Below are 130,713 nucleotides of genomic sequence, written 5' to 3'. Positions count from 1 at the left end.
AAAAGCGAGAGAAACCCAAAGGCGGATGGCAGATGGGGGAAGTTTGTGTTCCCCCGTCATTCATCTGATGATGTAATTTCTTTTTCACAATGATTAAGGGACCCTTTGTGTGTGTGGCTGCTGTTTGTTGCTGCTTCTGGGTTGACTATTGATGTAAACAATATAAAATGTGATAGTTATTTCATACCGAGAAGGGAATACCCTAGGGCAATAACCGTGGGGAATATTCAGGGTTGAAATTCAAGCAAATACAAATATGGAAATATAAATGAAATTTCATTCCAAGAAAATTAAACAAAATTATTTCGATACAATAAGGACAAATAAGTTTAAAATTAATATATAAAAATCAAATTCCACTCGTTCGTTGTCTGTTCCTTAATATCTTGAATGTTTATCTACGCTGATTTCTTTAATTTTACCAACTCTGATTTACTGATCTTTCATTTACATATTTACACACACCCAATATTATGCCATTACATTAATTCCACTCTCTTTTTGGGCATATCTTCATACCCTTTCGCCTGTTAGCGTATGTACATAAATCGTGCTACTCTTTATCTCTGCTTTTGTTTTTATATTATGCTTATTTTTTCTCTCCCGTTGGGGTGTTAATTTTTTTCGGACTTTTCGCACATTTTGTGGTGTTGTTTCGGGTTCTGTTTGTTTTTGTGGGTCACTCTCTTGCATGTACATACATATGTGTTGCTTTGTTGCTCAGCTGATAAACCGTTTATTGCTGCCTGCTATGCCACTCAGATAAAACCCCCTCGGACACATGAACGGACAGAGCCAGCTGGCAGACGGATGGACTTATGTATGTACATATGTATGTCTCGAACTCGAACGAACATACATCAGTCGCCATGGGTCACGTACTTAGTTGTAGCCCCGGAATCGGATTAGATTTATGCATTTCGTAACTCATTAGAGGGACTCAAATGCGATTTGTGCGACTAACGAAGCGCAATAACACACACAGCGAGGGGGAGGTGGAGTGAGAGCGGGGGGTGGTGTGTAAAACGGAAATAAGTAAAAGCGTTTTTAATTAGCTCATGAAAGATTTCCCATTTTAATTGGACTTAATGCATTCAAGGGAAATCCCACGAAAACTTTTACTCCTCCAAAATGTTGCAAGCTTGGATTTTAATTAATTTTACACGACATGTGGGTCATACAGGTAGAGAGCAGAGGCCTTGGGAATGCATTTTGACACATTGTTTGACAAATTGCCAGACACTGGGGACACTCACGTACAAAAGACGCACACAGAAAGATACATATTGGCAGTGCAGCGGGAGTGCAGCGGGAGTGCTGTCTATATATAGGTTAAGAGTGTTAGCAGAAGAGTTGAAGGCAGCAGCAGAACAGAGCAGGCAGAATCATCAAAGCTAAACTTGACGGCAACTTGTGCCGTTGACGCACAAGTTTAATGCCAGAAGGCAACGCCAAAGCTGCCAGCCCGAAATGTGGGCGATATCAAGCAGAAGGGGAACAGCGAGGGGAGCCAGGGGCTGTGTGGCAAAAGGGGCAAAAATGTGGAAAATATATAAGAAATACAAATAATCACCTCAAAGCTGCAATCTGAAGAAAGTACGATCAGTCCTCCCACTATACCCCTATTTGTACCACCCCTCTTTGACTCCACCCCTGCTTTTAGTTGCAGGTGGCAGCAGCAACAACATTGTTGCACTAACGGCTCTTACTGACAACGCGCAAAATGTCGCCCGCAACATGGCGTATGAGCAACGTCTGAGAATGGCCCCGAAAACAGCAACCAAAAGTAACAACAACAACAATAGCAGCAGCAGCAGCAGCAGCAATCATCATCTGGCCCGAGTATCCAATACGCTCACGGGATTGGCTAAAACGGGTACAACACAGGACAGTGCACCCCCCCGAGCACTAGCCCCCTCCATTCACTGACAAAGTCAGTTATGGTCAATAAAAAGCAATGTACAAACGGGATGGGGAGGGGAGAAAGCAGAGCCAAGCGACAATGAGAAAGCGTTGCAATGCGACAGAGCAGCATCGGCCACCAGACAGCAGATGGCGCCCTCGTGCGACTGGGATTGAGCCAGCTAGAGATGATAGCGTGAAATCGCTTGAAATTGATGCGGTGTGGGCAGAGAAATAGTAGAGAAGGCGGTGAAGTAGAGGCATTGTGGCGAGTGGGTAACTTCAGCGGTGCTAATGAAAAGCGTGTGCTTTATGTTCGGTGGGAATTGAAGCCAGTAGGAGCCTTGCAAACGATTTACCATGAAAGCCGATTGAGGGATTGAGCAGATATGGCATAAAGCTAAAGGAATTGTTAACCGCTTGGACCGAAACAAAATCGAGCGCTAGAACTGAAACAGACAGAGCTGTGAGAGCGAGCGGCAAATATGCGTAATCGGCTTAATGCTCGCCCATTTCATGCCCTTCTTCTGCTTCTCTTAGCATTTGCTCTATACCACTCACTGTTATATTACTGCTGGCTTTGCATGTTATATTTTTCAGCTGCGCTTCCCACTACTGTTATACAGCTGGCTCGCTCCGCATGTGTTCGTTTCTTCAATCACTCTCTCCGACTCACTGTTATACTGCTGCTCGCCTTGCATGCTCTTCTTTTCAATGGCTATCTCCTACTCATTGTTATACGTACGAGTATAACAGAACAAAACTCAGCTGCCTACTTGACTGCTTATTGGAAATTTTGCATACATGTGTATGTATGTATGTATGTATGTACGCTCGAATCAACTGTCGAAAAGGGAGAGCACTCGTTTTGCGATTGTGTCCACACGTTGGTACGGTAAAGAAGATGTGGAGAGGGGGTTAAAGTGCAGTTGTAGGTGGCCGCTGAGTAATCAGATCAAGTATAAATTCATGTCGAAATTGGACAAGTAAAATATTCCAATTAGCATTACAAAAGTGGAAAGTTTTGTTAAAAATATAATCAAATTTAAATTAAATATCGTATTATGCACATCCTGTCTCTTCTCTTATAGGACATTCTAAGGCTGCCACATGGAGTGCCTCTACCATTTCACATTGTCAAACCAATCTCCTGGCTGGCCCGCAATAACATGATCCCGGGGCGCAACCAGATACTACCCATACAAAAATTGACTTGCAAAATTAGAAAATTTGTGTGCTGTGTGTTGTGCCCTGAAACATCACTGGAAAATGCAACCACAAATTTTGCAGAGGGAGAGTCGAATACCGTTAGTCGCCGCATTTTGGGGGCACACGCAAAAAGTGACCAAACGAAATTTCGTGACGCGACGAAATGAAAATTATTTTAAATTATAGTTTTCCAATGGCAGTCCCTTGCAGTACCCTTTACCCCCAAACCCTTCTGACCCTACTAACCCACAACCACATGTTAGCCCAAATATGCCAGCGACAGGTTACCAAATTTATCTGGTTGAATGGAAACACATTTTGCACATTTTGTAGATACAGATGGATCTGGTTTTAGTTGTTATTTTTTCTTTCGCTTATGTTGGTGTTGAGTTAATTTTAGTAGCGCAAATTATTTGAAATTGCAAAGGTCTCAGGGCGTAGGGGAATGCAGGGGACAGTGCAATATTGTAGCGGTAGCTACTATGGAGGGGAGGTCCATTGATTGCGTTTGTGTGGAGGTGTGGATATGTAAATAAATACGAGTGTAATAGACAGATGGCAAAGTACTTCGCTGTGTCTCTATTTCGGTGACAAAGTGGTTGACTAATCATACTACGTTAATCAATTTTCCACATTTATTCTACTTTGAATCTCATATTTAAATAATTTAGTTTCTGTTTGCGCGCTCTCTTTCTCTCTCCCTCTCTCTCATCGTCTTATCCACCTTAGATATTTTAGCTTCTGTGTTCCTCTCTCTCTCTCACACTCTTTTTCTCTTTCATCAACTTTGTAACTGGAAATCCAAAGAGACACTCGCAAAAAAAGAAAACAAGAAAGAGACACTTTTGTAGGATTCTCAAGGATTTTCAATTTATTGGAAGTGCGCACCACGAAAGCATTTATATTTTGCACAAACTAAACTTTAAATCATGTTCACAGCGAGATCAAGCAAAAATAAACTCTCAAAGGGTTCTCTGGGCGCTGAGTCATTTTGCCCCATGCCCCATTCAACCAAGCTAGGAGAAGGAGAAGAAGAGGGTGGGAGTGAGAAAGGGAATGGAATACAGTGTAAGCGCGGACTTATCAATCCAATCTAGTCTCTATTATGCCACGTTAAGAAGCATTATATTCCTTTTATATTTTCTAATATCAATAGCAAACAAAATACATAAATGCATTCATACATATGTATGTATGTACATACATGAGCCAACATTACTGTAGTTGACGAGCAGAAATACTCTCTCTTCTCTTTTGCATTTTGTCATGATGATGGCAGGGGAGACAAGGAGAGGATGGAATGTTCTAGAACAAAGCCGACGGCGCTGTCGCCCATGCACACAACCACTACATCTCACTCCCACCCACAGGTGACCAAACAACAGCCGAAATGTTCGATCTTTTCTTTATTCATAAGGGGGGGTGAGGAGAAGAAGAGCATGGAATGTTCTAGAGCAAAGCCGGCAGCGCAGCCGCCTATGCATTTTTGGCTGTACTTATACCACGCGCTTTAGTTCTCTAAACAACCACTCCATCTCTCTCCCACCCACAGGTGACCAAACAACAGCCAAAATGTTCGATTTTTGCTTTACTCATGAGGGGGGTGAGGAGAAGAAGGGCATATAATGTTCTAGAACAAAGCCGGCAGCGCAGCCGCCTATGCATTTTTGGCTGTACTTATACCACGCGCTTCAGTTCTCCGCCCAACCACTACATCTCACTCCCACCCAGAGGTGACCAAACAACAGCCAAAATGTTCGATCTTTGCTTTACTCATGAGGGGTGGTGAGGAGAAGAAGGGCATAGAATGTTCTAGAACAAAGCCGGCAGCGCAGCCGCCTATGCATTTTTGGCTGTACTTATACCACGCGCTTCAGTTCTCCGCCCAACCACTACATCTCACTCCCACCCAGAGGTGACCAAACAACAGCCAAAATGTTCGATCTTTGCTTTACTCATGAGGGGGGGTGAGGAGAAGACGAGAATAGAATGTTCTAGAACAAAGCCGGCAGCGCAGCCGCCTATGCATTTTTGGCTGTACTTATACCACGCGCTTCAGTTCTCCGCCCAATCACTACATCTCACTCCCACCCAGAGGTGACCAAACAACAGCCAAAATGTTCGATCTTTGCTTTACTCATGAGGGGGGGTGAGGAGAAGACGAGAATAGAATGTTCTAGAACAAAGCCGGCAGCGCAGCCGCCTATGCATTTTTGGCTGTACTTATACCACGCGCTTCAGTTCTCCGCCCAACCACTACAACTCACTCCCACCCAGAGGTGACCAAACAACAGCCAAAATGTTCGATCTTTGCTTTACTCATGAGGGGGGGTGAGGAGAAGACGAGAATAGAATGTTCTAGAACAAAGCCGGCAGCGCAGCCGCCCATGCATTTTTGGCTGTACTTATAACACGCGCTTTAGTTCTCTGCCCAACCACTCCATTTCACTCCCCCCACAGGTGACCAAACAACACCCGAAATATAAGTTGTTCTTTTATGCATTAAATCATGAGGGGGGGTGAGGAAAAAACAAGAGCATAGAATGAACTATAGCAAAGCCGACGGCAATGCATCAACAGCCTCTCACCACTTATTCGCGAGCGCACTCTCTTGGTTACCTATTGCTCTAGGAGAGTGAGTGGTGAAGGGGCAGTCAGTGAGAGTCAATTCCCAATACGCAAGCAATTAGCAAAAGATGGTGAAGCTGTACATCACAATAAGAACCGAAAGATTCCACCACCACCATAGCAAAACTAGCTGATGAGAGAGGAGATCGCGAGAGAGCAACGTCAAGAACAGCAGCACAAGGTGCACTTACTAACAAGGTGACGGCTTTCGCAGTGGGAGACCGCCCAACGGTCAAGATGTCACCTTGTAAGTCAACACCTTGCCATGGAATGCGCTAAGCAGCCCACGCATCATCGCTGCGCTCACTCTCTTACATTTTAACCGGTGCCGGGTGCGGGTCGCATGTCGTCGTCTCCGCGTTTATATCCGTAAAAATCGGGAATCTCGGGAAGTAAATCAAAAAGTAAAGTGATGTGCAGTTGTGTAGTGAAAGTGAAAGTGTAAGTGAAAGTGCAAGTGAAAGTGAAAGTGTAAGTGAAAGTGCAAGTGAAGTGTAGTGTTTAGTGCAGAAAATGTGTTGGTTCCAGAGCAGCAGCGGCGTTGGCGATATGGCAAAAGGCGAAAATGGCAGCTTGGCGTACATGGCGTCGGCGAATTGGCAAAAAGGCGAATATGGCAGCTTAGCGTACAATGCGTACATGGCGGCGGCGAATTGGCAAAAAGGCGAATATGGCAGCTGGGCGTACAATGCGTACATGGTGGTGGCGAATTGGCAAAAAGGCGAATGTGGTAGTTTGGCGTACAATGCGTACATGGCGGCGGCGAATTGGCAAAAATGCGAATATGGCAGCTTGGCGTACAATGCGTACATGGCGGTGGCGAATTGGCAAAAAGGCGAATATGGTAGTTTGGCGTACAATGCGTACATGGCGGCGGCGAATTGAAAAAAGGCGAAAATGGCGGGTTGTCGTACATGGCGGCAATGGCAAAATGGCAATAAGGCGAATGTGGGGTGTGGGGAATGGAAGCTTGGCAAAAAAGTGAAGTGATGTGCAGTGTAGTGTTATTGTGATTGACTAAAAATAAACCAAAAAGTGTGTGTTTAGTGTAAGAAAATGTGTTGGCAAAATGGCGAAAAATGAAGCAGCTAGGCGAATAAGTGAAGTGTAGTGGTCTAATATGTTGGCGAAAAAAAGAGGTAAAATGGCATAAAATGGCAGCACAGCAATATGTGAAAGTTATTATCTATTTGATATCTAAATAAGCATATTATATTGTGCATAAACTCTTTTTTTTAATGTTTAAAAGTCATTGCCTCAGTTCCAGCAAAGTGTGTGTAAAAATTTGGCGCTAAGTTTGTCCCTTTCCCACTCCAGCATAAAGAAAGCGCAGTGAGAGTGAAAAAGGAACAAGCGTTCCAAGTGAAGTGAGTGATAGGGTGAGGCATTCCTAATCTGTGATCTGACTTGCTTTCATCTTGTGTGTTCACACGAACTTACGTCCACTTATGCCTCACCTTAAATTAATTTGACCAAAATGTGTGCTCGTTTATTGGAAATTTCGTTCGTTTCGTTTTGCGGTTTCGGTGCGGGTTCCGTCGTCGTAGTCGTCGTGCGGTGTCTCTCTTCTCTCTCTTCGAATTGGCAAAGCGAACCTCATCTGCAGCGTAGCGAATTAGAAGCACAAAAGCAAAACCAACTGGACAATTTTATCGGTAAGGTGAATTGCGTATTTCTGTTTTACTTTACTCATATGCTCTTACTATTGTATGTGTGAGGGGAGAAGGGTTTAAGCGTGTAATATTTGTTGGATCTAGTGTTTTTCGTTTGGTCCCGTGATGCCTGACCATGCGAAGAAGGGGAGAAAAAGGAATGAGATCAAAAGAGGTTGCGTGGGCGCTCTCCTAACTGCATGCATTTACTTTATTCTGTGTTCAGTTCTTTTGCTCGCTCTCTCTTATGGAAATATAAATGGGTATTTGGTTAGCGGATTACATGAGGAGGAGAGCGAGAGACCATTTTCAGTGACACTTCACCTACATAAATACCCACAAACACTCTCTCCATCATACACCAACACCTACACTCTCATTCACCCACACTTACCTATATACAGCCAGCCATCGAGAGGCAAACTGAAATCGCATTTGGACACCGTCGCGTACCTTTTGCCATACTGCAACTTTAATTGCTTTGGTGGTTTGTGCCAAATTAGATTCTGCGGTTTTGTCGCGTCGCCATTCTGGTAATCGAGGGCGGGAATCTGGATTGCGACTGGGATTGCGCTTGGGTATATTGGGTGGGTGTGGGAGTCTTGGACCTTGCCTTTTGCCCCGAAACTCAATTGAACCGCTGGACGCCAAGGCATGAACATGGCAGCTGACGCTGACGCCCATCAATTAAACTTGTCAATGGGAATGCAAAACAACAGCGACGCGACCAAGAAACGGAATAAGAAGCAGTAGGACTTCGGTGGTTTCAGTTTTCGCTGCTTTTTACTGGAATAACAGCAAAGCAAAAACTTAACCAAAAGTTCAAAGCAAAGTCCTAGGCATTTAAATTAGATTTCCATCTTGGGCATAATCATAATTGGATTGCTCCTTTGGGTTGTTTTTTCTTAAGATAAGTTTTGGTATGTGCTTTGTTTTTATAGTTTGCTTCGAAAACATCTTTAAACTTGAATTTTCGACTTTTCAAAATGCTCTCTTAGGAACAGTGAATTTTGCATTAAAAAAGTTCTAAAATTTCTAAAAAATTTAATATACATATTTTCAGGCATGTATTTATTTTAAATAAATAAAGTTTTGCTGCTTTAATCCAATTTCTTGACTATTTCTCAGTGACTTTTTTGTCTTCTATTTATTCAGTTTTGTGTGTGTTTTCTATGGACAGCTTACGCATTAAGAATATCCCCAAGCCATGGGATATTCGGGCTGTTGTTCTCAATGCAATCAAAAAGGTCACACAAAAAATACGAATCGCATTCGTATTCGTATTCACTGTAAAAATGAATATCTTAAAAAATATAAGCAAATGCTCTGATCCCAAATTCTCATTCGTTTTGAGATGCCGCAGGCCATTGACATGACTCTCGAATTGTACTCATGGACGTTTTCCTTCTAAAGATGCCCCCTCTATGAACTCGGTGTGGGTCCTGAGTCTTATCCTGTGAAATGAAATTGATTTATTTTTGTTTACGCCGAGAAACAGCAAAAAGTTTACCACAAAAACCGAGACTCTCTCCCTGGACTTCCACAATGCCGTCGGCTAGTTGGCTTATTTCTAGGGACCTCGTTATCCTGGCCTTATTGTCGAGCAGTTGGGCTAATCCTAATGCTCTCTAATTACATTGGCCTGAAAGTGAGTAGAGTAGAGTCCACACAGAGTCAAGGCCAAGTTTCTGTCGTGTCTGTTGTCTACTTTTCAGAGGCTACTTATCATTTTTTAGCCGCCTTATGCCTCCCTCGAGCACTTGGCTTGGCTTATAGACACTCCTAATTATTGGCCCTCTGGTCATCAAGGGAGGCCAGGCCAGGCCATTGAACTGTTTGTGCCCCAAGAGTCTGGGCCTCCAGTGCCGCCTCACCGCGACAGGAATGGTCTTGGGCTCCAGCAAGTGTGAAACGGGGCTGAAAACGAGGCTAAGCAGCCGCCAGCCTGCCTGCCTGCCTGCCTGACCGACAAATGTCAAGACGCCTTGCAGTTTTCTCTCTGTCTTTCTGTGTTGGGGTTACGAGAAAATACTCTTTATTTGTTTGAGCATGGTAATTCTCAGAGTGTCTCCTTCCCCACACAAATTGCAGTGTATAAATCTTCTTGCATTTCTTATTATTATAAACATTACACAAACACAGAGCGTCCCAGGCTAAACAACCATTTTTGTTTTTCTGCCTGACGGCGTCGTGCGAATTTATGAAGGGCACTTCAAATGGCCTACGAGTCGGGGTGGCCCTCACCGCATCACACCCTCAGGGCTAAAGCCACACAGTAAACAGCAGAAGAATGGCCACGGCAGGGGGATGCGGAAAGTGGGAAAGCTGGCGGGAAAATGGCAAGCAATAAAAATAATTGCAAAATTCGAAATTTAAGTGTAGACGCCGTGTGTGCCTGTGTGTGTGGCTGTGTGAGACACGTTTAAAGCCCCGCTGTGTCTCCACTTAGTCACTCGCAGCCGCAGCACCCCCTCACACCACAGAATCCAGTGTCATGGCTTCCCTGCAGATCCTCTCTGCCCTATCCTACTTCTCCCCCTCTCACGCTGCACAAACAATGGCCAAAAACGAGGCGAATGCTCAACGCAGTGTAAAATCAGCGAATCGCGGTTTCTTTTTTATGTACCCTGTACTTTTTGGCGTGCTGGGGTGTATTGCTTTTGTGGATATGTATGTAGAAGATGTTTTGCAAGTAGCTAAGAAAAGGATGTGGGGAGACCACAATGACGAGAAGGTTTCGGAGTCGTCAATGGCTGCCATCACAACCGGCAGCCAGCAGAGCCTTAAATTATTTGAAGGTCCAACTAAATGAGAGAGTCATTTTGCTCGCTCTTTCCGTCTCTGCTCTCTTGCTTCAGGTACGAGCTTCCCACGCACTCTCTCTCTCTCTCTTTCTCTCAATTCTTTCTTTCCATTGCTCTTTCAGCAACAACAACGCAGCATTCAAGAAAACGAACGGGATCTCTTGTTTGGTTGCTTTTGCTTAGGTTTCTCGTGTCTTTATTTGCCGTTTCGTTTGGCGGTACCCCCAAAGTACTGAGTACTTTTACCGTCGCAATATCAGTATTTGCTCCACCAGTTATCTCCTCCCTGGTGAATCTGTGTCTGCTGTGTGTGTGAGTGTTTTACAATCTGTTTCGCAACTCACGTAAAATATAAGGTAATTTGTGGAAATTTGATGTTTATCGTAAATTGTTTTTTATTTGCACAATGTCACCATTTTGCGGTTTGCCAGCAGCGGCACACTCGCACACACAGAGGCACACAAACGCCCAGCCACAAACAGGCACAGACACACGCACACCTCAGCTGGTCAGAATTGTCAGGAAGCCAACAAGCAATAAAAAAAAAATTACTTAAAAATTAAAGATGAATCGAATGGTTAAATACTCTCCATTTTTATAGATTTATCTGAAGTCACTTATGGTATGATTTTTCCAATGTCTAATGGGTGCTCCATGGGACATCCATAAGATAATAAAGTTAAACAGAAAACAATCATTGAATCAGCTCCATCAAACAAAAACTGACACAAAATGCCAAAGCGATCGAAGAACCTGCGTACCGGCGCATATCGGAAGAGCATTTCACTTTAAATCCTTTGACAATTTCTCATCCGTTCGTATATGCAAAATATAAATACCCAGTTGCAAAGAGTACACACATTTTTTTCATTCCCCCCCCCCCCCTGACTTAATTGTGCGCCAGTAAAGAGACACTGCCATTGCCACTGCCATAGCCGCAGCCGACAAAAAAAGTTTTGGTAAAAACAATTGCAAACATTTTTCAATTTACCTGCATGGCAGCGGCTGCCATGGCCCGCTTCTTCTTGATGCCTGACGATTTTGTTGATCCTTTCGTTGGTTTTGCCTTTGCGGCTGCTTTCGATGGAATTTCACGCATGCCACAATACCATAGATAGAATACCCATAATAAAGCGAAGCACGGTACGAGTGCCAATATGATCCACACGATACAACACCACATTTTAATATCAGTTGAGATGAACAATTCGATTTCCAGAATTTTGTCCGACTATATTTTGACAAAAATTAATGTAATCAAATTAAGGTTTGACAAGTTTCTCGATGGTTTTTTTTAAATTTTACTTTATTTATCGTATTTTTCGGTTGTTGCTGTTTTACACATTGTATAATATCGTATCGTGAATCCTTTACTTGCTAAGTTTTTTAGAGCTAACAATTAGTTGTATTTTCTTTGGTTTTTTTTCTTTTTGCCTGGCGTTCTGTGAACATAAGACTATTCAATGCCAAAGAACAATCGTTTCGAATAGTTTACAATCGTATCTCAGAGCGAGAACTATCAATTCGTTATAAATGGACAGTTAAACATAGTTTGAAGACTTACGCTAAGGTTAACTTTAGTTTAAAGACTAGTTTTGATCTTTTTTTGTTTCGGACTACAAATATTTGTGGGCCTTTCTAGCTGGTATGTTGGTCTGGTCGGTGAGAACTTTAGAGATGCTGCAAAAGTTAGGGAATTCTTTGCTTTCATGCATGAAAATATTCTTCTTAAGTAATGGGTTTTCGTTTATGTATAATACAAAGCCTTGATGGTGGTTTGTCCTCAGGGAACTTGGGATTGGTGGGAGTTTGAAATGCCATGTTTTGTTTTTAAAGATTTCTTTATTTATATGCGATACCAGACCAACAGACACACTCTCCGCGAAATCCAGCGCTTAATTCTATGACTTTTCCATAAATGTTTTATGACATTTTCTATAGATTTTATTTTGGAATTAAATTATGAATTAAATATTTTTCTTTGGTTTTGTTTTGTTGGTTGGTTTGTATGTACAATGCCCTTAGAAGTTAATTATGCATTTAAAATTGTTCCTATTTCTATGGGGAGATTGGAAATGGTTAAATATGCGCAACATTCATTTATAATTTAATTGAATTTTGTTAACTAAATTTCTATGCATAATTTGTTGCGCAAAATATATAACCCACCAAAAGAATAAATTCCTTTGGTTTTTGGTAGCTTGAAGCATAAATGCTTCAATTAGGGGAATTTATTATTTTGAATATTTCATAACAAAGTTGTGAACGAGCTTACGGATTAAAGATACAATATATTTCCTGTTTATTCGGTGCAGTATTTTGCTACATCACTGAGTGCCAAAAAGGAGTGGGGGCAGTGTTGCATTCAATATTTCAAATGGAAAACAACAACAAGAAATGTTTCTACAACCCATTTTGATGGCCTAAGGGTTGAGTTTTTTTTGTATTGTTCATTTAGGAAATAGCGAAGTGCAGGTATGCGACCCAATCAATATTTATTAAATTTTCAACTTGTGCTGAACAATTTATCTCAGTAATCATTTTTCATGTAAAAAAACACAACTCAGTATATTCCAACATTTTAGGAGAATTTTACAAAATAATTCTTTCACTTTCTGGCAGCTTAACATTTAAATTGAATTTCATTTTGTGTGTTTCTCTTGATTATTCCATTTATCATTTTTTTGTGTGTTTAGCTTTTAGTTGTTTTTATGTTACGTTTTTGCTATTTTAATTTTAGTTTTCTGTTGTTGTGGTTTTTAACTGTTCCGTCGTGCCTGTCTGTGTATTTATACTGTATTTTATTTGGTAATACTAGAATTTAAATGCAACTCTCCTTTGGACTTCCTTTTGACTGCCAGCTTAATGTTTCAACTTCTAGTTGCAACATTTTAATAAACTGCAACCAGTGCAGCAACCCTATTTACACATTTTCGCAGAGTAAAGCCCTGCTACTAAACGACGCCACTATTTTTAGTCCAATACTTATTCCTATTCGTATCGTAAAAAAAGTGAAAAAGAATAAAATATTCTTTGGATTTATGTGGGGGAAAAATGTAAGCTGCAGCCGATAGCAATTCAAAATGAATTGAAATTTATGTACTGTGATTTTGTCATTGAACTCAGATTGAGAGTCGATCCGCACTGTGGCACTGCTGATTTTGTGAGTGGCGCTGAGGGCTTTGTCCATTGGCAAATTAATTTGCAAATTTACACAATCTAATTTTACACCCGAGAAGGAAGAGAGGCCAGGTCGCCGAGGGAACATGCGGCCAATTGTTAATTTGTAATTACAATTTTTGCATTATTGTAAACGTTGACAATGGAGAACAATTGAAATTAGCAGCGCAATTAGTCGATCCGTGCAAACAAATATTCGTTTTCCAATTTAATGCCCCAATAGAGACAAAAGCTAATGAGAAGCGCCGAGAGCTGCAGCGCACCAGCGCATAAAACTCTACTTTTTCATCCTCTGTCTGTTCCACGAAATTTTCCCTTTGGACAGAGTTTGATTTTCTATATTTTCCCCTCTACTCTATTTTTTTTGGGTGTTGAAAAATCAATTAAATGCACATTTTGTCTCTTTATTTGATTTAAACCTACGCAACCAAAATTTCCATATTTTCCACAAAAACACAAAACAGAAAAAACAAATGCAAGAGGAAAACCTCAAAAGGTGGCTTTTCTGTTTGGCTGTGTTTTGGTTGAAACAATGGGACCAAAATAACAATTTCACCAGAATATTATGGGTGTTGTTATTGAGCTTTTGTGTCTCTTCTTACACGCCCCGTGATAGACCTCAATAGTTTGGCCACAGGCTCGAAATAAAATGCTCTGTCAATAAAATAGCCAAAAAATTATTGTTATAAATGCCGAAAATCTGATTGGCAGTCGTGGCGGCACTAACAAATAAGGATTATTTTTGCTTTGTGGTTTAATTTTACTGCAGTTTTATTGCAGTGTGTTTGGTATATTTGTTTGGTATGTTGTGTAGTAGTTTTTTTTGTATATTTTGTGGTACTTTGCTCGTACAAATATTAAATAAAAGCCGAAACAGACCAGAAATCGAACTTGACAAATTCTTCTTTGGAAATGGAACTTAAAAATTAATAATGGAAAACTTTGTAGTTCTAATTCAAGTTAAATAGTAGTTTTCTTAGCATACTTGTAGTATCTTGTGTGGTATTTTCTGTGTGTTTTAATTTTTTTTTACATTTAGCATACGTTTCCTGTTTTCCTTATGTTTTTGGTCGAAATAGGCGCATTTTCTTGCCATTCTTTTTTATTTGTGTAGAGCTTTTTCTGTTTCTGCTTTTGTTGGCAAATTTCACGCCACTTAAACAACTAAAAATTCAAATTGTTTTAATCTTTTTTTTTGTGTGTGGTAAACTTACTTAAATGCTAATGTCAAAATGTTGCTCTGTTGTTGCTGTTTGTTTTTTTTGTTGCTCTCTTGCCGCTCTGCTGCTCTGCTGCTCTGTGGTTGTTGTCTCTCCTTAACTGGCAATTAGTTTAATTTGCCAAATCCTGTATTATATCCGCTGCAACGAAACGAACATCGATTTGTGTGTGTTATGTTTAGTGCGATATTTAAGCTCATTAATAAATAATGTTTTTTTGAATATGCAATTTAAATTAATTAATGGAGTTTGATGAGAGGCCGCGCCGCTCCCGCCTGTCTGCCTCCATCTCCCAGTTAAGCCATTAATTTGTATGAGCAAAAAAAAATACAAGAGTATTATGCATTATAATATCCACCCATGCCCCCACTGGTTATTATTTGGATTGGGGTCAGTCGCTTGTTTGACTTTGAATGGAAAAGAAGCGGCAAGAAGAAAAAAAAATAATAAAAAACTATATATTGAAATTTTATATTTATAAATAAAATCATTTTTGTTTGTGCCGCTCCAAATGTATTTGCATTCAATCAGCATAATGCTCCAGCACTCAATGGTGGGATTTTTGATATCCCATCTATCTGCATTTAGAGCCCATCCATAACCTATACGAGTATTTTTTTTATTTCGGATTTGGTGTGATTTGAAGCGTGTGTGGATCTGCTGCTGCTGCTGCTGCTGCTGACTTTTCTATCGATGGGAAAAACTGAATTCAAATGCCAAAACACTTCACACACACACACACACCACCACTTGTAGCCCTGTATACGTAGTATACGAAGTATGAAACTGCCACCATATTCTGCTCCTGTCTCTATACAACACCTCACTGACACCTCTCCTTCCACGCACGCACACCTTTGCGCTGATTTGGAGGCAACACTTTATGCACTTTGACTTGTGCCTCTCGTTCGCCTCTCACTCTCGCTGACAACTGCAACTTTTGCATAAATACATTTTCCTGCATTTTCCACAGATACAGTCAGTCACCTCTGCTCTCCCCGCTCGCACACCCCTTTCAAGTCAAGTGGAAGTGGAAAGTCTGGCACAATAAAATACTTTTCTGATTCGTTTTCCTGATGCACAAGCACAGATTTTATCTGCGTTGCCGCAGAGTTTTGTTTGGTTTTTAGCCAAATGCATTTGCAGCTAAGCTTTTCCTCTGATTTCTGTCTCTTTGCCGGAGTTTTTCCCCTCCCAAACCCCCAACCACAACCAACTCAAACAGTTTTCGCTTGGAAAACTCAATTAACGCTTTGCTTTGCTGCTGCTGTTTATACCCCGGTAATTTGTGGAGTGTTTTTAGGGTCGATTGGGTTCTAGGAAAGATGAACGACAGAGCAAGTGCTTTTTGCTTAGAAATTGATGAAGAGTTTATACCGGTGATGCACATAGAAATATGCTTTTATGATTTCTTGGTTAATGCAGATCGTTTTATCATAGATAAATTTTCCTTTGCTTAGTTTTAAATTTTTCTGAGTTTTTATTGTCCATTATTATTTGAATTTGAAAATGTTTTGCATATTATTTAGAAATAGTGTTTTCTACACTACCCTGAGGTAGTTTTCTTGTACGTGTATTTCCATCTTCAGTATTTCTCCGGTTTTTTTTTTAGTAGCCTGCGCTATTTTTCAGTATTTTTTGTATTATCTTTGCAGTATCTTAGAACACAGGGTAGCAGCTGTAGTCTCTAGCCACTAACTAGAGTGGACTCCATCCTACATTTTTATTTTCTTTTCAAGCGTGGGGAGTGTGTGAAAGCGTGGGGTAGTGGTAGGGGCAGTGGGGAGGGACATCAAGAACCGCACAGCAGCAGCACAAAATGTGACATGGTCGTTTGAGCTTTATGCCAACTTTCGTTCGTTCGTTTGTTGGCTCGCTTGCTCTTTCGTTCGTTCGTTCGTTGGTCGGTGGTCGCTTGTTGTTATGTTTTATTACCTAATAAACATTTTATGGGGGGCAGGGATGGTTAGGGCGGGAGCTCCTGGTCAAAGCAGAAATACAGACAGACAAGCTACAGCCAAATTGGTAAATTATTTGAAAATATGCATTACACAGCCCACCCTTTGCCTCCTGTGCTGCTCCTCCTCCTGCTCTGCCCACCCTTTCAACCGACCACCACCACTCGACATACAGGACATCCACATTTTCCTTCCGCTTTTCACAGCCATTTTCAAACCATTTTCCCTGTGCCATGCAATTAACAAGCTGCAAAACGGCTCCAATGGGCTGGCAATGAGTTTTTCCGACAAGCTTTTTTTATTTTCCCCTCTCTTTTTGTATTTTGGGCTGGCAAAAGAGTTGATTAACTATTGAATGGAGGGGAGAGTCGAGATTCATAAATTACATGCAGACTCCGCTGAGAGCCTTTACACAAAGTGCAGCTTTTGAGGGTAAAACTTTTCTTACTGGGTCAATGTTCAATTAATGTTGAATGTTTTTAATGTTTAAAATGATTACAATTCGATGAAAGGAAAGAAATGTGTTTACATTTAAATGTATTTAAAGCCATTAAGCTCATACAAATGCGCTAGTAATCACCTTTAATTACAAACTAATATTAATAATGACTCTAATGTAAATTTGTTTTGCTTTGTAACTTTTCAGCTAAAATCCCGATAATCCATTTGATGCATTTTAATGATTGGTAAGTGGAGTTAAAATTTACCATTACTTTAATCTCTCAAAATTCTACGTTAATCCGAAACAAATTTGAAATATATTTTATGTGAATTTGTTGCTTTAAAGAGTATCTGAGTTGTATCGTGTTTGGTTCGCTCTGGAGTTCTGCGATTCACCATAAACGTTGACCCTCCGTCGCCGCTGCACCTTTTGCCGCACACCTTTACCCTTCCTCTTAGTCGCCTGCTTGCTGTACCCTTACTCTCTTCCACTTTTCACCGTACTGTTTCCTCTTCGTGCTGCCACCTTCTGTTCACCTCATCGTCAGCTGATAGTCGGTATGGCTTTTGTTGGCTCATAAAACATGCCGCAGCAAGGTGTTGCCTGTGTGTGTCTGGGTTGCCTGTCTTTTGCCCCGATCCTCGGCACACCGTAACCCCCCCTCTCTTTTCCACCGCTTGCCTGCACCTAACCCTGGTCTCTCTCTCGCTCTCTCCTTCTCTCTCTCTCTCTTGCTGTCTCACTTGCTCTTGCTGCCTTTTGTGTGGCGCGCTCTTGTATTTATGCCTATGAATATTTCATTTAATTGAAGCGCATTCATTACCAACCACACAACAGCCTCCGGCCCCGCTTCGCGCCCCCTTGCCGTGCCATGACCCATCCTTTTGGAGGAAGTATCTCTGGCATGGAGTCACCTACCTACCCCCTGGCCCCACGATACGGCCGCACTTTTGGCGTTGTAATTAAAATAAATTTATTACGTAAAATGTTTTGCCAAAAAATTTGTCGAAAGCTGTGGCCAGGGCGCCCCATGGCGGCATAATAAATAATGTTGAAGGTGTACTACGTACGTGTGCAGCTGTGTGTGTGTGTCCTTGGCTGTGTGTGTGGGTGTGTGTGTTTCAGAGTCTACCCTGGGCTGTGCATCCCAGCTGAATGTATGTTTAATGATCTGTGTACATTGTAGTCCTGTGTTTGTGTTTGTTTTTCGACTTCCCCACGGAAATTGATGCGGTTAATATGCTTCCAATTGTTAATTTTTGCATTTCGTTCGTACTCTTCCCCCACAAAACGCCACAAAATCATTGGAGGGCGGGGAAGCAGAAAAACACACACAAAAACCGAGCAGAAAAACGCTCGGAAATCTAATCAACGGGAATAACACGAGCCAAAACGAGAGCAACCAACCCAACAAAAGTTTTAATGGATAACTGAACCATATTTACGATTGCCAAAAAAAGGAATTAAATTAAATTTAAACGATTTATCACTGTGGGGATTGTTGGATTTATTTTGATTTTGTTGGAAATTAATAATCTTCTTATCTTTTTTTTGCAGAGTATTCCGCAAAAGTTTATCCGATATTTATTTTGTTTGTTTGCATATTTTTCAAAGTTAATTTCTCTGCATTTTGGTGACAAATAGTTCCACGAAGAGTTCTTCGAATTAATCTTTGGATCTCTTTACATTCCTTTTCAAAAGTCCCAGGAGTTCCCAAAAATTCCCATAAATTACCCAAAAATGTACCAGAAAATGATTTCAAGAACAACTGCATGCCAATGCCAATGGCACTCGGACTCGGATTCTGTTGCAATTCAATCCAGCGAATAGAGTGAGGAAACGCGCTTCGTGATTTGTATTGGTCCTCCATTTGTGGGAAAAACCCACAGCACCCCCCAGACCACTCCTGCACACAAATCGGCAATTGAATTGCGAAAATCGTAGAGAACTCAAAAGCATTGCATACTGAAACAATTTTTGGGGGCATGGCATGGAAACACAACAGCGAAAAATACTATTGTGTTGCTTGCTTTTCCATTTGCTTTCTACGTTTGCTTCTATGGTCATCAAAGTCGAACAGTGGGAGATACAGAGACAGCGATAGAGGGAGAGAAACAGAAAGGGTTAACAAGATTCCTCGGCTGTTGTTTCTGTTGCTGGTTTTTATTGCTTTAAACTGGCCCTCGAATGGGGCCACTCCTCCACTCCACTCCACTCCACTCCACTTACTGCACAAATGGAAGAAGGTACTGCTGAAGAGGTTCAAGCAGGGAGAGTGGCAGAAGGCGAAAAGCAAAGACGGTAACAGCATAAAAGCCAAACTGAAGCCTGGAAGGAGTCTTCTCTTAGTCGTCTTCATCTAAAGGCATCAACTGACACTCTTCCATCTTTTACTTGTTCCTTTTTTTTCTCTCGATTTTTTGGTTGCATTTTTGTTGCTCTTTCGATCGAAGGAGTATTTAAACTTTGATATTTTGTGTGTATCTGGACCGAGGATATACGATTCGATTATTTATCGATAAATGCGTTCTTAAAGCGATTAAGATGTATTATTTTCGATGTATTATTGAGAAGAAAGATTCCCCATCGGTTAATATCTTGTATCTATTGTTATGTTTATCAATCGAATAATTATCAATAAATTATTTTTACCATAGATTTTACTTAAATTTTCCTCTCTTGCTGTAATTATTATTTTTTAAACCCTTTTGCAGAACTTCCTTTCCAACTTCCACTCAACTCACTGCCTCTCCTTGCTATTGCCCTGTTTTTCTCCTTGTCTTGAGTTGGCATATTTTCATAGTCCCGCTTGGCCTACTGTCTTCCGGGTCTTCCTTTTGGTTCGTTGCTTTGTGGCCAAAAATGCGGCACACGACTGCTGCAGAGACAGAGAGTCGAGTCCTTCGTGTGCGAGTCTTTGGCCATGGCTTTTGTTTTAATTGAAATGTTTTCGGTGCTCCTTGCAGTTCTTGCAGCTGGTCATGCAGTAGCAGCTTCTCCTTTAAGCCGATTAGAAGCAGTTCATAATGTATACGGCTAAATATGAAAGAGCTCTTGTCCCCCCACTGCCTCCGCTGTCCGGGAAAACAATTGTTTTGGGGTCCATTCTGAGGAGAGACCGCAGTGGTTTGTCCTCCCCTTCTGGCTCTCTCTCTCTCGCTGACTGTCTAATTGAAGGAGCATTTAGAAGATATCACGGACAACAGAACCAGTTACAGAAGGGAAATCTTATGCATAACTAGAAAAAATCAGGTATACGTGCCGTGACCCGTGCGCATACTGAAAAAAAAACACAAGCTAGATGGAGCAAAATGCAGTGGCAGTGGCATTAAAAGCAGTAGCATTCGCATTCGCATTCGCATTTGCAATCCTTTTTATGCATTCCATGTGGCATTTGCACCCCCACACAGGGACAATGGGGAGAACCAATCAATTCCTGAGGTAAAACCACGTGGGCTTTGATGTTCGTTCTCTGTGGTTTTTGCAGCATTGCAATGAATAGTTGATGGAAATTAAACAGAGCCAGCGAATGGCATATATTTAAGTAGATTTTGATGAAAAACATCGAATTATCAATACAATTTAATGTTAATTATGGAATTTGATGAATTTTAATACGTTTTGTCATCAATAGATGAAATGAATATTATTCAAAAATGACTCCAAAGAGTACCATACATTTTTCATTATATTCCATGTAGTTTCGGGTACTGATAAGACATTTTATATAGATTATTATTCGGTAGATAAATGTTATAAGTATTTCTTGCAGTAAAAAAGTTTTTTCATCGCTAAGTTATACGTTTTGAATGAGTAATAATCGATATCTGATCCATAAACAAGTTTAAATGTCACCTATTTATTGATAAACAAGTTAAATCAGCCTCTTCTTATCTTACTGTTTGTATCCTTTTAAGGGCTTATTTATACCAAGTCCTCACCACTGTCTTGCCTCTGCCTCTGTCTCCACTTAAATCTCCTTTAATACCACTGATGCTGTAGTACTGCTTTTCTCCCAGTCTCTCCACATATGTGTGGTGTGTGTGTGTGTGTTTGTGTGTTTATGTTTGTATCTCTGTATTGTGTGGGTGCATGTGTTCGGTTTCTCTTCAGTGATTCACTTCACTTACAGCTGGCAGCGTTGTTTGATTTTGATTTTGTAAAATATTTTCTGCTCTTGCATTTTACATTTTTAATAGCGCTCGCACTCGCACTCGCACTCGCTCTACCTATAGCCTACTCTCTCTCTCTCTTGCATTTTGCATAGTTTATTTTTGGTATTTTTGCAGTATTTTTACTCCTTTTTCGTTGGTGTTTTTCGTTGGAGTGAGGCAGGCAGGAGTCTGCGATAGTTGTCGCTGCAAGCTATTTGTTGTTTTTGATAGATGCGAAGAGAAGGAGCCGCATACCCTGGAATAAGTGAGTGGGGGCGGTAACGGGCTGTCCTAGAGCTGACTATTTTATGTGCATTTATCCTGCATCCTGCTGCTGCTGCTCCTGCTGTTGTACAGCTGCATAAAAGAATATACAGATGCAAATTCTATATGTGAGTGTGGGGGGGAGCTTTGGCATGGCGTGTCCTTGCCTGCCATTGTCCTGATAGTGAGGAAATTCTATTTTATTTATCTGGCAAGGCATCAGCTTGAAGCGGCAGGCAGAATGCAGTACCAGCACCAGCACCACCAGCAAACTCCTATCCAAACATTTCCCCAACACTTAAGTGCATAATCAATCAAACTGATTTCTTAGTCTGCTCAACCGATTTGGATAAGGATTGAGGAATGCTTGTTGCTTTGGTATTTGATATAAATAATGATTATTGTTACAAAAAACGGTCAGTACTTGGCAATGGAATGAAATATCTACATATGTATATCGAGTTCTTTTTGCTGCTTTGAGTTCAAGTTTTGGCAAGAATTTATATCTGGGAAGATTTGCATTTATTTTTGAACAATTTTTCATAAATCAAATATTCATAAATTGTTATATTTTCGTTCTTTACGTCTTAGATGTGAAATTTTTCATCTTTATTTTCAACATTTCGATTAAAAATCGATTGTTTTTCTGAAGTATTCCCGATTTTCGATATATGCTGATACTTTTCTTGCGTTAGAGCTAGGTAAGCGAATTTCAAGGACTGAAACTATATTTATTTAATATTTTCCATTAAGATCCAAAAAAAATTTAAAAAAAAATGTTAAAAGAGATTATCGATTTATTTCGATTTTCTGATGTTTTCAAACTAAAAATATATTATAAATCTCCAGAAATCGAAGTGCCTCAACACTTACCTAATTGCTGCTGTTGCGGCTTCTGTTGCTGTTGTTGTTGTTGCTGCAGATCCTTTCGCATCGGTGGCAGTGGGGGCTGTTTTCCCGATTTTCTCAGTGTGCCGTAACGCTGGGCCGCCTGCAGCATTTCGTGCGGTGCCAGTGGCTGCGTGCCAGAAGCACCCGCTCCACCACCACCAGTCGACTGTCCGAAATTCTGTTGACTCAGCGAGCTGGTGACGGTTTGAATGTGCGGCGGATAGCCGCTGTAATCCACCAAACCGCTGAACGCCGATGGCGGTCGCTCCACATAGATTTGCTGGGATTGAGCGGCAGCCAATTGGAGCCGCCACAGAGCCTCCTGCGACAGATCCCTGGCATTACTGTAGTTGTTCTCATTCGAATTGTTGCTCGACCCTGGAACAATTAGCAATGTTTTTGGGTGTTTAATTAAGGCTGTTGTTGGCCAGGAGGACCTTTTATATTTATATTTAGTTGTGCAGCGAAAAAAAGGTGCTGAGTGCGTGTTAAAGTGCTGGCGGCATTGAAGAGGAAACTTGAAAGTCACATGGGTTAATTGGAAAACACTAACACACAGACTAACACGGAACACCTCCCATAGGTATGGCCAAGTCATGCTCATCAGAAACATACACTCTGATGGATTTTCTACTGCCATTTTGCTTGCATAATTAAAGAGAGGGTTAAAGATTTAAGCCAAGAAGCAATGCCAGGAAAACCCAAGGAAACTCCCTCGAAAACTCATCCTTAAACATGAACCATAAGAATCGGTGGCGCTCCAGTAACTTTATTTCCTTTACGAATATTTAAGCGCAACCGAAAGAGATCACCATCCCTTTGGCTGTGTGACGAGGCTACGCTTCGATGGGGCATGATTTTTCGCACATTTATCAAGATTATTACTTTTCTGAAAGACTATCTGAAAAATATGTTAGATGCTCCTGGGGGATACAATTTCCAAATTTTTGTTACAGAGGTTTTTTCTTGCAATTTCAGATAACGAACCACAGAAAGAACTGAAAGATCAGAAAGTGAATGAATGAAAATTAGGTAAATTATTATGAACTGAATGTATGAAATAAAAGAAGATTCTGATTGAATGAAATGAATAGTATGATGTGAAACAACAGAAAATATTTAGTCTAGGCTATGAAAAGATAAAAAAGTTGATTCCAATAGACAGTCTAGCATAGATAACACCTAGAGTGGGCAACAAACCCGCTCTAACTTGATGTAAAAATCACAAAAATTCATAAAGGAGAACAGAGCGTGGAAATTTGACAGCCAAGAGACTTTATCATTAAGCGGAAAATACTCCCAAAGTGGTTTCCCCCATCTTTCACCCAAATTTGTCGTGGCATCATTTTCCGCTGCGTTAAAGAACACCACAAATTCCACCATAAATTCGTTTACAACTTTAGTACCTTCAGCCAACCCACAGCCCCACCCTGCCAAACATTTATAAAAACATTTGTGTGCAACAATTAGTGACAAAAAAGGAACATCAACAAGAGAGTGGTGCATGGTGACTGGTGCATGGGTGCAGATGCAGATACAAAAAAAGAAACAAAACTAAACACTTTGCTTGGGTGCTCTAAATTTTGTGGAGAGTGCAACGGCAACATTTGATGGTGTACAGTGGAGTCTCGCTCGCTCCCCTTGGCTGTGGTGCAGCAAGTTTAAGTGTCTCTTCCTCCTCGACTCCAACGATGATGGGGGCGGGACGTGGGTGTTACCTGTGATGGCCAGCGTTGTAGTTGTTGTTGCGGTTTTGGCATTACGTGATGTTGTTGTAATGGTGGTTGCCAGAGCTGTGGTTGTTGCCGCCGTGGCTGCGGTCAGCATGGCCGCTCGCTCCCTCTCTATCCTATCCTTTCCGCTTCCCAGATGGTTCTTCCGCTTTAAGGTTGAGGTGGCATTGGAGTTGTGGGTTGTGAGGAGCTTGCTGTGGGTGTGGGTGTGGGTGTTGGGCTGAGTGTGAGTGTGAGGAGTTGGGTTGGTGAGGTTCGTGGAGCTGTTGCATATGGTGTTGGTGATGTTGGTGATGGTGGGTTGGTTCGTTAAATTGGCGCGTGCTGAATTTTGTTGTAGTTTCTGCTGCTGTTGCTGCTTTTGGTTGTTGTTGTTGTTGCCGGCTACTGGTGTCGCCTCAAGTGGTCCTGCTTTGGATGCAACCACACACACCGAACCACCAACGATGTGGAAGTGTTTGTGCCCCAAATGTGTGAGCGGGTGTGTGGGTTTAAGAGTGTGTGTGGGTGTGTGTGGTGGGATTGTGTTAGGACAAGTGTGAGAGTGGGTGGTAGAGAAATAGTAATTAAGTTGACGCTTGCCAGAGAAGAGACGAAAAATAGCAGGAAAGAACAGAGCAACAAAGGCGAACCCCAGCGACCGACCAGCACAATTAAAATTCGCTCTTTGTGTGGGTTACGGATACGGCAAAAGGAGTATGGGGGACTGGCTGCCGCCCCACCATTTAATTATCAACGTGTTGCAGAAATGAGAATGGTCGGCCACACTTCCCTTTTTATTTAACGTTTGAGGTGTTGCAAAGACGGAACCAGAATGTATACTTTCTGAAAGGTAGCGGTAGGGATTGGTAGGGAGCTCAGCCTTGCATTTGTTGGTGTTTGAATTTTTTTGTTTTATATATTTTTGTATATATTTTTTAATATTATTTGATATTATTTTATTTTATTTTAATATTTATTATTATATTTTAGACATTTTTAAAGCCTTAAATATTTGGGGGGTATTTTTAGATTTTTTTACAATTCTGTGGGGTTTTTGTCCCCCAAAACGTGCAAGTGAAAATCCCATAGTGAAAACTCTAACAACAGAAATTCAGGGGAGGAATCAACCCGTACATTTTCCTTTTATTTGGTCACCCCTCCAGTTCAGGTTTCTACATGTTGCTTTTCATTTAGGTGTAAAGTGGCATTTCTTTGTGTTTTTTTCTGTGACAGCTCTGATGAAAACTCAGGTGCTACGAGGGGAGGGTTGTAGGTGACTGCTATTGGGGTCGTGGTTTTCTTTTCATGGTCTCGTTTTTGGTTTGGGGTTAAGTTCTCTCCAGCATAATCGGATTAAAGTATAAGTGTTCTGACTTCTTTAAGTTGTCGTGGGAGTTCTTGTGAGAAGATTAGTTGGAACAACAAAAAAAGGTTATATTTCAATTGCGTTCAAGCTGGTTTAATTGCTCAAATCATATTTATTTTAAAGGTTTTTTGGGTAAGATTTACAAAGGGACTTTTAGTGTTTCTATTTAAGGAATAGCAAAATTTATCTAGGGTCTAAAAATCTCTCCCTTTCTAATAGAAGCCTTCCTGAAATATAATCTAAATCCTAAACCCTAATGGCCTGAAAAAAAGGAACAAATTCCACTCTTCAAACCAATCAAAAAACACACGCGAGCATCCCCTCCAGTTTGATTTGTTGGCAATGATATATAAAACAGCTCCCAGGCATGGCACTTGAGTCGACTTAAAACCAATTAAGAGCGGCAAAAAATAATAAAAGAAAGCCTCTACCTCCCTCCCTCTGCGCCGAACAAAGCCAGGCAAGGATAACGGTTTAATTCTCACTTAATTGGAATTACGACTCGACGTCTACTTTTCGGTGGGGGCCACTCCCGGTGTCCTGCACGAATCGTGGTGTCGTGCCATGGGTTGCCACGGCCAGCAAGCGAGCGAGCGAGCTGCTTATGCCGGACACTCGGACACCAAACACTCCGAGGGGAACAGATTTCCAAGTGCCTGAGAGCGTTGCATTTGCATGAGTAGCCTGGTAAGTGGAGGAGCAGGATGGGGATGAGGAGCTGCCCTGTTTGGCGCCTCTAGATTGACATGAAATGCAATTACGGCCAAAAACTCCGGCAGAGAGACGTGAATCAGGGTAGCACCATGGGAGGGGGGACAGCAACGAAATGGCGGCCATAAATCTGCACCGAAAAATGTGTCGCTTAATCAAGACACACACACACAGACACACACATACTGATGCCATGGTTCTTCATAAGTTGTCGCCTGGGTTTGCCCCAAAAATGCTCGAAAGCTGCATACACCCAAGGAAAAATGTTGGTAGGGAAATAGATTCCAAGGAGATTATAAAATCAGTTTGTAATGGGTAGAGAAAGGCCATCGATCTTACTTCTATGAATCTGATAAAATGTTCTACTTCATTTTATTCGTGTTTGGTTATAACTAACATTTTTCATTGGCTGTACAGTAGAGTATCACTGTGCAGAACTGCCAACGAAAAATATTGGTAATGAGGAAATGTTTGCAGCCCAAATATTTCTAGATAGAACTAGCATGGTAAATTTTGGTAGGTATAAAAGGGGTAAAAGCTAGTCTTCCACGGGAAATGGTAAGCACAGAACAGCACTCGATGATCCCACCCATCCTCCCCATTAATTTACCCAATTTAAGCACTAACATTTTTCATTGGCTGTACTTACACTCGCCTGCACCATGTCCTCCTGCTGCTGCTGCTGCTGCGGACGGCATCACTTGATAGCTGTCGCCATCCACACCAATGGCACTTGTCACATGATAGCCATAGCCATTCGAGTGCTGGCTGCCGCCTCCGCCGCCACCACCGTAGAGCCCCAAAATGGCTTTCGCCGATGCTGCCGCCTGCGGCTGATGGTACAGTCCGCTGTGTAGAGCTTCGTTCTGCTGCTGTTGCATGTTCAGCTGCTCGTCAGGATCGTGCAGGGCCGTAAGGGTAAGCTCCATGCCACCACTGCCGCTGCCGCTGCCACCGTCTTGCTTGCTGTCCAAAGTGCCACTGGGATAATACGGCGGTGGTGGCGGCAGATTCGGTGGGTGCTGCTGCTGCTGCTGCTGCTGTTGGGTTTGCTGCGGGTCAGCCCCGGATGTTGGGGTATCATCCAGGTCGTACTCCTTGGCCCCAGGCCCCGTCCCTGTTGTCGTTGTTGTCGTTGTGGTTGTGGCATTGCCGCCGGCTGCTTGCTTTTTGGCGGCATGCGTGCGCCGGCAGCGACAAAAGGCGTAAAGCAAAGCCAAAAACACCAGAAAGGATAACGAAGCAATAACGATGGCCACCAGCGCCGAGGTGGTCATGGAGGAATTGTGAGGCATGTAGGATTTGCCAACTGTTTGAGGGTCGGAAAATGAGTGTAAAATTAGCGGGAATTTATGTGATTAAAGGGCGACTTTCCACTTACTTTCTGCATTCGCATAGGCGCCACAATGCTCGTGATTCGAGCGGAGACACAGCTTGACGCGTACCACGGGTCCCGGGCCTGCTGTCTCCGCTAGGGCCATTGTGCGATCTTCGCCCAGATGAGCTCCATTCCTGCCCGACGATGTGGCCGTTGTGTAGTGTGCCGTGCGTGCCATGTGATTGATGACAGCCTCCTTGAATGTTGTCTCACTGCCCGATGGCAGCAGCGTCAGGGTCTCGACAATCTCCCACATGGGCACCGTGGCCTCGCGCGTGACCAACGATTCGACGACGGCAATGAGCGACAGACATGTGGCAGCCACATTGATGCCCAGAACATGCGAATTTGGATCATAGCTGACATGCAGTGGCGGCGGGATCTTGCTGACTTTTGTGGTGGCCAGCACCTCGTTGGAGTACCCCGAAGTGCCCTTGGAGTTGAGAGCGTATACCTTGAACATGTAGCTCTGATGCTGATCGAGGGGCGCCAGCTTGCAGGGATTCTCGCGGAAACAGTTGAACTCAATCCACTCGTGGGCACCGACATTCGAGGAGCTGGACGACACCTGATAACTGGGTATATAGCCATGGCCCGAGCAATCCGCCAGCAATTGTTCCCGCGGTGTGGCCACACGGCGGTAGCTAACCAAATATTTGGTGCTCATAAAGCCACCATTGAAGCCCGGCAGCCAGGCCAGCACCGCATAATTGTGAGCCACTTCCAAGACCTTCAGATTCGTTGGCTTTTCCGGCTGTCCCTTGGGTTGTAGTTTGATGGGCGCTCGAATGCTATCCAAGGGATTGACAGCCCTGCAGATGTACTCCCCGTAGTCAGAGTGCTGCAGATGTGCAATCCGTAGAATGGAGGTGTAAATGTCATTATTTTCCATTCTTGTGCTTATCTCGTAATGTCCATCCGAGGACATGGTCAACGGTGAGGGATTGTTGCCAAATTGCCATTGAAATTCTGGCTTGGGATAGGCCTGTACACGACACACGACCTCAGCGGATTCTCGCATATCAAAAGCCACTTTATTATACTGATGAATGATGATGGGTTCGTGTTCAATCCGCAGATGCATCGAAGAATTCGCAGAGTTCACATCGTTCTCGTAGAGGCACGTGTACAGTCCACGATCGCTGGGCAAAAGTTGATTTCCATTTGGTCGTGCCTTGCCCCTGAAGCGGAGAATACTCTGAACGGCGACGACTCCACCGCCAGCATCTGTGGGTGTCGTCCGAATATCAAACATCTTCCTGGTGGGCAGTATTTCGGTGCCATCTTTGATCCAACGGATTTGTGGTGTGGGTTTGCCCTTGGCGCTGCACGTCACGGCATAGTCCACATCTCCGACCCGGCGCGTCATGTGCTGCTGCAGCTTGGCCAGAAATTGTGGCGGCTGATGCACCTCCAGGATAATTGTGGCAATCTTGCCAATGCCCAACTCATTCACCGCATGACAATGGTACTTGCCCTCGCTGCCCAGATGTGCTTTGGGTATGGAATACTGTGGTCCTTGAGCGAGAATCTTCTGGGTATTACCCACATCCCCATCCATGTCTCGGAACCAGCGATACTGCGGCACAGGCCAGCCTGGGGGATTGGCGGAGCAGGTCAGAGTCACACCATTGCCCACATGAACCACGGGCTTGTTGGGCGTAATGTAAGCCTGTCCGGGCCGATGACGGACCAGCAGAGCCACCGTAGAGTTGCCGACACCCTCGATACGCTTCGTGTTGAACGGTTGCATGATATTCACCGAGCGGCAAATGTAGTTGCCAGCATGCTCCGCCCGCACCGAGACGAGGGTCAGGAGCTCTCCCGTGTAGCGAAAATCGGGGGCACCTTCCTTCAGCCATTCGATTGTAATCGGAGGCGGATTGGCGGTCACATTGCAACGCACCAGAACAGTCTCCCCCTCCTCCGCCTCATGTGTCTTCGATTCGATGACAACAATTGGCGGATAGAGAACATCCAGAACGATGTCCTTCTCGCCTGTCTTGCCCAGGCCGTTGTCCGCACTGCAGGTGTACTTGCCGGCATGATGTCGATTGACACGATAGATTGTATGCACGGGCGTGGCACTCACATACTGCCCGTTGCGTGACCATCGCACATTGCTGACCATCGGCTTGGCATCCACACGGCACTCGAGTTTGGCAACATGATCGCGTTCAATTCGCATGGGGTTCTGTGGCCCCACCTCCACTCGTGGGTAATCTAGGAAAAAAGAGAAAAGAATGGGGGGTTTAGCATACAAAATAGTCAATTATTTTCTGGTTGTGGCTACTGGCTATTGGGCTACTGGTTTCTGGTTCGTTTGAGCCATTAACTTGCCAATAACCGTTTTCAATTACACGACAACGGTCCCAAAAACAACCCAAACAACAGCAGTCAAAGGACCTACACAAGTACAAGTACAAGTACAAGTACTTTACCCCCATAAAGGGCGCGGATGGTTGACGTTGACGAGGAGTTCGTTCAACAGCGTGACCCATCGACATTTTTAAATAATGCCAATTTGTGGGAACAAAAATATACTATGTATAGACGAGTGTTGGGGGAAATGGGAAATGAGCTTTGGGTTGTTGCTGGAATTAATTTTTTTGTGGCGTACAGTGGCTACATTTAGAGGTTTCCTAAACACAAATGTAGTTTGGAGTTGGAGTCTACATTAGAAAAGTTTCCATAAACATGTTAAGGCATTTTTGAAGATTTGAAATAATTATAAATATTGGTGGTGAATGAATTAAAACTCTTGCCATGAGAGAATTCATCAAAAGGATGAAGGAATTTGTAAGACTATTAGTTATCAATAGTTTTCGATAACGAGTAACAGGATTCTGTGACAGAAACTTTGTTTGGTGAATGATTTAAAGGCGTTGCTATGAGAGAATAATGCAAAAAATAATGTATTTCGTAGAGTTATTATAATTATTGATCATTTTTGTTACTTATCGGTAACGTATAAAGTATATCCACACGTCTATAGTCTCCTATATCCTGACTCGCATACATTCGTCTCCCTACTGTTCCAAATGTGTCTAAACATAGCAGAGGTTCTGCCCCGCACAGCCCGTGCTTCATTGCCCCAACACATTTCCACTCGACTTTTGCGCGTTTAGCTGTCCATTGTGTCCAGCGTTGGTCATTTGGTTTAAGTGCCGTTAGTTGCGTTCCGTATCGCATCGCATCGTATCGAATCGTAAAGGGGGTACATATTTCAGCCCCCCCCCGCCTAACACCCATCTGCTGGCCATTCAAGCGTGAGGCATAATAGTGGCTAAGTATAATTGTTGCTGTTGTTGTTGCGCCAATTAACTTTCGAACACTTTAGTTTAATCACCGTCTGCCTGCCGCCTGCAGACTCCTTCCACTCCCCCACACCCCCAAACCCAAACCCATTGCCCCTGCCCACACGCTGCCAACCATCAACATTCACCCAATTGTTTTTGTTGCTGCTGCTGCTGCTGCTGCTGCTGTCCCTGGCACTAATTCGTGAAGCGGAGTGTAATGTGCCTGCGTCATGGTCTAAGCTCCTGGAGTAGGAAAGAGCAGTTCCAGAGAACATGCCAACAAAAAAATATCAAAAAAAGAAAGCAAGGAGTGAATTTTTAGAGGGAACATTTTGAATACCCTTGAAGGATGAATTGAGTGGAATAACTTTAATACAGTTTTCATCTTTGTTATGAGTTATGAAAACCGATCTGGGGGGTTACATTTGTACTATATTCTGCACCTGCAATTGTGTACCCATACAAATGTGTGATACTGTAGCCTGAAGCTATCGAAAATAACGAAAGTTTGTGGGTTAGTCAGTCGAGGTCCGATCACAAATGCAGATAAGCCACGAATGCTTGGCGAAGGGAGGGTGAAAAGGGTCTGCATTGACGATCTGAGCAACAGAGCGGGGTGGCATTATGACGGAATTGTAACTGTTCGACCTGGCGCTCGCTCTCTCATCAACAACTCAACAACTATGCAGAAATTTATTTGTTTTTAATTTGTAGCGACGTCTGAGCTGGAGGAGCCTTTCCGTTTTCTATTTCTAGTCTTAATTCGCTTCTTCTTAATTTGTATTATCTTTTTAGAGTTTTCCTTCCTTGCAGCGTAACAATCTGCCATTCAAAATCCCAGTACCCTCTTCCTCATAGGGTATGCCACGAAAAAAATGCGTTATCCGGGACCCAATTACGCGTCGCCTCGAAACATTAAAGCCTAACTCCTAAATGAGGGGGAAATACACACACAAACACACACATACATATATAAATACGTGTGTGTGTTTGCTGGTGTGTGTAATTATAAAATAAAATTTAATGAGCAACGCTTGTCAGCAGCGACCAGCAGCAGCAGCAGTGCCCAGAGGGGGCCAGCAGAAGAGGCAGAGCAGGGAAAAATCAAGTTTGCATTTCAACACATGCTCCACACCTCACCCCACCCCACCCCACTTGGCCATTTTCATGCCCAGCCAGCCATGTAGTTTCACGCTGATGTCGGGGTGTTACCGGCACGCCCAACTACGCCCCCTAACTACCCCTACTACCTCATAAAAAAAAGAGCTAGAGAGGACCACGGCGCTCTGGCTGACATTTGCCATGAAGCTTGGATATTTTTTTTTGCAAACAAAAATATGAACAGAAAAATTCAAGAAAATTGGCAAAAAAAAAGTACTTATATTTCTTGGATATGCGGAATAAGGATTTAATGATGGCAGTTGGAAGACTTTAAGAGTATAATTACGGCAGAAGAAAATTGGGAAGATAAATTATGTAGAAAATAGATATAGAGATGAGGAAGATTTGGCATTTACTTAAATATCTTTCATTAATGATTATTAATTTAAAATAATAACACTCATAATGGATTACAATTTCTGATACAAATTATAATTTCTTTCAAAGAAATATTACAACATTTTGGGCTGTAAAACCATCAAAATGTTTTCTTTACTTTCCAACCAAAAGTGGTTCAATCTGAACTGACATTAATCTGTCAGATTCAATATTTCACATTAATTATATTTTTTTTTTGTAGAGAAAGAGTATTTTATATTCTCCCTTCTTGTTTCTTTATTCCTTCTGGAATCTATGTTTTGTTGTATGTAGCGTACAAATTTTTTTAAATGAGTTGCTGCCTGCCCCATGGGCTGGACCTTGTTCGCGTATATGCTCGCACGCCTACATCTACCTCTGGTATATGTAGCTCTCCGTGCTGCCTTCTTTCGCGCGGAGCCTTGCACATTGTGATTTTATGACCGGGATCCCTACATTAGTGCCATGAAATATGCGTTGCAAGCTGCACCTGGAAAAGCCATCCAACCATTCTGCCCGGCTGCCTGACGGCCCGACTGCCACCACCAACGAGATCCTGGCTTCCGGCTAGGCATTCGCGTTAAATAAAAATGAAACGTTGCGCATACGCCCGGCTGTGCCGGCCGTACGGTCGTACGCGTGGCCGTAACTTATGCCCGCTGGCCATTTTGTGCAGTGAAATTTAATTATTTAACCCGGAACTGGGACGCCGAACTGTTGTTCTTGTTTTTGTTGCTGGTTTTTGGTGCCAGAGCGCGCACTCCCCCCTGCCGGCAGCTGCTACAGCAGCAGCAGCAACAGCAGGAAGTATCACACACACCTCTGCCGGAGTTATTTTAATGAGTCGCGGAGTTTGTTATGTTGTGACTTTAAGGCTCGTTCCACTGGCGATGAATCTCTGGCAGTGATTGCTGTGTTTGGACTACAGTTGATGCCTCCTACCACTGAATCTTCCTGCCTGTTGCCACATCTCCCTGACTCATTCCGCTCCCTGACTCCTTGTCTTCTCTCCAAATTGAAAAGGTACAACAAACATTGGAGCGGTGGAACGGCAGAGCGTGTGGGGGGAGCTGCATCTGCCACTGCTGTCGCGTACGTGTCACACAGAACACGTCACGTGACTTCCGTCGCGCGTGCTGGCAACACCTCGTGTGCCACCCGCCACATGCCGCCCTGCACCTCATTCTTACTGCTCCTCATGCTCCCTGCCCATCCACGTACTCTCCTTGCTTCTGCCCCTCATCGCTTCACGTGCTCTCCTTCCTTCTGCTTGTTGTGACTCCACCAATCTGCAGCCACAACAAAAATAAATACCCAAAATGAGTAGAGGGATTCTGTCTGCCTTCCAGGGTTCTAAAATGGATAGAACGAGGATTCTTTTTGGGGTCAAAAAACGAGAAATTAACGATAGAATGAAGTCTGCGGCGATGGCCTGTATTTAACTAATAATTATGGAAAACAGCTAAAAATTTTTGTAAATTCTACTGAATATAAATATAATTATTTTAAATATTGAATAATGATATTTAAATGCTTTTATAATTGTATCACAATTTCTATTCTTGCTGCAATTTTATCGGCATACCCCTTTAATCTTTTTTTTACCGTTTTTAACAACAAAAATTAAATTCATTTTGTACTGAAATCGCTTTTTGTCATTTATTGTAGACTGTCATGCTGACCTGAAGAAATCTATTAAACAACGCTGCAGAAGAGCTGTAAGTATATTTTCCACTACCATTTACGTACTTCTGTGCATTTATTTTATATATTTCTCTTCTGCACTGTGCTCCGTAAATGGGGACATAAAATAAATCATCCAATGACTCATATAACATAACATTACACGCTGCACCTGCCCCGCCCTCTGCTTCTGCTTCTGCTGCTGTTTTTTGCGTGTGTGTAAAATCTTTTGTGCAGCAATCGAAGGGGTTATAAAAACTATAGCATCCTTTTTTTGAATTACAAAGAGGGTTCGCTCGGTAGGATGCACAAGCGGAGGGGAGAGTATAGTACTGTGTGCTACAGTCACTTTATTGTGCACTTGATTGCGCTTTGTGCAGTGGTCCATAGGTGTCATATGCTGCTGCTGCTGCTGCAGCTGCAGCTGCATGGTGGGAAATTAATTGAATTGGCTTTCGTATTCGTGACACACGTCCCGTACCGCTACAAAAACAAATGTGCTGAAGAGAATGTTCTCTCTGTGTGGAGGAGTCCTTTATAGCACTTGCGGTTGCACCGCACAATGCACTGCGATGATGATGAAGTCCCCCTCTGACCATTCCCTCCTCCCCGTGTTGGTTCAACCAAAAAGTGCAGTTAATTGAAATTCGGGGGCAAAGCAATTAATTTGCTTTTGTCACAAGAGCTGTTAAGCCGGCAGAAGGACCTCCACTCCACTCTACACCACTCGACCGAAGGAATCCTTTTGGCGTGCCCGAAACATTTGTTTCTATAATTTCAAGCTTAAAGCGGCTTAAAGTTCGCTTCTCCCTTTCTCTCTGTGTCTCTTGAAAAAGTCTCAAGTTGAGAGCACTCGCAGGTAGCACAGGCAGGACAGTGCCAGGATTATACTGCATTCATTAAAATGGATGCCAAAGCGCTGCTGGCTGGCCAGCCTCTGGCTGGAATAACTTGAAAATCAGCTTAAGAAAACTTACACACAAAAATCTCCGCCTGTGCCGAGCCGATGCAAAAATCTTCAAGCATAACAGTAGGGACAATCCGGGGGTTTGTCTTTGCCATTGCCTTTGCCACTTTTTTATTTCTTTTGTGGTTATGCAAAGCAGGCCAATAGCTGGACTGGACAGACGTACAGCTAGAAGTTAAGGCCTGGTCTGGTCGAAAGGCTCTTCCCTAACACTGACACTAATTGCAATTGTGTGCAGCATTAGCCATAGAGAGAGAGAGAGAGAGAGAGAGAGATCGAGTCTCTAACGCCTTAGATGCTTGGTTTTTCGGACAGGTTCTGTCTGGTCTTGTGGCCTGTAAAAAGGTTTTCATGTTGCCAAGTCAGCAAACGTCGTCGCCGTCGTCGTCGTCGTCGTCGTCGTCATCGCATCTTTTTTTGGCACTTTGCTTTTTGCCTTTTGGCAGTGGCATAATCAAAAAGGACAAGCCACAGCGGCACTGCTGTTGCTCCTGCTGTACTATCCTGTGGTGTTACGCCTCCTGCTGATTCCTCCTGCTGTTCCAATGATATTGGCATCCCATAACAACGGGGGGCGAACAGAAACGTGCTGAAGTGAGATGTGATTGTGGTTCTGGCTCCCAGGGAATTCTCTCTGCCGCTCGGAATGTCTTGTCAGCGTGTCGTTAGTGCGGGGGTTTGAAGCATTTTTTCAAGTACTTCGAGTTGTTAGGGGTAAATAAATATGCCATAGTGAATATTTTTTAGAAATAAAAAATGTGTGAGAAAAGTTGGGCAATATTTTTGAAAATATTTCTTGCTGTTTGGGCAGATATTTCGTATTACTTTGTGTCGATAAATTTATGCTCTATTTATTTACAGTAAGAGATTTTTCGATTACAATTTCGATTGTTTTCGATATAATTTGAGACTAGTTTTGAAAGCAGACTCGATTATGACGGATATTAGTTTGGATTTATTTCTCTGAATATGATTTTGGCCCTCAGATTTCTTTCATTGATTAATTAGATTTAATTAGCAATATATTTATTGGCTTAATCGATTTGAATATCGTTAAACCGATAACATTTCGAGTAACATTTCGGAATAATTTTAGCGAAATATTAATACCACTTTATCGACTGGAAATGTCTTACAACTTCTTTAATCTAAACTCCAATGTAAACCCATCAACTCTCCAATAAAAAAATTGTCTCTTGTATCATTCGATAACATTTCAATTCCTACTCGATTGAGTCGGAAGTTTATCGCTTGAATATTTGACCATGGGGAAGCAATTTTCATGGCATTTTCCAGCTGTCGGTTGCGCTTTTCTGTTTGTTCGCGCAATCTTCTGGCTAATGCGCATTATTGTCAGGTGCATTTGCATGCCACACAACTGAGCAGCACACGCCATGCGATGGCAGCCGTGCAACCACTCCACATCAATGCCCCTTTCCGCTGCCCCCTCCTGCTTCCAACGCCACACATAGAGGAAGCATCTTTTTATTCAAATTGAAATGTCTTTTCAACGGGTTTGCTTTCCACTTCAGCGGCCCACGACACATGAGTGCTGTTTGTCTTCGTCGCCAGCGACTTTTTGGCCAAGGACCTGCCGCCCATCCTCCCCCCCCAATGAAAGCTAAAAAAGAAACGTGTGCATACAGCGGCAGGTGGGTGGAGGAGGGTACAGAAGGCAATGGCAAAAAGGTTTATTACGTGCACCGCATGCAACTGAACAAAAGTCACGTGCTGCTGCTGCTGTCGCTGCTGCTGCTGGGGGCACAAACACACCTGGCCGCCACACACTAGAGCTAGAGGAGCCACAAAAAGGAACCGCCACCCCCACTCTTCCAGCAGCAGGAGCGGGAGCTGTAGGAGATTGCATTTGCTAAACCGAAACAGATGCAACAGCGACAAGGAATGTGGAACGTGCCTCTCACATGTGCCACACCGAAAAACTATGCCAAGTTGACAAGCCGCCAGAGCTCACCGCTCACCGCCCACCGCCCACCGGCCACGTCGTATTTTGTCTATGCGTGGCCACGTTGCGTATGCGCAACTTAATGTCCTTGCCTACATACGCTTGTGTGTGCCATGAAAAGCCTGCCCCACATATACATATGCGTTTTTGATTCCATCTAAAGAGAAAGAGAGTGCTCCTCCATTTTCAATAATTTCATTTGGGGAATTTCACCACGTTATAAAACACTCAACAGTCAAAAAGAAGGCGAGTCCGTCCTTGCCACCGCGTTGACAACATGGCGCATTGGGGAGTTTATTTTCCCCCAAACGTACACCATGCATTTTCGAGTCTCTCTCAATTTTTAACTGTACACTTGCCACAAATGTGGGTCTTGTGATTTTTGAGGATGTTTTTCACAATGCAGAAAAGTTTGAAAGCAAAGAGGTTTTTGGGTAGCAGGAAAATATAGGGAGAAGCATGAAGATGAGGTAATTGGAATGGGGGAATCCATTTCAAATCAGAAACAATGCGAAATCTTTATATGATCGGTAAAAAAATCGATGATTAATTATACTTTAAAAATATTGTTATGAAATTTAATTGATTCTGGGCGGAAAGCATTTAAATGTCTTATTATTTATTTCTTAATCTACATTAAACGATTTTGTATTGACTTGAAATCTAGTTTTTATGGCCGTTCATCGATAATAGTATACCGATAATAATTTGTATCATGCTTAATGAATAATTTCAGAAATTAACATTAAAATAAGTTTCATGCAAAAACATGAACAAAACTTAATAAATAATGGTTTCAATCAAAGTCTACGGATCTAAAGAATATATTTCTACAAGCGTATCCACAGATTCGTTCTTGCCTCTAAGTTTTTGTATTGTTGTTGTGCATATTTGAGGGTTTCCTTTTGGCATAAATCAATCAAATGCAGGCACACAGCGAGAAAGACAGCGTGAGAGTATCGTGGGGCAGGAGTAAAAATAAACAGAAGCAGCAAGAGCAAAGGGCGATACATTTATAGAGAGGATACACCAAGAAGAAATAGTGGGCGGAAGGCAGTAAGATAGAGGTATAGCGATGGGAAGAAATGCTTGGAGAAATGACACTGGCAGGGAGCAGCATAAAGGAATCCATGCAAACATTTTCAATTAAAAAATAGCCCTGCCATTTGTCATGCTGTTGCTGCTGGCTACCCCCTTTCTCTGTCACCGCTTTCTACCTCTTTTTCCCATATCTTCTTTGGTTTTCTCTGCTTCCCTCTCTCATCTTGTGCTATCAATTGCTTATCAATCACAATCACAGTCATGCGACAGTCGTGTCTTCCTTGCCTTTGCTTTCGCATTCATATCAGTCTCAATGCAGGCTGCTGCCTGCCTGCCCGCTGCTGCTGCTGTTGCTGTCAACCCCAGTGCTTGTCCAACTGTATGTACATCAGGAAAATGGATGCAGCAGAGGGGGGGAGGGAGATATATCTAATTTTCTAGCTGCAGAAAAGAAATGTGAGAAAGAAATAGATGTGGAAAACGTGTGCGTGAAACCTGACTGCAACTGATGCGGTTTTTCTTTTCATTTCTTAATTTCTAATGAGATTTGACAGCTCTGGAGAGTCTTTAAAAGATTATTTTCTGCCATCTTAAAGTAGAATTATGAGTGGCAATTTACCAGCTTTAGCTTGCCAAAACCCAAACCTGCAGCCTCGCTGCATGCCCCAGAGTGCTGCCAAAGTCGCTCTCTCCCATTACAATGGCAGTAAAACTGTATTTGTGGCTCCCTCGAAGGCATTTTGCCAAGCCATTCATAAGCCAAAATGCTCCCAATTCAATTGTTGAACGTCGAACGTTGGTGCCCCGTGGGCCGCCTCTCTTCAAATGCACCTTCGAGGCACGCTCTTGCCTAGTGCCTCCACATATACATGGACTGGGGAGCACACACCCATAGAGTGTGGCAAACACACACACAGACATGTGTGGTTTGCTGTTGTGTTTGTTGTTCTGTGGCCTAGGCTGACTCCTGCTGCTAATGGATTTTAAATGAGCATCATAAATATCATCGTCGCTGGGGAGTTTTGGTAGAAAAATTGCAACTGCCACGCCTTCTAACCCATAAAAGGAGTTGTACTTTAGCTTCAGTTGTGTTCCCCTGTCCCCTGTCCCCTGCCACCCCCTCCTTTCTCTAGCGTCTTCCAGTTGTACTCCTTTGGCTGTGCCTTTTGCCTGTTGTCATTTATTCTTGCTTCTGTTTGTTGTCTGTTGTGCTGCCTCGGTTCGTGCTACTTATCTTCTTGTATCTTTTATTATTATTTTCGCTGTGTACCCTGTAAAAGTGGAAGAAAATTGGTTTGAACTATGTGGAAGTAGAAGAAATCTTGGCCTGGGTTCCCTATAAGCGAATATTAGAATAATTTATCCGCGATTCTCCCAATATTGACTCAAAAATTGTCTATGAAATGATTATGAAAGCCTATAGTCTTAAAGTGTTTCGGGGTATCTATAGTTCGAACCACTAATAGCTCCAAAAATCGTCTTCTGCCTTTTTTGTTGTTGTATTTCTCCTACTTTTGGTGGTTTTTCTATTATATTTTTCTTATTTTTGTGTGTGTTGTGTTTGTTGCCAACTGGCAAGGACTATAAATATTTGTTACGCTGACATCAGCGACAAGATACACATATGCACATACATGCACGTACACATAACGCATACAGAGACAAACAGACAGCTACATGTATGAGTTCTTGCTCCCTGCTGCGGCTGTCTACTTTTGCGGCTTGTACTGCAATTTATGTTTTCCTCTGACACTTGGAGAAAACGGCACTGAGAAGCGAAACGAAAAACATTTTATATTGGAAATAAACATGCTGCATACTTAAATGAAATATTTGTAAATGGATAGATATTAAACATTCAGAATTTAATGAATTAAATATGTTTGGATGTATGCAGATTAAATATATTTCCTAAGAATTCTTCCTGCAAATAAAATATATTTCTTACAAATTAAATATATTTCCTTCAAATAAAATCCATTTAAAAAGTGTTTTTAATTAAAATTAAAAATGATTCGCATTAAAAAAAAATATGTTTGTCACAGTAAATTCTTTTTTATGTCAGCATATTTGTGTGCATATGCGGCTGTTGCTTTTTAGTTTTCCATGACAATTTTTCTCCAAGTGTATGAATATTTATTTCTGTGCCACTATTTTTTTTCCAGCTCCTTTTTATGACTTTTGGTAGTTTGTTACTTTATTTGAGTGCATAAATTGTATGAAGATTTTCTCATAACCTGATGATAATGATTTTATATTAAATGCAACTCAATGGGAAAAAAGTGACAAGTAGATTGCGCATACGCAGCGTTGGCCCAACATTTAATATCCTGACGCAGCCTGATACATGCACATGGATGTAGTACGCATTTTGTGTGTCCCAACTAATATGACAAGTTGATACTACAACCAGACAACAGCGGCAGACCCGACCCTCCGTCTCCTCCTCCCGTCTGCTGTTGTAGTCCTGTGGTCCAATAACTAACAATCAAGTGGGTTGCACGAACAGCATGCCTCTCTGTGTGTGTCAGTGTGGTTTGCAGACACTTTATGTGTCTCTCATGTGCTTGGATTTTCGGTCACGTGAATCATGCGACAACATTTGCTACGGGAATTGGTAACATATGTTCTCATAAAAGCATTTTGCCAAAAACTTTAATTACAAAAGAAATACAAGAGGCCAAGAGAGGCCAACAAGAGGATTCGCATGGAAAAGGCAATAAACTTTTGCCAGGCATAAATGTTTTATTTTATTTCGAAGGTTGTTTTGTGTTGCACTCTTGGTTTTTAATTGGCGAAACATAAGTCATTCGACACACAGCCACAGATGTTTGCCTCTAATGAAGATTGAAGTGTCGAAAGTGAATTAAGAGATTGATGTTTAAATATGAATGGAGAGCTTGATGTTTTTTCATAGATTTATGCCACCTTTTGGTGAGTTCTTCTTGCCAAAGTTTGCCAAAGAAATTAACCAAAAATTAGATCAAACACTTGCTATAAATCTTACAGGTTTTTGCAGCCATAAGTTCATAAGCAAAATTTGTTATTGTTGCCCGGGGCCCGCTGGTAATGCAAATTCTTCAATCTCAAGTCGTAAATTCAAGCCCAAACCCAAAACCCATTTAACATCTACTCGTAGTCATACTCACAGTTGACGTTTAGAGAGACGCTGGTCTCGAGCGTATGGCCCTCCGGCATGGCACGATTCCAAACGACACATTTGTATTTGGCGCCATCGTCGGCCCGTCTGGGCACAATCTGTAGTGTGGCGTTTGTATAGTGATTCTTGGAGCCGCCCTTTAAAGCATACGACTGCAGTGGCACGGTGCTGCCCTCACGATACCAGCTGCCAAAGAGAGAGAGAGAGAGAGAGAAAAATGGTACCGAATCAGAATGGATAGCAAGAGACAAGGATTTAGTGCCAAAAAATAAGTAAGGAAAGCCAAGGATGATGCATACGACTAGGGAATGCCTGTTAGGGGAGGTATAATAGGGTTAATGTCATACGATTTGGCTGATTTTTTGTATTAAGTTGGGGAATTAGTGGAACTAAAGGGCTATGAAATGTCGGCTTTGTCGCGGGAAAATTGTGGGAACCACAAACTTTTCGTCAAAGGTTTTTCGATAGCCTTGGGTACAAAATTGTCAAAGACAAAATATGCCCCTCATTTCCTAGGGTATTTACAAAGCACGAGCTGCAGTAACCATGTGCGACAGACGGATTATTAATGAAGGCTACCGCCCCGTTAAGTGATTTACTTAACCACAAAAACCACCAAGAGGAGAGCCAAAAAGGAAAGAAAGAATTAAGTGAGAGAGAGGAAGAGGGACAGACGAAATGTACGAGCAGCACATCAATTTAAATTTTTCCGTTGGCCTTTCTGGCCGCTGGCTTACGTTATCATGGGATCCGGTGAGCCGCCAATGCTGCTGCAGGTCAACTCCAAAGGCTTCTCCTCGGTGGCCACCGCAATGTTGCCGGGCGTAACCATCGGCGGATGTGGTGCCGTCAGCACCGTCAAATTATAGAACTCCTGGTGCACATCCGCACCGGTTCCTTTGGCCTTAATGCGGCACTCGAAGCGTCCATTGTCGCGATTGTAGGAGGTATTCTTTATTTGCAGATCGTAAATGCCACGACCCGGTCTAAAGTCCAAGCTGCAAAAAGCGAGAGAGAAAGAACAAGTTGAAGAATTAAATTTATTTCCATGAGCCGAAGAAGTATGCGGAAAATGCAAAAGAAAGGAAAATGAGGGTAAAGAGGGATTCGCTTTTGGTTAAGTATGTTGGCCAGGACACGGGGGAAAAAGTTTTACTTTACTTTATGTAAATTAACTGCGGCCAGGGCGCACTTCCTCTCTTATTTTTTTCGTTGATTTACAATACAACAATCTGTGTGTGTGTGTGTATGTAGAGTATACACACATACATGTTTCTATATTTTTATGTATCTGTGTATAAATGAGTGTACAAATGTTTATTTGCGTACTTTTTGTTGAAGTAATGCGTGTGGGTCGTGGTTGGGTAAGGGCATGAAATGGAACTTGGTTCTATTTGTTGAGACGGGACAATTTCTGCAGAAAAAAATAATAGAAAATGCATAGAACATACAGGAATAGAATACTTAAAAAATCTGGATATATTTTTTAAACTTCTAAAAAATATCAGAAATATATAACAGGAAATGTAAATTGAATTTAGAGGTAATTCTTGAGTAGTTGTGGGATATTTACTTTGTACAGCGATAATTCAGCAAAAATAGCAGAACAAATTTCTCTGCTTAATTCTTTTTTTTTTAATATTAAAAAATAGTTTGACAGATAAAATATTCAATCTGCGTTGTGTTAAACGTTGCCAATATTACGGAGAAGCTGTTATATATTTTATTTTATTTGAAATATTATTTGTATTTGTTATTATTATGCTGATATTTAATATAAGAATCTGTTGTAATTTATTCGTACAAAATTCGCATTTCAAACAGCTGCCAGAATCCAACTATGTAAATTTCAAACTGATTTACAATCCATATGTAAACAATCTACAACCCATAAATTCCCGGAATAATAGGGCAAACTGTCTTACTTTACGAAAGGCTTGTAGAACTTTTATTTGCAATAAGCAATGTTCGATTATAAAGTTATCCATTCTATTGAGACTTATAGTTTTCCATTCTTAAATGTATTCAAACTTTTCCACTGAAAGAGAGAGCATTCTTTAGTTTACATCTCCAGAGAATGTGAAATAAATTTCTGTTCACTTATTTCGTTAAGTAGCTTTTCCCACTGCCTCATCTCAATGGGTCCGCCGGCTCACCGTCCGTCCCCACTTGAGCTTCATCTCTCTGGCATTGCCTTTCCTCAGCTCAGCTCTTGTTGTTCATTTTCATTCTGCTTCTGTTTTCCGAGCTTTTCCTTTTGTTGTGTATTGTGTTGTGTGTGTGTTTTGGATTTTTCCCTCGATTTCCTTTTGGTGAGGGGCTTAAGTGCCATGGACCAGGGGCTTGGCTTGGCTCGGCTCGGCTCGGCTCGTGCCCGGCGTGAAATAAAATGAAAAATGCTCATGGCAAATTAAGCGTCGAACTCATTTTTGGAAATTTATTAGCTCAATTTCGGGTGGACTCTGGCCTGGCCTGGCCTGGGCATTACATTTTTATTAATTCAACATGGCTGTTTGGGAGTGCTACCTTGATGATGGGCAATGGAAATGGAAATGGACGTTGGATTCAGGATTGACTTTGTCCGAAAAAAATCCAAATGGAAAAACTCAATCAACTGTTGCATAAAAGCAAGTCAGTCAGCCTACGAGCCTCCTCTTCTAAGGATATTCTTCATCAACCTTTCCTCATCTAGGCCCTGGCTTTTGTATTTAAGTTTTAATTTCTTATGATGAGATTTTTACTTGAACTGCAGATGGCATTCTAGCTGTAGAAAGAGTGTGGAGAGGAGGAGCGCTGGCAGCAGCAGCAGCAGCACTCGACATTATTAAAGTGGATCTTATAAAGTTCTTCGGTTCGGTTCAGAGTTTTGTTCTGCACGCGAAACGCGAGCGCAAAACGAGATGCAAAGTTTTCTTGTTTTGGTTTTTTTTTCCGGCTTTTTGGGTGGAAATAAAATGAAAGAAATTTTCAATTTTGATAACTTTCCACGAGGAATGTGTGTGGGTGGCGGTGGGTTTGGGGAAATGGTTGCATTTTGTAGAGCGCCCTGCGATTTTTTTTGCTTTGGGTTCTATGTGGGTCCCGCTTTTGTTTGGGGTGTAATCAAATACTAGACAAAATCTGAAAGTTATACCTGAAAAATACTACATAATCTATACAATAAAAATACCTTAAAATAGTGGAGGCACTGTCATAAAAAAATGACAAAGAAAATGATCAATAATTCGAAAAAAGAGATTCAGAAACAAAAACAAATTTGCGAAGAATGGAAATATATGTGTACAAATACTGTGAAAAGAAAGAGACTCAGCAGAATACCATGAAAAACTAGGAATATTCTTCCACTAGATAATAATATTTTTGAAATTGACTTCGAACTCCATTCAAGAGTTTCTTAGGGTATCAATTAGTCCTAATTCTCACACCAACTACTGGGTTTTTTTTCTGGCTGCCACTGCCACTGCTTTTGCCATTGCATTTCCGGCAGCGACTTTTACGAGGCGGCTGCTGTCTTGAAAGGTTCCTTAAGAGTGTGTCGACAGTGCGGGGGATCCTTAAGAGTGGGGTGGTGGGGGGTGGGAGGCAGTGAAGTACGGTAGGGAGTCAGTCGCAAGGAATGTGTGTTAGTGTTAGTGTGTGTGTGTGTGTGTGTGTGTGTGTGTGTGTGTGTGTGTGTGTGTGTGTGTGTGTGTGTGTATGTGTGTGTGTTTGAGAGTGGAGTGCAGCTCAAGCGAAGCACATAATTGCCTCTGCCAAGGGCCTCAGTCGTCGTCCCTCAGTCGAAAAAGAGGGAATTTCTAATGCGTATATAAGTGGCGCCGCTGGAGCCACTGCCTGATGCTGCACCCGCCACTCCATTTTATGCCTCATATTCTCAGCCTCATATTCTCTGCCCCATCTTTGGGCTCTTGTTCTTTTTTCCCTTTTTGGTTATTATGTTGCAACGTCGTCGTTGTTGTTGTCGTTGTCGTTGTCGTTGTCGTTTCAGGACTTATGCAAAACAGTCGCAGAATTGTTATGCAAATTGTAGCCAATTACATGAGAATGCCTCCTGCCTCAATGAGTTGCAACAAGCGCACAGTGTGTGCTTTAGAGAGTGCTTAAAGGAAAGTATTGAACAATTACACTGAACTACATGTTCAGGGCATGCAGATTATGAGTTGGAACAAGCCCTCAAACCATTTTGCTGATTGATTTTCATTGAACAAAATATTTCCAGCAAGTAGAAACTAAATTTCGCCTTAAACTACTTTCATTTCATTCCCAACCCTGCAGCACAGTGTAGCCGCTCTATAGGCGGGCAGCATTTTGGCCACAGATGACGGCCAGAGAGCCTCGTCTCAGCTGGGAAACTTTTCCACTATCAATGGGGCTGCTGCTGGGGGGTAAAACCTGAGGCAAACGACCAAGCCACTTGGCTTGTTAACGGTAACTAAAGCTCACTTTTCCCTCATAGTTGGATAAAGGCTGAAGGATGGATGAAGGATATGGCAGGGGCTGTGGCTGTGGCTGTGTCTGGGGGCAGGGGCAGGGGCAGGGGCAGGATTTCATGGGCAAGACACCGTGGCTGATTATGTTATTATCGGTTTAGTATCGAAGTCTTATGGCTCTCGTCGCTCGTCTCGTCGTTACCCGCGTCTCATGTCTCATGTAATTCAATTTACCGAGACAACCCACCATCGTTCCTGGGCCCGTGCCCCGCTTCGATTCGCATGCCAAGGAGTCGTCTCATGAAAGTAATAAACTTTTCTTCGCCTTCTTTCTTTCGTTCTTTCTCTTTGTCGCTGCAGAAAGTTGCCAAGAAAAAGGAAGCTGAACGGCAAAGAGAGCAAAAACGAAAGGGCAAAGGCGAAAAGTAAACGCGCCAAATTTGACGCGTGGCAAAGGACTACAGGACCAGAGCGAGACCCTCCCCCGCCTGTAACGATGTGCGTTATGTGCGGATAATTGACTTTTAAAATGTGTGTGCGATATCACAAGAACAACAGCAACAGCAACAGCAATAGGGAGAAGGAACTGTTACGAGCAGGGAAAGGAAAAGGTCCTGACGTATAATTAAACGGCATATTGTCACGCATCCCTTGGCGCCCAAAACGAGAGGGAAAGTAACGAAGCAAAGGGTGTCGAATGCGTGAAGAGGGAAAGACTCAGTAGGGGAAAGAAAAACGAATATGTGGCAGGGTAGGGGTCTTCTGGCAAGGACTTTTCGCTACTGTTCGGACCATTGAATATTGTGTGCGTTTTCTGTGCGCCCTTTTGTTTCTGTTTAAACTTTTACTTTCGCCTCCAGCAGACAATAAAGGGCAGCATTGTGCAGGGGTAAAATGTACAGAGGGACCAAGGGGGAACGACTAACAGGTATTATTAGTTAAAAAAGAATCTTTAATGCAAGCTGCAACTTGGCTTAAAACTTCATTAAGAACAGGACTAAGCTGTAAATCGCAGCTCGCAAGATGCGCCAGAGAAATGCTCCAGAATAATGCACTGCAGCGCATGACAGCGCAAGAAGTCGAGGATTTTTTAAGATTTAACAAGTTCTTAGGTTGCCAGGAGAAGTATAATAAGAACTCTAAGCGGGTAGAGCAAAGATGCTTAATACAAATGCAAGATAATAAAAACAGCTACATTTTGCTTCGAAAGACCAATGAAATTCTAGAAAAATATCAGAAAAAACTTAATTTGAAAATGTGTAAATAAATACAACTAAAAAATGAAACAAATAATTAATTTAAATCAATTCGGATTAATCTTCTATTTCAACTACCAAGAAAATGCAAACAAAAATATCAGAAAAGTAACGGAAATTACCATTGTATTTAATGCAATAAATTCTCAAAGAATACAACTTATGACTTAAAGTTCAGTCTTTGATGGATTTTCCATTGTCTTTCCTTTAATTAAAAACAAAAACATAAAATAAAAACTCTTTCTGCCACTCGAAAAATACCGAAGGGTGCTAGAAAAGCACCAGAAAATACTAATTTAAATACTAAATTTAAATTTATAGCATAAAAGTAATTCTTTCAAAGGCTCGCTATAACATCCAGATAAGCCAATTTATGTGGAAAAGCTGCGAAAAGCGCTCAGCCGCCCAAATATTCTTGCGTAATGCCCCTGCCACCCTCCAGCGGGAGTGTGGTGCACGCGTTCATCAAGTTATTCACACAATCTCCGTCAACTGAGTGACTCTCCAACGCAGCCCCTGGCCCCCTTCGTGGGTTTCCCCCGAATGGCAGTGCCAGTGACTTATTTATGCAAATGGCCATAACAAATGAGGCGCATACACTCGACGCTCTCTGCCCTGTCCTCTGTGTGGAAATGGTGTGCTGGTAACCGCACAGTGGAAACGATTAATTTGGTGCCGTATCAAGTCCGAAACTCAACTCAAACGTTGTGCCAACCAATTTCAAAAGGGTTGTTCCCAACCCACACACCACCCCCACAGGGATTGTGCAGGCGGCACTGGTGGAACCCTTTGGTGGTTGCATGCAACGTACGAGAGAGCATGTCTCAAACGTGCAGCCCAGAGGCAAGCCGCATCAGGCATCAGGCATCAGGCATCATCATGCAACAACAGCATCACCAGCAGCAGAAACAGCTCATCAGTGGCAGCTAGAGGGGATTAGGGTACAGTCGGATTGGGATGGCCTGCCGCCTCATTATTGAAACATGTTGCTAGCATTTGTTATGCAAAGGCGACATTCATGCTAAATGTGACTGCTGCTGTTGCGTGAGCACAGACGATGGACGAGGGACGAGGAGGAGATGCGAAAGGGCATCGGAATGGGGTCCTGCAGGTTTACGTTTGTATCCTGTATGCATCATGCTTATTGGTCTAACGTCTCCTAACCGCTTTGTGCTTCATGTGTTGTACAGGGTAGTTTATGGGGTACACAGGGGTATGCTGTATGGGAATGATACGCACTTTTGTTGATAGTTATAGCTTATAGAATGTTGTGGCTTTTTTTTGTAGTATAACTCCATATTACTAATGGCCAGAAAACAGTTGATGATGACCAAAAAGTGCAGCAACACACTAGAAAATGTCTTTAAAAGTCTAAAAAAATACCCAACTACTAGGCAAACTGTTACAAATAGTTCCCGTTAAAATACTGTAAAAATACCACACAGGTAATTTTTCATCTTATTTGCACTAGACCTTCTACTGGGAACTCAAATAAAAATGACAACAAACAAAATGTTCAAATCAATAACAAAATTCCATTTATTTCCAGAATATTATCAAATTAATCCAGAAAAAACTAGAACAATTCCAGGAAAATACCAGAAACTAAATGCTTAAATAAATTGCTAAAAATCCCTACAGCCTAAAACCTAATAAATGTCAGAAAATACTTAACAAAAATGCTTTGAACATACTACGAAATTTCTGGAAAAACTACCAGCATGCAAAAATATTAACATATGTAATAATGTATGTATTTCTGTACACATTTATGTATGTACCACAAAATAGTGGCTTCTATTTTGGGCCATACTCTGCCTGTACTTCTTCATGTTCTGTCCAGTGTTTGCACTGCTCTTGTGCAAAAATTTCTATAAATGGCTTGGGTTTCAGCTGCTCCTGCTCCCACAAAGCGGCAGCTTGCCGCGCCTTTAACGAACCAGGGTTGTCATGTCCACCTAGCTATACCTCTCCCGCAAAACTCTTATTGGCAATTTGATGCTGTCTCCAACCAACACACCAGTGGAGAGATGTGTGTGTGTGTGTGTGTTGACTTTATCTGCTGTCCAAGCGACGGAGCACGGATTGGGAACTCATCCAGCAGCTGGAGGAGGACCCAGGGCTTTCGTCTTTGTGCTTTTCAAATTCAATGCAATGCTCTGACAGGCACACACACTGGAGGACCAGGAGCAGGAGGACTGGTGGCGGAGGAGTGCGGCCTTGCCCAGCTAAACTATTTACCTTGTGTGATGTTTGGTGTCGCCTTGGCTACAGTTGCCGCCTGCCTGTGTGTTCCCTCTCCCTCCTGCTCTTCTACTCTCTCTCTCTCTCTGTCTCTCTTTGTGTGTGTGTTCGCTCTTTAACGTTAACGGTAAATGTGTGCAAATGACAGCGATATGACAGGTCAAGGCAGTCATCCAAAAGGAGACAGCGACAGAGAGACAGAGAGAGCGACAGAGACAGTGCGACAGCCGGTAGCAGCAGCACTAACGGTACCGAACGAACACACATTATCCATGCTGCCTTGGCAAAGGTTTTAGTGTCACTGTCACCAGGTGTTGATAAGGGAAACGTGAAAAGTTCACCCCAAAAGACAGCCCCAACCCCAACCCCAACCAGACGACTCTCACCCCTTCACCCTCTCGAAGGTCAAAGTTATGGCTGATAATGGCTCTGGCCCCACCCATAATTTCCAGGTGATTTCTTAAAGGTTTCCACCTTTTTTTGGGTGTCATGTTTACAGAATTGATTAGAGGGGGGCAAGGACTACCCAGCAAGGACTACAATCAGGTTGCCAACATTCTGAAAGTTTTTCCCCCCAATATGTGTCCTTGCTGCGTACCACCACTCCCACTTTCTATGCCACTCCACAGTTCCTATGCCACTCTCAGATTTTGTGCCCCCACCGACTATTTATGAGTGGAAGGAAAAGCAATTTGCATGAATCGAAATGAATATTTGAATATTCATTTGAGAGACAGGGCCACAGGGATTTGGATATGTTTTAATATTTCAAACATTTCCTTGGCGAGTTCGACGTTGCTCCAAGGACTTTTGGTAACACTTTTAATTTATACTGGTATGGGAGTTAATGTAATAGAAGAATTATTGGTAATTTAGGAGAGTTTTCCACTGCCTTTAATCTCTTTTAAACTTTCAATCTTTAGTATTCATATTTAATCAATATTTTATTCTGTTCTTTCATTTAACTTAATTTATTTATTAATCTTTAATCTATTCTTCAATTTATTGCTCAGTTCATTCTTCAATTTATTTATTAAAACTCCATTAAAAATGACTTAAAACACTTGCCCGATTACGACGCTCCAAAATAGAAAATAAATCCCATATAAATATTACCACGCCTTAAACCAAAAATGTCTATTTCCTTATGGCCACAAATTTTATCAGCTTTTGTTCCTAATCTTCTCTCTGTCGCTCTGACCAACCGGAATTAATCCTGAGACAATTTTGCACAATTTTTGGCCGTATTCAGGAGGAATACGAATCAAAGTCAATTACATGACAAATGTGTGCCAAAGAGGGGGGGGATTGGGGGGAGAATTGTATTCCCTTTGCACTTGTGGGGTACAGAGTGAAGAGGCGGAGGCCATAAGCCTGTTGAGTGACTAAGTGAGATTGCATTTGTTTTGTTCTTCTGCTGGGAAATTTCTTTGGTTTATTTTCTTTGTTTGTTTGCGTTTTTCTTCCTTCCCCTTCCTTTGGGGCATGGGGCTGAAGCCATGTTTATTCATGACACACATAAGAGAGACACGCTTAAAAGCCGCAATGACTCTTCACATTGACAATATTCAAGGAGAGAGGCAGAGAGAGAGAGAGAGAGAGAGAGAGAGAGTAAAAGAAATGCTTGCCACATGCATCATCGCAATGTCCAAGAGAAACCCACAAGCAGCTGCTGCCATCTGCTGCTGCTGCTGCTGTCCAGCGAGAAGAGCTCTTGCTCTCTCAGGCTCTCTCTCTCCCCCATATTTCTCAACTGTCACTGATTTCTCAATAGATTTCACAGAGAGCAATGTGCATAAATCATAACTTGGGGGAGGAGCTGTAGGGGGTTCCTCCATTGCTGCTGCAGGGGCAAAAACGTTAAGCAAAAGTCAAACCACTGACAGCTGCAGAGTGCACGAGGGGCACAGTGGACGGCGGGCTGCACTTTTTGGGGGTTCTTTTTCCAGTGCGGCACGGTAGCAGCTGCAAACTCTATGCTTGCGGCTTGGATTCGCTTTTTGGCATTTTTCGAGCTATAGTTTATGCATTTTTTTTTGCTGTTCTGTGAAGCCAAAAGGTATCCAAGTCTATGTGAATGATATATGCATGTTCGTGGCTCACAGGGCAATGTTGAAGTGTTAAATCTCTTTTGGTTTATTGTTGGGGTTTTTCGAAAAGAGGAAATCTGAGCTAGAACTAGAAATTCTTTGTGTACGCAGAGAAAGAGGAGATGAGAAGCGAAGAGTTGGATATAAATACGACATTTTGATTTATATTGTAAAAGGAAATTGTTTTTGCTTTAAAAAATATTAAATTCAAGTCTTAAAACATTTTTTACAATTAAATTAAATATTTTTTCCAATTAAAATAAATAAGTAACATTTTTGGACCATCATTGAAGTATCAGAAATTATTAGCACTTAGTTTTTGACAAAAAGTTAAAATATTTTATTAAAATAAATATATTTAATATTTGAATTATAAAGATTTCATATTGAGACTCTGTCACATGGCTCTGGCAATCACAATTTTCTGCCTCGCCATCAAAATGACTGTGAAAAATAAATGTTAACATGACACAGAGTTCTGTTGGTCAGCGCTGGAGGCAGCACCACCCCAGCATTTACAACGACAGGAAAGTACTTTTTGCCCACCCGGGAGAAGGGCCTTCTTCCTTCCTTTAGTTATAATTTGTGGGCATGGAAAAGGCCTAGAAGGAAATTGCAACCAGAACGCAACCAGAAGTGAGAAGCTACATAATTTATGGGTCGCTCTCGCGTGTTGGGCTCTGCCTCTCTTTTTGCCAGCTGCCTCCTATTGTGGAGGGTCCAGGGTTGGGGTCTTGCCCCACTGTGCTACTGTTTGTGCTATCCTTGAACTCCTGTTAATATTCTGCGGCGCAGCTTATTTACGACCATGCATGGCCATGAGTAGTATGAGGAACATGCCCTGAACACACACAGACGCAGACACCAGCCAGCAGATCTTTTGTGTATGTTGTGGGGACACTTTGCATTACTTAGCATAATTTTTGGTGGCACTTTTTTCGAATGGGTATGTGCTGTAGGGGAAGAGCTATGATTCCCATGCAGAAATATGTTCAAGAAGGAAGTTCAGCTGGAATTTGTTGTATGGCAATCTATTACGAATATGAACTCAATGCCTATAAGCAATGCTTATAGGAAATTCACCGAATTTGTACTCCATGAATTCTAGAAATGTTCAGGCATTACTTGTGTAAATATTTGCGAGCCTTGAGGGAGTCTCCATTCAATAAATGAATCTTCTCCTCTGCCCCGAAGCGCATTCCCTAGTCGTTGCACTCACGAGAGTGAGTCCATTCCATTGCCAAACTCCCTCCACGTTCTTTAGCTCTTGTTTTATGTGTGTGTTTTCTTGTTGTTTCTGTTACTGCTTGCCCTCTTGTTTCCTTGCTCTCTTTCACTCTTTCGCTCTTTTGATATTTTGCATATTTTGCTTTTTGCTGCAGCAATTGTTTGGCTTTTGTCTGCCCGTCAGTTGTTTTGTGGCTTCTCTTTTTTGTTATGCATAAAAATATGATGTTGATTTTTATGATTTCTATAATGTTTCATTATGTTGCGTTTTACGAGGCACACACAGACACACACGCACACGCACACGCACACACAGACACACAGACACACATGTGTGCCAATCCCCCACACCCCACACCTTGGAGTATATTTCGCTTCGTTTCTGGTTTAATTTATGGGCCTTTTGTTTACACTGGAGCCAGCGGAGTTGCTTGCCGGTTATGTGTGGGTTTTGTATGGCCTAGACCTCATATCCTATCTACCCAATCCTGCTTGACAGTGTAATGCCCACTCGCTGCAGCAGAGGCAGCCTCTTCGCTTTACACATTTTATGGTGCGCTCAAAAGCCAATTTTGTAGAGATTTGCTGTTTTGGTCCAAAAACTTGCGGACCCATTATAAGCGCATAATCTTTTCGTAACAAACACACATACACAATACCCCCTGTAAAACACACACAAACACAATGAAATAGCTAAGCTCCTCTTCGAAAGTCCTTTTCTAGGGGCTCCCTCGATGTTTGTTAGATAATTTCTGACTTTGTCGAAGCAGAAAAATACTCTGGAGCCGGAGTGGCCTCCCGCGTGCCTGCGTGGCTGCGTGGCTCTTCAACAAAATTTTAAAGCACAGGCACAGCCCCTAGATGACAGTTTAGGCCAAGTTTCTGCACAGTTTCTGCAGAGTTTTCGCTGGCCCCTTGAGCTAATGGGCGCCAAGAAACCGAATCTGCTGCCAGTCTAATTTCTTTTTGCTGCCGAATTTCCCTTCACTCACTTTTCGTTTTCGGCTTTTTTTATGAGACAACGGCAACGCCTTACAAATGAGTTTTAGGCCACTGACAAGGCCACCCGTTGGGCGGTGTTGTGTCTTTTGGAGGCGTGGCGGGTTGGACGCAGTTCCGGCTACCCCCGCGTTGCTCGTTGAGTTCTATTGCCTGCTTTATGACAGTTTCATAGACTTTTTATGTTTATGCCGGAGCGTTTAGTGAGCGCAGCTGTTGCGCTCAAACTTCCACTTTGAGTTGTGTGGGGGCTGGGCTACCTACCCCGGCCACCAGCTACCATCTACCAACAGCCCAACACAGCCCAACCCCCTCTTCAGTAGCTTGCTCGCTGTGTGTCGCTCTCATTCAGGGTGACTACAGTGGAGACTGTGCCGGGTGGGACAGCTGTGGGAATTTTAATTGGAATTGAGGAAAAATGTGTAAAAACTCTCTTGGAGTGAGAGAAGAAATATTTTGTAAAGATATGACACTAAAAATTATACGATCCGTAATGAAAATAATTTCTAGGAATTAAATTATGTCTGCCCCATAAAGAATTTAATTTCTGGAAATTTTAAGATTTATTTCTACACTATTTCCCATGAGCAATAATAATTGTTGGGTGAACGCAACGATCCTTATCTAAGCACCAATAAATGTATATAAATTTAATTTCCCAAAATTACAATTCCATACATTTTTTAGAACATTTTTAGAATTTCCCCCAATAAAGTACGGATATTTCGGTGTATCAATATTTGATACACTTTAAGTTAAATTTCGCTCCAATTATTTCTCTTTCAGTGAGGTCTGTTCATTTCCTACCACGAATCTTCACCGTAGCCACACTGTAGCCGCAAAACTCTGAGGCGTTGCCATATTTATATTTGCGTTTCTTATCTCCACGTAATTAAGGCAATGGGCCAAAGAGACCCAACTGCTGCCTCCTTAGAGGCCGTTCCTTCTAATCATCATCATCGTCATTGCCCGGCCTATGCCCATTCCTTTGCCCAATCCCATGCCCATTCCCCTGCCCCATCATGGCCATCATCGACAAGCGTTGTCATCCCCCTCTTAACCCTTGGCACAAGGCCCATAGAACATTTTTGGTGTATGGGATTTAACGGGGGGCCGAAACTATGTATTTCTTTTTTTGTTTTGTTTTGCTTTTGGGCCTCGCGGGAGCAATAATGTCTGCCCAGCTCTGCACTGCTGTGTGGGTGGCCCCCATGGGTTGCCAGGGGTAACAGCTGCTGCCGCCAGGGAGAGTGTGAGGAAGAAACCCCTCAGGGCTAAGCCAACCCCAACACCGCATTCATTGTTATTTTGTTGATGAGGAGAGTTCCGACAGAGGATATCCACCCCGAGAACCCTCAGAACTTCTCAACATTTTTGCACACCTGCGGCAGGGCATGGCACGCTCATAAACCTCGGAGAAGGAGCGCGAGTCCGGAGCAGGACCCCAGAGCAGCAGCCTGGAGCAGGTGCGGTACCCCAGAGCACGAGCTGAAGCCTCGGATACCCATTTGATCCCCGGGCCAAGAACCATTGATTGGTAACAGGTTACCCGTTAACGGTTGCCGGCTACCAGCTACCGAGCGGATAAATGCCGAACAGACTTCTTCCCGCCCGCTTGTTGATTTTTCGCGTTGAATTTTTAATTGCTGCGGCAGCGCAAAAGCTCAAATATTCCCCTCGAAAATTACGTTACGACTTAAGCTGTCTGTCGGGGGTCCGTCCGGGTCTGCGAAAAAGATGAGACGAGTCTGTGGTATTCGATGGCAGAACTGTATCGGAAGGGGGAGAGAAAACCTCAAGCTCGCTGGTCTGTTTTCATCAAATTTTAATTTTTATTCTCCTCTTTTCGTGCAGCTGGGTGGGCGGGCAGGCTCGTCTCCTTAATTTGGTGTCAGGTGAAGTTTACTTTATTATTGAGGATTTTCTTAATCGAAGCGGATTTCGGTTTAAATATTTGGTTCAAATGGAAAGAGAAGAGATTTTGCCGTGGAAGGAACTGAATTTAAGTTATAAAAATCCATTTGTGGTTTTGTTTTAGTTTATTTATAACCAAGAAACTATTTCCTTCCTTACTAAAACTTTCACTAAGTTCTGATAATAATTCTTCCAATATTCACCTTAATTTTACTCCAAAATTATTTTTCTTTTACCTTTAATGGACTATTCAATCTGTGTAGTTTGTAACCCGGGATCTGCCCTGCTGCTTTGATAAAAATCCCCAATCCCGGCACTGCAACATTTTAATGAGGGACAAACACACGCACACAGGACACACACTGCTCGTCCACCCTGTCACACTGTTATCCTTCCTGCTAGCTCGGTGGAGATGTTACTCTGTGATATTCCCGCACTTAATGAGCTTCACCCCTCATAAACTTTGGCCATAAACTATGCTTTTCGCTTGGACTTGAAGTTTTTCCGCTTGGACATTAAAAACGGTAGGATACTCGGGCAGGGAGAAAGGAGCATTGGGTCAGCGGCCCATTACATTTTTTTGTAGGCATACACGCACATCCTTAAACCAATTTTCGATAAGCTTTTTCCACCCATGAAAAATATGCCCACCCCCCGGAACAACCTTCTTCATTGTCTGTCAAACAACAAACTGTAGCAGTTGGAGTGGGGGAAAACATATTTCTACATTAAAGGTGACATCGCCAGACTTTTGGTAGTGATTCCTGGCTACATTCTGTGAGAGGGCCACGCGGGTTTTCTGGCTGCTCCTGGTGCTTGTGACAGCAGCAGCAGCGCCAAACAGGAAACAAACAAACAACAGGCAGGCAGGCAGTCAGCCAGCCAGCAATGCAAACAGAGAAGAGAGAGAGAGCCAGCTTTATGATAGAACTGGGAGACAGCTGAGGGAGCCCGAAGGGACACAGGGAGAGCTAGCGAGTAGGGGGAGAGCGTCCCTTCGTCGGCATTTCAGGACAGTGCGTGTGTTTATTTTGTCGTAAATTGATTTTAACGGCGAATGACAAACAGCAGAAGGAAGTAGCAGCAGTGGCAGGCAACCAGCAACAAAGTTGAAGCACGAGCGCCATTTTGTGGCATTCCAAAATATATTTAACAAGCCAGGAATTATAGATTTTTGATTGCAACGAAGCGGCAGATGCACTGGAAAAGAGTGAACCATCAAAAACAAAAACAGAGATTATAAATGGATTACAAATAGAGATTATTATGTAGAAATTATTCGTATAGGAAAGTATAGAACCAATGGAAATGGGCTCGAAAATTGCAAGAAAAGAATTCATAAGCTTTAAGACATTCAGAAATAATATTAAAATAAATTATGTGATAGTGCTGCCAACTTTTGTAAAAATTAAAAAAAACCTAAGTATATTTAAGAATCTTAAAAGTAAAAGTCAGAAGTTAATTTGAAAACTTTTCTTGCAGCTGTACCCGCCGATTCAATTGAAACTTTCCTCGAACTACACCGAAATATCATCAGCGTTACGCGAAAACATTACCTAAAAGTGACCAAAAGGTAAGCACTTAAATTGAATTCTTAATCGAATTTATAGACTCGGTTTCGATATTGCAAACCTCTCAAAAATATCACTCGACCCCACACCAAAGAAGAGTATTTATAAAAAAAATATTCATTTTCTGATTAGAAAAATTATTACATCAAAATTTATGTTAGTTGTCCGCGGCAAGGAAGAGACAAAGTTTATGGCTAAGGAAGATGCAGACAAGACATGTTGTCTGTTGTCGCTGGTGGCACAGTGGCTTCCTTTTCTTGGGTGGTCCCCACCGAAACGGCTGTTTATGGCTTCCCTTCGGGGTGTTGTAGCTCACCAGCTAAAACTGGTATTAAAGCAGCCACAAAACATACACAGGAGGAGCAGCAACGGGAGGCACAAGAGCGACAACTGGAGCAACAACGAGCTTAATAAATGTCGCCACAAAAGTAGGAAGAGAAGAGACGAGGAAGAGAAGTGTCTTTCGTCTAACTTGCAGCATGTTAAGCAGGTGTCTCCAAATCACTTACGTCGAAACATTCCCCCAAAAAGGGGAGACAGGGAATCGGTGGGTGGAACATCAGGAAGGATATAGAAACCAGAGGATGCTACTGCCACAGCTACTGCCACTGCCTTTGGCGGGACATCATTGCCGTTGTCCTCGCGACAGCCAACAATAACAGGCAGCAAATAATAAACAACAAATTTAGCAACATCAACTTTTACCACTCACACCCCCTCGAGGGCGCGACATTTTCATGCCACACTCCACACCCCCCCCGCGAAAAATCCCAGCCACGAGACACGATGCACTGCGGGGCGTATGCTTAATGTGCAGGAAAACATTTGCGAAAAGCTTAGACGGAACGCAAGGCAGCCAGCATTATTATGAGACTCAGTCTCTGTTGAAAATCAAGTACATTGAAATAGTTGCTGGGAAATTGAGAAAGTATTTCTAGAATAAGAAAAGGTTTTGATAGGAGAATGCTTTTCTTTCATTAGAAAACTGCTTAAAGTATAGCTAAAAAATAATTCCCCTGCTTTAATATTACCCTTCGAAATATTTCCACAATATCAAAAATATTTTACCACCTCCCGGCAGCACATAGTCTTGTCTCTGGCGCTCTCTTCTCCGCCATTTCATTGCCACGCAGAGCATAACCTTATTGGTAGCCGCCAAAACCCCCCTTCAATCACTCTCAAACCTCAATTTACAGCCCAATAACCTGACACTTTGACTATAAATCAATCAAAAACGTTTAAAAAATCAAAAACCCAAACACATTCAATGACCTTTCTTCCCACATTTAGCTGGGCGCATTAAATGACTTTACGACCTACGGCACACACACACAGAGAGAGAGATTTCTACAGATTTTACAGATTTGCCCCACGGAATGCAATGGACAAACCGAAACCCCACCAAACACACAAGAGGCTTAGTGCCGCGCCATGTGGCACATAACCAGAAGCCACCTCTGATGCGTGTGCGTGTGTGCTTGTGGTTCTTGCCACTTGCCATTGGGGGCCTTGGGTATTGTTGTTCTGCTGCTGGTGGCGTTGCGTAAATTAATTTCAGTCGCTAAGCGTAATTTAAAGTTAGCTTAAGCCCGCAGATATACACACATGCATATGTGGCACAACAAGCAGGTCTGCCATAAATAGATATTACGACTAAAGCAATACCTTTTGCAGCTTTATAATGCAAAATATTGTGGGAAGACTCAGAAAAAGAGATATTTGAGTGCTCGAAAAACAGCTCAGAATGCTAGATAATTTCCAATATTTTCCTTAACTCGTTTTCATCATTGGAAGTGTTTGCATCGTTAGGACTGTTGATAAATCTTTGAATATATCCACTTCCTAGACCATTTCTTTAATTTTGCATACTAAACAGGAGCCACTATCCTAAAGTTATGATATTTAGTTCAAAATACGAAAATCTTGAGTGTAATTTCGGTCCAGAGCCAAACAGTTTTGATAAAATAACAATCTATAGATCTACGCATATTTTTATAATTTTTAGGCACTTTTTCCTCATGATTTGCAATAGTCTAGACCTCTTGGCATGACTCATTCTCTCCACCCTCGCTCTACAGGGTACCAACAGCATGTGAACAGCAATCTTAGTAACGTCGCGTCGTTCCTTGGGCTGGCTTTGGTTTTGGTTACCCGCGCGTTGGTTGACCCTCTATGCAAATACGCAGGAGTGCAGGGGGGGCTGGTAAAGGGAGGGAGGAAGGTGTAGAAAGACGTCACAGGGGTTCTGCCTCCTGAGGTAGTTCGGTGCTGTCCGGTCATACATATGAAGTTCATAAAGCAGCTCTGAGCCTGCTGACGACTGCTGGCTGGCTCGGCAAAACCACCGAAAGGGCGAAAGCCGCCACCGGAAGTTGTACGCTGTACGAAGTGCGACTTGTCAACGTGTACTTCCGGCCGCCATTCCTCGCCCGCAATAACCGCAGAAGGCCGCAGAGAGAGAGAAAGAGAGAAAGAGAGAGAGGAGCCATGGCCCTGACACACAGGAAACAGTTGGCCCAAACCGCCTCCGCCTCCACTTCGCCATCTTTCAACTCAAAAACTTTATGAATAATTCACTTTAAATGGTATTTTTGTACGCTCCTCACTTTCTCATGTAATGCTGTTGTCATTTGCTGGCTTACAGCTTAAAGGGCCCTTGAAATGGTGGCTTAAAGGGAAAGGCTTTTTGATTTGGAAGCGGGAGTAATTGTGGGAGCAGCACAGGCACTCGGTACTCAATTTCTGCGATCAAGGGGTGATCGAAATATCTCAAGATACTCTTCGACGAACATAGTTTGCATTGAACTGAAATTCTCCCGTGTTTCCCCCAAAAATGATTGAAAATTTCCTTAAGATAGAAGATGCAAGCTGGAAAAAGTTACCCTCCCACACCTTGGCATGTAACCAATTACAAAAGTCACTTCTTACACCCAAGCCACTTGGTCAGCTAATTTCTTTTTGAGTTTTCTCCTTTTTTCGGGCAGGGAATCAATCAAGCTTCAAAATGGCAACGTTCCATCACGTATCGAGCGAGGCCTTAGAGCCACAATGAATGTATGAATCAATGAATGAATGAGTGATGGATTGATGTGTACTCGGCTCTGACCAATGTCCGATACATGGCTCTTATCTGTTCTTCCGCTTCCCTCCGGCTCGAGTTTTGTCATTTTGATGACCTTAACAACCTCGAGTTCTGCCCCTGCACGAGCTGCCGCCTGCCTGCCTGCCTGCCTGCCTGTTTGTTGAATGATATTGGAATTTTGTGTTGTTTAAGTGCCACAAACATTTCGACCAGGAACCCGCTGGAGTGTAGGAAACAATCAAAAAAATTTGCTTTTCACTGAGCAGATAGAGAGCAAAAGGCAGGAAAAGCCATCCACCAGCAGCAGGACGGGGCACGAGAAGCATTTTTCAATTGTGTTAAAAGAAAATTTAATATGAAACTCATGTTGTCTATCGATTTTTAATTTTGATTTGCTGCCACCGTTTTTGGCCTCTTTGTTGTGGTTCTTCCTATCGTAACAGAAATGTTTCATTGCAGCTCTCTCTCATGGGAGGTATTACAAGGAGTAGGAGAAAGTCGTGGGGCGTTGGGGGAATGGCTTAAATGATTTCCAGTTTTTGATCTTTTCGTTTTTTACGAGCTTTATTGGATTTTGCTGACTTTAAGAGGCAGTTAAATGGAGATACTTTAATCGAAGGAGATTCCATGAGAGTTAAGGGCGGATAAATCATTTAGGGTTCGATACTCCTGGAAGTTGATTTGTTAAGCGAATAAAATTGAACGAGTTTTGATGGCATTTTTAGAAGAAAATGGCTTAGAAAAGGAAACTTTGCTCTCAGAGTTGCTCCTGAAAGAAGTCAACGATTGTTCGGGGTCACCAAATACATGTTCCCTGGCTACCAATATTGGATTTCTCTCTTGCAAAAGGGATCTGTGTCATCAAAGACCTTGCAACGGGCATCTGACATGGGGTTGGGGCCACCAAAAGCATGTTTTCGACTTGTACGAGGGATCAGGGTCACCAGTTCCATGAGTTTGGGATCTGCTCCTTCTACGGAAGATCCTTTTTAGCATCTCTCAAAGCCTTCTGCTGCCAAACATTTCTGTGATGGATGTGTGCGGGCCATAATTTCAGCTATTTATGCAAAACGCCGCCTGTTGTTATCACCGGGAATGGTTGTTTTGCTCTGCTTTCTGCCTTTTACCATTTTATGCTGCTACTGCTGCTACTGCTGCTACTGGTGCGGGTCAACATTTAACCTTTACCTTGCCAACACACACACACATCAAAATATATAGATCAAATGCCTGACTTTTGCGCCTCCGCCTCCGAATGCCTATGTGGAAATGGCAACACGTGTGTGGTTTCCAATTGGATACCCGAATGTTGTTTGTGCCCCCCACAGTCGCGACATCTATCAGAGATATATGGAAATACCTCCTGCCTACACTTATGCAAATTGAAATGCAAATGAGCAAGCCCCCCGCCCAGCCCAGCACCAGAAGAGAGTCACTTCTTTTTATTTTTGTTATCCTGTTTTGTAGGCCTGTATTTTCTATATATTTCTGTATTTGTTTGTGGCACACACACGCTTTATTGAATTCATTTAAAAAACAATTTATCTTTTTTGCCTGTTGGCTGCGCCGGTACACGGCTGCTGCTGCTGCTGTTTCTGGTTCTCCTTCTGCCTGGCTTAACAGACAGTTTTTTTTCATAAAAAAATTAGAAAAATTGGGAATGAAAGGGTGGCGCTTGAGAGCAGTGGAATGTGGAATACTCTTGCAAGAGATCGCTGTGGTGTGCAGTCTTTTTTAGGCCATGGAAAAGCCAATGTCATCATACCCAACCCGGAAAGAGCAGCAAAATCCACACTACAAATTGAGCCAGGGAGATGGAGGATGGGCCCAGAGATGATTTTTGATATAAAGACTAGTTCCATGTGATTCTACTAGCCATTTTTCTTTTGTCTAACATTCCAATTAGCCTTTTGTTTCGTTGTCAATGCAAAACAGAGGCAAACCCCATTTCGTGTGCAAAAAAATGTTGTACAGATTTTTACACCGTATCCTGCTGCTGGCTGCCTGCCCAGTCACGCCTTTTAGGGATCACAATTGCCTTTTGTAAGCCTCTCCGCCTCTCCGCCTCCTCCGCCTGTCAATGACTAAATGTATGGGGGCTCTACTAAAAAAAAGTCTAAAAAAGAAACGGAGTGAAAAAAATCTCTGGTTGGCCTTTTAACAATCTGCAACTTGACTGGGAAAATTCTTTTCTTGTCTTTTTGCTGCTGTTCAGAGTTTAGAGTGGCTGCTGCTGCTGCTGCCTGAGACTAATGGCTAGTTAAGGTGGGAGCTAGCTAGGACTTGTGTCTAGAAAAACGAAATACCGCTTGAAGGCAAAAGGGAAATGTTAGCAAGGCTTTAATTGAACTACTGCCAGGTTTTCACTTGCAGGTGAGGACGATAAGTGGGCAAGAACTCAAAAAAAAAGGATAAGCTACTAGAAATAGCAAGAAATCTCAGGAATGTAGGAAATTGGGAGCAGCTCTGCTTAGAAAAGTAAAAAAAAGGAGCAGGAATTGGGAAATGAATTTCAAAAAATTGCTTCAGATGTTTATGAACCAGGAAGTTATTAGATAAAATTATTTAGATAATTATCTTGCAAAATGTATAAATCATTCAAAAATTCTACTATTTTCCTAAAAAAAATATTAAAAATTTAAAAAAAATGTTAAAATAAGTATCTTTCCGAAGTATTTCTTATAAATAAATATTTGTAGTTCGATAATTTCTGTATTAAAGGCATATTCAGAGGCAAAAAATGCTTTGTTAATATTTATGTTTCACAATTTTTAAAATTTGTTTCTTAAACTTCAAAGAATTTCCTTTAGTATTCCTTAGAATTTTCTTGAGCTTTGTCTAAAATTGGCTTAAAAATCGAAATGCCATTACAACCCCAACCCCTCTTAGCCCCACACTCCAAAACCCCACTCAAATGTTCCTGCTGCTGTTTGCTTTGGGCCATTAGCCCCATGCTTTTCTCGCTGTTGCACACATAAATCAAGGAAATTGTTTAACGCGCGATTAGCAGCATTTTGTAATAATAAATTCTTGTTGTATTTTGCTGCCTCCCACTTGGCCATGTGATATATGCAGTGCATGAATATATACTCGAATTAGGTGTATACAATATACATATTCTACTCCTGTTTATAGATCATTTATTTATTGCGCTAGTCGTCTGGTGGTGTGTCTGTCTCTCTATGCAGTGCCTTTGTTTGGTGGCATGTATTTTGAATAGCGGCGAACCTTGTTGAAAATTTTCCAAACGATTTGCAGCATACGCCGCATTGAATGATTTTTCCTATCCTACATTTCCCCCCGCTTTTCCCTCTTAATTTTTGCTGTTGTTTTGTTGTACTTTTCGCTCTGCTTTTGCTCTGTATTTGCTGTTGTACTTCGTTTCGTTGTTGTTGCTTATTCACGCTCAAAATGCTGCGGAAAATGATTATTATGATTAATAAATAAATATGCTGGCTGCCTGCCCTGCCCTGCCCTGCTGGAGAGCAATATTCAACGCATATTATCCGTCGAGTTCTAGAAGTGTTTCCCTTTTGCCGTGCTTTTTATTTTTTAAAGCACTGAACCTTGCGTATACGCAATGTGTTGCCAATAAGAGGCGTACAATGGGCTCCATCTAGCAATTTAGTGGCTAAAAATGGACCATACCAGACCGATGTACGCTGCTGCATAACTCGCAAGCATTTCGGTAATCTGATTATTGATTTAACAATTTTGCGCAGATTTTTCTCATTAGCAAAGTTTGAGACAAAAAAGCCAGCCCTTATTCCCCCTTTTTTGAGCAATAATTTGCCGTTTTTGTGTAGCCTAGAAAACTCTTGGCCAACAGCTGCACTTGATGGGCGATTGCTCTCGCAGCTTGCTGTGTTCAGGGCTAATGAATTATCGCCCATGCCAGATGAACATTTAATGATGTACAATGCCCATCGATGACATTGCGACGACGTTGTCGCTGGCAATTTTAATAAATTTAACAGTTGAACGCATCGCAACGCACATCAAGAGAAGTGAGGACTTGGATGCCAGCGCATCTTTCATCTTTTTATCAATGAATATGTGAGTGGAGGCAGTGGAGGCGAAAGCCTACGGGGCGGACTCCGTTGAGTGTCGATGTCAGGCAGGCAATTAAATAAATGTCCTGCCTGGGTTGCCTTAACCCGTTCTTGCATCCACGCTCGTCTGACAGCCATCAGCGTTGAATTTATGAGGCCGTCAGTGATTTATCAGTCCATTGAACACACACACACACAGATGTCCAGTCCATCCGTTCGAAAGGACATTGCAGGGACAGAAACAGAGGGGACTGGGCCACATCCATGCACTTACCGATAATTCGAATTGAGCTGCACATCGCCAATGGCCACGTTCTCGAACAATGTGGGACAACATGTCCAACGGGCCCAGTAGAAGGTGAAGTCAGTCGAATCGTAATGCTCGGTGAAACGACACTTGAGCACCAGATCGACGCCTTCGCGTGTATCCAGCGAATCATCCGCTCCGATCTGTTGCACCACTCCAATCATCAGGCCAAGCCAAAGCCACAGTTTGCCTGCAAAAACAGAGAGAGAGAGAGAGAGAGAGAGGTGGATATTTATATTTAAACTGGTGACATTTAATTAATACAGAAATATGAATTGTCTTCCCCGCCCACAAAACACACACAGCGATTTTCCTAAACTGATTTGATTTATTTTTGTACCATTATGGCATGCGAGTGGGAATGGAAATCAATACCAACCAGAGAACGTACACACACAAAAAAGAGATGCAGAAATTGTAAATCTATACCACAAAAATGAATAATTCACATGCCACGCAAAAACCCCAAGCCATAACAGTGGGCGAGTGGGGGGAGCAAAAGGAAAATGAATGCAAACTGGCTAACAAATTGCTGATTGGTGTTCTCGGAAAGCGTTTCTGCTCAATATTAGATGCATTTTGGAATGTAAAACGAGAAAATAAAAGTTGTACAATATTTTGTTGAGCGAATTTCTGGCAGGAAAAAGGTCTGGCAGTGGAAATATACCCTTGGAAGCCCACAAAGAGCATTGGAAAAGTTTTTTAACTAAAACTTCATAAACTACCAATTCAAATTACTCCAATTTCAGGAGAAGTTCTTAATATTTTCCAACTCTAAAATCAGTGCAAATTTATTGCCTTAAGTTTACTCCAACTAAAAAATCGGTAATTATTTGTTTGCGCCTCATAACAGCCAAAATCGTGTTGGAATAATTGTTAAAAAGAATGGAAACCCAATCCGTGTATTTGCTATAGGTATTTACGCCGCACACTTGCAGCTTGCATTAGGTTTCATATTTTGCAATAGTTTTCCGCTTTTCTGTTTCACAAACTAAAAAATTGCAATTGCAGCGGAAATAATTGAAATCAAATTGGTTTGTTTGCTTTCCGCTTTTCCGGACAAGTGGAAATGCACTGAAATCTTGAAAGAGTTTTTTACTATAAAACCAATTGGGAGAGCATTAAATTCAATTCTCCGCTGAGAAGTATGTCATGAATTTCGCCTTAATTGCTGGTGAAATATTGGAGAAATGGAAGCTCTAGCCAAGGGGAAAACAATTCCAATCAAAATTTGGTTGTTCGCTGGGTATAACCAATGTTGATGCCCTGCAAAAGAGGGTGGAGGAGGAGGATGATGGCCATGAGATTTTGGTAATGTAAAAGAAAATTTTGGGAAATAAAAACAATTCTTTTAAGCAATTGTTGTAAGGGAAACATCATTCTATAAATATTACATATTCTCAAACAGTAAAAGGGTATCTACGACTCTTTGTAACCCTAATCCCCTCGCTATATACCTTCCCATGTTTTTGTTCATTTTTTAGTAGTAAAAATGAAACTTTGAAGCTTTCCGTGTGCGGTCGCTTTACAGTTGGAGCAGCACTGGTCAAATAAAACTAAGCACGCAGTTTAGTTGCCAAGTACCCGTTAGTCTCTATACGTGTGTGTGTGTGTGTGTGTTCTGGTATGAGTGTGTGTATACAGCTAAATGGAGCAAATGGTCGAGTGGAGTGGCGACCAGCAGCAGCAGCAACAGCAGCCAGCCAGCAGTCAGCCATTGGGTCGAGTGGGCAGCCTTTTTGGTAGCTTGTTTGCACATCCAGCGCTTAGTTTTAATTTGTCTGCCTGCTAAATTTTTACCAGGTTCTTTTATGTGTATATTTTTCTGGTTTTAATACCACTTCTACTCCTTCTACGCTCTCCTATAGTTTCCCATTCTGCTGCTGCTACTAATACTCCTTGCCATGGTTTCCCGCACGGCTGCTGCTTCAATTTTCATGTATTTTGTTCAGCGCAAATCTGTTTTTTGTGTGCCACATCTACCCATCTACCATATATACACATATATATGTTTTGGGTATATTTTTCACTAGCTCTGTTCATTGTTATGCCACGTAGGGTTCCTTTTTTTACCATCTATATAGTATTTCATGTACGCAAAAAAGAACGAAACAGATGAAGCAACAACTATATTGTGTTGAGATTTTTGGTTGGCAGCAGCAGCATCAGAATATTGTAGATATATAAAACGCAAACAGCTCAATACACTCTGCGGCTGCATTTTCAATTGCTATTTGGGCACTGGCACTGCTCTGCGTACCCTCAAAATCTACCTTTTATTATTTTGTAAATACCCCTTAATCAATGTAATCAGAGGTGTACTTAATTGGGTGTGTATTTGTCTGTTGCATGCCACGAAACAAAAAATCAGTGGATGCTGGAAAGCGACTTAAAAAATTAAATGAAATTTGTTTTATGTATTTTAAAGTCTCTGCTAAAAACTGACTAGCGGGTATCTAATTGTCGTTGCCTGGGAATCTTCTATTATATATTCTTTTTACTGTATTGTTCTACCCATCATGTAGAAACTTTTGGGGCACTGTTATTGTAATTAACAGTTGCTGTTCATTCGCACAAAGCAAAAAAAGAAATTGAATTATTCCACACGGAAAAAAAACACTGAAGAAAAAGACTTAAACAAATTGCCCACCATTTGTTTACTTTAAGTTTCGTATTTTTTCCCTTAAAACGTTACTTATTGTTGGGCAATTTTTTATCGGAGTAAATTTGATTCATTGCTGTTTTTGCTGCGCGAAATGAGAGAATAATGTGAAATCAAAAGGCGCAAAAACGAATGAAGTTAAAAGTTAATAAAAATATATTGTATGTATCGAGTGCTGAAATCAATCTTAAAATTAAGGCAAACTGTTTGCATGCTACTGAAACTCTTTAAAGCACTAAAATTAAATTAGAAATCTTAAAATACAAGTAATCTATCCACTCTCTGTACATTTTTCGCTGGGTTCTTGGCGGTTTGCAATCTGATATCAATTTGTTTTTCTTTTTATTTTACGTTTTTCTACGTTTCATCAGAAATTCTGGGAAGCGCAGCTAAACTTTGGGGGGAAAGCACATTCTTAGCTTAATTTTCATTGATGAATATTGATTTCTTAAAGGTGTGGGAGCTGTTGTAATTTTTCTAGAGAGCTATTTGAGGATGTAGCAAGAATCCGCTTCAGGATTTTACGCGGAGTCGCAATGTGCATGCTATCATTTCTTTATATGAAAAGGTTTCAAATTCTTTACAATTTTCCACACATTCATTGGCCAAAGACTCGCTGCTCGTCACAGCATACAATATATATATCAATGCTAATCACAAGCTAATCCACAAAGGTCCAAACTGTCCAAAGCTATCTTTTCCATTGAACTTTCCAATCCCCCCTGCTGTGCTTTAATCAAAGGAACTTTTTGTTTGCCAAAAACCAAATCCAAACATTTAGAGTCGAAAATCCCCCCCAAGCAGTTCGATCAGTGGAAAATCAACAGGGGAAAAACAGGAACGAAATATATGGGGAAAAAACTTGTTTAACATTTGCTTTGGCTACCAACCGATTTACATAGTATTTCCCATGCAAATAATTATGAACTAGTGCCCCACGGGTGGTCGGAACCGTGCCCTTTTTTGGTGCATACGAAATGCATATGGATATGCATATGTAGAGCATACATATAGGATTTCATTTGCTTTATTTAAGTTGATTTCAGCATCAAGAGCCGCCACGGAGGTGGCCGGGGAAAATTACCATGTGCAAGTCGAAAGAAAAACAGATTTTTTTTGTTGCTATTTCACTAAAGTTTTGCCTTGTGTCAGCCGTAGGGGTAAGTGCATTTTTGCAAATTATTTAAACAAGCTTTTGCCATCTGATGGATTTTAAAATGTAAATTAAGTTTGTTTTGCATACTAAAGTTCTTTTGCTGTCGCTCAGAAAATTGCCCTGAGGGTCAGCAGCAGTAGCAGAGCCCCGTCTCATGTGTTTGTCTGGAGAGTATATTTTGTAATAATTAGCCATCATTAGAGTTCGGAGAGAGGAGAAAACTTCTACAACGTCTGTCCATGAATTTTTCAATTGTTTCACCAAAAAAACTTCTTCTATTTGAAACTGGCTTAAACATTCATAAATGCACACAGAGAGTGCTGGGAAACATTTTGCCCGTCTGAAAACTTGGCCATAGAAATGCTAAAACAGTTGGCACTGGCCAAGAGAAGTCACTACAAAGAAGAAACGGCCAGGAGCCAGCCAGAGTTCGTTGAGGTTGTTTCCCCCCTTACTTCAAAGATGCTCCTGCCACGGGGAAACATGCAACAAAAACACAAAACACAAAAAACAAAAAACAAATATGTAGAAGCAAATGTTTAAAAAACACAAAACTTTTTCACTCAACTTGCAATTCTCTTCTTTTTTTTTTGATAAAGTTTTGTTGCCATAATTTTTGTTTTAGTTTTTTTCTGTGGCAGAGGTTTTTGCGTAAGAGTCTAGTCGCAGCACTTGCAGAGGCACTGGCTGGAGAAAGGAAGAAGGGAGAGGTTGTGTTTGTTAGAGGTCGACGACGCGTCATGTCATCTTCATAAATACAACTACCGAGGCAAAGGGAAAGGGCACAGGTTTCCCTGACAACGAAGTTGGAATGCTCTCCAGTTTACGAGAAGTTGAATTTGTCATGAATTTATTAGAGAATTCCGCAGAAATAAAAGTGTCGCTCTTTGAACTTTACGCTAATCATTTTCCCCTTTTCCTTCACATTTTTTCATTGTTTTTTTTTCTTATTATATATCAAACATATTCAATGTACATTTTTCTACGCAAACCCGCTTTGATCACTTGTAGAGACTGTTTTTTCCCTTCCATTTGGGTCACAACCAACAACCAACCATAGTCTAATGCACTTTGCACTAGAACTTCTCTCTCCCTCTCCTTTGTGGCACACACTTGCAACACAACTTCCACTTCCACATCCGCTCTGCTGCTACTCCTCCCTTTTCTGGTGTTGGTGTTACTGTTGTCTTCTGCTTGACTTGTTTGTAATTATTTATTTCGTATAAAGTGTGGCACAGGCACACTTTTGTGCGTATGACCAAGAATTATGGCATTTTTGGGCATTGTTTTTGCTACAGTTGTTGCTGTGTGTGTTGTAAAAAGATTTCATGCCACAGCGCTCAACGACAACAACCGAGATCTTCGTACAACAAGCGACAGAAGAATGATGGAAGTGGAAGTTACAAAAGCAACGAAACAACACACAGGACAATAGGCAGGATGTTATGTTTTTTGTTATGCTGCTGCTAGTCAGCAATGCAACTAATGTGTGTGGGTGTGTGTTTTCAACTTAAAACAAGCTGCTCGGCTCGTTTACTTGTGGCTTGCCCTTGTTGAGACAGTAGTCCCTCAAGTCTCCTACTCCAGTAGCCTGTTATACCCCTGATGATTCCAGAGTGCGTCCAGTTTTTAGATATTAAGATAAGGGTATTATGATTAGTCTATAAAGGCAGTACAGTTAGCCATAGAAAACTGAATAGAAGAAAAGACACAATGAAAGGAGCCGCCATGCAAGGAGAATTTTTTACAGAAATCTGATGTCAATTTATGACATAAGAAATGTGAAATAAAATTAAAAAGCTATTAAAATTACAAAAATATAATAGAAAAAGCATAAAAATTAAAAATAAATTTAAAAAAAAAACCTTAAAAAAAATCATTTAGATTTATGTTAAATTTCAAAAAAAAAATCAAATAAAAAAAACTGATTTGTAAAAATAAATCTGGTAATATAAAGTTTTAAAATTTGTTGTTTCAAAAAATTTCTTTTGAACTAACTCGTGTCCATTGAATATTTGTGGTCCTTTATTGTCTACCGTACTTAAAGGACTAAATAAAAAGGTCAAATTAAATTGTTAATTCATTTTTTATTTTACTTTTTGAAACTTTAATATTTTTATTGTTTTTGCAGCACATCTCTAGTGTATCTTAAGCTTCGTCTTATCTGGCTTTCCATTTTTATTTGTTCGCTTTTCTTCAGTCTAATGTGAAATTTCTGCTCTTAACAACAGACAACAGACATTGTGTGTGTGTGTGTGACAGAGCGGCATAAATATAATATGTAGTCTCTCGCCTTTTGCCATTGTTGCTGCCAAAGATATTACTTTTTAACCTTCGGTGTTGGTGGAAGTTTCTTGCCCCCCGCACCCCCTGCCATGCGTGGCCCCTTCAACAGTTTGTGGCGTCTCCTTCGTCTACTCTAGTTTGTAATTTTTTCTCATAACAATTACAACAATAGCAATTGCTGGCTAAAAATCAACTCCATGGCTCGGGATTTGATGCATGTTTCGGTGGAGTCCAGGATACAGTGGCCAGAGGTGTAGTCCAAGAGGGGATTTAGCTGGGGGGATTGGCTAGGGAATGGAGAGAAAGATAATGAAGGGAATGGCATCTGAACTGGCTTTCAGTCTGGACAGCTTTTAGAGCTCACAGAAAGTGGTATTTAATCTTCTAAAACATGAACCGAGGCCTCTTGAAACATTGCTAAAAAAACTCTTTGAAACACTCTTAGAAACCCCTTTTCGATGGCGAATTTCCTGACCACATCTATGGATCATGGTCGTATATATTCCGGTAAGGGTCTATGCAGCATGTAATGTGCTGCTGACATGCGCTAAGTTGTTGCGGTTGTCGTTGCCTCTCCTTATGTTGCTTGCCTCTGTTGCTGTTGCTGTTGCTGTTTGCTGCTGTTGTTGTGTCCTTTCTAATGCCATAAGTCTTTAGTGGGGCTCTTAAGGCCAGGCACAAAGCGACTTGCAAGAGGGAGAGAGAGTGAGCCTTTGTGGATGGGAATACAGACGGATATGTTGCATGTGCGGTTCTACAAGCATATGTGGCAAACATATGGCAGTTTATACGCTTAACAGGATGCTGCAACTGCTGTTATGGCAAAATGGCAGGATGAGGCAGGCTGCAAGAAGGCTGAGGCAAGCTTCTGGAAGGCTGAGGACTGCCACTCCTGAAGCACTGAGCTTCTTCCAAGCAACCCAACAGCTACTCAATAATCGGATGCTCATGCTCAATATCTTCGCTGACAAATATTTGCGAGCACATAAAGAAGCGACAGCATAATAAGCGATTCCGAAACGAAGCAAAAAGGAAAATCGAATGCCAGCAGTAATCGCCACTCAATCGAAAGACAAACTCAAAATGTAATAATATGTTGCATATTTATGCTTCATAAAGGGATTGTAAGTGCGACGACGCACTCATTAAGAACTCATTTTCCCAGCTCGTACATTTTGCAAATTAACTGCAAACGTTGCATTGGATTGCATTGCGTATAAGAGAGAGAGAGAGAGAGAGCGCCCCCAAGTATTTGCTTAGCCGACAAACGACAACGACAACGATATGGATGCGGATGCGGATGGGAATGCGAATGGGAATGCGTATGTGGCATGCGGCAGCAGCATCTCCAGCTCCATCTCCATTTGCACTGATGACTAAGCGATGGTCTGTCGCTGGAGCACAGAGCGGAAGTATGAGGAAGGGTCGCTGGCTCTGGCTCTGGGATCTCTGTGTGTGGTTTGCCGTAAGACCAATTACATCAGCAGCAGCCAAATGGGGTTTCGGTTCCATGCATTATAAGCCAAAGGATGCACTTGAAGGGATTATGGATAATGCTGGGATTATGCATGCCCAGATCCATGGCAACACAGAAAGTAGTACGGAAAATATATGCAAAAAATAAAACAGCAGGAATTTTCAGAGCAGAGCGTGCAAAAATTGTTGCAAAGGTGAGCTGAAAAATAATTTAATTTTGGTGTAAAATGAGATCAAAGAATTCAGATAAATCACAAAAATATATATTCTCTGCAGTGATTGATCGGTGAAAAGATTCATGGATAATTTCTATCAGGGATTTATGTATTTTAATCGAATACCGAAAATCATTTACTATTTTTTATTTTCATATATATTGTTTATTTATTTGAGATTTTATATTTATTATTTATTTTTATTTTTAATTTCCTTTAACCCTGTTTAAAATGCATCCCTTTATTGATCATTTGCTTGTCTATTAATTGTTGTAAATATTTTCTTCCATTATCCTTTTCAAAAATTCCCAAAGATCTGCTCAAGTTTTTCCACTTGTTATCTATTTTTTTACCACTTTTCTTTTGTCAATAAAAAACTTTTCAAATTCTTGTCGGCAGTACCATTAAATTCCTTAAATAATTATATATTTTATGCACAAAAAAAAAAAAAGACATTACCCCATAGCTAATGTACCCCCATAGACACTTCTTGCCTCATATGCCGTGGCTTATGATGGTTGTGGGAAAAGTTTTTACGCTGCGTATGCGTAACATCTGGCTAAACCGTTTGCCAGTTGGGGGATTGCAGATGGAAAAACCTCGGCTTCGCCCCACCCCTCAGACCGAGCACCATTTGGGGGCAGAAAAGTGAAGATGTAAGGACTTGTGTGTGTGTGTGTGTGTGTGAGAGAGTGTGGGCTGTGCGTGTGTGTGTTCCTTGCCACTCAGAATACCCAATTTCACTTTAATTAAAACATTTGCAGCTAGTAATGTTGGCAAAAGTTGGCGGCCGCCTATCCCACTTAGGGAACTGAAGAGCGAGCGAGCGAGCCGCGGGGTGGTAGGCAGGGACCGGGCACGGCACGTATATTACATAATGTGCCATTAATAAATGTGTTTAAAGTTCACTTAAGTGCCGCACGGAGCTTTAGACAAACGGAAAACGAGTATCAACAACAGTTAGAGCAAACTATGACCCAACACAGGGGGAGAGCGGGAGGGGAAAAGTGGGTCTTGGGGCTTGAGGGATTGGGGTTATCATTTCCACCTTCATAAGGAAGTGCAAGTGGATGGTGGGGGCTAAGAGTTTGCTCTCTTTCTCTCTCGTTTTATATGCGACCAGTGCAAAGTAAACATTTTCCACAATCCCCCGTCTAGAATGGGTCACAAGAATGACAATGAGACGTGTGGCAGAGCAAGGATTGAAATGAAATGAAAAACTAGAAACCATCTTCCATATCCGCTGGCAAAGGCTGTGAGAGACACTCTATGGACTATGGACTATGGACTATGGACTATGGACTATGGGAATCGTTCACAGAATTGACTTTGCGGCTGAGTTGCTGCGTTGAAAGCCAGTCCCCACTCCCCCCAGAGTCAAGTCAATAAGGCACGCACAGATGGACGAGTGCGTGTCCGTATGGGTGGCACAAACAGAGATGACAACGATGATCCAATCGAAGACTATGGCCTAGTGAACGAACGCCACACCACAGCAAACCTCTGGCATATCTCTCTGCAGGTTCAAGCGGTCACAGAATGTGATGGGGCGACTGCAGCATGCAAATTAAGTTTGCAAAGGCAAAGAGGGAGTGGAAGTGGAAGTGGAAGGTATCCATTCTGGTTCTGTGGTTGAGGTGTGCGAAATTTAATGAGAATGTTTGTCATTATTTCGAACCTAAAGAGTGAATGCAGTCCATAAATCTGTGATATGAGTTGAACTCGAAAGAGAAAAAGAATTACTAATTGGTTTAAATATTCTAAACACGCTTTATAGGGGATATATCTCAGCACCTTTAAGATTTGATCAGCTTCTATGGCGTGTCATGACTAAGCTCTTGGCACCATCTCCACGAACTCTTGACCTCTGGCTGCTGGCTTAATGCAATTTCAAGTGCTCATTCCTATGCAGCAGCCTTTTCTCCTCCAGTTATTCCAGCCTGACGTTTCACCTTCTGCATTTCTGCTCGGCTTTTCTGCTGCTGCTGCTGCTCCACTTTGATGTGCATTTAATTTGGAATAATTTGTGCGACAATTGTCAAAGGTTTCTGCAGTGGAAGCTGCTGATTGAGTGGACAGCAGAGAGCAGAGAGCGAGAGCAAACAGCGTAAAGGCAGACTCTGGACTGTGGAGCCATTTTGGTGACTGCATAAATCATGGAAAATATTAAATTAAATATGTTGTAAATTAAATATTACATACTAGAGAATATTCTGTGATGTTGCATGCAGCCGGACAGTGTGCTGTGTTGCTGCACACTTTTGTGTTCGAACATGAACATGCAACAGCAAGAGCAGCAACAGCAGCAACACTTGCCACACACAATTTATGACTGCATTAATACACGTACATGCAACCTGCAACGCCAGCTACATTTTCTGTTCTTGTTTTGTGGCATATGCCACAAGTTTTGGCCTCCTACTTTTCCTACTCCTCCTCCTCCTCCTCCTCCTCCTCCACCCAGTCCGCTGTCGTGTGTTTTTGTCGACCAGCTGACGCGCCTCTTAATTAAATTATGCTTTTTAATTAGGCCATTCTCTGTGGGTGAGTGTGCACTCTCTCTCACTCTCTCTTTCTCACTCTCTCTCTGTGTGCCACATTCCGTTGCAAGTGCCACACAATGTGTGTGTGTGTGTGTGTATGACGTCCAATTGAGTGCACCACTAATTGAGCGTTTTCTTTGTCGCATTTCCTTTGACACGAACACAAAATCATCGCCCAAGCATTTTCAAGACTTGAAGTTTTGCTTTGTTTACGCTAAATTCTTGATAAAAGGTATCACTTAATTGATTGTTGTGTAGAGAAATTAACAGTTTACAAAGATAATTAAATTGGCAATCAAACTAGAGTTTATCCATTGAGAGTTTATTAAGTGATTGGAGGCACAAATTAAATAGTTTACAAAAGAAAAATCATTTCAAGTTGAAGTTCTACCAGTTTTACAATCATTGGCTTACAGTTTAACATACATAGGAACCCAATGCTGTGCTGGCAAGTGTTAGCAGAACTGAGAAACTAAACACGAATAAACACGCATCGTTCTGCACACAAAGCACAAGAGAGACAAAGAGAAACGACGACAAGCCGTACCCAAAATCAGATGATCTGTTGTTGCCTTTGCAAAGAACCGTTGGCCTGGCACGGCTTTGTTTTTGCGTCTCTGGCTGGCAAATCTGTTTAAGCACAAAACGAAAATGTAATAATTATGCTGCCAGCAACAACAACAAGCTTATGCACAGCGTGGGTAGAGAGTCGAGAGTAGAGAAACAATGGCAGGCCGATCGTAAAAGCAGATAAGTCAAGGCGAGCACAGCAGCTTTGTTGTTGTTGTTTGCGAGCTTCTCGCGGCGCGCTTGCAGGTAGCAGGTAGCTGACGAAGGTCGTGGAAGGGTGCGAAATGGAAAAAAATATGAGATCGGAGATCGTAGGCAATGCGCTGCATTAGCAGACCCAAAAACAAAGCAAGCACTTGGATATTGCTATCTCGTTTTTGCTTTACAGAGAATTGTGACTACCTGCTGGCTGCGGGCAGAGGGTCACTTCGAGAACTTGTATGCGCTCAACTAGAAGCTGCTTGCGAGTTGCTTGTGACTTCGATTTTAGTTTTTATTACATCAATACAGCAGCCAGCCTCTAGGCTTATCTGCTAATACCTTTTACCTTACATAATCTCCTCGATTGCCTACGGTACTATGCTAATTTTCTACAATTTAATTGCATTTTTATGCACCAGCCCAATCTTCAGTTTCTTACAAAAACACTTAAAAACTTGTTCCATAGCCTTGGTTTTCCATGTATTTAATCCCCACAGAAATCTCTCTCTCCCTCTCTCTCAGCAACCTCAAGCCAAAACCCTCAAACCATCCCAATATTTATTACGAGTTTTCCATTAGAATAATCTCTTAACAGATTCACTTTACAAGAGAATTTCAGTTAGCTCTCTCTTGGTCTTGGACCTTTTTGTGTGTGTTTTTGTTGCTCTGCTTTAAATTTTATTTTCATATTTTGTCTGTTTTCTGCATAATTTGCCATGTTCCATATTTTGTGTGCTTTTTTGTTGGGGACAGCTCAAGGACGCTTATCTAGGAGAGGTTTTTGTCTGTGTGGCTGAACGCATATTCACACAAATTTGTTGTCATGTTTTTGTTGCTGTTGTGAGGATAATTTAAAAACAGGAGCACCTTTGACACTTGCAACTGACACTTTAGCTGAGGATACGCCAGGACTTTCAGTGATCCAAACAACAACCAAAAAAGGGACAAACAGCAGACGCTTTAATTTAATATGCCGTTGACCAGACAGCTTTCCCAGCAGCAGCAACAGCAGGGAGATCAGGCAGGACCAGCAGAAGCTTGCTAGAAGGTCCTTGTGCACAAAACCAAATCCCAAAAGTGTACCCAAATCACTTTTGAAACTATCTTGCGCCTTGACACAGGCCCCAGGGCGTTAGAAAAGAAAAAAATGAGGACGGGGATGTGGATGAGGACGCTGGCCAAACATTTTCTGACCACATAGAAATGGTTTGAATTTCACTCTCGAACCTCCTGCAGCACACCAACAAACACACATATTTATGAGCTCCTTGTGGACTTACATTGAGATAAGCGGCCCACACATTTAGGCCTTGTTTGAACCTTTTTCTCTCGGCCCAAATTTAATTTGAATGCTTGAATTATAACGATCCGAAACAGCAAAATGAATGAAGCAAACAAATGAATGAAGAAGTTTCTGAATCATTGATGCCTTTGGGGGAATTAGGCAGGCAGTGGGAGGCACAGCAATGGGGCAGGCAATCAAAGTGTAGTCGCTCAGCGCTTTTTTGTTTTGTTTCAACACAAATCAATTGCCCCAAAATGCTGTTGGAGCGTGAATTACGTGACACGCCACGTTGCGTATACGTAATGAGTTCCATTTTTACAAAGAAAATGCAAAAAAACTTGCAGAAAAAACTAGCAAAATGAGCGAGGGATGAGTGTTGAGACCAAAGGAATACCTTTGGCATTTGCAGGTTTTCCGTTGATTTATTATAGGTAAAACAGACCGAGGAGTGTTGCTGCATGACGCGAAATCTTTTCTTGCTAGCTTTGCATATAAAATGAAGCGTAGGATGTCTCTTGGGTAATTTTTTCTTCATGCTTCATGGCCTCTATATTTACCTCTCGCCACAGACAATACACCCTTCTACCTCTCGAACTCCAAGGGTATCAAATAAGAAGAACAGCACAGCACGGAGATAAATACAGAAAACACACATGGAGGAAAACTAACGAGCTGCTTGCTGATGGGGGGAAGAGGAAGGAGCTGAAGAAAGAGGGATGGGTTTTTTGGGGGCAGGATAAGATTTTAGTGAAAGAACAAAAAAACTGACAACAGCATGAAAAATTGTCACTGGCTGAGAGTTGCCAGCAGCTCCAAGGCGCTGGCACAGGCACGGGCTCTGGTTGCTGCCTGCTTCTGCTCCTCATTCCTCATACCTACGCTGAAATTCAACGTTCCATTGCAGCCAAACACTCAAGAGGAACCGGAAATGTTGCTTAATAAAAACGGATATACCAATTTAGTTGTGTGCAAGAGAAAAAGAGAAAACAAGCGATAGAGAGTGAGAGAGAGAGAGGAACGGAAATGGGAATGAGAGTACAAGCAGCGAACGAGCGAAAACAACAGCCAAGGAGTAGAGCAATGAGTGCCAGAATAAAACAGCAGCAGAAGCAGATGAGAACGACGACGACGAGGACTTGGATGAGGACGGACAGCCCCAAGCACGAGTAAGAACAAGAATTCTCGGAGCTTGTTGGAGAGTGCAGGAATATCCCTGGTAAAGCAACTGCAAAGCTCAAATAAACACAAAAATAATAGAAATTCATTTAAAGTTAAACCCAAACCCAACCCAAAAAACAAACCCAACCCAAAACAAAAAGCGTTTTTCGTGGCGAAAGCAACAAGAGAATTTGGGAAAAAAGCGGATAAATAATGATGGCACCAGGTGATATCCTGTGAAGTTAAAGAAAACATAAATTAAGGCAAGGGTTAAACATATGATTTGCATATTGAAACGGGAAGCGACTGTAGCCGAGAGTATCTGTAAAGCATCTATAAAGAACTATCTTTAAGCACCTGTGATTCCCCTGCCGTGCTCTCCATCTTGCAGCAGCTGTAATCCCCACCACAAATAAACAAGAATCTAGCTCGGAGCCGCGTAAGACTTCAACCACATGCCACCTGTCACTTGCCTCATACAAAACACTGCATACCCCGACGCCACACACAAACAAAAGGACCCGGGACATGGCACATTGGAGGAGCAGCAGCAACAAAAAAATAAAAAGCGAGTGTGGCCAGCGTTAAAATCCACAGTGCAGTGATCAGGATCAGGAACACAATGGCCCGGGACGAAGCTGCGGCATGTTGGACATATTTGTTGACTGAATTGCTGGAGTGGTGGTGCGGCGTGGCTCTACCAGATCCACCCCTGACCCGGACCCAGCTTGAGTGGAGTTTCGGGTTTGGTTTTGTCCCGCTTGCTGTTGATGTTGGGCCCCGGCCGCAATTTTTGTGTTTTAGGTTTTTAAGCTTTTTAGTTTTTGTGCCCAGGCCCGGCCCCCTTTCTCTCTCGCACTTTTACTCTATTTCCTCTGCTTCCTCTCCCACTTTCCTCTTACTTTCTCTATAGTTTTGCCGCTTTTGTTTTTTTTTTGGGACTGTTGGCCGCTTTGTTTTGCGGCCAATGCAGCTCGTTTACGTTTGAATGCACTTCAGTGCAGATGGGCCCCGGACTGGGCTAGAGAAGTTGGATTGCATGGGAATAGGCTATAGAGTTACTCAGAACGTAGGCCAGGATCCACTAGGGGGTTTGTCTAAAACAAATGACCAAAATGACACATGACCAGGGGCCCAGGCCAGCCCAGGCTCCTTTCCAACCCACACAGAAAAGAAATAGGAGCAACAACAGCAGCAAAATGTAGGCCAAAAGACTTAATACAAACGAAGGACTGGAAGAAACAAAAAATTGAGGGACAATACTGCAAATGAAATGAAATTGCAATGCAGTTGGGCCCAGACCAGAGGCCAGTCATAGATATACTCACAAAAGACCCATCATAATGGGCAAATGCCATTCCAAAGTTGTTGTAAAGGAGTTGCTGAAATACCCAAATACACATTTGTCACAGTAGCTTATGCGTATTCAATCATTTAGGTGTTGTGTTTATGAGTAAAACACTGAATTGAATATGTAACAAGTTAGCTCTGAATGTGTACTGAGCATAAAAAAGCAGAAAATACCATGGAAAATACCAATAAAATACCATAAAAAATAGCAGAAAATATGAAAATAATTTAACAAATGTATGGAAATGTCTTGAAACAGATAGCACTAAAAACTGACAGGAAACTAACGGAATATTCTATGAAAAATACCAATAAAATACCATAAATAATATACCGAAATACCAGAGAAATACTTAATAATCTCAATAAATAGTAGAAATAATGGCAGAAAATACGGAAATAAATTTGTAGAATCTACATTTGGAAAATTGAAAGTAAGTATTTAATGGAGAAATATAAGTAAATAATAAAATATATTCAAAATTCGAATTTCTAAAGTCAGTAAAATACATTATTCATTATATTTAAAATAACTCTCCTATTTATATACAATTGTCATAATTTCCTTTTGACATGGGTGCCATTAATCGTGCGGAACAAACTGAACAACCAAAGAGTCTAGGATTGCTCTCATTCGACTGCCTCTAGAAGAACTGCAATGGAATAAAATTGCAGTACCCAACAGCTCCCAGACTCCATCACAATTAAGACAAAATAAAACCGTCGTCCACCATTTGAAAAGGGCTCGACGCAGAAATCGTGCGGAAAATCCATATTTCCCAGCCTCTGTCCAGGAACCCGGAACCCGGAAGTGTGTCCCCTAAAATTCTTAAGAGAAAGAAACCTCACAGAATAGCGAACTAATGGTTCGGGAAAATGAATGTTGTTTCAAGCTGTGTGCACGAGCGGACTCAACGATATTTTCTTCTTTCTTTTTTTTTGCTTAGAATTTTTGCTCTGCTAGACTTTTCTTCTACAAATGCTTTTCGCGCCACGGTCCGGGAGAGCTGTCATAAAAATTCGCCATAGGAAACATAAGGGGGACACATTTGCACAACAACAACAGGGGGGAAAAAAACGAAAAGAAAAGCTACATGCAGAGTGGAAAGCAGAGTGGAGGAGTGGGAGTGGCAGAGCTGGCGCGTAGGAAGCGTTCTTTCAAAGGAGTAAAAGATAAATAATGGCTGACATGATGCGTTTACATACGAGTCTAGGATTGTGTGTGGGTGTTCTTGTCTCTGTGTGTTTATGCGGAGGATGATTGAAGGCATTTGCCATAACCCGGGGTTTCCTCGAAGCGCACAGCGTACAAGGCCGGAAAGCGTTGGCCAAATTGCCAACACAAATAAGATGATAGATAAGCCCCATGCCAGATGACTCAATTAGCGAAAGATAATGTATCTTGGCTGTGCAGAGGCAATGGGATTCCGGAACATTGTCAAGCAGATGGTGCTGTAAATGATGATTTGCATTTCAGAATAATGATAACTATTTATAGAGTAGAGAGCAGGGGAAATTGTAGCAGCTGCTGGAAAATTTCATAAACCCTAAAAGTAATGAAAAATCGTTCCATCTTCAATAAATTTAAGTGCCACAAACCCGACATCATAAGTCATTAAATTAAAGCTGAAATCAAATTGTTTTACAACTATCTAAACATTGTTTCGCCCGCTCTTTGGACAAATATTTGTTGGATTGATTGGCTTGATTTCTTGCAAGGATTACAAATATTTCTCCCGCTCTCTCTCTCCCACTCTCTTTCTGCACCTTTTTTGTTGCTCAATCAGCTGAAGTTTAGCTACTGATTGGCCATCAGTGTGTGCGTCTTACCTTGGAGTGGCAACCACAACTTCAACCAGGTCTCCCCATCCCTTTTTTTGGAGGCTCCCCAAACTGATTAAGGTGCGTCCTGCGCTGGCCATTTTTCCAGCGTGTGTGTGTTGGGGGGAGGCACAACATTGTTAACGGTTAACGGCATTCAACTGTGACAAATGCTTTTGTCGGTTCAACCCACAAACACCCCATCCATAGGATAGATACTTCCCCACATAACGAAGCATAAGGGCAGGGAATCCCCTTCCTCCGAGCATATGTTCGTGTGCATGTTTTTGGCCAGCTTAGGAATATTATTTATGAAGCAGGCCATGGATCCAGCCACAGCCTCAAACTCCATTTGGGCCACTTGTAATTTCTGCTGAGGTTTTTTTCCTGTGTGTTCTTCCGTGTGTTGTTTTTTCTTGGTTATTATTATGGCGGGTGTTATGGTTTTGAGCAGATGCTTGCCTGGGCTGTAAGGTGTTCTTAGGCTTATTTAATGAGAATAAATATCAGTAATTAATATGCTATCAAATATATATAACTAGCTAAAGCACAAAAAATATTTAGAATAAATTTAATTTATATTTTTAATAAGAAAGCTTTTGGAAGTATCAAATTTCAAGTAAAGATAAGTCTCTTAAAGGATCTTTAGGTGTTTTATTTTATGTTAACGTTCAGATTTTTCGCTTATCTAAATTGTATATTTTTGTTTTTAATTTTCAGTTTTTTTCGTATCTAAACAAATTTAAATGAAAATCGATGACTTTAATGGATCACAACAGTATTAATTTTGTTTATGCCTGCACCCTAACGAAGCCTTCAAAACCTTCAAAAGGTAAGTCATTAAATGCCATTATTTATGTACAATTATTTATAAACATTTTGTCAGTGTTTCCTTTGCATTATTTGCGCTCTTCCATCAATTTTGAGACTCCTTTCCAGGGTAGCTACACCTTCGACCTGTCCAGTGTCCCAGTCTTAGTTCCTTATAAGATTTTTGCCGCTTTGTTGCACGTTTAGTAAATAAATCACGCGTTACGTGGTTCGACCATTTTTTATATAAATAATTTGAGCCAAGTTTGCTGTTTTAGGTTTGTGCGGAGAAACAGAGAGCCAAAACGAGGGCAAACATTGATATACTGATACACTGACCTGTGACACCCACAGACCACACATGACCTGGGCCGGCTCTCTCTTTCGCTGCTCTCACTGCTGGATGATTTATGGTGTGTGGCCTATTAACGTGTGTGTGTGTTGCGTGCACCTCTGGGGACACCCCCTAGTATTCCTCTATCTTTGTGTATCATAAATAAACGCAAATCTATAAACTAAACAAAACTAAATACATGTGGCTGGCCCAGGGCTATGTAGAGGGGGTATTGGCGGTGTACAAGCCAAAACATGACTTGGTTGTTGTTTATGTCTTGGCTAATGAGCACGAACTTGTCAATGTGTCAATTTAATTAGACAAGCAAACTCACACGACTCGACACGGACAAAACCCCCTCGAGGACAGCCCGGCGGGGACACCCACCAAAATCAGACCAAAAACCAAATAAGGAACAACTTCCTATCAAACAGCGAGAAACCCCCATCGAGGAACTGCCTATAACACCCAAGAACCCCCATTGAGGTACCGCCTATCTCACCCGAAAACAGCCGCCAAGAAACCCCCTTGAACCACACAGAACTACACACGGAAACGCCCAGAACCAAGACAAACTCAACACGGAAACGAGTAGAACTACCAGAAATTATGCACTGAAAGGAAATTTGTTGGGAATATAAAGTAGATTTATCGTTCTTAAATATTTGAAGATATTTCAAATGGAATTTCTACGCCTCAAAATATTAATTTATATATTTATAAATTTTGTTCACCATTTTTACCATTATTTTTTCAGAGACATTAAAATTTGTGTTTATTTAAAAATATTTTAAATATTTAAAATGTCATTTTCATCGCTTTAAAATATTAATTTATATATTTAAAACTGTTGTTCTCCATTTCTAAATGATTTTTGTGGTTTACCATAATTTTTTCAGTGACATTAAAAAGTGCCAAGTTTTTTTTTAATAAAATAAAATATTTTTCAATTCGCAATTTAATTTCCAAACTTAAAATATTTTATTTAAATAATAAAAATATTCTTATAAATATTTAGAAGTCAAAGAATTCGTAGAACTATTTTTAGGGAATTAATTTGAAAAAATTCAAAATAAATTCCATAATTTCTATTCTCTCAGTGCACAGCCCCCAGAGACTCCGCCACTAAATTCGAGGTCCAAATTGACATCGAATATTGAATTATGCGACAACATCGACAGCACATAGACGCGGGNGGGGGGGGGGGGGGGGGGGGGGGGATACACAGTGTTATTTGACCATGTTGAATGTTTACTTACATTTTGCTATTGGCTGTTAACATTACACCGATTCCAATCCATTGCCGCGCCAAAGCCAGCTTTGCCGCCTCGAAGCCAAATTGGCTATAGGAATATTACGCATACGCCGTGGGTGTGTGTGTCCAGTCGTAGATTGTAGCCTTAGCAAAATCAAATCATTTATGCCTCTGCTGTCCTCGTAGCCCCATCAATAATGTGCCTTTGACAGCAGTTCTCCTTGAAGCGCCGCACACGAGCTCTTGTCGCCCGCCGCCCCTGCACGGACTTTGGTCAAACAATTAACGCCACAGCCGCCTTAATGATTCATGTGGAGACATCAAGGTGCGGATTTTGGAGTTGGGCGGTGTTTCGGGCTGATTGAAAACAGTGGGTACACCAGATGCCAAAGAGCCGGATAATGTTGTAGCTTTGTGGGCTTTGCATGCGTGAGAGGAGTTCCGCAGAAGGGCAATCATAATTATATATAAGATACGATTTTATGGAGTAGTACGGGTAGGAGTTTCAGAAATAGCGCTCTTGAAATTGGATCAGCATCTGTTCCCAAAAATATTTGCTTTGAAAGAAGTTTGTACTCTGTGAACAAATTCTGCATGTGTGCTAGGAAAAAGAAAACAGAACTGCCCCGAAATTCATAGAAATGCATTGGGAATTATGTACAAAACATATTTAATATTTCCATATTTTTTTTCTTTCACTTTTTTAACAATCTTTTTCAGTCTTAATTCCCTTTGGTATTATTTTATTTAACTTTTCGAGCTCCAAAAGCAGCTCTTGATAACTTCTTCAAGAGAATCCTTTCCAAGTTATTACATTCTCTCTCGGTCTGCTAGGACAGGATTTTGGGGTTAAATAATCCGGCAGTTCCAACAGAGTTTTGCTTGCAAACAGCTCTTATCTAGCAAGTCTTTGCGTCATTCTCTATCTTTATCTTTATCGTAGCAACAGAGTCGCTTTCTCGGTCTCTTTAAGTTCGGGTAGTACCATCTTCTGGTAGAAGTATCAGTGCAGCTCTCTTCCCTCCTCTGCGTTTCCGTAGTACCGCTCTCTGGAGTGTCATTCCGTACGCTTGCTTAGCATGCAAATTTGATGGCGTTTGGCCATAAAATGCAACTCTCTTTGCCCCTCTTCAGATGCTGCTTGGTGCTTGGTGCTTGGTGCTGCTCGTCGTCTACATTTTCATTTTCAAATTTCACTTGGAAAATGTTTAACTACTTTCTGGCAAAGGCACTTGGCTGGTAGACCGAACCCGTTCCCCTTTTCCCTTCTGCCAGCTCTCTCTCTCTCTCTCACCCAATCCTCTTTTGCCATTGTTTGTCTATTTACACGAGCTCATTAACATTTGAAATGACTTTTTGGGTTTTCCGAGTGGGTTGAGTGGGAGCACGGGGTGGGATTGTTGGCAGCGAGGGAACGGAAGGAAGGAAGGACGACAGAATTTTTTGTTTGTCGAGTTATTTTAATGTTTGGCTCGACAAACATTTGGCACTGCGCTCTGGCGGCACCACTCATCTCGACTTTTGGCCAACATCTCTACCTCTCTGGCTCTTCTTCTGGCCACCACCTCTGCCTTGGCCACCATCCTCCTCACCCTTTCTACCTCTCATTCCCGTCTCTTGCTTTTTCGCCTTCTCCTTGATTTTGTGTGGCTCCTTGTCTTGTTTTAATTTGCTTTTCTTATTTTTTTGCATTAAGCAAAATTTGCAAAAATAATTTACAACCCACAAATAAACAAACCAATAAAAAAAGCTTTTTAAACATTGCCACAGCTTGAGTGTACATTCCTCATTCATACCCTGTACATCAAGGGAGGAAAAGGTTCCACTTCCTTGTCATATAATTGCCAAGGAGCTTCAAATGGGAATAGGATTTAGGATTATGGAATTACCTTCAGTATTTGTTATTTATTATGAATTATTTACTGTTTATTTTTTATTTCCTGCTTTTCTTTCTAGTATTTTTGCACTGAATCTATGCTAATTTTGCATAATTATGCGCTTCATGAAATCACTTTGAAGGAATGCAAGCAAAAGTTGAACAATTTCCCACAACCTCAGCTGTCCCTCTGTCTGTCTGTTCCCCTCTTCACACTCTTCAGTCACTTATCATTGGTTGTTTTTGTAACAATTAACAAACAAGCCAAAAGGCAAAACAAATAACACATCAAAAACATTGAAAAAGTTTCATTGCCACCTCTCAAACCCCTTTTAAGCAGATGAAAATGATGAAAACTCATAAATGAGTAATGGAAAGAGGCGGGAGGCAGGAGGCCTAAGCAATTTTAATCCTCTGACACCACACTTTGTTGTTGTGTTGTTGTGGCTCCACAGCTGAAGCGTGGGCTTTTGCTATTACCTCTTTTTGTAGGAATTATTTGTGAGGTTTAAAGGAAGGGAACAAGCAGAAAAATGTATAATTGGAAGAAGAATTGAAGATTGAATCATAAATACTTTGATTATAGTCGAAAGATGACTGCAAGCCCGAAAATGTTTAGGAAATTTAACTCTAAATGTTGTTTTAATTATAATTATAGATATTTTATCTATTAAAACACTCCTATTTATCCTACTCCTATTTATCCTTCCACTACTAAGTATCCCTTAGTCCAAAGCCTCACACCCACATTTATCATCCCAACTTGTTTATGCCCATTTCTCGAGTAAAGTTTTTCCTTTGTTTTTTGCGTTGCTCTAAATGAGGCTTCACGGCTTCACGCGCCTGTTTTCCAGCCAAATCCCTGCCACGCTTCATTTGAACTTTCCCCCAACTTTGCTCTCTCCGCTACAGATCCCAATCGTACCCCTCGTAAGAGCAGAGTTTGTTGCATGAATAATTGAGGGAGAGAGATTTGTAAGCGTGTTTAGACGGATTGCTTAATTATTTAGCAACCATTCGTCCGTACAGTGGCTGCAAAACTGTGTGTACGGCTCTCACGCTGCAGCGCTCTCTGGCTGGAACAGACAGCATAAATTATGCTAACAACAGAAACCAACCAACAGAAAAAAAAGTACCAGTGCTAAAAATAAAATCCAAATTGTACTACCTCCATTGTGTAATTTTCAATTTAGCCTAACGAGTTCCGCTCCCATTGCCTGCCTCCATTATGCCCATTACCCGGCACTCTGTGCCCCCGCTACTGATGTTTCCATCCATCAGCAGTTTAGGGAAAATATTCGGAAATTGCCCTGGCTAACCATTTTTGATATACGATATGTAAATATTCTGACACGAATGTGTGCGCCAAATCCATTGACAAATAAAGTGTTTTTGCTGGCACACAAAATTTCAATGCATAAAAAATGTATTCGCATTTCGCATCTATTAATAAACGAATTTCGGTGTGCGTTCTATTTGCATATTTTATTTGAAGAGAGCGCATCCAAACACAGTTCAATACAATTCCCATTGCATGTATTGATGATCAGAGAGCGAGTCTGAGGGGTGTGTGGAGTGGGGTAATGGACAGTTATTTTACTTGTGGTTTTGGATTTGGAGTTTACAGGTAACCCAGTCGGATTTGGACTTTGAGTTGCAGCTTACATATTTGCTAGTCGAGAGTATGCAGAGTGTTATTCTTCCTGAAACGGTTGCCAGGATCCAATTATAATATTTTTAGTCTTTGGCGAGGTGCAAAAGGAATAAAACATCAAAATTTAAGCAGTCAAAAATTCGTGTAATAATATTTCTTTATCTCGCATCTCTGTATTTATCTAGCGATTTTGGTCTTTTATATCCATCGAAATGTAACAAAACTCCTTCTTATCTCTCAAACCTTAGAATTTGTACACAATTCTTGACAAATTTTGAGATATATTTCTTAAATTTCTACACCAAAAGAAACCTGCAAATAACTTTATAGACAACCTAAAAAGCTGTCTTAAATTGTTTATATAAAATTCAGTGCGAAATAAATTCTTTAAACATTTATTTTGTATTCACACTTCAGAGCTTCCTTTCACATGCAATTTTCTCAGGCAGAGGGCAAAGAAAAAAAAAAAAAGAAATGTGCGCCCGCCCAGTCCAGAGTTTGAATCATTTTGCCCTGTCAAAATGCATTTTTTTTCTTGTTGTATGTCTTCTTGCACTGCATCCCACTTATGTTCCAATTTATATGCTTTTGGCCCCGGCAATTTTCGTAGTGTTAAATAAATGTTTCTTGCAACAAAAGCCTACAGTTTTTTTCCCCATGGGAGGACTGCGGCAGTATACAGCCAGGAAGGACCTGCCACTGGACAGTGGCGGACCTTGTGTCTGGCACATTTTTGCCATTGAAATGCAAATGAAATTGAATTGTTAATTTCAAATAGAAAATCCACGCGGGCCCCATTCATTCAATATTGAATGTGCTCTCGCAATAAATGTAATGACTGGCACAGTTTTTTCTTCTTTTTTTCCCGACTGCAGTGCCGCCCGAAATCCCAAAAATTGGCAAGCAAACAAATTTCTGTAGGAAACGTGGTCCATTATTTTCTCTTTTTGGCCTGTCATGACAGTACGAGAGCGCCAGGATTTCTCTATGTGTGGCAGATAGAATATGACATTTCCGTTTCCGGCTGTCGAAGGAAATGTTTGGAAATCAATTTATTTATTTATATTTTTTTTAATTTTTAGGAAATTTTGTTATACAAAAATTGTGTCAAATTATTTGGCATTTATTTCTACAAAGAAAGTGTGGAAAATTAAGTGAGTTTATGGGCAATTTTCAGATGGGAAAAATGCAATTTGAAGCTTAGAATCTAATGAGTATTTTTTATATTTTTTTTTCAAGAGAGTAGTAGAAGTGCAGGGGAGGTAAGAGGACAGAGAAAGCTGAAAATTCTGAATAAATTCTAGAAAAAACTGTGAAGCTTTCCTTCAACGTAATCCCAAGAAAAGTTTCCAAAGATAAATGTTTTTTTTTTTTTATTCCTAAAAATGTACGCAAAAGCCATAACTTTCTTGGTAGATTATCAAATATAAGTAATTTATAGAAATACTTCTACCAATTTTGATACACCTTCCCTTTTGAACAAATAATTTTCTTTCCTATATAAAACTTGCAAGCAGTTTGACCCTAAGTTGTACCCCCCCTTAACATATGGACCTTTATAACCCTATTGACCCAAAGCCCTTTAACCCTTTGGCTACCCCCCAAAACCATTTTCGTTCGTTTTTCTGTGTGTCAGAACTAAATGCTGTCTGAGCGTCGTTGAACACGTTGACAAAGGTCATGAAGGTGTTCCCCTCTGAACCCCTTAGCTCCTTCTCTCACCTGTCAAAGCGATGGGAGATGGGGGGCACACAGTCTGTGGCAAAAGGGTGTGATTATGCCGCTGACACCTGACACCTTTTCTTCCATATATGACTTTGCTGGCACTTTTCCGAGTGTTTTTCTGTGTGTGTGTGTTGGTCAGCATGCTGCCTGGAACCCCGAAAAGTGTTATGGCAAAATATTGTGTAGCATACTTTGTGGCGTTCAGTTGTCCACGCTTTTCTCTCGTTTTGTTTGGGAGGCTTCTGTTTCATTTCGTTTCTCTTTTTTAGGTGTGTGAGTGGCACCTACATATATTTGTATATTTTTTGTGTTTCTTTTTTTTTGGGCGGTCTGTTGTAGAACCCTTTTAGCACATGTCAAAGCATTTTGAACTTGTTGGCATTTCGTAACACTTTTAACCCGTGCACTTTTCTATGACTTCCCTGTATGAGGGATGCGGGGCAGGGTGTGGAGTGATGGGAGACCCGTGAAAACCTTCGGCCCTCGCACTTTGCCAATGTTGATTTTTGTTGTTTTTTTGTTTTGGTTGGTTGTTTTGTACTCTTGAAGTGGGTATGACGAATTTGCAGGTAGTGGAGCGTGGATACCGGAATATGCAAGAGTATTTCTGATTGATTCTGGTTCTGATTTCTGAAACTTTTCATTGAATTTATCTTGTGGGAATAGTGTGCTTTCTTTTGACTTACGTTTCCGCTTTCAAAATCATGCGGAAAATTTATCTTTTTATTACATCTATAACTCTAAGTAACTGCTGTTTTACCTAATAGTTACTTAGAATCACTTTCAGCCAAAGCCTCAAGCCTCAAATATTACAAAGTTGTTATTTCAATCCATCAACCTTGGCGCATTTCAGGGCTGATTTCTGCAAAATATTCGTTCTCCTTCGATTGTTTTTGTTTTGTATTTCTTTCACTCGAATTTTGGCTCTTTCTCAATTTTCTCAAATAACATTTGCAATCTGCAAAGAGTATCAAAAGTTTCTGCTACTCAAAACTTGCTTCTCCCCTTTCTTCAGCTTTTTGTTGCGCCTGCCACTGTTCTTTCAGTGTTTTGTTTTGGGTACGGGGTAGGGCGGAGCGAGAGTTCGTTGTTGTTTGTGGGCGTCTGCTTTCAAAATGCCATTTAGTAGAAAATTCAATAGAGCTTTGATTTTGTTTCGTTGATTTTCACAAAGTGCTAACCAAACTGTGGGATGAGGGATCCCCCTGCGTAACCCTTAACGCTAGACCCCCTCCAACTCCAACAACAGCTGAGGGGTTGTCCCCTCTTCTCTTGCCCACGCTCTTATCTAGGTGGCTTGGTTAGAGGTTTTCCATTTTCACTCAAATCGATTTGGGCGTTCGTTTTTTGTTGATTTTTCGTTGCGTTTTCTGTTTAGCGGCAGTGGGCGAAAATCAAACTGTTAATTTGCGCTTTTGTCTGAATCTGACACGACCCCCAGAGCCCCAACACCCCCCAGCTCGCGGCAGCACCTGGTCAAAAAGCACTTTGCTAGTCCCCTCCTCTCTCTCTCTTTTTAAACAGAGGCGCGCTTCCCCAGCTCCACGCATTTTTTGGCTGTTTATTTTTGGGGTTAGCTCTTTTCGGCGCTCTCGCTCGCTCGCTCTTTTTGTTGCTTGCTGCGGCTGGAAATTAATGTTTGCCTAAAGGATTTAATAAGTAAATGATTCTCCATTTTCCATTTGAGCCTAACGTTTTTTCCCCTTTGCTCGATTGTATGTGTGTGTACTTGGGTGGGATGGTTTTTCCAGCATCAACATCATCAATTTAAATTGGAAATTGCAGGCAAAAAAAGGGAGCAGCCTTGGCCTCGACTTCAGCTACAGCTTCGCTTGGAATTTTGGATTTTTTTTGGTGCTAAAAGATTTGAAGGCAAGATTTGTTGAATTTTGACAAAAGAATTAAGGGAAATATAAGAATTTATTGGCAAGGAAATAGAGCTAGATATTGCCTCGAGCAAATAGGAAGACCATAGTGAAGCGTAGAAGTTTGACTATGCCTCAGAAATTGCGGAGTAAACGAACTCAAAAATGTGTAAACCATCGACTTTTAAAGCAAAAACATGCAAAAGAAACAATAAATAATCTTTTCTGTAATTCTTTTCGTAACAAAACATCTCCTCAAACAACTTGTTTTGATTTTATATTTATTTCCTAGATATTTGTAGCAATCAGATGGATTCAGGTTAACATTTCCGTACCCAAAAAGCGCAATAAATAACAGCATACAAATACAAATACAATGGAAAACATAAAATAATAATTGTAAGCCATTTGCTTGGCTGAAAGAAAGGAACAGTTTACTTAATTTATCAATTGAAATTTCAATCAAAAATCAAAAATCAAAAACCACAAAGTGGGAAAGAGAAAGAGACACTGCGTGGGAGTGAGAGCAAACCACATGAGCAAACTTGCTCATGAAAATGTCTTTCCATCATCAATCTTTCACTCAAAAGTGTACTTTATATTTCGATGGCCGCTCCCTCTCCATCCATTCAGCGCTCTCAACTATTAAAACATCTTATTAGATTCCTTTGATGGCAAAGTTTTTGGATGGGAATCCTTTAGCCCTTGGGGGGTTTATGGCGCAGTCAACAACAACAAGCGCACACACACGCTAGATGCTAGTTACTTTACTTTTTAATTACTTTTGTGCAAAATTCATTTATCACTTTTATCCCAGACTCAAACTCGAAACTCAAACTCAGACTTGGGAGGCGCTTCAAGACTTCCATCCACTTCTAAGCAGCGCACAAGAGAAAGATCTATGCGAAGGGCCATTTTTCACCAGCAAACTTTTCACACATCTATGGCAACAGGGAGCAGAAGAGGCAGGAGAAGTAAAATCAGAAGGAGTAGTGGAAAATTGGACGCCCTCTGCCCAGTCATCCGACAGGCATTGGCAGCTACAAAATAAAATGGGCGAAAAAAAAACTCTCGTGTGTGTGGGAAAAATAAAAAATGAAACAGAAAAAGTCAAGTGGAAATTCAATGATGCCATTAATTGGCCAAAGTTTTCACTTATGCTCTGATTTTTGGGTAACCTCCCAAGGAGCCTCCATCCCACACATCCTTCTGGCAAAAACTGTGCCAGGAAGTACAACAAAAAAATGTACGATTGGCCTTCCCTTTGGAAGTTTTTTGGGCCAGCGCTGCGAGCCAAATTGCATGAAATCAGTTTAGGTTCGTGGGAAAAACGCCTCCCCCCTCCGACACGTGCTTGCATCAGGCATGGCATGGACTGTGGCACGCCTCCTTCATACAGCGGCTTGGGTAATTTATCTTGCAACTAAACGCTTCCGGGGCATACAACAGACAGACATACGAGGGAGCGTTGTGGCTGGGGCAGTGCATTGGTCAGGCCTCGGGACTACGTACGGGTTGGGGAGGGCCTTTTTCCATAAATTTGTGCATGAAAAATGACCGCGTCATTAGGCGTTGACATGCCGTAAACAAAAATTTGGGTGCTACCAACAAAAAATCTAAGAAAAAAGGAGTAGGAAAAACAAAGAAAATTATACTCTACAATAGCCATTCTTCTTATGGACCCGATTGTGATGAGAATTGATTGAAACTGGCAGTAAAGAACTGATGCTAAGAGTTGAAAGGGATGCCAGACGGCTTTCCCCTATTAAAATAATTGTTAAGCAATTTATATGTAATTTTGTATGCTCTTTTCCGATTTTTGAAACCTTTATACTGCCAATAGAAAAATTAAGTATGATTTTTCTATTTCCTGAACCACTTTTCATACAAATACCACTAGCCAACCTTCTCTAAAAATCCCAGTAACCCGCACGAGAAAGCATTTTCAACCCGAAAAATAGACTCAAACTGCGTCCAACTTTTGGCAGCGACTACCCCCAGATTGATGACAGCCACTCAGAAGTTGGGGGCAAGATGGACGAGCTCCTGAGGGGCCATAGCTAGGTGCAGCAGCAGCCACTGCAATGTCAATCGATGGCCGCCTCTTGTTTTTTGCCACACTCTTTGCTTTTTTTTTTCGTGCCATTTGTGCTTTACTATTGAAACTTTTGGCCAAGTTGAAACTATTTTCCAGGACGAGGGCCATGTCGCTCTGAAGGACCCCCTGCCAGCCCCACCTCTCCCCGCCCTAACACTAATAGCCAAAACTTTAAATTGTTTCAACCGCGATGCGATGCGATAGGCTAGGCGAGGTGGCCATATGAAGAGTCAACGGCATGGCAGGAACGGCAAAAGAGAGAAAAATTTGCCAGAGAGTCGTTTATCTTGGAGCCCATAATGACAGTTTGGCAAAAGAGTCCTGCCTTGGCTGCTGCTGCTGCTGCTGCTGCTGCTGCTGCTGCTGCTGCTTCTGCTGCCTTGACAGTTTAGGACGGACGGGTTATGTGTGGGCTGCAGGTTTGCTACCGGAAGAGTAAGGTTGCGCGAGAATAGTTTGCTCCGTTACGTTCCGTTCCGGTCTGTTCCGTTACGTCCTCCAGGGCTAATGTTGATTGCGGCTTGACAGTTACCTGTGAAGCAGTTTGCGGAGGGTAAGGCAAGGCAGTAGTTTTAATAAAAGTCGCCCATTCGCTGCATAACCAAAATGATGTGGATTTGTTGTACAAAAGCTACTATTAGCTAATGACATTTGGTTGATTGATTTCATAGTAAGGAAAAGGTGAAAATTTAGTAAAAATAACTAAAGCTGAATGGGAGTAGATTGATTTTCGTTAGGGGTTGGGAAAACTTTACTAAACTAAGACAGCGAAAATGAAGTCTTGCAATTACTGCGATGGGCAAACATGCATTGTGTCAGTCACATGTCAACGTGGAATAATTAAAACTCCGAATGAAAAGCGCTTTAGCTGCAGTATGATTAAAGTAAAAGTAGCGTGATACAAATACAAATTTTATTCAAGCTACAATTGTGTTAAGAAATTAATTTGACATTTACACGCGAAACATCAGTCTCAACAATTACATTTAACAATTTGCCATTCGCACGCAAACGTAGAACGATTGAACCCGAATTGAAGCTCCTTTACTTACTTTAAAAATCATTTTTATACAGTTGCCAGTCGCAAATTGACGTAACATAAGAAAATGAAAAGGAATTAGATGAATGGATGAAACTTGGAATGATACCAATTCAGGGAAAAACTTTCATTAAAGAGAGAATACTTCACACTTTAGTGCAGAATAATAAAACTAAAGATAAGTGTATGCTTGGCAATTTGCCATTCGCCTGTAAACGCAAAAGGACAATAACTCTATTCGGTTACTGCAATTCAACTCAAATAAATTACAGTTCCCTTCACATCTGCTTCGTAATCCTTTTGATTGATTATATCCTCACTACTTCCTACCCCCTCTGTCCTCTTTGACCTTACGTTCACCCTTACTTCGACTTCTTCCCATCGTATTAGCAGCCATCAAAGTTTTTAGCTGACTTTTCTAAACACCCAAACCCGCTTATACGAGTACGAGTATGACTATTGGGCGACCTCAAAGCCATTAAAGTTTTATGGGCATTACTTTGATTGCCAGCCGAGACCAAGACCCAACACCACCGACAAGCGACAAGCGACAAACACTTAACCTACAGTTTTATGGCCACTGTGCCATGAAGTGGACGCTGCTGCTGCCTCGTTTGCATAGTTTGACATGAAGTTGGTTGTTGCTTTTTTTTTTTTTGGGTTCCAATTTGATTGCCATGATGCTCATAAATAACATGCAACACTTTCAGATCACACATCACAGTATATCCGACTTCAGGACTTCCTTGAGAGGCGCACTCTCTCCCACCCTCTTTCGTTCTTGCTTCTCTTTCTGCTTCTTGCTGTACTCCTTCTGTTCTTGACTCCTTCTCCCACCTAACCTTCAGCGGCAGTGCAACAAAGTTCTTCGAGTTGTGTCATAAATTATACGACAAATGCGTTTGTCTTGAAGAACGAACACCCTTTTGGCTCCTGTAGTCGTGCTCCAGCAACTGCTCCTGCTGCTGCTCCTTCTCATTGCCAACGTTGCACCGCCGTGTTGCATACTTTTGGGGCATGGGCATGGTGTGCTGCTGGTGTGGCAGCCGGCAGGGTCATATAGACTATGCAGCTAATATTATTTTATTGCTTGCGACTTAAGAAGCCGCAAAATTTATGCGACAACAACATGGAAGCAATGTTTTGCCTCACCTCCCCCCACGGAGAGTGCAGAAGGGAGAGTGGCAGAGTGCGGGGGGTGCACTGTAACTGGGGGGTGTATCCATAATAATAAAAGGCAAAACCAGCAGGTTGCCGTTTGCCATTTCTCTGCTGCAGCATTGTTCTTCTCTGCTACCCATTCCCATTGCCTTTCGCATTCCCCTAGCCATTCCCATTCCCATTCCCATTCACATGCCTTCCCCTACCCATGGCGTATGCAAACAAATTTGCATGCCGTCAGTTACTATTTTACTGCCAGCTGGGAGAAAGTCTGACGTGGTGGCTGGCTGCAGAAGTGTGCTGGAAGTAGTAAATCTTTTGGGTGTTTTTGTAAAGAGAAGGAGTAGGGATTTTTCCACCTGCCATTGCGGTTATTTCTGTGCGAGCACCCACGCAGCAGGAAGGAGCAGGCCTGGAAGTCGCTCTTGCGAGCGTTGCCACATGGTGTGAAATATGCAAAAGGTACAGCAATTTCAGGGCAGGAGAAATCAACGAAGATTTGGATACACTAAGAGGTAATTTTTGTTGATTTGTTGCTGATGAAAGTGATTAATATCCAAAAATTCGTAGACTGATCGAAGGATGTTGCTCAACAGCAACAGGGATTGAGGGATCCCCCTGTGGAAGGGTATTTGTATTTGATAACCCTAAGAAGCAGCAGGGCACTGCGATGTGCACCTTGTGTGCAGAGGACCAAGTTGGCAGGTGGAAAGAAACAAAAGCGGCGCCGGTTACGAGTGCCACATAAACGTCTGCTGCTGTTTCTGCTGCTGCTGCTGCTGCTGCTACTGCTGCCTCCTTGCAACCTAGACCCTGCTGCTCCTCGTCCGCGTCTCATTTCGTTGCACTTCGCACACGTTGCACACACGTGACTTGTTTATGTAGTTGAACTTTCGGGCTGCACACACACACACGTACCCCTGCCCCTCTGCCAGTACCCATCATAACCCAGCCATGACTGGCTGCCGTCTTTGCTTCATTTTCTGTTTCGTTAACTGCGGAGAGGGAAGGAGAAGGAGCTGCAGCTGCTGCACCTGAGTTGACTGAAGATTTTGCCAGGCTTTCTTTTTATTGATATTTAAACATTTTTTATTGTGCCCGCATAAATTTTGGTTGCTCATTTGTAAGTCCTTCGGGGTGTGGGTGGCAGATGGAAAACTTTGATTGTAAGACAGTAGGAAACATCGTGATTGTAGGAGCGGTGCTGGCAACATAGTGATTGTGACTGGCATGGATGATAGGGTGATGTCTGAGCATACTTTTTGATGTTTTCTGCTACTGAAATGCATGAGAAATCATTACATGATATATTTGGGCTCTATTTTAATTTCAATTTGAAAAATTTGTGGAGAAATATCTTGATTTAGTTTATTTCATTGATTTATATTTATCTTGAAGTCGCAACTAGAATTGTACCATAAAATCCTGTAAAACACACACAAAGATGCAGCTTAACAGCTAGTTTAACTCGTAACGAATAAGTAACGAGCAAAATCCTGTTTTCGAATCACATGTTGTCGCAGTTTTTCCAGTCACCTGCTCCGAGAGAGCAGAAGGCCAGAGTCGCAGAGAGAAATTGGCAGGCAGGTAAAAGTTTTCCACTCATTATACTTACAAAAACTTGTCTCCATTTCGGCAGCAGCTGCAGCTGTTCCACTGCAGCTCCTTCACCTTCTAGGAGTCCTTCTTAAAGTTTTTTATGCAGAGGATTGGAAAAGTCGAGCTAAACTTAAAGTCAACGGAGAATCGGAGAATGGAGAAGAAATGGAGAGGCTACACACATACAGCACAAAATGCCCAGCTAATTTGGCATTTAAACGTCAAATGTCAATCAAAAAAGGGAGAAAAAAAAGAACTGAGGGAAATCCTGAGGGAAATGGAAATAGAAAACCCAAATAAAAATAGCACAAGAAAGAGCAGAAAGAAAAGAAAGGAAAAACGGCAAGCAGAAAAACATAATTGGCCGCAAAAACCGGCAAAAAAAAGAGAAGAGGAAAATGCAGCAGCAACAGGAGCGCTGGGGCCAAAACCAAAGAAAATTTGCTTAATGCCAACGAATGGAAATAAAACCAAAAGAAAAACGTCAGGCAATGGAATAGTTTAACAACAAAAAACACTAAAAATCAGGGAAAAAGAAAAGAAAGAAAAGCAAGCGGGCAAAAGTAGGAGGGAAAACTCTGTAAAAAAAAAAACGCTGAAACATCTACGGAGCACGTAAGTAAAGTTGTAAGCAGAATGAGCGCGGCATGTTGGCAACCGAAAAATCTGCATGCTGCATGCCACATACGCGAAATATACGCTACAAGGAAAACGCATTTACAGCAGACGTAGGGAACGCCGGAAAGTCTCTGAGAAAAATCGCACGCCGCGCGCCACGCCATGCGTTGAAAGACAAAGCGACTGATAAAGCCGCAAACGAAGGGAAGCAAAAGGAACTCTTAGAAGGGAGTTTGTGGTGGCGTTTACAGAGGGTATTTGTGGTGTTAAGAGAGGAGGTGCTCGAGGAGGTGATGAGGTGTGTTGGACAGTGGACTGTAAGCTTAGCAATTTTGATGATATATTGGCAGAACAGTTCGCCATTAAGTAGGCAGTTCTAGGCATAATTTGCTGCACAAACCCAAGCCTCTAAGAGCTTAATAGAATCTGTGGAGCCTTGATCTTCAGTCTTAATAAAGCCGAAGCACAGAGAGCAATTACTTCCCGGTTCTCAGCATCCGTAAAGAATATTCTCAGTCTTTTGGCAACGCTCTGGAATTCAGCTCTACCTCCAAGACTTATCTTCAGGCACAGTCCGCAGATCATTCTCCAACATTCTTTTGTGTTTCTACATACTTTATAAATAAAAATAAACACAGCAGCTACCCACCCCCTGCTGCTGCCTTTTATCTCTCTTCTATCAACGCACTTGACACTATCTCCCCACCGTAAAAAAAAGTGCAGCATTCCCCTCGCTGTCGTTAAGTTGAGAAGCGAACAAAAGTTCAAGTTTTCAGACTCCACTTTTTTTTTACTCTTTTGCATTTTTGGTTTTTATACTCCACTTTCTGCTCTACCAGCTATCGCCTCCGAACAGAGCCTCACCCATGCTTCATCAGCATCAATTTTTTGTTTGTTTTGTTTTTTTTTTGGTGTAGGAGCTGCAGCTTTTTGGCTTCCGTTATGCTGCATCTGTATCTGTGTCCCCGGCGCCAGGCGGCACATGCATAAAACATGCAAACCCATGGCCTGCCATAAAGAAAAAAGAGAAGCTGCAGATAATGTTGGGCGGGCCGCAAGGAGGCAGCCTCCGAGATAGCCGGGCATCGGCCGCGTCAAAATTCAATTGCTGCCAAGGCCCGCGCCGTGACAGGGAGGGGGCGACGGTTGCCGGTAGACGGTGGCAGAAATGCAAATTAGAATCCGAAAAGGAGAAGGCAACGGTATAACAAAAGATACAAATGCTGAAGCTGAAGCAGAAGCAGAAGAAGAGATGCAGATACAGCCCTGGCACAGATACAGTTTGAGAAGGTGTGTGGTGGTGGTGGTGGTGGTCCGCCAGGTGGCATTGTTAATTGTATGCAGCATTCCTAGGTGTTGCCTGCCTCATCTGCCTCTGCCCCAGACAGACAGCTAGCAAAAAAGAAAAAACGGGCGAAATATTTCCCCAGAAATTCCCAAGATTCATTTTTCACAGAGCCACATTTTGGTTGTATTTTTTTAAAATTCTTTTTAAGGAATGGCAGATGTGTGTGCGAGTATTTCAAACATGCATCGGATTGTTGCCAGGACACTCAAGGTGTGAAGAGTGTTCCCAATGGAAAGGGTTTTGTTGTTTGCTCTGCAGTATTGGAAATTGCCTTTGAAAGGAGACAGAGGTTTTGGAGGGAAAAGTCCCCTAGATGGCTAGATGTGGTGGGAATCGTTCCATAATATTTGTTCTATATTTTACTTAATTTTCAAGCAATCTCTTATCGATAACCAACTCAGATTCCAGCTTAACATCATCATAAATAGCTTTAGAGTACAATCAAAACGATTATCTTTAACTGCCAAGTAAACTCCCATCCTCCCATTAAGAAGTCAATCAACTCCACTTGGGAGGGCACTCTAGGGCTTTTCTATTCGTTGATTGTGTGTATCTGTGTGTGCAATTGGAGCCCTCTCACATGACAGCAGAACTCACGTAATTCGCTTGTTTATCTGTGAGTTTTGTGTGCGTCATGTGTCTGATTTAATTATTTGCTGGCGAGCACACAGACCCACAGACACTGATACAGCTACACGTGGTCCCCCGTGGCACGGCTAACAAATATTTGCCAAGGATCACTTTCCATTTTTCGAGCAGCAACAAACGTGAATATTCCATGTAAACTTTTTTTTACGTGTGTGTGAGTGAAATTCAAGGAAATTCAGACAACCAAGTGGAAAAGCTAGAAAAATGTCTGTAGAATTTTTGCATTGTAATTTTAAACTCAATTAAACTGTTGGAACCAAACTCCCAACACACACGGTAAGCGAGAGAATATGAAGCAACATTGTGGCAAAAGGAGAGAAAGCGAGAGAACTTTGTGGTAAAATTGTTTTGGGGCTAAGCCGAAAAATTAAAAGGAAATTGAATACAAACAAAAGGCCACAGCAGCAACAACTACACATCTGATTGGATATGGATTCAGCTACCCCCAGGGGGGATGAGTGTCGCCTGCAGCATAATAATAATTAACAATTGTATAACCAGTCGAAAGGAATTGCCTCGTTTCAGCCAATTTGTCTTGAAGCCGGATATGTGTGTTCCTGTGTGTGTGTGTGTGTGTGGAGTCGACTTAAGAGCCATAATTTATGGGCAACAGCACCCCCAGAAAATGCCGGAAATTCAAAGAAAACAAGCACAAATATTTTCCAGCCGTAAATTGCAAAAATAAATGAGAATGACACTAACCTTTGGGAGTGGGATGCCACCGCCGACTCAGCGTCTAGACTTCAGTCTAGCCCAACGAGACTCTGAATGGGAAAATGTAATGTAATCTGTTCGATGCGAAAAGCGGAAGTCAACGCACTTACAGATACTTAAAAGCATCCGGACAGATGCAGTCCCAACCCCAACCAAGGAATGGGGCATGTTGTCCGAGCTGAATGTTAATAAACATTAATTGCACAACAGTTGTCCTCTTTGTGATTTTCATTTAATAACCCCACAGACAACAATGCAGATTTGTATGCCCTTTCCACACAGTGCACAGTGCAGTGTCGCAAAATAAATCCAAATGGAAGGAATGGAATGTCCAAATGGAATTTTCATGTGAATTAACTCATCAGCAGCTGGAATGTTTTTAGTTACTTAAAATGAGAGTTTTGTGGCATGAAAATCAATAAATAATTGCACATATTTTGTGTTTTAAATAGATTTTCCCCAAGCTAACCCTAGATGATAGACACTCCTCATCAGCCCTGATTAAGATTGATATCTCTGGCAGAGAAAAGTTGCCACTTTGAGTATCATTTATAATCTATGGCTGACTTTTGTGGCTGCTCGCTTCCAAGAGCATTTAAACTTCGATCCTTCAGACACAAAAATGAAAGAAATTACAAAAAAATAAGGCAAACTGAAGGAAGGAAAAAAAAAGTGTAAAAAAAAGAGCAGAAGTAAAAATGCTTCAATTTTTATTTTTTCTTGCCTTTTTTTTCGTTTCACAGTTGAGCGAATTTTCTTTTAATTAATTTTAAATGAATGTCGTCCGTTTTGGCGCGCTGCAAACTTTTGCCTTCTTGTGCGGATGGCAGGTTGGCCAGGGCACCGGACAGAGGTTGAAAGAGGTGGACAGTTGCTCGGTCCCGCGTTGACTTTTAGCTTAATTAGCTTTCAGGCGAACAGCAGCAATTTTTGGAGTTGAGTCAGGTTAGAAGAGTCTTTGGCTGCTGCTGCTGCTGCTGAAAGGGCAGCTAGCTTCCCACTTTGGCAACAACGTGCGGCAATTAAATATTGCATTCTGTGGCAAGCAGCAGTTGCAGGGCACAATACTTGCCTCGAATGACGTCAGTTCTGGCACACAGACAGAAACAGACAGAGAAGGAGCCACAGACACAGACACAGACGGCAACAGAGATGGACACAAACAGATGATGATGTCCTGTGTCTGTTTGTCTGTTGTTCTTTTGTGCGTTTGCCTTTTGCGCTTTTGTGCAACATTGTTGTTAATGCTGCTGTTGCCATTGTTGCCACATGTTGTTACTGGCGTCACAGCATGTGGCAGGGCAAGGAAAAGGCTTTTGTTGCACTTGCAGTCACAGTCATGCTGCTGGCAAAAATTATTTCTTGTTTTTTCCACAATTTTTATAGCTGCTCCTCCAGCCGGGGGGAACCCGCAGGGTATATTGTATTCGTGTCAATGTTTGTAACAGGAAACAGCCCTCGGCACAATATTTGAACATTTATAAAGAGCAAAAACATGTTCGCTCGATGACATCAAATCCGGTTCTGTATATTCCATTCCACAGATTTATGTACGGCTGATTAGCCGGATGTGTTTGGCATTCGACACCTACAAAACTTAACAACTCGCAGCCTAAGAGCTAACTAATGGCTTCAAAATGTGGTATATATTATGGTTAAATTTGGACTACACACTCGGAGAAAAGGATGTCTGAAATATTCATATTTGTTGCTAGTTTAAAATATTTAAATTTTTAGATATTGGAAAATATGTATTCTAAATACATGTTTTAAATATAAAATAAATAAAATGTAATAATTATAATAGTATAAATATATATTTAATATTTAAATTAAATATTTTAATAATATATTTTTAAACATTTATTTATGAATTATTTATTTATTTATTTATTATTATTTTTAAAATAAACTCATTTTATATAATTATCTATCACATTCTATGAAAGTTAATTTTTGATAAATTTAAACTCTTATTTTTTGATTTAAAATTGGCCGCATTAAAACATTTTTTTTAATTTTAAATTTATTTTGAAGTCAATTCCATATTTATTTGAGTTCTAATAAATTTCATTATTATTACTTTTTTTAATGATTTTTGTTTTAGTTTTAATTTGTTCTTTTTATGCCATGCAAATTTTTGCTTAGGTACGCACAGGATATCCCTTAGTCGTTACATGTTATTTTCAACTTGTTTTACATTTTGTGTTTATGTTTTTTTTTGCTGTTCTTGTTGTTATTGTCTTCCGCTCTTTTGCTGCTGTTTTGTGTTCCAACTGCAGCCGCCGCCGCTCTCCAGACTAAGCCCCTTTACCATACAATCCTCGCAGCTGGTATTTAACATTCATTTGAAATTGTCATGGTCGGTCCGGGGGGGTTGTTGACTCTTTCCTGCTCGACGATTATGTTGATTGCAGCACAGTTCCTGTTGTGCCCCATCCTTTATGACTCACAACGACTCCTTATTGTTGGACTAACTGAATGATGAAATGCTCTCGTTGTTGTTGCTATTGCTATTGCACTCCACTCTTCACTTCCCTCCTCTGGGGGCGTTTTTATCAACTCATTTAGCTTTTGTGCATTGACATTTGGTGCCGTGCCGTCCTCCCCCTATCGCCAGGGCATAATGTTCATTATATCCTGTTGATCTGTTCTAAAAGGAAGTTCTCATTTCTAAAGATAAAAGTGTGGTGGTTGGTCCCTGCACTGGATGGATGGACGAACTAGAGGAGTGTAGGGGAGGCTAGAGAGTAGACAGCCTGTCAATTGCATGCTTATGTCGAGTACAAAGGGCCCCAGAGTCGAGTCGCGTCGAGTCGAGTCGAGAGATTTTTCATTGCAGCAATAAATTGCTAAAGTTTTTGGCAGCTTTTCGAGAGCAGCCCCCATCCCTCAGCCCTTTTCCCCCTCACTACCTCTTTTAGTACTCAGTTGCCTCGCATTTTGGTGTTCTCTGTCGATGTGCAAAATAAAAATTTGCATTTTGGGCATAGACTCGTAATTTGATTTTTGACAAAACGCCAAAACTTGTTTAGTTTTTAACCTCTCCTCACTTCATCGCAGTGGGGTAGGTTATACTTGACAGTAGCTAAGGCGGGGATTATTTGGGGAATATGGGAAAAAGATAATCAGAAGAAACCACATACATAAATGGCATACATTACTAGCCACAGTCTCTAATTGCATGCTTAAAATTGTACCAAAAGAAAGGAAAAACAGTTCCAGTTGCTTTAGAAGTGTACAGTTTTATGTTGTGCTGATCATGAGCGAACATGTTCGATCGCTGACAGCTTACAGCACAGGGAGGGATGGAGTAACGAAACGTTGACAGAGGCAACGTAAAGGAGAAAAGAAACTTCCTTTTGCGCTCTCAAAATTTCGTGCACTCCTAGCTCAGTCGGCAGCAAGAACAACAATGAGCCAATGTTCGGCTGAGTCACTCGCGCTCTTGGGTTCGCTCCTGTGTTGCTTGCGCTCGATCGCGTCAAACAAAATGTTTGTATTTGACATCAAAGTAAACACTTTTATTAAAAGTGAAACAGAAACAGCAATAGAACAATGCAATACGAACAATTAAACATAAATATAGCGTATATCGGACATTAATGCACAATGGCGGCATATGGGGCAACTCCCGTTGCCTGTCTCGAAAAATCGCCGAATGCACGAGTCCCCAAAGAGATGGCCGCAGGATAGGGAAATCATGCGATGAGTTCCCAACGAGGTCCAGTTCTCGCAACAGATGAGGCATCTATTGGGCAGCACTACGCCTGCTTCGGCTTGTTGCTGCATTAAAACCTCCGTGGCTTGTTGCTCCAATAGAGCCTCCTTGGCTTTGTTTTGCTCATCTAGTTTTGCCTTAAGCATAACATTTTCCTTTATTTCATCTTGCACCTGTACTTTTAGGTCGTTTCGCTGCTTTTGAAGCTCCTCGTTGTCCGACACAAGGGCGTTGTTCCCAAGGGTAAGATTTTTGATTTCTTCTAAAAGTGCGGCGCGAGTCTTGCGCCCGTGACCTGTGCTCACAATGGACTTCCGCTGCGACGTACGTTGAGTGACCGTGGGCCGCGGACCGCGGACCCGGGATCGCAGATTGTACACCTTCGGTGGTTGACTCATGGCCGGTAGGTGGTTTTGTTAGTTGAAAATATTAATTTGGAATTAAAACTTTAACTACAACCCAGAGCTATCAGAGATATGTGACATTTAAAGCAATGAATCTTGATAGCCCTGAATATATGTAATTTACTTTAATCGGATTGCTCTGATGCATTGTGCAAGTAAATAGGGAAATAATTATTATTTTAATTTGAAAATTATTTATTTCTGTTTACTACTGAGAGTGTTCTCTCCATTGCGTCTCCTACCCCGACTTTTCTTCATTAAATAAATCATAGAAAATCCCTCTTCCTTTCTCCCTTCCTTCTGGTTGTGCTTTCTAAATGTTTCACTCTAATTGCTGCCCCCCATCCGCTCTACTTGCTGCGGAGCATCCCCCAGTTTCCGTTGATTACTTGCCTCACTATTCCCGATTATTTTCTGTTTTATTTATGCCATCAGTCGCCGAGCCCATCCACACTGCTCTGGTCCTATCCTTTGGCCTCTTCCCCTCCCGCTCACTCTCTCTATGTCAATCCTTTCAGGCAGGACTGTCCTTTTTTGTCGTAACAAATTGATGTTGCATACTTTTCAGCGTTTCGAGCGCTGAATTTTTGGCTCGCTTTCGGATTTCGGGCCGGGCCTCAATGTGCCTCGGACAGGAATCGAGTTGCGTCGAATTTTGCTTCATTTATATTTCAATTTTGATTCGTTTCTTGTCAATCAGTTAGACAAGCTAAAAGAACCCCCTCCGCGTCAGTCCCCCTGTCCCGCTCTTGGCAGCTAAAAATGTTGTGCCTGTGTCTGTGGCTGTTCGGCGAGCTGCAACATTTTTCAACGTTAATTGAAAATTTATTGAGACAAATTGTGTTTTATTTACGCATTATTGACGTTTTCCGCCGGGCCCCAAACCTGCAACCTCCCATCCCCTGCTGCCTTATTTTGGATGAATTATTGGTTTATGGCGGAGAAAATGGAGATGGATACTCGGGCCCATTAGGCTCTTAATTGAGCGACTGCTTGGTTACACGCTGCGATTCCCACCGATCAGAAAGTCAGACAACACTGACTGAGTAGAAAAATATTCCAAATTAGTGCAGAATTTCATGAGCGACGGTGAAAAACGCACGGTGTAGGGCCAGCAGCTTTAATAATAATAATAAAAAGCGTAATGTGATTATGTTGGACGGCACTCCTCGTCCTCCTCTTTTGTTTTTCATAAATTGCGCGATAAACATGCCAAAGTCATTACCGCAAATACAGTTCGTCAACAAGAGCACACGGCTGTGCGTGTGTTTGTGGCTGTGTTTGTGTTCTTTTAATTAATGCAAACAGATTTAACAGATTTTTTACAGCCCACCATACGAATGTATACTTCATTATGTACATACGCATGTGCTCAATCATCCCTGTAACTCGTTACACAAGTGAAATGCTTGATGGAAATTGATATGAATCAATTGTCACACACGAATTGGCAGTCCTTTGCCACCCTCTTTCTCTCTTTCTCTCTCTCTCTCTCTTCGCACGACAATGAACAAACAAAAATGATGAACATTCCCGCCCGCGACGTGTGTGAGCAAATAAAAATTAAATAAAGAGGCGAAAAAGGGATATCTATAATACACAGGGGGAAAAATCTGGTTCTGAAAGTGGCAAAAAAAGAAAATATATATATTTATTCGTGGCTTATGTCACTTCATTTCGTTGCGCTGCTTCCCTTCTATTCCCATGACAACTTTATGAATAAATTCCGGCCGAACCTCAATGAAGTTGGGAATTAATTTATATGATATGTAAATTAATATGGAATATAAAATTTGTGCAATTAGCCGCTTGAATTGATTGACGAGAATTGCCCACGTATCCACTCTTTTTTTGTTCTCTTCCCTTTTGTTGTGGCGAAAATGATCAACAAATTATATTCGAAAATTTGTTTTATTGATTGGGTTTGGTTTGCTATTTTATGGATTATAATTAAGTGCCATACAACAACGCAATATGTATATAAATAAATACTTTTTAAGTGATTTAAAATATTTATTTTGATGCCGGAAATTGAGGTTTTATCTTTGCGTTTTTATTTCAATAAGCTTCGGACCAAAAAAAAAAGTGTTGAGAGGCTTACAGCGTAATAATTTAGTTATTAATGCATAGGAATAACTGGAAATGTTGTAAATGATTGGCCAGTTTGTAGATGTCACGCGACATGCAGCAGCTCACCACGGCTTTGGCTTAATTTATGACTAGGAGCAGTGCGAAACCAACCAACAGGTTGGATCATCTTTCTCACGCACATTTATTTATTTCGCATTTATTTTGAAAACTTATTAAACGCTTAACTCAGCTAGTAACAAATCTAAGCAATTTAATTAATTAATTAAAAGTCGTTTACTCCGAAAATGTAGACCTTCTGCGGCACAACCTAACCCAAAATCTTCGATGCCAAAATCCTCTTTAGATAAATACACAGACAGACAGACAGACAGTCAGGCAGTTAGCACGCAGATCCCATGGGTAAACCCCAGTTATGTAATCAATCAATTCCCAAAGCACAGTTCTGATATTTTCATTTGAAATTTCAGCTGCTCAGTCAGTCGTTGGAGGCTCTTTCCACTCGAATGATTTCCACAATCAATTTGTGTTACACAGCAACTATGTGTATCAACAGCATACATATATATTCATGTATATCTCCCACTCTGTCACTCTGCCACTCTCCCACTTCCTCTTTCACACGCCTCCACGACGGCCACCACTCACACAAATTATTTAATTATTTATGCAAATAAATAACTTTATTTTGCACTTAATTTCATTTTTTTAACACACACACAAACACTGATTCATGCAACGTGCCAAATTGAAGGCAAAAAGATTTTTACGCCAACAAAAGGTGTCAAATGGACTTAATTCATATTATTTTCTCTTCCTATTGCGTGCGTTTTTTATTTTCCTCTTTTTTGTGATACGTTTTTTCTACCTCTTTGTGACATTTATTATTTATTAGTTGCATTTTAATATTTTATGCACACTTTCTGTTAGTTTTTCCATAATTCATAAATTGGCCAATTGTGCGTGAAGAGGCTTAAAAAAAGGCTTCCCCTTCTACCCATTGTCATTCCGCCATTTAATGGGCATTTATTGGTCGTGTCAATTGCGTTAGCAAACGTTTGGGTGGGTTGGGGAGACCATAAAGACTGTAGATGTGACAATCGATTGTCAGAGCATAACCATGGAGCACAGTAGACCCTTCTCTCCCTCTTGTTATTGGGGCCAATGCCCCACAGTGCGTTGAGAGGCATAATGAAGTTGATGCGGCATTGTTCTGTTGCTCCCCCATTGTGTGGCTGCTGCCGCTGCTGCTTCTCTCCATCGTGGCTTGTCAATAAAGTGTCAATAATTTATAAAACAAACAAAAGTTGTCCCGGCATAATGCCGTAAACAAGTGTTGAAAAGCGGCTGGGCGCGGGGGTGCAGCGGAGTAGAGCAGTGCGGAACAAGCACTGAAAGTACTTGTGGATCCATCTCAAAAGGGAACAACAACAAAAAAGAAAAAGAAAAACAAGCACTGAGCGTCGAAGTGATTGATACGCTTACAGAAGGATTGATTAATATGTGAGAAAGGAAATGAGAGATACAATTTGTGTATAAATTAATGTAGCTGCCCAAAAGTAGGCAACAGAAAGTGTACACCAACGAAAACTCAACAACAGCCAACAAATACTGCCAGGGAATTGTTTTTTTTCAGTGATTATTGCTTTCAAAGGCTATTGTATAATTTTTCGATTTATTTACCACCTGCCAAACATCTACTCATAACCATGATACCCTTCGATGAGACCTATGCTAAATGGATACTTTTCTAATGCAAATATTTGCCTGCTGTTAGCGGACTCTCTCCTCTCCCTCTCTCGCTCTCCCTTGCTGGCAGTTCGATGTTTATTTAAAATTTATTAAAAAACAGCTCAAACAAACAGCAGCAGCGGCACATACTTTATATTGATATTTATATAGTAGATACCCATAGAAGCTACAGACACTCAGATGAGATGTGGTGGCAGGGAATTGCAATTTATGTTGACATACTTAAAGCTCATCAATGATATTTTGTTCTCTCTGTTTGTCAGTCTGTTTGTTTGTCTGTCTCTCTCTCCCTCCCTCTCTCTCTCTCTCTCTCTCGCTCTCTGTTGTTTCAGTTTCAGTTATTTGCCACCGAAGTATGTGTCGTGTAAACATTGGCAATTTAAATAATTAATCCATAAATATTGTATGCATACACTCCTCGATATATTTTAAAACGTGTGGCATTGATTATGACAAAGATGGCTCGGTTCTGGGTTGTTCTGTTGTTGACTTAAAAGTGTTTTGCGCAAAGTGATTGCCGATTGAAATAAATGCTGATGATGATATTTGAATAATTCAATTGTAATTACAATATTTGAGCAAATTACAGGATGTGGACACGAGATAAACATTTTCAGTTATTTCTATAAAGGGAATGTGGAAGAGAATGCGAATGAGGATGAGGTGTTGGTAAATTATTGAACAAAGTATTGTGAGCTGCTGTCTATGGAAATGCCTGTGGGGTTAGCTGGAGATTAATTTAAATTTGTCTGCATGGATTGTGGTCTTAAAGTGTGTTGAGGTTTGTGCTTGGAAGGATTTATAGTTGCGAGACTCTTGGGAGCGAAGAAAAATGTAAACTGAAATATTTCTAAATGATTTCCAAACTTCAATTATAAATAATTTTATTTCAATAATATCTCATGACTCGAGTCAGCCAATATCTTCCAAAATTATGCTTAAGCCCTTACCAAAGTTCAATTATTGCCACAACTTTGATTTGGCAATTAAAATCCCTGTTCCCAGTGCTGATTAACGGCTTATGAAATAGTTTTCCCCTAAGCAGCACAAAGTTGTGCGCTCCCCCAGCACCGCAGGCAAACTTAATCTCAAATATTCAATAACAAACCGCAAAAATCGCGCAGTAATACCCTTCATCCTAGTGCACAGACTCAGAGCCAGCAGCGCCAAAGCCCTGCCCCCACAGGAGCCATCCAGTGCCACAAAGTGATGAGCAAAGTGTTGTAAAGTGCAGCGAGGCGCATGACTCATGCGACTGATTAAAAACGCGCCTTGCCTGCCGCTTGCCTCGGCTCTGCCGCCTTCTAAAACTGTCAAAGGCCCTTTGGCAAGGGATTTTATGATGAGAAAAACTTTTGAAGCGAAAGTGCGAACGATGTTGTCAGCGCTGCTGCAGGAAGAAAAATATAGAAGGGAAGGAAAGGAAGGGGAAGGGGAAGTGCAGGAAGGGTTTGAGAAATTAAAAGAGGAAGTGTGGCTGAGAGGGACAGACCCCAAGGTGAAAGTGCACTGCGGCAGAGACAGCCAACCCCTTTGCCAAAAGCAAGCAGTGCATTTTGTCCTTTGTAATTAAAGTTTTGCGCGCGGGGGGGATTATGTAATGTAGAAGAAGCAGCAGCCAGGCAGCAGCAGCCCAAGGTGCAATGGCAGCTTCTGCAGACAATGGGAAGACCCAAAGACATTCACAAACAACAGCAGCAGCAGCCTGGCTGAAAGTGCCACTCGACTGCAGGGAACAATAGGCAGAGCGGGAGGGAACAGTGTTGAGCAATGAGCACTGAAAGGTACAGCCGCCGCCGCCGTCGTCACCGCCAAGTGTCTCATTTTAGTTATGACGGCAGAAGGAGCCTTCGCCTCGTCTGGTCTGGTCTCTGGCCCCGCAGGCAGTTCTTGGAGCACGCTTCAGCGATTCGAAACAAAAGTGCAGCAGCAGCAGCAGCACCACCACCGACGCCCCTGAAGAAGTTGCCACAGATTTAGCTGCAACTTACAACACAACAAAAAACGACGAGACAATTGCAATGGAGGTGCCATGGGGCAAACAGGGAGACAAACTCTCTCGCTCTCTCCCTTCTGCTAAATTGAAAAGCGAGCAACAAGATAGGTAAAGAAAATGCTACGAGTAAACGGCAGCAATTTGCACAGAAAAGAAATTATGCACAGAGGGAAGAGACAGCTGCTCTGCTGCAGCGAGTCCTTGGAGATGCCACAGAGAGAGAGAGAGAGAGAGAGAGAGAGAGAGAGATGGCCACTCAGCGATACCCTGGAAAGGTAGGGAATGGCAAAGAAAGGAAACAAAACCAAATTAAGAAGGTCAAGGCTTGCCATTAGCTGATGGCTTTGGGTAGATATGAGCCGAATAAATTGCTGGACTTGCAGGGTTTTTCGTGGAATTTTAAGCATTGAAATGCTGTACTTTTATTCTATACTTTAAGCACACAAAGAACTCTAGAGACAAAGCAGATATACCCCAGCCAAGGTCTCCCCAGAGCTAAGGAGAAAAAAAAACAATCAGCAACCAAAATGCGACAAAAGACCAACCAGAAAAAGCGCAGTGGCAACACCTGGCAACAAATGAACAAAAAAAAACAGGGGAATTCCCTTAACCCTCAGGCAAACACCTTAGAAAGGCGAGAGAAGTGCGAATTCGTAATAAAAAATGCACTGCGCCACGTGGCCGCAGCCCCGAAGGCAACTCCCAGGCAAAAGCTAAGGTTAAGGCGCTTGGTTTGCTCCCTTTCCTGGTAGCCACACTTCAGTGGAGTTTCTTTTGGCGCGGGGGAAGCTAAATCTAATTTGGGTCTCGGTGGCTGCCAGTGCTGCCTTTTGTGGCATTAGCTTGCGGGGCACGTGTTTAAGAAATTATCTACCAGACAAAAAGGGCTACTGGAAAGAAAAATTCAATTGCTGGAAGTTTTCTTTGGCAACTCCCTGCGCTCTGCCGGCTATCATTTCCTTCCTTTTTGGCAGCGCAGGAGCCGTGCATTTATGAAAAATTCATAGAGGATAATGAGCGACAAGCGCGTGTCAACGTTGGGCAGTAGGAGGAGAAGCAGCAGCAGGAGGACCAAAACGTTTTGCCAAACCAACGAGCAGGCAAACGGCGTGAAGCAAGGACATGCTAAAAGGGATACGATGGTTGCTGGACATGACAGTAGCAGAGGCAGCTCCTGTTGCAGATGCTGCTGCTGCCAGTCCTCCTCTGTCCCGCTGCTCCTGCTGTTAGGGCTAATTAAAATCCCGACAAGTTATGCACTGATGGGTTGCCATGACAGATAAGCAGCTGCCACGGCGGGGCATAATGGAGTCAAAGGTGTTAGCTAAGTACAACGAGTGGCACGGACACAGGCAGAGGCCGAACGTGCAGAAAGGGTTGCAGTTGGGCTGCCAAGCTGCGATTTTGGGGTACGGGAGGGTTTTGGCTGCACCTGACAAGTGGAGCACACAAAGCAAAGCAAAGCCAAGCAAAGACAAGCGACCCGCATTCCAGTCATTTTGATACCCAGGGCTACTCGGAGCTCGTACAATGGGCATATTGTGTAGCATTTGTTTCCTTCATTTGCGTGTAAAATAAGAAGAGGATATGAGAACCTCGCTGTAGTCTGAGAGAGTCACAATTTTAATTTATATTTTAGGGAAATACTTAAGAAAACTTAAAACATAACAAAAATATCATATCATAATTTATCTCTCATCTTATTTATTATGTAATAAAGTTCAATTATGCGCAATAAACTCTGCTCTTTGAGAGGATAAATGGCTAATATTTGATGCCGTTCTGTGCTCCATTTTTTGTATCAAACATCAAATCAATCTAATTGCAATCAAAGTCAATTTTAAATAATAATTGAATCAATCAAATATTAATCAATATTTAGTTTAAAGCATCAAATCCGAATCTTCATAATAAATCCCCTGCTTAGAGGGGGATCCCCTTCTACAGTCATGACATACCCTGTAATCTCTCTCTCTCTCTCTCCTTCTCCGAGTACTTGTTTTGACTGAAAGTTTCGCCTTAGGCTTTTGGGGGGTGTGGGTGTGGCACAAGACAGCCAGCAGGAGGGGAGTGAGTGGGTGCATCTAGCCGCATTCGGTGTTTAGTTATTGGGTTAATAAAACAACAGGGGAAACACAAATAAACACATACGGGGGAGGGTAAAACAAAAGCAAAAAGTAGTCAGGGAGCTGGTGGATGGGGGCTGAGGTCTCACCTAGTTTTAACCATTTTTTAGCACATAGTTTTTCAGTTTCTTCTTCTCTGCCCACCTGGCGTATGCGCAATATTTGTATGTGGATTAACAAGCTGCTGGTTGCCAGTTGCCAGTTGCCGGTTGCCCAGTGGCTGAATGCGTAACTAAGACATGGCCAAGTGTACAGAGAGTTGACAGTTGTCAGGGGAGGGAAGCAACCCACAGAGAAATTTGCTACACGAACTGCTGCTGCCAGAAAGAATGAGAACGGACAAAAGGTAACCAAGGTGCCAGTGCCACTGGGTGCGGGTTCTGCTTTGCTCTTCTTTTTGTACTTTGGCAATAGTTTTTCGCCACATAATTTATGTGTGTTGAGTGTTTTGTTTTGGCTGATATATACGTATATGTGTGTGTGTGCTCTCCCCTCACTCGTATCTGTGCCATGAGAATAAATGATATTTCTGCGAGTATTAGTGCTGAAAAGGGGGAAGAGTGGGTGTAGAGGTCATAAAGCCAACCCAATCTATTTGAAATGTCTACTTGGTTAGCTTCGAAAAAGAAAGAGCGAGTCAAAGGTGGAAGTTTTATATTTTAAATGGGGTTTGGTGATTTGGATATTTTTAGCCGTTAGATGAGCTGGGAAAGGTATTTTTAAGCGAAAGATTAAAGAACAAATGGCAGGCAGTTAGAAGATGTTAAAGAACGAGTTTTAAGGATGGTTTCAGAGCAAATTTTAGAACTTTTTCATGCCAAAATAATTTAAATACATTTTTAACGAGCGAATTATGAAGCTTCCCTGAGCTCAGCTCCAATCTTTGCTCATCCCCGCCCGATCTTTGGGCTCTGCATTGCAAATCCCCTGCATAATTGCATTCTCTGCTGCTGCACATACATTTGCAGTCTCCCTTCGGGTGGGGCATGCACTTTAATCAACAGCCCAAGGGACATTCCCACTCCCCGCTTCAGGCATTTCCAAGATTCTCATGTATCTAATTGATTTGCCTGTGGAGGGGCCAGGGCAGCGTAACGTAGCGGAACGCCTTGGGTGCGGAATGTCATGCCACAAGCAGCAGCCATAATAATTCGAGTGCTTTGTAGAGCTATACGAAGGAGCGGCTCTTGCCCTTGCCTTTCCCTTCCTTCGTTCATCCGCGGCGCGCAATCAAGGCGGCATCTTAAATGATTCAACACCTTGAGCGGATAAGATCCTCCGACGTCGAGGACAGACATATCAATCAGTGTGCCAAAAGGCAGGCTGGCGAGAGAACTGAGAGTGCGGAGGGGTGGTTCGAACTCATTGTCGGATCTTTTGCACAGTGTTGGGCGCTGTCTTCTACTCAATGTCCCGCTGGCAGAGGGTCGGGTTCTCTCGCTGGCACTGTGTCTCTCCTGCAAGCTGTCTCTTTCTCGCTTGTCTCTTTCTCGCTGTTTCCCTCTGGAACTGTACCTCTTTCTGTACCGCTGTCTTTCTGGCTGTCTCTTGCTCACTGTCTCTCCCTGGCACTGTCTCACTGTCTCTCTCCCTGCCCGTGTCTCTCATTCTCGCTTGTCTCTCGCGTTGCGTGAGAAAAATTGCGTTGCATTATTTACATGTGCGCGCGGCGCCTGAAAGCATGCTTTAATTTATTTTAATTCATTCTCTCTACACCTCCCGCGCTCCCGCGCTCTGTACTCCACTCCATTCTTCGACTCCCTTTCCTGCAATCTTCCAACATTGTCAACGCTGATGTACCCAGCCCCGCCGCTCCTGTCGTCGCCACCAACGTCTCTGAGTGATATGTAAATATGCAGTTACGCGCTTACTTTGTCGTGCAATTACAGCAAACCAAACCAACCATGCCCCTACCCCATGGCCCACTCTACTCCACTTCCTCTATCTCCATCCATGTTGCTCCTCCTTCTACCTCTCTTCGTGTATCGCCCCTATCGCTGTCTTTCTCGCTGTATCCCCGTCATCAGAGCAAACATGAGGGAATTCCCTTTTGCTAATGCCAAACACATCCGTTCTTATTATACCATGTACCTGGTAGTTTTGTGGGGTATCGAGACGGGTATGTTGGCATTTTGAGGGGATATGGCATAAAAATAAACTTTGCGAAGGTACGAAAAACTCCTCGTTGTCCCTCCATCAAGCTGGTTAGAAGAGTTGAAAGTCTTCGCTTCAGTGACTAAAATTTGAAGATATTTCATGAAAATGTGCAACATATTGGCTTGGATTGAAAATTACAATTTAAATTTAAATAATTTTAGCCAGAAATTCCAATGAAACTTTCAAGAACCAGATAATAATCAAATATCTACTTAGCTGAACAGAATCATGTGGATCGAATAAGCAAACCAATCAAAAATTATAATTTAAATACAACTTTATCTGCTCTAGTGATGCAGAAGTTTGCTTCGAATTTATAATAAATATGTTTCTTCGCTGTAAGGGTACTCCACACGTCCGTAGTTCCCCAGTCTGCCTTCACACTCCTCTCCCCTCTTTCTTGTTTCGTATTAATGCCATGGTACAGTGGCACCAAAGCATCTTAAGCTTCTGCCTTTTCTCTTTCTCTCTCGTTTTTGTATGCTGTTACCTGGTAGCTGGTAGGTAGCTGGCTTATTAGCAAAGCAATTGCCATACCAGAGCATTGAGAATTGAGAATCGAGCACTGAGAATGGAGCATTGAGGATTGGAGCATTGAGGATTGGAGCATTGAGCATTGAGCATGTGTAATTCCCCAGATGTCTGTTCGCTGTTCGCTGTCGTCTACTGATTGACTTCCGTTTGGCATTGCCACTCTTTCCCGCACTCTCGCCACTGCTCAGCCTTAATCGATTCTACACCCAAAGGACATTTTCTTGTGATTGTGTCTGCGGTTTGTTCTTTGCCTTCTTTTGCAAAGAAGGTTTCTTGTTGTTTAAGTGTCTGTGTAAAATTCTGCACCATTCCCAGTGCCATTCCCATTTTCCACACTTATAGAGCAGCGGCTCCTTTTGCGGCTGTTTTCAGCTTCAATTAGATATGCGTATGCTGTTTGTTTTTAGGACCTTTGCCTCGTTTTTATTGCCAGTTTTGCCATCGCCCCGCGACGTGCTCTGTATGCAACTGATGTCATTTCGCGTCTGTCAGGTGGAAAATCTTATAAATTTTGGAATAACTTTCATAACTTATGGCGAGAAGCGGTGCGGGGAGAGAGGCGCCATGGAATTACCTCTATGCAACTAATGCCATTGTCTTGTCACACATCCCTTTCCTGACTGCCTGCTGCTGCTGCCAGTTTTCCCACAGTTTTCCCATGTTATCCGAGCGCTTGATATTTGAGTTTTGCCAGAGAGCGGCGCTTAAAACGTTGCTACAAGAAAAACTTCTACCGCCCCATTTTTTATTTTAAGGGCAGTAAAGGAGCGGGGGAGGATGAGAAGCTTTGTGGCGTGGCATGAGGCAGATATATAGCGACTGTCTCTCTGCCGTTACTGTCTCTCCGCTGGCTCTGCTTAATGTGGTTTAGTGCTTGGTTGACATGTTTGTATGTCCTGGACTTATGGGGCGTACATTCAGAACTTATGTCTGCCAACGACTTGCATGCGTTGCCCTTAAATCTGGCTTATGCTGGGTCTCGCCAGTTTTTCGGGATTTTAGTTAGCTGTGTAAACAGATAATTCTTGGAGATAGAGATAGGAGGAGGAGCCTTAAGAGATTGCAAGCAGAGCATTAGCTGACTGCTGATTGAGTCTTCAATTTTTTTGCACTTCAAGGAAAAGACCAGAGATTTTGGTCGGAAAAAAAACACTGAAGTGTCGGAACACAAATAATGTGATAAAAGGTTCTTCCAAAAATTGCAATTATTTTATTTTTCAAGCATTTTATTTGGATTAATTTCTTGCGCTCATCTTTCGCTCTATTTTTTTCAGCTCCAAAAAGTCTCGAAAACTCCAAGCAGCAAGCAGCTACTGGTAAGCTTTGGTCATCATAATTATTAGCAATAAATTCGAAATATTTTCCTGAATACTTGGGTCAGATTTTTGCAACTTTTCTCCTTAAAAAAAGTACAAAATAAATTGCCTCAAAGTCAACATAAATACGGTCCAACTAAAAACTGTACCACAGCTTACTTTTAGCCAGGATTCTGTATGATTTTCTAAGCGTTTGTAGCTTTAAAAACTGTTAAAAATTGTGCAGAACTAGTCTTCAAATTAATCTCTAATAATTACTTTACATTGAGCAACAATTGCCTGCAAAAGTTGGGCCTAAAACAGAAATGTGGTATCTATTCATGCGAATTCTTTCTTTAATTTATCCTCTGGCAAAAGTATTTTTAATATGCCTTACACTTTCCCCATTACAACTACGACTGTCGTACATTTTCCAACCTAATTCCAGTCGCTCTCTAAGCCTCCAAAGTGCACTACTTACTGTTCTTAAAAACTTGCCGAAATCCTGCCTCCGTTCCTGCCTTCGTCCCTGTCTTTTTCCCGCTGTCAAAAGCAGCAGCCAGCACCCAGTCGTTGACACTCACCTTGCCAGTTGGAAAGGAAAATTTGTTTAAGCTTTGCTTGAATCGAGTGTGTATTTTCTTGTTTTTTATTTTGAGCTGCTTTTGGGTTTTCTTGTGGTGTTTTCTTTTGGGTTTTCTTTTTTTTTTTTTGGTTGTGTGTATTTTGGATGGTGCTCAGCTGCAGGCGGTTTTGTTTGTTTGTTTGTTTGCTGTGTGTTTGAGCAAATTTGCTCGGCAAACTCACTTTCATGTTTAATTAAAAGATAACACACACACACACACGGGTGCACACACACACACCCACAGAGACACGGCTACACGTGTGCCAAAACGGGGCAGGAGTTGGCTGGGCCACTGATATGACAAGTCTTTAAGCAGCATTTGCGTCGTTTATCAGTGGGTAAAAGTTCTCCTCCCTCTGCCCAAGCCACTTTTGCACTTTGCTTTTGCCCAAATTTATGCAATTTTCGAGCATAGAACTTTTGCACCTGTATGTGTGTGTGTGTGTGTGTGTGTGTGAATGCATTTGGCTGGAAAATATAGGGACGGCGAAAACTTATCAGCAGAGAGGGGTAGGGAGTGGGTGCTCCCTCCCGCTTAGCGTCTCATTTATAATTGAAAGCTTTAAACTCAAATTTATGGCCAACTTTTCGGCTATTTAGCATATCAAATCGTTAAGGCACACACACACACACACAGAGCTCTATATGTGTGTGTGTGTAAAAGAAACAAAAAATTTCAATTGCGTTTCGCATTTTTATGGATATTTTTATAGTACTACTGCCGGCCATCAATTAATGTCGTTGGCCATAAAAACAAAGTTCTATAAAGTGATTGACTGTCCAGCAAGTTGAGTGACCCCCAGGGGGTTGCGGGGTGCTGACTGTTCCGGGTGGGCCTCAATTGCCAAGAGTTGGCATGTTGAAATATTTAAAGCCGCTTAAACAAATTGTGGTCTGGTCAATGCGGTGACTTCTCAGACAGTAAAACACACAAACGAGTGGGCACGAGATAGGGAGGCACAGTGACAGAGGGAGAGAGGTAGAGAGGTAGAGAGGTAGAGCAAGTACCCAGAGCGAAAAATCAATAAAATGGAGGGGTCTTGGGGCTCAGCTTCGTAATCTCCACACATAAAACTCGGCTTCCCGTTAAGCCGCATTAAATTACAAATTCCATTAAAATGATTATTAAAGCAAGTATTTGCTAATTAATTTACTTTCTGGCAACGCACAATGGCGAGCACAGGACGCAATTAATAAATCCTACATTATAATCAAGACTGGCAGAGGCAAGACTGGTCAGGCTTTGGGCACAAAACACACCCTGTTAAAGGCACACTTTTGGGAGACATTTGCCTGCTCTTTGGGTGGTCATTAGGTGGGGCCACTCCAGCTTAGATTATGTTAATTACACTTGGAGTTTGGACATTTTGGGTGGCGATTGTTGAGGGCTCTTAAAGGAAGATTTTGGCGGAGAGAGAGTGACATTAAAAGAGCTTTAATTGATGCTTAGATAATGCTTTTAAGTATACAACAAATTCTCAAAAAATAAATACATATATCTACGAAATAATCTACGAATAAATTAAGATTTTTTGGGTGTCCCAAAATATATACATTTACTGTATGGAGTTCACAGACAAATCGAATAAGATTAATTAAGAGCACATACACATTCCAGAAAGCAGATTCATAGAGTAATTTTCTGACTCATGGCCCAGTGTCAATTATAATATTTTTGCAACATTTTTCCATTGACAGAAATACAGCAAATGCACCAAAAGTTAGACAATCTCCCAGGCACACTCTTTCTTTAGGTCATGGCTTCATTTCGCTACCATATCACCTCCATTAATGCCTAAGAGAAACAGAAGCAGCAACGGCAATCCCTGCAGCATACAGCATTCCACATTCCGCATTCAGGCAACTATGGATTCAATTAGCCACAGCCAATAGATGTATCTGTAACTAGTGACAACACCCAAGCATACACACATAAAGCACCCACAAACGAGACACACACAGAGAGCCAGACAAATCATCATCCTACACAGCCAATCCAATTCCATAGCAATTCCATTAGCTTGTGCTGCTCGATGCTGGGTGCTTGCTGGCTTTATTGTGTTGGCATCGTAGCAATCTACCCTTTGTTACCCACTGAAATGAACACACACAATGAATTACGAACGCCACATGACCCCGCACAGCATAGTAAGAGGCAAGGGCAGTGGCAGTGTGGCAAGTACTCGTAGTTCTTATGAATAATGAAGCAAATAATCTGTCAGCGTCGCAGCCAGCCGCCTTAACCAGCCACAGCCGAAAAATAAGGAGCAGAGCCGAACGCCAGAAGGACCAAACGAATGTCACAGTGAGAAATCTAAAGCGACACAGCGACCAAGACCAAATGACTCAATTTGGGAGGGAAATTCGAGCACTTTCATTCCGGATTGAGCCCGCCTACGACATTTGGCGCTGTCTGCCACATGCTTCAACGCAGAGGAGCGATAGGGAGAGGCCAGTCAAAGGGAGCGAGTGTCCAGAAGAAAGCGAGGGAGTTCAGCGAGTGGCAGTAGGAGAGACCGGGGTCAGTGCTAATAACACGAAATCCGATTTGAATGGTACGGTGCGGGGTTGGCCCCCTGTGCGTGCGATAAAAGCAGCAACAATATCACGCAGTCTGCGGTTTTGCTCGCTTTACACTAACAAGAAGAGTCTAATAGGCTTCTACGACAAGTTTGCCACTCATTAGAGTGTGGGAATGGCGACAAAAGTGTATCCAAAACTTCGGCGCTGCTTCCTCGATCAATTTTCGCTGCCACGCTGCGTATGCGTAACGTGCGTTTTAATGAAATATTGAATTTTATTGCCTGCGTGCCAGCAACGACTTCGTGCTGGACAGAACCGTCAGCCGCCATGAGCTCCCCCGTAACCAGAACTGAACTGGCAGCCTGTCAACAACTTTCAGCGCTCTCTCTCGTGTTTCGTGGTCCAAAAAGCTGACCCTGACCCAGGCCGCTGCTTAACAACTTGTCACTGCCTCGAGGGGCAGGGTCTGGGAGATGATGTCTGACTCGCTGCCAGCTCCACTCCTGCTACTGCCCCCCTACCGCTCCTTTTCTCGCTCCTAATTTCATTCATTTTTATTTGTTATGCAAAAAACTTGAAGTATATTATTATTTCCCCATATAGGCATGCGCTTTATTCCTTCCTACCCCCAGGTCCTGGCCGCCTTTCACTTTTTAGCCTGTGTATAATTTTTTTATGTACTTTTTTTCGGTTGCGCTTGCCTCTAATAAAAGCAATTTATGAAGCCCAAAGCGCGGAAATGAATTGTTAACCGAACAAAAAAGAAGTACAGAAAATGAAACTTTTGGTCAGGGTAAAGCGGCCAGGCGCTGCCCTGGTTAGTCCTTGTTGGAGATGAGAGCGGGGAGAATGACTCCATGGGTGGTTGTCAGGTTGTCCATAGGATGTGTCCATGATGTTCGCTGATGAGTGGGTGGTACAAACGCCTTTGTCCTTTGTTTATGGTCACGGGAATCCCCTCCGCCAGCTCCTGCCCCCTGCCCCTTGAATGTACCACACGTAAACGCCTTTTGTGGCATTGTGAAATTTCCCAGAGCGCACATAAAAATGAAAAACGCCAAAAGGGGGAGATAAAGTGAGTGAACGAGATGGCGGAGAGTGTGCGAGGGAGGAGGAATCCGGTCGAAAGAGAGAGAGAGAGGGAGGGAGAGAGAGAGAGAGAGTCCAAGAGAGATGGAGTAAAAATCATTGAGCTATGGAAAGGATGCAATCGGTTGATGCTTCGTCGGCAGCAGGTGCATGCTTATACGTAGCAGGTGATTCCAATTAAGGAAGCTAATACGATAAGTACTCGACATTTAGGAGCAAAATGAGGGGCAAAAAACTGCTGCAGGAGCAGAGAAACAAGAGGAAAAGACAGGGAAAAAGAAGCGTATCCAATGAGTAGAAGGAGCAGGAAAAACTAGACGCAAAATAAGGAATAAAGAGAGTGTGGAATGAAATGAGGAGTCAAATTGTGTAAACAAGAGACTTCAAAAGGAGGTGAAATTATACACGCCTCAAAATGAGTTAAAGAAGGAAACAAAAATAAAAAAAAAACTAAACACTCCACCAAGTTTAGGGGAACTGTGGAGAAAAAACTTTCCCCATTTCTACATAAATCAACCTTGAGTTCAAGGCTTGACAGAACTATTGCTATATTATTAATATAGATTGTACATGGACTCGATATTTATAGACAAAAACTATGGTAACATATTCCGAGGAATATTAATGGAATAATTGAATGCTGGAACAGATGGATTTTTGTAGGTATTCTGATTCCAGGAAAAAATGTGGCCTAGGTTTGAAAGGAAGGGAGGAAAAAAAGGGAAGCAGAATTTGGTTTGGTCTATAAATATAAAGTTAATCTGCGCTAATCCATTCTTAAGGAAAACATTTTACATTGCTGCAAATAAAACCACCAAATGATGTACCTGAAAGCTGTGATTGGGATGTAAACTAAAGAAAATTCTGTAGGCAGTTCCAGCGATATTTAATTAGTTTAATGAAGCCCTAATGAAGTAGCTTTAAATAAGTTAAGTGAAACGATTCAAGTAGTTAAATGAACACCGCATGAGAGTCGGAATAAATTCAAAAGTACAAAGTATAGTTTAATACTTTTTATTTAACAACAAATGCACATTTTCTTCGCTTACTTATGTGTTACATACTTACACATTTTGATTGCATTTCCATTGAACTGGAAAGATGTTTTTCCATTCAATTTGAAAAATGGAAGCCCACATACACAACTTTCGAGCTGCCTGCATTGAAAAGGTATCCGTTTGTGAGGATTAGAACGGAGCATACATTTCTGGCTGCTGTCCCCTTTTTTTCTTTGAATTCGGCGCTGTATTTTCCCCCATAAAGACCCATCGATACAGGCAAAAATAAAGCGAGCTGCGATCGAAAAAACCAGCAAAAGGCGTTACCAGTGTAAAAACCCAAAGGCTCGTTTGCCACAGCAGCCGCTGCTGCTGCCTGATGATGATGATGATGCCTTTGCCACACAGTCTATGCCCCCTGCTGGTGCAGCATTGTTCATTTTTGTTGGATATTTTCCCTCTCTCTGTTTAATTGTGAGATAAAACTTACCGATAATGAGCAGCTTTATGGTGGACATGTTTGCCCGTGCTTGCTGTGCTTTTTTCCCTCGATTTTCCTTGCGCGTTTTATGCTCGCTGTTGTTGATTTTTATTTTGGTTTAATTCTGTTTTTTTATTTATTTTTTTGTTGTTGTCTGTTTTAATGCGTAGCCGCAGCTGTGGCTGAACGATTGATATTTACAAAAATATTAATCCATTCGAGAGTGCGAAAGAGACGGGCACGATAAGAGCGAGAGCGAGAGCCGCGTAACAGTTTGACAATCACTGGTCGTCATGAGCGCGTTAAATTGCATTTTAATGTTGGTATGGCAATGCCACTTTGATGGCTATAATGCTACACATGCCACATATGCCACACATGCCACATTCTTTGCCAGTTGTAAGGGGTGCGCTTTATTTTTCTTGCTGTTTTATTTAATTCTTTTTACGATTTCTTGTATTTTGTAATTGTTTTTGTTTGCCTCTTTTATGTTAAATGTTTGCTAAACAGTTCGCTTGATTTTATTTCAAAGTTGTCGGAAATAATTTTTTAAATATATTTTTTTAAATATATTTATAACGCTTTTCAACACTTTTGGGCTCCGAATTTGCCCTGTGCGGACGGGTACGGGAACTGTAATTAAATGTTTTCAATTAAATTAAATAAGACATTGCCACAATGATGCATCACACACACACACACAGAGAAAGAGATAGAGAGACGCACGCACAGCATTTGCCCAATTCCAGAGATGTGCGCCTCATGCAAAATGCAGTAGAAAGACGCCTAGAAGTAGGCAATGAATATTTAAAGCCACAGACATTTCAATTTGAAGCAAGTCTCTCGTCCATCTCTCCCCCCGAAGAAGAATGAGTTTAGGCAACGCCCAGACATTAAATTAACATATTTCCTAAATAATAATAATTTCCCCCCCAAGTCAATGGGCGCTCTGCATGTGCGGTCAGAGGTCAGAGCTGGCAGATGGATCCCTATAAATGGAATTGGACATAGGATGGTCGCCGCACACAGAGCAGAGCAGAGGGAGAGATAGAGTCCGTCTGCTCTCTACACATGTAAACTGTTGCCTAATGTCTTATTCATGTTTACACTGTCCTCCTGCCAGGACTAGGACTTATGAGCGGTCTGCATGTCAGTCGCTCCAACTGCTCTTTGCGTGCCCCAAACTTATTACAAATCCCCAGACCAGAGGTGTGAGTGTTGTCCCGGTTATAGAATGGTTAATGAGCGTAGTGAATGAAGCACCAAGCCCCGGCAATTGTTGCTGTGCTATTTATTTAAAACTGTCTCAAAGCACACACAAAAGACAGCCCTTCTCCCCTCAAAATCCCACACCCAAAGACAAAGCAAAGCCTCCCACACCCAAAACACAATGGAAAAGCCTCCCCCAACTAATGGTTAATGGAAATCGTATGCCTCGTTGGCTTCGACTCTGACTTTGCAGTTCTGGAATTAAATGTTGTTATATAATTTTGGATGGCTTATTAGTTATTTATGGCCGAGAAGATATTGGTAACAGGTGAAACTATACAGCCAAAGCTGTTGATGTGTGGCTGCTGTTGGGTTTTCCATGAAATTTAACATCCTTTTCGGGTCAAGATATTTCCAGAGTTAAGCGAGACTAAGAAATTAATTGTTTTAGAGTGAAATAAACTCATTTTTGGATACATTTTTGTTTAATTTAAAGTGAATGAACTTGATTTAAATTACTTTAAATTTATTTGGACCCTTCTCAACATTTTGAAGGCTGTGGAGAGCAGCTTTTATTCTTTCCACAATTATTCTCATTTCTAGGAATTTCATTTGAGTATAGAATGTTACATTTTCCCAGGAAAACTGCTGCCAAATTGCTTGTGTATGGTTCTAGAGTGGATCTATAATGGATTTATCTACAATAATCTCTTTAAAACAAGCTTAGAGCGTAGGTAGAGCTTAGGGCTGTGCCTAGTAGAGCGGAATACCTCTTTAGCAGTCTCTTAAGAGATCAAATTAGAGATAAATAATATATCTTCAGGTTAACTAACAGCTTTTAAATCTGCTTCAATGTTTTCTAACTAAACCCCATCATCAAATTATGTCCAACTTAAGACATTTCATATCAAATTTAAATCCTCACAAAACACTTAACATTTCACTCCCTTTTCATGCGCAAAACTCTCTTCTGTATCACTTTAAATCCACTACCAACTTATACACTGAATCAAATCCACTTTAACTACATTAAAGCCCTACAACTTTTCCCTAGAAATAACAGCATCAAATCCTTCTTCCATAACTCTGCCATAGAAATATGGAAATATGCTGCTGCCCCAAAATTGTAACAAATTGAATAAACTAATTCCCCCAACAAGGACTCTGACCTCTTTACAACTCGTAATAATTTTCAGCACACTCATAAGGAAAAAAATAAACTTTAAGCTAAACCTTCTTTCAACAACAGCAACACAATGACCCAAGAAAAGTTAGCAAAGAAATGTGCCAGGTCCCACAAGAAAGACCAAAAAATCAGCTGTCACAGTGGAATAATAAAAATAATTTATTTGCATTTTATTTGCGCAGCGAAACTGGCAAGAATCTAGGAGCACCTAGAGCAGAGCAGAGCAGAGCAGAGCAGAGCAGCCTCCTTGGTCTGGTTTTTTGTTGTTGGGGGTTTTCTTGTCACTGACTTTGGCCCAGCGGCAGACGCAAGGACAACAAGTTGGCGAAAAGCGACACACACACACACACACACACACACAAGTAGCACAAGATATCCCGAGCAAGCGAAAGCAAAAAAAAAGCAAAGGAAATTATAAGGATTTGACAGATGAGCGAATGCGACAGAAAGAAGGAGCACAACGCCTGGCTGGCACAGAGCCATCGCGGGCGACTCCTCCATGAAGGTAACTGGAGCACAAAGCATTTGGGACATTGGATTTGTATTTGTATTTGGGCTTGGGGTTTTGTGGATGCTTTCAATTGAGCAGAAATTGTTAGTCACTGTAGTTGCAGTTGCAGGTTTCAGTTCGCTGTGTGTGTCTGCGTCTGCCCCAGTTTCTAGCGCCAGTGCTAGGGCTTGGCTTGGCTTGGCGACGGCATGAATATGCATGCGGCATGGCGCACAGCCTGAAGTGGAAGACAGGAGTGGTGGGGGGAGAGGAGGTACGTTACGGGCAAGGTCACAAAATATACCAGCAAGGGAAGGAAGGAGTGAGAGATGGTGGACCCTGCAACAGTTGCACTTGAGTGCCATTTGTCGAAAGAGGCCTCGGCAATGGGTTTGGGTCGGGGATCTGCTCTGGGTTCTGTGCACTGACTGTGGTCCGTTTGCCTCCCAGCAATTTGCATAATTACAAACGCACATGTAAACGAAGCGCGGTTTCCTGTCCGCAATTTCCACTGCGGCGCCTACACAGACACACACACACGCGCACAGAATACACGCACACACACACACGTGTCTCGGTTTCGGTTTTTCACGCTGACTTTTCCACGTTAAAAAGTTCGTTTCGATGTTTTGCTGTCGTTGCAGTTCGGTTTTTGCCCGCTTTTTCCGCCCGTTGCCACTGAATGCTTCTTACCAACTAAATGCAATTTCAGTTTTGTTTTACCTTAAAAACGAACCCACGAAGGATCCCCCAAACGAGCGCTTATATGGAGCTTCGGCAATCTTCGTTGTTTGCGCGAGTTCGTGGCTCGTGCTGGGCCGGCGGCAGCGGCAGCGGAGCGCCTTCGGGTTTGATGTATTTTCGCGGCGTTTGCGCAGAGAGTGGTCACTGGCAACATGTTGCCAAGGGAGAGCACAGAGGAAGAGAGCGACTGGGACTTGGAATTGGGACAGAGCGCAGCGACGACACATGTGGCAAGTTGTTGAACTTTTGTGGTAGGTTAGGGTTTTCAGAGCGTGGCAAGAGTGAAATAAGTTTTAACAAGTTGTCGTAGGACCAGCACAAGAGGTGCTAGAGGTGATTTTGGAAGGATTTATGCTATTTTTTGTCTTGCTTATTACCACGCGTAAATATACAACAACTTTGGAGCTTTTCTTTGTAGAATTTGAATGGTAATTAGATGTTTCTGAGTCGTAATTAAAATCTAAGACTGCTATAAAAAAACAGCTTTCAAAGTCAACCAAGTAAACCAAAGTACACAATTTCGATGAGGAAATTGATTCTTTCTGGGGAAAATGTTCCAAAATACCTTGTACATTTTTTATACAACATAATCTGGGAACATTTTAGTAGCTGAAGATGATTTAGCTAAGAGTTTTAGCAAACAAGGCTACAAGTTGAATTTCGATAACGATTTTCAGTCGATTTGCTAGCCAATCAAATGGTTTTCATCCTAATTTGCTCCTGGATTTAAACTAATTGAACAATTTCATGGCTATAGAAAGGCAAATTCATTATCCATAGACTCATTTTCCTATCCTTACATTGATTTCAAACAATTAGTTCCCTCCTGGAATTGTTCTTCTCTGTTCACCTCATATGTACATATAAAAATGTTCTATGACTCTAATAATCATATCTGTATTTCTGTTAATTGACTTGATTTAATTCCCCAACACTTATTTTATTTACACCAATACAATTTGTTTTGTTTTTTGGGTCAATCGCTCTACGAATTGCCTTGCCTTACTTCTGCCAACGGACTTCTGTTGTTTATGACCAAAAACATTCACGACAGGCTGAAAGCAGTACGCGAAGCGCTTGTCGTTCTGGGCCAACATTTTTTGCTCCAATCCTGGTTGACTCTCTGAGAGAGCAAAGACACTGTTTCAATTCCATGTTGGACCGCTCTCCTCTTGCAACATGTTGGGAGAATGCAGTTTGCTGCCTGCATGCATTTTGGCATTTTATTTTGCTGGTCAGAATCAACAGTTGGGCCTGACAACTGCAGACGGAATGTTTGAGGTCCTTCAGATTTCTATTTCCAAGGGGTGTTGCCCGGGGTCATACCAATATCTATTTAGGCGCAAGAGGGAAAAAGTGTCGTGCAATCAGGAAAAGTGGAAACCAACTCACACACACTCCTCCTGCCGCTTCTTGCCTCTTTTTTTCTGAGTAGTTTATGACTTGACTGCCAGCTTGACGAACCCAGCTCTCCCCCTCCCCCCCCTGCTGTGTCGTGTGGCACATAAAAAATATTTGCAAACTGTATGTGGCAAGTTATGAGGGAGAAACATTGCTAGGGGGAACGGGGCACACAAAGGTTGTGCCAACACCTCAGCTCGCACACAGACGCAGGAGATAGTCGTACACAAAAGTTGTTAAAAAGTCCAAATAAATTTGTTTGTGTCGCTCGCAGGATGAGGGAGGGGGTGGGGGTGGGTGAGGCCTGGGCGCCTCACAAAATGTTTGACATAAATTTATGCGTTTTGTGTGTTGGCCCCACCGAGCAATGCGCCACACACAACTTTGCTTGTAGATCAGACAGAGACAGTGGCAAGGGCAGGGGAGCGGCTCCGACTCTGCCTCTGACGACTCCAGCCTGTTGTAGTCATGGTTGAGGCTGAGGCCAACTAAAATGTATTTCGAAATTGAGTTGTCATAAAAGCATTCAGCATGAATGTTTTTTGGGGGGTGCGCAGTGTGTGCCCAACAGTGGACATTCGTTGAGGAGACGCTGATAAACGGATTTTTGGAATATATTTTTATAATTTCTGGAAGGTGTTTGCTAACTATTTGAATATGGACGGAGGCACAATGCACAAAATATGTTATTTTGTTGCTCCAGGCTGAACATATTGCTGTCGATAGCCATTAAGCCTATCGGAAATATTAAATCATCCAAAGTATAACCGTTAAATAATTGTGAAGCCATTTTCTCACTGGAATTTGAGAACTATTTCAACAAAACTGCTACGAACTATAGCGAGGATTTCTTTGAATTATTTCCTTACATATTTAAGCACCTTAGGCGGTGCCCACTGTAGCTGACAGTTGCTCCGTAGACAATATTTTATTTGCATGCCAATGCCAAAACCATGAAGCAACTTCTGAGTATGGAGTAGACCTCGTTGTACCCAGCGGTGGAAGAGGAGAGACTCCTCATGACTTGTCTCAAACTTTGGCTGGCCTCAGCAACTGCGCCAGTCCTTCCTGCCATACTTTCACTACCACCTGAGAGGTGGAGGGACAAGTGTGTGTCTGTTGGAGAGGGCGAAACTTTTTTCGATTTAAATAAAAAGCCAGCAGCAATACGACAACACTTTGAACTTTTCATAGGTGCAAGCTACTAGCTGCTGCTGTAAAAAAAATATCTATAAAAATATGTCAACACTTTTAGAGCCATTTACGTACAAGTACAGGGAAGAGTGAGGATTCCAGGGATGGACCAAAGCTCTTATGTAAGACTCTATATTTATGTCTACAAATGTTATGGAGGGGCCCTAAAATGTGTTCTAGCTGGCAGAACAGTTTTTGTGAGGGGAGGACTGTTGAAATTATTAACCCTATTTTAGCACGTAGATAATACTCAAACTTGAATGGTTTTACATATCCAAAACTTAATAATAAACCCTTTTGTTGTGCAGGTTTCCGCGTTGCATTTTCCCAGACCATTGTGCCAAAAGTTAGCCGCCTCATGCCACATGCTTTTGTTGTTCTTTTTGCGGGGGGGGAGGGTTTTTTTTATTCTTTGGGCATTGGGTAACGCGAAAACTGTTGCCTGGATAAAGCAGCTGCCGAAACCCGCGGCGGTTTAAACATTTTTAATTAATTTACAGACACATGAGCGTGCAGCAGGGAGTGTGGCAGCTGCTTGGTATGTGATGCACGTAAGAAGCGTGCAACGCGTGGCACACACACACACACACACACACAGACACACTGGCAAATGAAGCGTCAGGATTGCGCGCGGGCGTTGCTGAGGTGGGGAATAAAATTAAAATTGTAGCAAAATACTTTTGGGCTGCAGCTGTAGAGCTGTAGAGCACTGTGCGCAACAATTGCAAGCTGCAACATGCGGCAACTTCAGTTAATCAAATGTGAAATGACATGAGCAAACACACACACACACACACACGGACAGAGAGAGAGAGAGAAAGTCAGGGGGGAGGGTAATGGCTGCGTTTGGTTGCTTGCTTGACTGCCACATAAATCAGCGCTGGGACATGCCCACTTTAGCCACCTCCTTGCCCGCCCTCCGCCCCCACCAATTCGCACTTAATTGCTTAAACAAAATGCCAGCTACAATCTCTCCGCCTCCACTCAAAGCCTCTGGGTGTGGAGGGGCAGGCGCGCACTATTGAGCAATTATGCAGCAGTGTCACGGCCCCAAAAAGTATGCTATACAAAAGGAGCAAAGTAAAGCTTATGGTTGCGACTAGAAGATGCCCTGGACATTTTGGGAGACATGCAAACAAAGGATGCAAAGAAAGTCTCAACATAGAGACACTTTCTTGGAATTTATAGAATATTTATGGGAAAATGTATACGCTGTTCTGTGTATAATATTGATCCCAAAGCAAGGATTTATTTATCAGTTGTTAGTATTTCAATATTTGCCTCTTTAATTCCATAATTTTAATCGGGTCAAAGATTTTTTATAGTCAGTTTTTGATAGAAAAACATTAATTTATTGGGGTCTATTTGCCAATGGAAAATTTCTAGATTTCTAGATAATCTTGAATTTAAATGGAATAAGTTCGAGGAAAATCGATGAAAAGTTCCATAGATTCAAGAAGAGCTTCATTATCACGGATCTGTCTGCGATCCCTTTTATTCCCACCGAGTCACATCAATTTCCACACATACAGCATCCCCTGGGCACTCTTCCTTTTCCAGAACACAACTTTTAGGCAGCTTCGCAGAATTATAGAGAGAGAAATACAAATGAAAGCCCCTCAAAACAGAGCGAGACAGAGGGTTTGGGCCACTATATAGACACAAATGAACAGAAAACAAAAAACCAAAAACAAAATACAACCAAACCAAACCTAAATGGTTGGGAAATGTCTTAATATATTCAACAAGGTCTCGCCACTGCCACCGTTCTATGCCCTTCCCGAAAATCATTAACATCATCATCGTCGGCGTCGTCGTCAACGTTTTGTGTTGGGCATATAATTTATGCGCGTTTTAATTTCATTTTGTGCCTAACAAGTGCCACGCCTCCTGGAGGCTACTCAGACGGAGGCACAACGCACAAAATATGTTATTTTGACACCTTCAAGGTTGCGCCCAGCCAACAGATGATTGTGTTTGGGGGAAGGGAAGCTCAGCGAAAGGAATGGGGAGAGAGGGTAGGAGACAGCAGTGGACACTTTGGGATGCTCTTTCCAAGAAGATAAAGAATCGGAAGTGGTGTTAGGAGTTAAAGAAAATATTTAGGAATAAAATATAAATATATTGGAAGTTATCTAAAGGCTGTAATATATTTTTAAATATCAAAAATAATTATTTTATTGATTTCCACATGGTTTAAATTATTTTAATTACATTTTTTCAAATTTTCTACCAATACTCTTTTATTTTTTATCCAAATTTATCTTTCACTTTCTTTGATATCCTTCTTTCCTTCGCTTAGAGCATTTCCATTTCCATTTTGCCTTCTCTACCTTTCAAAGTGGCACCTCAATTTGTTATCCTTAACGCCAAATCCTTCTTTTGCATATTATTTTGTTATTCTTAACCAGTACCAGACCCAGCCCCCAGCCCCCAGCCACCACTGACAGCCCTTCCATCAGGACAAAACCCAGAACATTCCTCCCCCCCCTCTGCCATTTATTGTTACGCCTTTAACACATTTCAAAATTCACAATTCAAAACGTGTTAATTAGCAAGGGGCGTGTGGGGCAGGGGGTAGGAACTTCTCCACAAATGTGTTAATGACTAGCCGTGGTGCCCCGGCCCCTCAATCCCTGCCTCACTCCCTCTTCGCGACTTTAATTTCCGCGTCGCCTTCTTGAGTTTTGGTTGTCAATAAAATTAGCATTTTCTTTTGTTTCTATTTTGTTTTTGTTTGCTGTGTGTGTGTGTGTGTTTTTGCCCTGTTTCACAAATTAAACTGTTTCGTGGGGGCGTGGCAGCCACATTACGCAACTAAATATTCATGCGAATTGCCTGAGTGGAGTGAAGCCCCGAAAATTCCAGAGGCCTCGACCCCGTATTGATGGTTGGAGCAGCGAGAAATCGTGGCCTCAGGGGAGTCGTCATCATAACTATCAAATTACCCAACAAT

At 41.9% G+C, this 130,713-nt stretch overlaps 1 protein-coding gene across 3 annotated transcripts; it reads right to left on the bottom strand.

The window, feature by feature from the left end:
- Positions 1-14,665: 14,665 nt before the first annotated feature.
- On the bottom strand, positions 14,666-121,634 carry LOC117582261 (hemicentin-1). Of its 3 annotated transcripts, XM_034269882.1 has the most exons (9): positions 121,543-121,634; positions 64,245-64,467; positions 41,843-42,103; positions 41,095-41,291; positions 27,478-29,697; positions 26,746-27,405; positions 24,023-24,448; positions 22,287-22,682; positions 14,666-14,736 (listed from the first exon to the last, which is right to left on the bottom strand). In XM_034269882.1, the coding sequence occupies exons 1-9, from the start codon at positions 121,568-121,570 to the stop codon at positions 14,708-14,710; spliced, it is 4,440 nt and encodes a 1,479-aa protein (XP_034125773.1). In that variant the 5' UTR covers positions 121,571-121,634; the 3' UTR covers positions 14,666-14,707. The 3 variants fall into 3 exon arrangements, with proteins under 3 accessions (XP_034125773.1, XP_034125770.1, XP_034125772.1); XM_034269879.1 differs by lacking the exon at positions 24,023-24,448; XM_034269881.1 differs by lacking the exons at positions 14,666-14,736; positions 22,287-22,682 and having other exon boundaries at positions 24,337-24,445.
- Between the last annotated feature and the right edge of the window lie 9,079 nt (positions 121,635-130,713).

The sequence above is a fragment of the Drosophila guanche genome, unplaced genomic scaffold (genome assembly GCF_900245975.1).
Source record: "Drosophila guanche unplaced genomic scaffold, DGUA_6, whole genome shotgun sequence".
NCBI lineage: Eukaryota > Metazoa > Arthropoda > Insecta > Diptera > Drosophilidae > Drosophila > Drosophila guanche.
This window is presented reverse-complemented; position numbering and strand designations above follow the sequence as displayed.

Coding starts and splice junctions, on each gene's coding strand:
- LOC117582261 (XM_034269882.1), bottom strand. CDS start 121,570: ATGTCCACCATAAAGCTGCTCATTATCG. Junction 64,468..121,542: donor CATAAAGCTGCTCATTATCG/GTAAGTTTTATC, acceptor CTGTTTTTGCAG/GCAAACTGTGGCTTTGGCTT. Junction 22,683..24,022: donor TACAACGCTGGCCATCACAG/GTAACACCCACG, acceptor TAATTGTTCCAG/GGTCGAGCAACAATTCGAAT.